At 39.4% G+C, this 139,851-nt stretch overlaps 14 protein-coding genes and 1 long non-coding RNA gene across 26 annotated transcripts; 8 read left to right on the forward strand and 7 right to left on the reverse strand.

The window, feature by feature from the left end:
- The first annotated feature begins 6,792 nt into the window (after positions 1-6,792).
- On the forward strand, positions 6,793-16,826 carry LOC108131935 (polyhomeotic-proximal chromatin protein-like). 2 transcript variants are annotated; one of them, XM_070277699.1, is made up of 5 exons: positions 6,793-7,851; positions 11,388-13,186; positions 13,248-13,683; positions 13,744-15,425; positions 15,496-16,826. In XM_070277699.1, the coding sequence occupies exons 1-5, from the start codon at positions 7,817-7,819 to the stop codon at positions 16,272-16,274; spliced, it is 4,731 nt and encodes a 1,576-aa protein (XP_070133800.1). In that variant the 5' UTR covers positions 6,793-7,816; the 3' UTR covers positions 16,275-16,826. The 2 variants fall into 2 exon arrangements, with proteins under 2 accessions (XP_070133800.1, XP_070133802.1); XM_070277701.1 differs by lacking the exon at positions 15,496-16,826 and having other exon boundaries at positions 13,250-13,683; positions 13,744-14,145.
- A 2,641-nt stretch (positions 16,827-19,467) lies between these two features.
- On the forward strand, positions 19,468-29,908 carry D2hgdh (D-2-hydroxyglutaric acid dehydrogenase). 2 transcript variants are annotated; one of them, XM_017251068.3, is made up of 5 exons: positions 19,468-19,623; positions 21,838-22,080; positions 22,181-22,322; positions 27,878-28,571; positions 29,231-29,908. In XM_017251068.3, exons 2-5 carry the CDS (start codon positions 21,898-21,900, stop codon positions 29,802-29,804), a joined length of 1,593 nt encoding a protein of 530 aa, XP_017106557.2. In that variant the 5' UTR covers positions 19,468-19,623; positions 21,838-21,897; the 3' UTR covers positions 29,805-29,908. The 2 variants fall into 2 exon arrangements, with proteins under 2 accessions (XP_017106557.2, XP_017106558.2); XM_017251069.3 differs by lacking the exon at positions 19,468-19,623 and adding an exon at positions 20,754-20,902.
- LOC138926135 (uncharacterized) lies at positions 23,590-24,390 on the reverse strand. Its single transcript, XR_011442495.1, has 2 exons — positions 23,896-24,390; positions 23,590-23,808 (listed from the first exon to the last, which is right to left on the reverse strand). It is a non-coding gene; the product is annotated as an uncharacterized lncRNA (long non-coding RNA).
- A 10-nt stretch (positions 29,909-29,918) lies between the features above and the next one.
- Pgd (phosphogluconate dehydrogenase) lies at positions 29,919-34,244 on the forward strand. 2 transcript variants are annotated; one of them, XM_070282400.1, is made up of 3 exons: positions 29,919-30,039; positions 31,269-31,492; positions 32,830-34,244. In XM_070282400.1, exons 1-3 carry the CDS (start codon positions 29,981-29,983, stop codon positions 34,041-34,043), a joined length of 1,497 nt encoding a protein of 498 aa, XP_070138501.1. In that variant the 5' UTR covers positions 29,919-29,980; the 3' UTR covers positions 34,044-34,244. The 2 variants fall into 2 exon arrangements, with proteins under 2 accessions (XP_070138501.1, XP_017106560.2); XM_017251071.3 differs by lacking the exon at positions 29,919-30,039 and adding an exon at positions 31,016-31,190.
- On the reverse strand, positions 34,174-35,540 carry bcn92 (LYR motif-containing protein bcn92). Its single transcript, XM_017251074.3, has 3 exons — positions 35,167-35,540; positions 34,985-35,105; positions 34,174-34,583 (listed from the first exon to the last, which is right to left on the reverse strand). Exons 1-3 carry the CDS (start codon positions 35,244-35,246, stop codon positions 34,506-34,508), a joined length of 279 nt encoding a protein of 92 aa, XP_017106563.1. The 5' UTR covers positions 35,247-35,540; the 3' UTR covers positions 34,174-34,505.
- Positions 35,541-35,642: 102 nt separating this feature from the next.
- On the forward strand, positions 35,643-40,689 carry MAPk-Ak2 (MAP kinase-activated protein kinase 2). The gene is made up of 4 exons (XM_017251072.3): positions 35,643-35,767; positions 38,525-39,109; positions 39,171-39,586; positions 39,654-40,689. The coding sequence occupies exons 2-4, from the start codon at positions 38,551-38,553 to the stop codon at positions 39,759-39,761; spliced, it is 1,083 nt and encodes a 360-aa protein (XP_017106561.1). The 5' UTR covers positions 35,643-35,767; positions 38,525-38,550; the 3' UTR covers positions 39,762-40,689.
- A 1,893-nt stretch (positions 40,690-42,582) lies between these two features.
- LOC108134306 (N-acylneuraminate-9-phosphatase) lies at positions 42,583-48,336 on the reverse strand. Its single transcript, XM_043209891.2, has 3 exons — positions 47,831-48,336; positions 45,451-45,936; positions 42,583-44,033 (listed from the first exon to the last, which is right to left on the reverse strand). The coding sequence occupies exons 1-3, from the start codon at positions 47,972-47,974 to the stop codon at positions 43,623-43,625; spliced, it is 1,041 nt and encodes a 346-aa protein (XP_043065826.1). The 5' UTR covers positions 47,975-48,336; the 3' UTR covers positions 42,583-43,622.
- Positions 48,337-48,964: 628 nt separating this feature from the next.
- Positions 48,965-50,176, forward strand: lin-52 (DREAM core complex component lin-52). Of its 2 annotated transcripts, none has more exons than XM_017254568.3 (4): positions 48,965-49,121; positions 49,188-49,370; positions 49,425-49,529; positions 49,595-50,176. In XM_017254568.3, the coding sequence occupies exons 1-4, from the start codon at positions 49,082-49,084 to the stop codon at positions 49,747-49,749; spliced, it is 483 nt and encodes a 160-aa protein (XP_017110057.2). In that variant the 5' UTR covers positions 48,965-49,081; the 3' UTR covers positions 49,750-50,176. The 2 variants fall into 2 exon arrangements, with proteins under 2 accessions (XP_017110057.2, XP_017110058.2); XM_017254569.3 differs by having other exon boundaries at positions 48,989-49,121; positions 49,191-49,370.
- LOC108134297 (uncharacterized) lies at positions 50,003-51,662 on the reverse strand. The gene has a single exon (XM_070282669.1). The coding sequence runs from the start codon at positions 51,313-51,315 to the stop codon at positions 50,359-50,361; it is 957 nt and encodes a 318-aa protein (XP_070138770.1). The 5' UTR covers positions 51,316-51,662; the 3' UTR covers positions 50,003-50,358.
- A 165-nt stretch (positions 51,663-51,827) lies between these two features.
- On the reverse strand, positions 51,828-55,389 carry Rtel1 (Regulator of telomere elongation helicase 1). Its single transcript, XM_017254570.3, has 7 exons — positions 54,253-55,389; positions 53,652-54,199; positions 52,929-53,592; positions 52,720-52,862; positions 52,534-52,666; positions 52,250-52,465; positions 51,828-52,184 (listed from the first exon to the last, which is right to left on the reverse strand). Exons 1-7 carry the CDS (start codon positions 55,300-55,302, stop codon positions 51,963-51,965), a joined length of 2,976 nt encoding a protein of 991 aa, XP_017110059.2. The 5' UTR covers positions 55,303-55,389; the 3' UTR covers positions 51,828-51,962.
- Positions 55,390-56,278: 889 nt separating this feature from the next.
- IntS6 (integrator complex subunit 6) lies at positions 56,279-65,649 on the forward strand. Of its 3 annotated transcripts, none has more exons than XM_070283142.1 (4): positions 56,279-56,435; positions 58,979-59,430; positions 60,307-62,038; positions 62,099-65,649. In XM_070283142.1, the coding sequence occupies exons 3-4, from the start codon at positions 60,345-60,347 to the stop codon at positions 64,338-64,340; spliced, it is 3,936 nt and encodes a 1,311-aa protein (XP_070139243.1). In that variant the 5' UTR covers positions 56,279-56,435; positions 58,979-59,430; positions 60,307-60,344; the 3' UTR covers positions 64,341-65,649. The 3 variants fall into 3 exon arrangements, with proteins under 3 accessions (XP_070139243.1, XP_017110046.2, XP_070139245.1); XM_017254557.3 differs by lacking the exon at positions 56,279-56,435 and adding an exon at positions 56,753-56,775 and having other exon boundaries at positions 58,983-59,430; XM_070283144.1 differs by lacking the exon at positions 56,279-56,435 and adding an exon at positions 58,759-58,774.
- Positions 65,650-69,623: 3,974 nt separating this feature from the next.
- Snx27 (sorting nexin 27) lies at positions 69,624-83,393 on the forward strand. 2 transcript variants are annotated; one of them, XM_017254563.3, is made up of 6 exons: positions 69,624-70,403; positions 80,600-80,702; positions 81,186-81,268; positions 81,337-82,172; positions 82,237-82,415; positions 83,182-83,393. In XM_017254563.3, the coding sequence occupies exons 1-6, from the start codon at positions 70,093-70,095 to the stop codon at positions 83,248-83,250; spliced, it is 1,581 nt and encodes a 526-aa protein (XP_017110052.1). In that variant the 5' UTR covers positions 69,624-70,092; the 3' UTR covers positions 83,251-83,393. The 2 variants fall into 2 exon arrangements, with proteins under 2 accessions (XP_017110052.1, XP_017110053.1); XM_017254564.3 differs by lacking the exon at positions 69,624-70,403 and adding an exon at positions 80,423-80,499.
- LOC108134305 (uncharacterized) lies at positions 72,197-74,761 on the reverse strand. The gene is made up of 2 exons (XM_017254565.3): positions 73,816-74,761; positions 72,197-72,898 (listed from the first exon to the last, which is right to left on the reverse strand). Exons 1-2 carry the CDS (start codon positions 74,759-74,761, stop codon positions 72,444-72,446), a joined length of 1,401 nt encoding a protein of 466 aa, XP_017110054.2. The 3' UTR covers positions 72,197-72,443.
- Positions 83,394-87,571: 4,178 nt separating the features above from the next.
- LOC108134303 (myogenesis-regulating glycosidase) lies at positions 87,572-98,274 on the forward strand. Of its 4 annotated transcripts, none has more exons than XM_017254561.3 (6): positions 87,572-88,071; positions 91,084-91,256; positions 94,845-95,013; positions 95,090-95,185; positions 95,818-97,663; positions 97,723-98,274. In XM_017254561.3, the coding sequence occupies exons 1-6, from the start codon at positions 87,658-87,660 to the stop codon at positions 97,857-97,859; spliced, it is 2,835 nt and encodes a 944-aa protein (XP_017110050.2). In that variant the 5' UTR covers positions 87,572-87,657; the 3' UTR covers positions 97,860-98,274. The 4 variants fall into 4 exon arrangements, with proteins under 4 accessions (XP_017110050.2, XP_043065946.1, XP_043065947.1 ...); XM_043210011.2 differs by lacking the exon at positions 87,572-88,071 and adding an exon at positions 90,181-90,345; XM_043210012.2 differs by lacking the exons at positions 87,572-88,071; positions 91,084-91,256 and adding an exon at positions 92,695-92,866.
- A 29-nt stretch (positions 98,275-98,303) lies between these two features.
- Positions 98,304-111,596, reverse strand: AdamTS-B (ADAM metallopeptidase with thrombospondin type 1 motif B). Of its 2 annotated transcripts, XM_017254558.3 has the most exons (12): positions 110,898-111,596; positions 104,627-105,080; positions 104,288-104,573; positions 103,661-104,223; positions 103,485-103,583; positions 103,302-103,415; positions 100,861-101,007; positions 100,230-100,795; positions 99,503-99,630; positions 99,029-99,427; positions 98,784-98,961; positions 98,304-98,722 (listed from the first exon to the last, which is right to left on the reverse strand). In XM_017254558.3, the coding sequence occupies exons 2-12, from the start codon at positions 104,974-104,976 to the stop codon at positions 98,430-98,432; spliced, it is 3,123 nt and encodes a 1,040-aa protein (XP_017110047.2). In that variant the 5' UTR covers positions 104,977-105,080; positions 110,898-111,596; the 3' UTR covers positions 98,304-98,429. The 2 variants fall into 2 exon arrangements, with proteins under 2 accessions (XP_017110047.2, XP_070133880.1); XM_070277779.1 differs by lacking the exons at positions 98,304-98,722; positions 98,784-98,961 and having other exon boundaries at positions 99,198-99,423.
- Between the last annotated feature and the right edge of the window lie 28,255 nt (positions 111,597-139,851).

Below are 139,851 nucleotides of genomic sequence, written 5' to 3' on the forward strand. Positions count from 1 at the left end.
GTCAAGGAGGGATCGCTATTGGGCGTAAACGAGGGATTGTCCTTCACTATCCTTGCCATCCGATTCTGATCAGATATGGTCCTATTCTTTTTATCCTCATTTATCTGAGGTTTCTATCAAAGCTGAGGTTTTAACAGGACTTTTTCGATAATTATCGATTTATAATCGATTTCGACGATAGTTGTTCCTCCTAAACGCAGTTTATGGCATTTTTTCGTATTTATTTTTTTTTACAGATTTCTCATTAACTTTTAGACATTTAAGAGATGACTTTTAAGATACCCCTGTGTTGCATTATTTTCATACGTGGATGAGATCCATGTCTATATTTCAGCCGATTTTACCTCGAATCTTAAGGAATACCCCAAATGGTTTGTAGACCGATTTCCTAATAATCTGAATCAAAATCCTGCCACAAAATATATTTTATAAAAATTTTTGACATTTTTTTGGCGAGACCCCTTTTGAAATCCCCTTGTGAAATTCCAAACTTTTCGATGTTTTCCAGATCTATGACTATATCTCAGTCGATTCCCATCCGATTTTTAATAAGAATAGCTTAGAATACTTGTGGATCGATTTTCTATCAATCTACACAAAAAAATAACGACAAAAAATATTTTTTCACACATTTTCATACTTTTTATACTCATACTAGACCCCATATGAATCGGAGTATTTTCATATATGGCCCAGATCAATGGCTATATCTCAGTTGATTCTTCCTCGATTCTTAGGCGAAATACCCCAAAAGGATTCATGATTATTTTTAAGACAATCTGCATAAAAATTCTCATACAAAATATTTTTTTAAAAATGTTGGATATTTTTTAGCACACCCCTTGTGAAACTAAAGGTTTCCATATATTTACCCCTGGGGCATATGTATATAGTTATATCTCACTTGATTATCAGCCGATTCTTAAGAGGAATACAAATAATCATCAAAATCCTGCCGCAAAATATTTTAACATAATTTTTCATATTTTTTTTAGTAGACCCCATGTAAAGATCAGGATTGTCTTATATGGCCCAAGATTCATGGCTATATCTCAGCCGATTGTTATCTGATTTCTGAGCGGAATACCTTAAAAGATTTGTGGTCCATTTTCCCAATAATCACAATCAAAATCCTGTTTTTTCAAAAAAATTTTTCATGTATTTTTTTTAAAGACCCCTTGTGAAACGCAAAGTTTCCATGTGTCCTAGATTTACGGGTATATCTCAGTCGATTCTTTTCCGAGGCATTAGCAGAATGCATTCAAATCCTTATGGATTCATTCTCAAGTAATCAGGATCAAAATCCTGCTACAAAATAATTTTTTAAAATTTGTTATATATTTTTTTTGGGGAGACCCCTTGTAAAATGCGGAATTTTCACATGTCGGCCAGTTTTATGGCTATATCTCAGAGGTTTCTAATCCAATTCTTAATTAGAATAGCTTAAAATATTTGTGGATCAATTTTCTAACAAAATCACAAAAATAATATTTTTTCAAAATTTTTTAAAAGACCCTTTGTGGAATGCGGTATTTTTATATATGGTCCAGATCAAAGGCTATATCTTAGTAGATTCTTCCTCGATTCTTAAGAGAAATACCCCAAAGGGTTTGTGGATCGATTTTAAAGTAATCTGCATCTAAATCTGGCAACAAAAAATTACATATTTCAAAATTTTTCATATTTTTTTAGTAGACCCCTTGTGAAGCTCAGGATTTTCATACATGGCCCAAGATTCATGGCTATATCTCAGCCGATTCTCATCCGATTCTTAAGCAGAATGCATACAAATTCTTATGGATTATTCTCAAGTAATAAGGATCCAAATCCTGCCACAAAATATTTTTTCAAAATTTTGTATATATTTTTGGGAAATCAACGATTTTTATATGAGGCCCAGATCTATGGCTATATCTCAGCCGATTATCATCCAAATCATAAAAAGAATGCCTTAAAAGTCTTGTGGATTGACCTCCAAGTAATCAAGATCAAAATCTTGAATCATAAATATTTTTTCAAAATTTCGCTTATATTTCTTTGCAGAATCCTTGTGAAAAGAGGTACTTCCATATGTGCCCGATATTCACGGCTATATCTCAGTCGATTCTTTTCCGATTCCTAAGCAAAATACATCAAAATTCTGGTTCCCAAGTAATCTGGATCCAAATCCTGCTACAAAATATTTTTGCAAAATTTTTGAAATTTTTTGGGGGAGATACCAGATTGGCGCCCAGATCTATGCTATATCTCGTCCTCTATATCTAGATTCTGATCCGATTACGAAGCGGAATACCTCAGAATATATGTAAATCTTTTCCAAATAAATCTGCACCATAAACCTAAAAAAAAGTATTATTTTTTTTATATTTTTCATATATTTTGGGAGAACCTTTGTAAAATGATATGATAGGATGATATGTAGTCCTGATCCATAACTATAATACAGAGGATTCAAAATACTCCGTGTCCAATACATACGAAAGTGTCTACATGTCAGGATATCTTAATTGTGGACTAAGACTAAGATACATTGTAAAAGATATAAAAGATAAGATACTCAAAATAAGATACTCAAAAAAAGATCAGATACTAAATATTCAAAATAGTTATAAGAAATATATTTTATAGATTAGTAAAATCTTTTATAGATCTCTTAAATTTAATTAGGAGAACTGTATATTCCCTTATTTTTATAAGAAAAATATGATAAAAGTAGCTAACCAAAAAATAAAGGTATAGAATAAATGTTACTAAAACAATATGGTAAAGTTCAAAATATTAAAAAAAATTATTTGACTTTTTAAGGTTACAATTATACTCCAATTTTATGTAATAAGTTATATTTTAATGTTACTTGATGAATTTATTAAAAAAATGTAAGCTTCTGGTACAGCAACAAGAACTGCAATATTTTCATTAAAAAAAAATTCAAAGCTAAAAAACAGTCTCCAAGGAAAGGCAACAAAATATCTCATAGGTGCTTTCCAGCCGGCCTCTAATTTGCGGGCAGCGGCTCGAATCGGCCCAATACAAAATGCCGACGGAAGGTGGTTACCCGAAAAATGGGCGCGCTCGACGTACCTTTCTTCTCTTTCTCTTTTCTTCTCTTCAGTGGAGGGTGGGCCCAAGTACCTGTGTGTGCAACAAAGAGAGCCGAACACAGCTGTCTTTGCTTCTCTTTCTTGCAGAACTATACAAGTGAGAGGCGTGGCTTACCACTGCATAGCGTGTGGTGAAATTTCTTGTATGGCTTGTATAACAGTTTGTTCAAATTTTGTTTAATTATTAAAGAAAATGGAAAATTGTTATTATTTTTAATGTTTTGGATACATTTAAAACTTTTAAAGATTTATTGATGGTTATAAAGAACAAATTCTATTATTTAATTGATTATTTGGAATATAAAAGTTAGAATACTTTTATGGAAATGGGAGAATGTTTGAAATGTATTTTTAAAGAAATTTTTGAGCGTTTTTAGGGTTTTTCTGAGTGTTTTTTATATTATAAAACCTAATTTTAAACCTAAATTAAACCTTAATTTTTAAATTAACATTTTGAAATTATAGAAATGTAACTTTTTATAGTAAGTTTCTTACTTTCTTAAGATTTCTTTTATTTTCTGATGAAAAATGTTAAAGAAGATTCATAATACAAGTTTTTAAAATATCTAGTCCTTTTTAAATTGAAAAATATTGTAACTTCTTAAAGGTATTTGATAATAAGATAAGAAAAGATAGTTTAAGTTTTTTATAATGATTTATTATACTATGAAAAATATTAAAAGTTAAAAGTTCCTTCTTCTAAACTATACAGATTTTTAAGACTAAGATTTATAAGAAGACTATTTTCGATATTTTAAGACTAAGATTTATAAGAAGACTACAGATTCGATTTTAAAAGAGTTATTTAGATCTTTAAAACTCAAAATTTTTTAAATATTAAAATTTTCAAAAATTTCTATTACAAAATTTTAAAAATATAAACATCTTAATTAAACTGGTGACTGGTGGTGACACTGAGGGATTACGAAACGAAATCGTAATACCAGCAGCATTAAGCTGGAACCCTGCCCTGGAACATATCGCAGTTCCCATTCACACCCCTAATGAGTTCGGGGGTTGCACTTCGTACCCACCATTCGGTATTCGGTCCGGTCCCAATTGTTTTCGCATTTTTGAGGGTAATTGTATCGTGTTTGTTTAGAAATTGGTTTCATCGAGTTGCCCCGAAAATGGAGGAAGGGGTGGGTTTTCGGGTGTCCGATTCGGTTTCGGTTTCGGTTTTGGAAGGGCAAGTGTCACGGGCGGCAAGTTCAACCCTTTTCCGGGCCAGCTCCTGATTTTTGCAAGGATCACTCGTTATCCTTTTTCCAAACAAAGTCTGGTCGATTTTGTGGTACAGTCGGTACCATTTGGCAAAGGGGGTTCCGATAAAAGAATTGGAAAGAGTATTGATAAGGGATTATTGGAAAATTTTGTAATAGATGGGATGGTTTCTGATGAAGGAGGGTTTTTGGATGATATGACAGTAATTAATGATCCTTAACACCGGGTTTTTATGTTACTATCGTCTCCCAACGATATCTTACAGATGATCCACCCAAGAAATCCATTTTTTATTGCGATCTTGACCACGCCTTGCGTCGCTGCCGACGTCGCCGTCGCTAGAAACAACAACATCGTCGATAGAAGTCAGCCCACTTTTGATTATCACACCACTACAGGGGCAGTACCGTAATGGGAGGGTATGCAGATGTTGATAATTCCAAGGCTGTGGGTTTTGGAAAATGGTGAAGGAAATCTTGGCAGAAGTCTCGGAAGAACAACAGGTACTGGAAAGAGGGTGAGAGTGAGACTCATTACAGCGATCCCAGGAGTGAGCGAGCGAGAGAGGGTGGCGCACGGGCACTTACAAGAGTGAGAGCGAGACAGAGCGTGTGGAAAAAGTGCAAAGCAATTTACGCTCATTAAACATTTGTCATTTCATTCCTCAAAATGCAAATAGCCCCCGCACGCACACCCTCACGGACGACAGAGCCCATTTGCTCGCCTGCTCGCACCTACTGCCCCCACAGAGTCACTCACACACGCTGCGACCCTCTCGCCCAACAACAAAGAAGCCCCAAGCTGGAGGCATTTGCAATTAATTGAATCGGCGGCAAGAGGAAGAGCGCATGCTCGACACATTGTACAGTTGAGTTGCCAGGGCGAAAGAAGAGGAGGAAAGAACGCGGCCGCAACTAATAAGAAAAAAGCTAAGCACAAAACCCCACAAAAATGCCAAAAAGAAAGAGCCAACCCCACACACACACCAGCGCACACAATCAGTGGCACTAAAAAAGGCAGAAACAAAAACAACGCTGGCAGAGGTGAAGAGAGGCGAGGAGAGCAGAGAAGAGAGCGCCAGCTAGAGCAAGAGAGCGGGCGGCAGGCAGAGCAGTCAGCGTACGTTAAAATAATATGGCGGCAGCGCGGCGAAAAAAGAAATGAGACGAAGCGAACCCCACGATTTCATCAGTCGAACCACAACAGCAACAACAACAACGGCGATTGAATGATGAAAGCCTGTGGGGCGCTGCAACGTGTTGGAGGGGGAGGGAGGCGGAAGAAGAAGACCGACAGAGCCCAAAAGCGGCGCAACCCATACAAATGCGTTCACACACACAGCCCCGAGCACTCGACAAAGCACAAAATGAAAAATGAAATGCCAGCGAAAGGCACAGTGGGACGAGGGTGGTCTGAAACCTGAGTTGCAAAATATATAAAAAATTGGATGAATAAAATAATACCGAATATAAATATGTAAGCTATTATTTATTATAATTTTTTTTTGTGTATAATATTTTATACATTTTTCAGTCTTAGTTGCAAAAGGAACTATCTGAAGAACCTACTCCACCCAGATTCGGCACTTCTCATAATACCATACACATTAGTTCGATCGAACTTTTTGTTGGAACCACTGTGCACTCTGTGTATAAGCCACTGCAGGGAGAAAAAAACGATGAAAAAATTAATGAAAATGCAATCCAATGATAATGGATCGCATGCCACTGTTCGAGCAAAACAACAGTTCGCCCTGGCTCTGCGCATACGCCACCCCACCCCCTGGCGTTTCCACGTCCCGTCTGTTTCCGACAAGCACAACTAATAATAACGTAAAGCCGATCCGATCCCTGGCTGCAGAGCACAAGGGAAGGCGATGGAAGCGGAGGAGGAGGAGGGGGAAGGTCGTCCAGGTAGGCCGGGTGGAGTGGCCGATGGTGGTGGTGGTGGAATGAAAAAAGAAGATGAAGTATAGCAACAATCGGGCGGCAGACATTCGAGTGTAGACACAGAAGGCAGAAAACTGGATTCGGTCGTGGAGGCTAGCGGGGTTGGAGGGGAGCACGCAGTCGGGGTGGTTGGAACCGCACACACACATGCCCGCCAGCTGTATCTCGATTTTTGTATCTTTTTTTGCTGCCTGCCACTGCCGCCGCTGCTGGCTGCTGCTGCTGCTGTTTCATTCCAACCCCAGCCGCGCAGAGGGCATCGCACTCATACACGTTGGCCGGGGTCGGCTGCCCCTAGTGCCGTCGCACTCGCTCCCGCGCATTTCGGTATAGAGAAAAGTTATCGGGTGCGAGAGAAACTGGTTTCCGCGGCCAGCTGCTAGAGCAGCACCAACACGAACACATGCGCGCTTCATTTTGTTTCGCCGCGACCGTGTGAGTTGTCCGGCAGAGTTGTCGCCCCGCCGACAGGCGAGTGCTCGACGGCGCTCTCCGAACCTCCTCAGTCTGCAACTCAACTCGACGGCGTGCGGTTCTCTCCGACGGCGACTGCGACAACTACAACGACAACAACAGCGTTAACGTCAGCGTCAGCGTTTCTGCCTATCCGCGCCGTGCCGTGCATGTGCTGTGAATGAAAAACTCTCGCGCCGACGCGACGCACCACACACCAGAAACCGACACCCGCGGCCAGTGTCCACTCGGATTCGGACTATTTATTTATTTATTTATGTTTTTTTAATCAAATGCCCAGATGTGCACTCGATTAGTGTAATGCAACTGCAATTCTTCGGTGAACATGAGAAGAAGTAGAAACGTCGGCGGCTTCGGCGCTTCGTGGCGCGACTGGAAAGTGTAGCGGCGGCGGCGTGGGTCGAGGGGAGGCCGAAGAAACGAAGCCGAAAAACAAGCATCTAGAGTTGTCGACGTGCGTTTTTTATGTAAGATCGCGTGCACAGGTGCTTCGGTGGCCCCGAGCATATTAATTACACTGAGAAAAAAAAAACTGCAAGCGGAGCCAGTGTGAGTTAATTACAGCGACGACCGCCCCCCCCCCAACCATCACATTACACACACACATATCTACACAATTACATAGAGAAGCCGCTGGGTCGGCGGGGAAGAGGAGAGGAGATACTGCACTTCGTCGGATATTATTCGTTTATTTTGTGTACATTTTTGTGTTGTCTTGCGTTTTGTGGCCTGTATATGTTATATGTTGTGTGTTGCCTGTATGTTTATACTATTTATTTATTGCCTGTATACGTACAATACATTCATGTGCCTGTGTTTGTGTTCGTTTTGTGTTCTAAAAAAAATAAACTAAAAAGAGAGTCTAAAAACTAAAAAAGAAAGCAATAATGCCAAAAAGAACAGCAACAACAACACCAGCACCACCACCACCACCATCACCAACAACAACAAAAACAACATTCTCGTCGAGTGTCGTCTTCGCAGCCGCCGCAAAAAACAGAAGAACAGTGAAGCCTGTGCCGCATGCATACCTTTAATTTATTACAAACATTGTTTTTATTTTAAATAATGGATCGTCGTGCATTGAAGTTTATGCAAAAAAGGTATTTTTTTTGTTATTTAATTTGTTTTTTATTTTGCTTTGCTTAGTTTTTAATTTATAAAAAAAATATATATTTTGTATTAATTAATTTATAAATAAAATTTGTTGTTTTTTTTAATGGCCTGGATCGTGGCATGTTAATCATCATTAAGCGGAGGGTTCCCAGCACTTTGCAAGAAATATGGTTCTGTCATAAAATACACTCCACTGGTGGTAGGCAGGCTCATAAAAAAAAAAAAGCCAAAAAAAAAAAAAAACTTCACAAGTCGCAAAACGAGTTTCCCCCCTCCCTTTCACCATGCTGCCCTTTTTTTTATCCCCCCACCCCCTTCCATCTGCATTGTTGACAACGAAATTTCGCAATGCATGCAGTGTGTACAGTGAGTGTGTGTGTGTTTGGTGGTTGTTTCACCTCCCCCCACCACCATCACCTAGCCCCTTGAGTGTTCCATGGTCTCCCGCCAACAATCCAGCATTGAAAAGCAAAAGTTCTAAGCCAAAAGGTAGCCAATTTTTTATTTTTGTTGTTGGGCCCGAATACCCAAAACTGCATGCGGCAACCCTGCTGCTGCTGCTCTCGCCCCAGCAGTGTGTGCTTTGCTCTCTGCATGTTGCTGCTGCTCTTTGCCTCGCACTCTCCGCCTCTCTCGCGTGCAGCCGAAGTAAACAAAAATGTAATTCCAGGCAGGGTTACCAAGTCATAGACTCTTATGTTACAGGATTGCAGCAAACTAGTCTTGAAATAAAAAAAAAAAAATAAAAAAAGCTTTTATTGAGCTCTCATTAGTTTTTTCTTAATTTTGGATACATTTCTTTAAAACTTTTTTAAATTTTAAATTTTTTTAATTATTCATAAAACTTGTTAATTTTGTATTTATTTTTTGTTTAAACCCTAAATATTTAAACCCATGTGCATATGTTTTTTTTTATCAGTAACTTTTTAGTTTGCCTGACAACCCTATGTATTAAACACCTACGCCACCACGGTTTGGGGATAAAAATGTGTATGAACTGCCCATCGTTTCATCTCGTTCACTCGAAATTTTGTTCTGTTCTTTCGTTTTCTTGTTGTTGTTCTGTGTTGTTTTTGGTTTTGTTGTTCGTTTATTGCAAAAACTCGTTTGTGTATCAATCAATATGCTGTCATGCTGTCACCCTCTCATTCTCACACTCGGTAGCACAGCTTTGATTTGAATTATCACTTTCCCTCCATCATTTATCCCCTCACCTCTCACCATCCTCACCCCCACCTCTATCTCCATCTCCATCTCCTCCTTACCTTGCCTTTTTTTGGCAGCGCATGCTCTCGCATGTTGTATCTTGTACTCCTCCGGATGATGCTGTGTTGCTTCAAGTGCAACTTACCGATGATTTTTGCTCTCCACAGTCTCCATAAATACACGCATACACACATGCACATTCATGCACATATCAGAAAACCAGTCTTCTTCTTTTGTTTTTTCTTTGGAGCTTCTTTGGAGTTTTCTCAAGAGGTCTCTCCAACAACAACATATCTTGTTACCCTGCGGGTGGCTCTGATCATGGGTTCTTGAAATAAATATATACATACATGTATATACATGTAAAAAAAAAAAAGCACCACCCTGAGCAAAAACCACCCTCTATATATAAGAGGTCTTTTACCGCCCATCACCCTATTACTAATTTGGTTTTACCCTTCTTTTGCCGGTTTATTCTTTTTTTTTTCTTTTATTTTATTTTTTTATTATTGTATTACAAGGATCCAGCATTTTATGGGTCTCGAGGGCATTTGGTTTGGGAATCTTTATTCTCACACAAGAAGTTGGAAATTGGAATTATACTATAGCGGCGTATAGCATTTCCAGTCCTTTACAACAAGGTCCTTGAACTTGGTTGGCTCCTTTATTGGCGGCATTATTTGAACGTAGCAGCTGCGTGGCTAAATTTTCTTTCACATGGAAATGGAAAAAATATATACACACACACACACACACACACACATACAAAGTACTATGGTGTGGAAATTCGAAAACCCATAGATTAAGATCGATGGATGGAAACGATGGCAACCCCTCTCTCTCTCTGTACTTATAGCCTATATACTCTATGGTTGGTACTCGCCCTCTTCCGTTATTTCCTTTTTGTCCTTTCTTCTTTCATACTCGCATTTGTTCTCGGCCGGATTGCCAATAAAGGACACCTTTTTGCATTTTTGGCAAAAACGAGAAGGGCAACGGGGAGTGGGGGGAAAGGGAAATGGAAAGGGAAGGGAAACGAAATAAAAGAGAAATATTTTCGGTTTCTACCTAAAAGCGTATATGTTTTTTGAGGTTCACAAAATTATTTGTTTCAATAAATCTTAGGATTCGACATTTTTGAGAGACAAAAAAAAAAAAGAGTGACTTAAGCCCTGATTTTGTCCTTTTTTTTTGTTCCATTTGGAGAGTTTTTATTATGTTTTATTGGATGTTTTTTCTTTATAAAGATTATTCGAATATATTTTAGGTTTTTGGCTTTTTTCAAAGATTATTTTTTTTTTTAATTTATTGGAAGGCTTTTAGTAATTATACTTTGTTTTATCTATAGAGTCTGTCCATAGGTTCTATCTATATCTATAGTTTTGATCTATAAGGAAAATATATTAAATATTCAAAAGCTTATTATTATTATAAAGTTAGTTTTTGATAATCTTAAAAAATTTAATATTAGTCTTGGGGTGAACCTTATTTTTAAAATAGAATTGATAATATAGTTTATATTTATTTAAAAATATTAAATACTTTGAAGCTTGTTCTTGAAACATTATTTTGCTTGAAAAATCATGCTTTTCTCTATGGGTTCTGTTGGGTTATATTATTTTTAGGATAATATTTAAAATAAAAAGCATGATTTTTTATATTATACGATTTTTTGGAATGGTTTAAAGTATCTTATGGTTATCTTCCACTCTTAAGGTTCTTATAGTCCAAAAATAAACGAAATCATAGGCTCTGTTTTTGAGATAATCTTGAATATATAAAACCTGGTTCTAATAGATGTATTCTTTGTCGGGTTCTGTATTGTGATATTATTTAGAAGGAACTATTTCATATATGGATATATGTTTATGTATAATTGAGGATATATTATGGATATATATCATGATATACTATATTATTCCATTTTTTATAATTTTCTTAACCATCTTATACCCATCCTTAATGCTTAATGATCTTATACTCATACTGCAAATAAATGAATTCATAGGCCCTGTTTTTAAGATAATCTTTAATTTGTAAAACCTGTTTATTATATTATTTTATTTTTAAAATCATGCTTTGTTTGGGTATTTTTTTGTTGTATTTTTGGGATTCTGTTTGCACTTGGCTTGTTAATATTTGTAGTCATGCTGGTGGAACAAGAGAAGACCATTAGGAACCCACATACCATACCATACCATAACCATCCTAACCATGTGTGCGGTCCACGATGATGGGCAAATATTTATTCTCAACTCTCCACTGACCCTTTCTCTTCTTCTTCTTTTTATTTTTATTTTGGAATCCAATCCCACAGAGCGGACACTGAAAGCGACAATCCAACAGCCCCGGGGAATCCGACTGGAAACTCAGGAAACACTCCAGTTGCCACTCAACCCCTTAAGGATAACTCCAATATCCGCGAGAAGCCGCTCCACAACAACAACAATAATAATAATAATAATAATAATAATAATAATAATAACAACAACAACAATAGTGGTAATCCTCACCAGCAACAACAACAAAGGCCACTCAAGTGCCTGGAAACTCTCGCCCAAAAGGCGGGCATCACCTTTGACGAAAAATACGATGTGGCCAGTCCCCCCCATCCCGGTATTGCCCAGGCACAGACACCAGGATCGGGAACCGGATCAGCACCAGCATCAGCACCAACAACACCAACAACAACACAATCAGCTACTGGAAAACTTACTCCAACCAATCATCGCCAGCGTCACAACCAAACGCCCAGCACCCCCAACACCAACTCCAACTCCAATTCCAACTCCCAACTGCCCACCCGTCACAGCCTCACGCTGGAGAAGTCCCAGAATCCGGGTCAGCAGGTGGCGACCACCGCCACGGTGCCACTTCAGATACTCCCAGAGCAACTGCAGCAGTTTTACGCCAGTAATCCCTATGCCATCCATGTGAAGCAGGAGTTTCCCAGCGCTGGCGGCGGAGGAGCCGGCACAGAACTGAAGCATGCCACGAATATCCTGGACGTGCAACAGCACATGCAACTGCAGCAGCAGCTCTCCGATGCGGCCAGCGGGGCGGCTGGAGGAGCAGGTGGCGCGACTGCGGGAGGCGGTGGAGCGGCCGGAGGAGCTCCTAGTCCGGCCAATGCCCAGAATGCCCAGCAGCAGCAGTCCACTGCCATCAGCACCATGTCGCCCATGCAGCTGACCGCCGGCGGAGTGGGCGGGGACTGGGCCCAGGGCCGGGCTGTCCAGTTGATGCAGCCCTCCACACAGTTCCTCTACCCGCAGATGTTCGTATCCGGGAACCTGCTTCATCCGGGCAGCCTCGGGCAGCAGCCCATCCAGGTGATAACGGCGGGGAAACCTTTTCAGGGCAATGCCCCCCAGATGATCGCCACCACCACCCAGAACGCCAAGCAGATGATCCAGGCGGCAGGCCAGGCGGGATTTGCGGGAGGGGCCTACGCCTCGTGCATCCCCTCGCTCCCGTCCCTCCACTCCACCTCCACCCACAACCAGTCGCCCCAGACGCTGCTCATCTCGCCCGTGAACGTCATCTCCCCCTCCCCCCAGCAGCAGCAGAACCTCCTCCAGTCGATGGCCGCCGCCCAGCAGCAGCTCTCGCAGCAGCAGCAGCAACAACAACAACAACAACAGCAGCAACTCACGCAGCAGCAGCAACAGCAGCAGCTGACGGCCGCCCTCGCCAAGGTGGGCGTGGACGCGCAGGGCAAGCTGGCCCAGAAGGTGGTCCAGAAGGTGACCACCACGAGTAGCACCGTGCAGGCCACAGCCGGCGGAGCAGGAGTGGGTGTGGGACAGGCTGGTGCCACCCAGGCCCAACAGGTGCAGCAGGTGCAGCAGCAGCAGCAGCAGACCACCCAGACCACGCAGCAGTGCGTCCAGGTCTCGCAGTCCACCCTCCCGGGGGTGGCCCAGTCGGTGCAGGCGGCCCAGCTCCTGAATCCCGGCCAGGCACAGCAGATGCAGATACCCTGGTTCTGGCAGAACGGCGCCGGACTCCAGCCCTTCGGAGCCAATCCCATCATCCTGAGGGGGCAGCCGGACGGCACGTCGGGGATGTTCATTCAGCAGCCGACGACGCAGACGCTCCAGACGCAGCAGAACCGTAAGATTGGCTTGTAATCCGAGGATTACTGAGTGGCTACTAACTACCCCTTCCCTTGCAGAGATCATCCAGTGCAATGTGACCCAGACTCCGACCAAGGCGCGCACCCAGCTGGACGCACTGGCTCCGAAGCAGCAGCAGGCGGGGAACAGCAACCAGGCGCAGCAGCAGCAGCTGGCGGTGGCCACTGCCCAGTTGCAGCAGCAGCAGCAGCAGCTGACGGCCCTCCGAGCAGGGGCTCCCGTGATGCCCCACAACGGCACCCAGGTGCGTCCGGCCAGCTCCGTCTCCACCCAGACGGCCCAGAACCAGAGCCTGCTGAAGGCCAAGATGCGGACCAAGCAGACGCCGGTGCGCCCGGCCCTGCCCACCCTGAAGACGGAGAACGGGCAGGTGGCGGGTCAGAACAAGGTGGTGGGTCACCTGGCCACAGTGCAGCAGCAGCAGGCGGTGGCGGCGGCCAATCTCCAGCAGGTGGTCAACTCCGCGGGCAACAAGTAAGTGGAAGCTCAATCCCAAACCTCATCCGCATCATCTAACCCTCTAATCTCTTCCAGAATGGTGGTCATGAGTACGACGGGCACTCCGATTACGCTCCAGAATGGCCAGACCCTGCATGCCGCCACTGCGGCCGGAGTGGAGAAGCAGCAGCAGCAGCTGCAGCTCATCCAGAAGCAGCAACTGTTGCAGCAGCAGATCTTCCAGCAGCAGATAGCCGCCCTCCAGAACCAGCAGCAGGCGGCGGCCCAGGCCCAGCAGCAGCAGCAACAGCAAGTCTCTCAGCAGCAGCAGGTGGCAGCTGCCCAGCAGCAGCAACAACAGCAGCAGCAGCAACAGATCCTTCAGGTGCCCACTAGCACCTTCATTACCTCGCAGCAGCAGCAACTGTTGCAGCAACAACTCCAGCAACAGCAGCAGCAACTGCAGCAGCAGGCGCAGCAGCAGAGGGAGCAGCAGCAGCAGCAGCAGCACAACCTAATCCAGCAGATTGTGATGCAGCAGGCGGCGGGAGCGGGTGGAGCCAACTCGCAGCAGCAGCAGGCCCAGGCGGGGCAGTTGCAGCTGAGCGGGGTGCCGTTCTCTGTCTCATCTCCGACGACTCCGGCCGGCATAGCCACCTCCAGTGCCCTGCAGGCGGCGCTCTCTGCATCTGGGACGCTCTTCCAGACCAGCAAGTTGGCCACAGCCAGCTCCTCGCTGCCCACCAGCAGCGTCGTGACCATTTCCAACCAGAGCACCACTCCCCTGGTCACCAGCAGCACGGTGACGACTCTTCAGCAGGCACAGGCCCAGGCCCAGGCGCAAGCTCAGGCCCAAGCACAGGCGCAGGCTCAGGCACAGCTCCAGCAGCAGCAACAGCAGCTCCTCTCCGCCAGCATTGCGGCAGCGACTCAGCAGCAGCAGCAACAACAACAACAACAACAGCAGCAGCAGCAGCAGTCGCAGGGAGCAGGAACGCTCACCCAGAACACCAATCCCATCCTGGCCATGACCTCCATGATGAATGCCACGGTGGGGCACCTTTCCACAGCTCCGCCAGTCACGGTTTCGGTCACGAGTACGGCGGTGACGCCCTCCACTGGCCAGCTGGTCGCCCTGAGTAGTGCCAGCAGCGGAGCGGGAGGAGTGGGGGGCAGTCACCCAGCCACGCCCACCAAGGACACCCCCTCGAAGACTCCCACAGCCACGCTGGTTCCCATTGACTCTCCGATGACGCCCATCGCTGGGCAGGACTCTAAATCCGGCACTCCTGCGAATGGAAGTGCCTCCGCGGAGGCGAGCAGTTCCACGGGAGAAGCTCTGCCGAACGGAGAAGCCCCCGAGGTCGGGTCCACGCCCTCCAAGTGCGCTACTCCCACCTCGAACCTCACACCCACCAGCAAGCAGAGGAGCAGCACTCCCGGCGGCAAGGAGGAGGTGAAGGTGTCCACTGCCACCAGTGGAACGACCACCACGTCCACCCCCACCACATCCACCGTCTCCAACGGCATTGGTCTGGCTCGGAGCACGGGCAGCAGCACTGTTACCACCACTAGCACCACTACCACCACCAGCTGCGCCATCACCACCACCACCACGACCAGCAGCCTCAATGGAGGCAAGGATCTGCCCAAGGCGTTGATCAAGCCGAACACACTGACCCACGTCATTGACGGGTTCATCATCCAGGAGGCCAACGAGCCCTTCCCAGTCACCCGGCAGCGCTACGCCGACAAGGACATCCAGGACGAGCCTCCCAGTGAGTATTCCTGCTACTTGTTTCCCCTAATCTTCCACTTACTTACCCACTCCTCCATCTATTCCCGCAGAGAAAAAGGCCGCCATGCAGGAGGACATCAAGCCGAGTGGAATTGCCAGCGCCACGCCCCCTCCGGCGGACATCGTGGCCTGCGAGCAGTGCGGCAAGCTGGAGCACAAGACCAAGCTGAAGAAGAAGCGCTTCTGCTCGCCGGCATGTGCCCGGCAGGCGAAGAACGGAGTCGTCAGCGCCATGGAGACCAATGGACTTGGCACCGGCGGCATAGTCGCCGTGGATGCCATGGCTCTGGTGGACAAACTGGACGAGGCCGTGGCCAAGGCAAAGATGCAGGCCGACGCCCTAAAGCCTTCGGTTCCGGCGGAGGTGCCGACGATCCTCCCGCCAGTGCTGGCTCCTGCCTCTCTTCCCCCGCCCCTTGGATCGCCCCTGCCAGTGGCCTTGCCAGCTCCCATACCACAACCTCCACCTCTACTGCCTCCAGCGCCCACTGGGGTGGTTACTCTGGCCAATACAGCCATATCCTCGTCCGTAGTTAATGGATCGGCGGCTCCAGATCGACCTCCGATTAGTAGCTGGACGGTGGATGAGGTGAGCAACTTCATCCGCGAGCTGACCGGCTGCCAGGACTACGTAGATGACTTCATCCAGCAGGAGATCGACGGGCAGGCGCTGCTGCTCCTCAAGGAGAAGCATCTGGTGAGCGCCATGGGCATGAAGCTCGGCCCCGCCCTCAAGATCGTGGCCAAGGTGGAGTCCATGAAGGAAGTGCCGCCTCCCCCAGCCGGAGAAGCCGGCGGCAAGGAAGACGCAGCCATATCAGCGGAATAAGGAAGTCCCGATCAAGAATATATATACTTTAGAATGTATCCTTTGGAAGGATATCCTGCTGCCGACTCCCGCCTCCCCCCAATCCCCGAAAGCCACATGTATGATAAGCCCACGTCTTGAAATTGTATATAATTGTTAGATTTATTGTGAAGTCTAGAGAGATAATGGATATATTTATTGGAAAAGTCAGGACCCCTACACTGGACAAAATGAAATACTTAAAATAAAATATTTTAAATTGTATTTTAACTTAATTAATTAACTATAATTAACTAATAACAGAGTGTACTGCTAAATGAAATTTAATACTATATTAGGATATAAATTGAACATTAAGTAGGTTTTTAACGAAAAACAACAACAACTCATCGTCTTAATGAGTTTTTACAAAATATTTAATACATGATTGTAATTTTAAAACAAAAATTATACATATATATTATAAATCATAGATTGTTCTTACAATTAAAACACATTTTCAGATTTTCGCGTTAGGAGAAGAGCCATCTCATTGTGACTTTGAATTTTTTTGCTAAACATTTTTTAAATGCCTATAGTTAAGGATTTTTTTTTTTATTTTTTTGCTATTGCTGAACAAATGAACATTTTAATAAATGTGGAATTATACAAAATTATAATGGTTTTCTTTTTGGAATGCTGGGGGGTTCTTTAAAGTTCTCAAAGTAAGTATTTTTGAGAACTATTCCTCGAAATCCTCAATTTTCAAGAAACCCCCTTTTTATAAAAAATATTTTTAAAACAATCTGTTTCGTAATCTATCCATAACTTGGCTTGTAGAGGTCTCATTGGCTCATATTATATCTTTCTGACCTTAGTAGCACTTCTTATACCATTATTCTCTTTGCAAAATAATCTATCCTAAATCCTACCCGACTTTTAAAAATTTTCTGAGTGGTTTTAGTAGGAGATTTGACATAAAAAAGGATTAACAGCTATAATTTAGCTACTTATAGCTATATATAAAGATATAACTTCATAACCAATATGTCTAAAGATATTTTAGAACCAATATGTCCATATTTGGAATATCTTCAAATATTCCACCAAATATTTCCATTCTACATATATTATTTAATATTTCCGGTATTCAAATCTTTAAAACATCAATATATAATATTTAATGCTCCTAATTTCAAGGTAAAGCATATCTTTGGCTAAAAGTAAGTATATTAGATACTTGGAATATTGAAAAACATATATATAATATTTCAAAATAAAATAATTTCGAAAATATAACTTTCTATTTAAAGAAAGAAACCCTAAAATTCTAAATAGAAACGATTTCCTTTAAAAATCTAGAAAGTTCTTAAAAAACTGGATTTTTAAATGAAAAATGAACTATTCTAGAAATCAAATCTCTTCCATTTTGAAGAAAGTTCTAGAATCTAAGCATTTTTAAATGTTTACGGTATATGTTTCAAAATAATTGTAGGAAAGGGAAATGTTTAATATAATATTTGAATAAATTGTTTTAAAAATGAATAATGCTAGGATTTAAAATAACCTTATATATTATATTGAATTACAATAAAAGAATTCTTATAATAAACTTTACTGTACAAAGAATTAGAATTCTTGGACTTTTAGATACCGCTATACTGTTTCTATTGAAAAACTCTACAAAGAGTGTCCTATGAAGACTTTCTCTGAAAATGTGACGCCATTTTGTTTTGCGAAGTTTGAAGTTTCTGGACAAGCGGGATTAAAAAAATATAAAGATTCTGAATAATGAAAAACCTTATATAACTTTTTTTCATTTGAAAATGTATATTAAAAATTGATATTCAATCTAAACATGTTTGATTTCTCAATAAAAAGAAACAAGAGTTTCAAATTAATAACAGGATTAGTTTAAATTATCGAGAGGTATTATTAAAAACTATATAAATCTTAAGTAAGTTCCTCAAATTAGTATATTTTTAAAAGTATTTAAAATTCTTCAAATCCTATGTATCTTAAAAAACTTACATGAAATTCTTCTTCATATTTCTTATTATTTTCAATCATATAGCAATATTTGAAACGTTTAACATTTACCGATTTTTAACCAAAGGATTACGTCATTATATTCTCCATTTTGATTTCTGGACAACAACAATAACGTCGTAAAATCTAAGAAGGCTAATTGGCAAAACAATACAATGCCGACGGAAAAACGAGGCGAATAAAAAATGGGTTCACCCGAAATTATTGTGTGGCGTGCGACTGAAATAGCATTATGCCATCTTGCAAAGGTGTGAAAGAGATAACGATAGGGACGATTTTTGAGGGTGAGTCAAAGTGGGCGTGGCCTGCTGGTGTGGTGAGTTCCAGTTGCATACAATACAGAATGGAGAGTATAACAGTTTTGGGTAAAAATTTTCGAAAATATCTTTGAAAATATAAAAAAATTAAGCTTACTCTAAAATAAAGAGGAATTAGCGATAAATAAACTTGGTTTTTTGTTTTATAATTATTTACAGATACTTTTTAATTTAATTGCTATTAAAAGATACATTTCAAAATGTCTAAAGTTCATAAAAAAACAATGGAATGGAAGCCATTCTTTCAAATTTTATAAAATTATTATAATAATTTTACAAACTTTTTTAGCAATATTAGCTTTATATAAAAAAATTTAAAACTTTCATGAATACCAATTATGATAAATGAATTTAGTGATTTGTTTTTAAATTATATTCAAATAATTAACAAATTTTAAGGTGGTTTTCTCCATATTTTTTAATAAATGTGTATAGATTTATAGTGAAATAACCATACTTTCCTAGATTTTAAAAGAAATCTTTTCATTTTCTTGCTTTATTTTTCAGATAAATCTTAAAAAAGGCTCTATAATAATAATTTTCACAAATTTTTATCTTAAATAACACATTTAATTAATGCTTTAGGTTTTATAACATTTATAACATATAGACAACTCCAAATAGATTTCATATCTAACTTAAAATGTTTGATTTAAAAAACTAGATTATAAAAAAAAAACTGTATAAAATTAATTTATACAGTTCAAAATTTAAAGCCCATCTTAAAATTATTCAAAAAACAATTCATGTTTCGTGGTGTTTTGCTTTCTCGCTCTGACAAAGCTCTGCCAGCTGATGGAAAGCTTTCGGCTGCCCCCATCATATGGTGGGGCTCAGCTTTTGTCGCACAACGCCCCCTTTTTTGTGCTCCCTTTTGCGTTTCGGCATTCAGTTGCCGTTTGTTGTGGTTCCCATTTGCACGCTCTTTCTCCCAATCCAACTCTCCTCAGGTGCGTAAAAGGAAAGCACTCATTCGAACACATTTATGGATAAGCTGGCTGAAAGCATCGAATAACTGCACAAAGGTGAGTGTGAATATGCAGCGAAAGCAACAACAAGTTGCTCTGAGTGAGTTTTTAGGTTAGATGGCGCGTGGGGCTCTCTGAAGCTTATGAGAGAATGAGAGGATAGTGGAGTCCAAATCATAAAAATATATCTATGGAAAGAGATGCTGCAATATAACTTGATTAAATTTCCGCTATAATATGCAGTTGCCCTTTCTTTTTATTGTCGCTTAATCAAGCAATAATAAAAATATTGTGTATCACTACTGATAACGCCTCTCGCTTATCAGCTACCTGTACATATGTATTATTATTTTGTTGTTTTTTTTTCGCCAAACACGCGTTTACCAACACACTTACAAAGAAAAAAAAAAACATCTTTCGACGTAAATCTTTGACCACACGCGTGTGTTAGAAAGAGATAAGAGGGCGTTTGGGGCAAAGAGGGAGAGTAGAAAAATAAACAACCAGGGCTGGACACTTTCAAAAAGCTGTTGAAAAGCTTAGGGTTTTGAAAAGTGTTATACAATGATTTTTCTGAAAATAATATATTTTCTAAACTATAAATATTTTTTATATATAAAGTTATTATTATTAAAATGTAGTTACATAATAGATGACTTGCTTCTTTTTCAAACTAATCATTCTGGTTAATTGTGAAAATTTCCCGTTGAAATCTCTTTTCCTTTAAATGCAACAGATTTTCCCATATAATCCCCCCATGGAACATTTTTGTATCTGTCAGATACACTACCTGACCTGACCCGGCTGAATTGTTGTATATCTTTTGTGTCGACCCTGGTGCAAATGGTTTTATGATGGTTTTCGGTTTCGGATCGGGATCTACCTGCCATCTAACCCAGATAAGCCTTGTGGCAACCTTGTGGTGGCCTCATAAAGATCTTGACTTTACGGATTGCACTTTTCCAGACCCCAGACCCAGACCAGACTATTGTGTTTTTATTTTTTTGTGGTTGTATGCGTGGCTTAAAACAAATATGCTAATTTTTTTATGCACGCGCAAAGCCGGTTCGACTGATAACACCCATCTATATAACAGAAAATATAATACATAGAGTTGAGAGTTCTAGTGGAAAAGTTTGGTTTTGGGGTTTCGGTTTCCTGGGGGCTCAACAATCAACGCTATCAGTGCGATACTGCCAGCGGGCTGGAGAAGATTGTCCTCCTCCATAAGTCACCTCGAGTGTATCGTTTTTTTTTTTCGTATTACTGGCTGATAAGCATCACTTTGGTTCGGGGAAGTCCAATACATTTCCGTCTGGCACTACGTCTAGTCCAAGTGAGTTTAAAAATTGATCTTATAAATAAAAGAAATTTAAATTTTAGTAGTTTTAGGGGGATTCGATCAAAACTTGTATCTTTAATTATGAAGTTGTACAAAATAATAATTTTATAAGACAGAAATTTAACTAAAAATAGGTAAAGACATAAATTGTTATACGGGTTGTTGTATATTTTGAGGTTATCACAAACATATAGTTGTAACCATATAGCCATTTAACAATATAGTTTTAATAGCAGTATATAAAACTAATTACACAATATCGTATCTAAATATCGTATATCGTATCGTATTCAAACCTGAATGAAAATTAAATTTTTAGATTTCAAAACTTTAACTTAAAACTCAACATTCCAACATTATGTCATATTTTTCTATGTTTTGATTTGGAAAATGATTTCTTTCTAAAATAAATTAAATAAAACTTTAGTTCAAAACTTAACGTTGTAGTTTATACATTGTTTTCCAAGAATATACAATATTATGTACGGTTTTTCTATGTTTTTGTTTGGAAAACTAATTTTTTATGTATTCTTTAGCTTAAATATTTTTTCTTGATAAGTTTGATAAGTTTAACTTTAGTAAACTTTAGTTTAAAACTTAAATTGGAAGTCTACAATCTCATTTTTGATACACATATACATGTTGTGTAACATTATCCATGTTTTTTTTTTTAATATTTGTTTTAAAATCATTTTTTAAAATTTTTTTCCTTTATTTTAAAGTTTTTTTTATAGGAAAACTCTCTTCTGCCCTGGTTTCTTCATTTTTTTCAAAAAAAAAGCAAAAAACCGACTTTAAAATGTTAATAGTTATTGAAAATATATATAATTAAATATTAAATAATTAAAATTAAAAAAATGTTATTAGATTTTTTTGTATTTTACTCTAAATATTTAAATTATTTTATATTTTTATTTTATTTTTTTTAGAACCTTTTCCATAACATCCAGGTCCAGCATCCTCTGCCCCCCACCCCCACACCATCCACAATGAGATTCCAGCAGTTGCTGCAAGTGCGCAGATTGGCCAGCGCCGGCGCCACCACTCTGATGCGGCCACGACCCACCACTAGCACCACCAGACCCACCACCGGCGCCACCACCAGCATGGGCATAACCACCACTGTGCGCACAATGGCGGGCAGCGGGGCACCGATTCCGGAACTCACCCAGGTAAGTGACTTACGTAACGACAGTGGGCGTGGCCAAGACACTCCCCGCCAAGGCGGAACCCTCCCCCCAACCATCTAATACCCCCTGGCCCATTTTCCAGATCACAGACAATGTGCAACGTGGTAACTATGCCACTCTAACCGACAAGGATGTGGCCTTCTTTGAGAATCTTCTGGGGAAGAACTTTGCTCTCACCGAGGACCTGGAGGGGTACAACATCTGCTTCCTAAAAAGGATTCGCGGTAAGTTGATGGCCGAATACTGCAAGTCATCTACCTCGTTAGGGTTATGACTCAGAAATGTCCTTTTTTCGATTCATCCATTAAGGTTTCTTGGGGTTATCTTGATTTTTGACAGACATCCTGATTATACTTCTAATGGGGTTTGTGGTTTAGGTCTTTTGGACCTTTTCTAATGGTATTTCTCTATCTGGTAGTTCTCTCTAAAGGGCAGCTGTTTTTTCTGGAATAATTCTAAAACTGATTGCTTCAAAAAATGGAAATATTCATTGACTTTAATCGAGGTTTTTGCATAAATCTCACCATATTAATATATATTTCTCTGACAAATCCATTCCGATCCTTGAGGGGAATACCTTAAATCTTTTTGTCAATCAATTACCCGACTTTTTAATTGAAAATCTCTAAAAAAAAAAATAGTTTTTAGATTTTGTTTAGCTTTTTGTGGGGAAACCCCTTGAAAAATACGTGCTTTTTATATGTATATTCCACCTTACGATGTCTATATTTTGCCCAATTCTGATCCGATCAATAAGAGGAATAATTAAATAAGAGGAATACCTTAATACCTTTCTTGACGAGTTCCCCGACAATCTGCATTAAAATCTAGACACGAAATATTTTTTTCATTTTTTTCCAATATTTCTAGTATAGTTCTATACCCCTTGCAAAATCCGGGATTTCTAGGCATGGCCCCTATCGAAGTCTATATCTTGGCCAGTTCTGATCCGATTCTCGAGATGAGTAAATCAAACTATTTGGGGACTGATTCCCAATGAATCTACATTAAAATTCTGTAACAGAATATTTTTTCAAAATTTTTCTCATTTTTTTGGGGAGACGCCTTGTGAAATGGAGGATCTTCGTCTATGGACCCTTATACCCTATATACCCTTCCGATGTCTTTATCTCTGCCAATTCTTATCCGATCCCTAAGCGGTGTACCTTAAACGATTTTTAGATCGATTTCCCACCAATCTGCATCAAAATATGAGTACAAAATATTTTTTAGATTTTTTTCCAAATTTTCCTAGGGGTACCCCTGCGAAATCCTGAGTTTCCGTATAAGATCCTTTCCGATGTCTATATCTCAGCCAATTCCAATTCTCTTCTCCCCTGCATATCTGATATATCTGTGTTCTGATGGTTAAAATTTGCCAATAATTTCCATATTTGGATATTTCCGATGTCTATATCTCTGCCAATTCCCATCTTATTCTCAAGAGGAATACCTTCGAAGATTTGTGGATAAATTCTTCAGTACAGTGACTCTGGGCCATAAAACATTTATTAAAATTCATAAAAAATTTAGACTTTTGACAAGAAATGTTCCAGAAATATAAATTTTAAAACACTTGGAATTTATTTTGTATAATATATATGTAGGTGCCATGGAGGACTTCGTCTATTTGTGGTACTTAATAGTATGGTGCCATCTCGTTGGGTGTAACACCAGCGTCTGGCCAGCAGCTCGATCCTCTGTACAATTCTAGAAGATAGAAAACATTATACAAGCTATAGATATATATGTATAGACATAGATCTATAGATATAGTTACATATCCCTCGAACTTACCGTTGGTGGCGCAGCCATTTTGCTGAAATTCACGTTCCTGGATTAACTTTAATTTCGCTTCACTTTTCCGGAAGATCTGAAGAAGTTCTTCCTTTTGTTGTTTCTTCAAGAATCTTTTAAATGGTATTGCCCATGGTTTCTGCAATACGTTACCACGACTCTTATAGGGATTGGATACTCTACGGTGCCTGTTCTTCCGCTTTTGGCGGATCTTGTTTATAACCGATTTGTCTCTCCCCATTACAAAAATTATAACTTAATTTTCAAAATATATCAGACTCTTAATTTTAAAATCGACCTCACAGTTCGGAGACGAAACGTTGAATGACGAAATGGGAAAGCAGTTTGGGGCTACAATTTGACATTTGAGTTTAAGGCCTACTTGGGAGTGAAATGTCTTTAAAAATTATAAAATTAAAAAATGTTTGCACAAATTATAAAATAAAATAGTTGAAAGAAAAATACTACCCAAATTTACTACCTAAAGTTAAAAGCAATTTGTCCATGTAGGATATTTTTCAAATGATGTAAATATGTGTCACTTAAGTTACCTACTTAATGGAATAAATTAATTAATTTAATTAATAACTAATGTGTAGAAAGATTAAAAGATGCTTGGTGAGTTGTATTGGCTTGGTAGTTGTTGTTTTAGTTATGAGATTCTAAATAAAAAAGCTTGAAAAGTTACATGGCAAACGTGTTTATTTTTATGAAAAAAAAAAAAAATAATAATTGAATTTAATAATTAAAAACAGTGCCCTCCTCCTCGATTCTCATAGGTGGCACCTAAGCAGGGCCAAAAACTTAATTTAAAAAAATGAAAAAAATATTTTTAATGAAAAATAATAAAAAAAATAATTGAAATTAATAAATAAAAACAGCGCCCTCCTCCTCGATTCTCATAGGTGGCACTTAAGCAGAGCCAAAAAATAAATATTAAAAAAATTAAATTTCATTTTTTTTATAAAAAATATTTTATAAATTAATGAATAAAAACAGCGCCCTCCTCCTCGATTCTCATAGGTATCACTTAAGCACCACCAAAAGAAAAAAAATCAAGAAAGACCTTTTTTCTAGGAAGACCCGTTTTCAAATGGGGGTGTTAATATAGCACCCTTAACAATGTCTAGAAAATGGGGGACTATCATAGAGTACCCCTTACGATGTCTATATCTTTGGCATTTTTTATCCGATTCAGGAATTGAATATCCTTAAGGATTTCTTTATCAATTCTGTGTTGATTTTCATCAAAATATGATTGCAACATATTCGATCCCTATTTTTCAAAATTTTCTGATGGATCCCCTTGCTAAATTGGGGATATTCACTTTTGATCCAGAAAAATGTCTATATCTTCCCCAATTCTCATCCGATTCTCAAGCGGAGTATCTTAATCGATTTCTGGATCGATTCTCCACCATTCTGCATCAAAATCCTGAGACAAAATATTTTTTTAATTTTTTGTCCATTTTTCGTGATGCGATCCCTTGAAAGTGGGGTTTTCCCCTATGGGGTCCACAGTGATGGCTATATCTTCCCCAATTCTCATCCGATTCTCAAGCGGAGTATCTTAAACGATTTCTGGTTGGATTCTCCACCATTCTGCATCAAAATCCAGTAACAAAATATTTTTTAGATTTTTTGTCCATTTTTCGTTATGCGATCCCTTGAAAGTGGGGTTTTCCCCTATGGGGTCCACAGTGATGGCTATATCTTCCCCAATTCTCATCCGATTCTCAAGCGGAGTATCTTAAACGATTTCTGGTTGGATTCTCCACCATTCTGCATCAAAATCCAGTAACAAAATATTTTTTAGATTTTTTGTCCATTTTTCGTGATGCGATCCCTTGAAAGTGGGGTTTTCCCCTATGGGGTCCACAGTGATGGCTATATCTTCCCCAATTCTCATCCGATTCTCAAGCGGAGTATCTTAAACGATTTCTGGTTGGATTCTCCACCATTCTGCATCAAAATCCAGTAACAAAATATTTTTTAGATTTTTTGTCCATTTTTCGTTATGCGATCCCTTGAAAGTGGGGTTTTCCCCTATGGGGTCCACAGTGATGGCTATATCTTCCCCAATTCTCATCCGATTCTCAAGCGGAGTATCTTAAACGATTTCTGGATCGATTTCCCACCATTCTGCATCAAAATCCTGAGACAAAATATTTTTTAGATTTTTTGTCCATTTTTCGTGATGCGATCCCTTGAAAGTGGGGTTTTCCCCTATGGGGTCCACAGTGATGGCTATATCTTCCCCAATTCTCATCCGATTTTCAAGCGGAGTATCTTAAACGATTTCTGGTTGGATTCTCCACCATTCTGCATCAAAAGCCTGAGACAAAATATTTTTTAGATTTTTTGTCCATTTTTCGTGATGCGATCCCTTGAAAATGGGGCTTTCCCCTGTGGGGTCCACAGTGATGGCTATATCTTCTCCAATTCTCATCCGATTCTCAAGCGGAGTATCTTAATCGATTTCTGGCTGAATTCTCCACCATTCTGCATCAAAATCCTGCGACAAAATATTTTTTAGATTTTTTGTCCATTTTTCGTGATGCGATCCCTTGAAAGTGGGGTTTTCCCCTATGGGGTCCACAGTGATGGCTATATCTTCCCCAATTCTCATCCGATTCTCAAGCGGAGTACCTTAAACGATTACTGAATCAATTTGCCACCATTCTGCATCAAAATCCTGAGACAAAATATTTTTTCGATTTTTTTTCCATTTTTCGTGATGCGATCCCTTGAAAGTGGGGCTTTCCCCTATGGGGTCCACAGTGATGGCTATATCTTCCCCAATTCTCATCCGATTCTCAAGCAGAGTATCTTAAACGATTTCTGGATCGATTTCCCACCATTCTGCATCAAAATCCAGTAACAAAATATTTTTTAGATTTTTTGTCCATTTTTCGTTATGCGATCCCTTGAAAGTGGGGTTTTCCCCTATGGGGTCCACAGTGATGGCTATATCTTCTCCAATTCTCATCCGATTCTCAAGCGGAGTATCTTAAACGATTTCTGGTTGGATTCTCCACCATTCTGCATCAAAATCCTGAGACAAAATATTTTTTAGATTTTTTGTCCATTTTTCGTGATGCGATCCCTTGAAAGTGGGGTTTTCCCCTATAGGGTCCACAGTGATGGCTATATCTTCCCCAATTCTCATCCGATTCTCAAGCGGAGTACCTTAAACGATTTCTGGATCGATATCCCACCATTCTGCATCAAAATCCTGAGACAAAATATTTTTTAGATTTTTTGTCCATTTTTCGTGATGCGATGCCTTGAAAATGGGGTTTTCCCCTATGGAGTCCACAGTGATGGCTATATCTTCCCCAATTCTCATCCGATTCTCAAGCGGAGTACCTTAAACGATTTCTGGATCGATATCCCACCATTCTGCATCAAAATCCTGAGACAAAATATTTTTTAGATTTTTTGTCCATTTTTCGTGATGCGATGCCTTGAAAATGGGGTTTTCCCCTATAGCGTCCACAGTGATGGCTATATCTTCCCCAATTCTCATCCGATTCTCAAGCGGAGTACCTTAAACGATTTCTGGATCGATTTCCCACCATTCTGCATCAAAATCCTGAGACAAAATATTTTTTAGATTTTTTGTCCATTTTTCGTGATGCGATCCCTTGAAAGTGGGGTTTTCCCCTATAGCGTCCACAACGATGGCTATATCTTCCCCAATTCTCATCCGATTCTCAAGCGGAGTATCTTAATCGATTTCTAGACCGATTCCCCACAGTTTTGGTTAAAAATCAAAAAATCCAAAGTATTTTTTACATAGTTTTTCCATTTTCATGGGAAATCCCCTCGAAAATAGGGGATTATCATAGAGGGCCTCTTACGATGTCTATATCCTGGCCAATTCTGATTCGATCTTTAAGAGAAATACCTTAAAAGCTTTGTATTTCAATTCCCCATCTATCTACCTTTGTTATAACCTATTATCCTTTTTTTTTTCTAGGAAACAGCAAACTGGTTCTGAAACCAGGAACCACCGCCGAGGTGTCCGCCATCCTGAAGTACTGCAACGAGAGGAAGCTGGCGGTGGTGCCGCAGGGTGGCAATACCGGATTGGTGGGAGGATCTGTGCCCATCTGTGACGAGATTGTCCTCTCCCTGGCCCGCTTGAACAAGGTGCTGTCCGTGGACGAGGTGACCGGCATTGCCGTGGTGGAGGCGGGCTGCATCCTGGAGAACTTCGACCAGAAGGCCCGGGATGTGGGCCTGACGGTGCCTTTGGACTTGGGTGCCAAGGCCAGTTGCCACATTGGCGGCAATGTTTCCACAAATGCCGGTGGCGTTCGTGTGGTGCGATATGGTAACCTGCATGGCTCCGTTTTGGGTGTGGAGGCGGTTCTGGCCAATGGACAGGTCCTGGATCTAATGTCCAACTTCAAGAAGGACAACACCGGCTATCACATGAAGCATCTGTTCATCGGCTCCGAGGGCACACTGGGCGTGGTCACCAAGCTATCGATGCTCTGTCCCCATTCCTCCAAGGCCGTCAATGTGGCCTTCATCGGCCTGAACTCCTTCGACGACGTCCTGAAGACCTTTGTCAGTGCCAAGAGGAATCTCGGAGAGATTCTCAGCTCCTGTGAACTGATCGACGAGAGGGCTCTCAACACAGCCCTGGAACAGTTCAAGTTTCTCAAGTAAGTAGTTTTTTTTTTATTAATTATTTATTATTTTAGGACTTGATTTAAAATTATAGGAGTATAAGAGATATAATGGTTGTTTGGGAAAACAAAAAATAGGTTTTAAAATTTGAGTTACAAAATTATTAAAGAAAATAAGAGTCTGCTTTTGTTTTTTTGGTTTTGAGTTAAAGTAAGTGACGAAATCCAGCAATTAAAACAAGACTTTAGAGTTTAATCACAAGTATTAATAGAAATAATGATGGTTTTGGAAAACAAAATATAGGTATTATATTTTTAGTTGAAAAACTTTTTAAGAAAATAAGTATTTGCTTTTGTTTTTAAGTTTTTAATTCAAGTAGGTGACGAAACCTATCCATAAAAACAATTTTTCACTGAAAAGCTTTTAGTCTTTTATAGTATAATTTCATATAATAATCGAAATCATTTCATTTTAATTTAATGAATTATAAATTATATATTTTACTAAAAATTTAAAACTATATCTAATACCCTTTTTTTAATATTAGTTTTCTTAAATTAAGATTAGTTGTTTTTTTGTTTCACATTCTTCTAAAATATAAAAATTCTCAATTATGAAAAACCCCTTGTTATATGCAAATTTTTCCACCCCTATTAATGGTATTACTATGTATTCCCACCCCCAAATTATACAGTTCCCCCATTTCGGGCTACCCCTTCTACATGCTGATCGAAACCTCCGGCAGCAATGGCGACCACGACGAGGACAAGATCAACCAGTTCATCGGCACCGGAATGGAACGTGGCGAGATCCAGGACGGCACTGTCACCGGGGATCCCGGCAAGGTGCAGGAGATCTGGAAGATCCGTGAAATGGTGCCCCTGGGCCTCATCGAGAAGAGTTTCTGCTTCAAGTACGACATCTCGTTGCCGCTGCGTGACTTCTACAATATCGTTGATGTGATGCGGGAGCGTTGCGGTAGCCTGGCTACAGTGGTCTGTGGATATGGTCACCTGGGTGACTCCAATCTGCATCTGAATGTGTCCTGTGACGAGTTCAACGATGCCATCTACAAGCGAGTGGAGCCCTTCGTCTACGAGTACACCTCCAAGCTGAAGGGAAGTATCAGTGCCGAGCACGGTATCGGTTTCCTTAAGAAGGACTATCTGCATTACTCCAAGGACCCAGTGGCCATTGGCTGGATGCGTGACATGAAAAAGCTTTTGGATCCCAACGGTATCCTTAACCCTTACAAGGTTCTCAACTAAAACGGCAGCCATAAATAGATAAGCTCAGTGTTTTTGTGAATATAAATATATAATCTTTTTTTTTTTAATAGTAAATAATAAAGTAATTGAAAAATTCAAAGAAAGTCCATAATTTTTGGTCAAGTAAGCTTTGAAAGAAGTGTTGTTATATATTAAACAGTCTTTTTTGTTGTCTAATGAAACCAAAATCAAAAGTTCATTTTATAATTAGGCTTCTCACATGTTTTCGAAAAATGTAAGTAAAGTTTAGCTTAAAAATACTTAAATAATTATTTTTAGATTATATATATAATAGTATTTATACTATTGCAGAGGGTATTCACAATTTTGATTGAAGTAGACATCTCTGACTCTATAAAATATATATATTTGTGATCGGAATCACCTTCTGAGTCGATATAGTCAATATATGTAGTCCATATGTCCTTCTGTATGTTTCTTTCCAAATTAGTATCTCAGTTTTAAAGATTTTCGAAAAAGATTGAGACTTTTTATGGAATTAGGCATAGGGATCTGCCGCCTATAATCCTATAGCTGCCTTATAACCTGAACGATTTGAAATGCTATACCTTTTATAATAACGCAGCTACAAGCTTTGGAATTTTAAAAACGATTTATATTATAAATTAATAACTATACCAATATTATAACTTAATTCTTTTAAAGTTTCTAAAGGAAAGAACATGTTTATTTATCGTTGCCTACTTTTAAGGGCGCCTAGAAGTACAATAGCAATTGAGACTCAAATTTTACCGTTATTTTGCGCATGTAACATTCCAAAAAAAGCTTTAATTTAGTAACTATTCCATAAAATATTTAAAAATAACTATCATGTTTTTGTTTTTTAATATTTCTAATATTAAAAACTTATAGATTAGTGTAAGTGTTAACCCTTATTGGGGTCTCACAAAACATGGCCATAGAAACTTGTAGAATAATCAAAGCTTCTTTTTTCAAGTGTCAAGGGTAAATTGTGCTCACTCTCCTTAACCTCTCCCCCACCTCCAACAACAACAACAACACGTACAGTGAACACACATCAGCTGTGCGTGATCGAGAGAACGAGACAAAAGCTAACGGCAACTGAAGACTAGAGGGCGGCTCAAGGTGGAGAGTGCTCACTGTGTTGACCCCCCTCCCGCCTCCCCCAAAAACCAAAAAGCTCTTCCGATCAGGCCGAAAAGCTCTCTATTTCGCTGGCACTTTTTTTTGGCATTTATCGTTTCGCGTTAGCCGGCGAGCGTCAGTTTCACTCACGCCACGGGCCAGAGCACTCGCTCGATTAACAAACAAAACGACAAATCAAATATTAAGCAGACTTTTTACATTTACAACAAAATTATTTTGTGAAATAAAAAAACAACAATTATACACAAAAATGAGCGGGTAAGTTAAAAATAATAAAAAACGCATGAAAAGATCATTAAACTTTGCATTTCCAAATTATTTTTATTGTCTTTGCAGAAAAGCTGATATTGCTCTTATTGGCCTGGCCGTAATGGGCCAGAATCTCATATTGAACATGGACGAGAAGGGTTTTGTGGTCTGCGCCTACAATCGCACCGTCTCCAAGGTCAAAGAGTTTCTCGAGAACGAGGCCAAAGGCACTAATGTGATTGGCGCCGAATCGTTGGAGGATATGGTTTCTAAGCTTCAAAGGCCACGCAAAGTCATGTTGCTGGTCAAGGGTGAGTTTTTGTTGTTGTTGTTGTTATGACTTTCCAAAAAAACCTGATGTTGTAAGCTCACCTGTGCAATAGAGTGCGTGTGTGTGTGTGTGTGAGTGTGCCTCGTGTGAGTGGAAGTCAAAGCAAAGTCATCAAATGATTTTTTGCTGTTTTTGCGATTTCATTTTTTTTTTGTATTAGCTTTTATTTTTTTGCTTTTGTATGACGTTTGAGTTCATTGCAATATGCAAAAGAAAGAAGAAGAGCATGAGAGGTGATATATTTATGAAAGTAGGTAAAAAGAGAGCGAGAGAGAGAGAGAGGAAGGTTGAGCGGAAACAGCATCTGCAATACTTTGCCTTGAACGCTATCAAAAGCTTAGTTTGTATTTTGTCGCGGCAAGCTTAGAAATGGTAGTTTGTCTAGAGATGGGAGCAGAGAGTGATACGATATATTGAAAAATATAACAATTATTTTGATTTAAAGATAAAGAAATTTAAAAAATATATTATATAAAATGGATTTCTATTAATAAAAATTAATAATTAAAATTGTTTATTTTAATAGCTACAATTTCCTCTTAAAAACTATTTATTTTTCAATTTAAACTAGGTTTTTTTTTAAACTAGTCTTTATTTTTTATAAAAAATCTATAAAAATGGTTGAGTTTACTTACTATAATTACTTAATAATTATTATTCACACACATCATAATCTTTTCTAAACACCCACCTCTAGCTCGTATGTTAATATAGGCATGCCGGCTTATCTCCACCTTCATTCCCTACCTAGATGTTTGTTTAAAAAAAAAAAACTAAAACGCCAGACAACGGCAGACTCTGACATTCATTATAGGTCATTCACAATAGATGACTGTTGCTAGAGGGGATTTCCTCGGGATTCAAAATAATCGAAAACCATTCTTTCAAAGATTTCGTTTGTCCCGAAAACGACCTTCCTAGTCGTTTTTTTTCGAAATCAATGATTCATAACGATCCCTTGTTCAGATACAGTGTAGGTCATACAGATAGAATCAGTTTAAGTTCTTAAAGTTTTTTATATTTCTAGAATATTACTAAAAAAAAAAAACTTGAACCTTTGCTATTAAATGAAATAAAAACGACCGCTAGATAGATAGATCAATGTTATCGCCAGTTGGCCTTATCTGGTTCCATAGAGCTGGTGGAGAAGTGCTCACCCGACAAGGGACGCCTCGGGGTGACCTCCAAAGCAGAACAGTGACTTTCCAAAATCAACCAATTGACCTTCTCCGATATGAATGAAGTTTAGTCATATTCTCTTGAAAATATATGAAAGTTTTTTTTTAAATTTTATATTTTATTTAAATTATTTTCCAGCTGGCAGTGCTGTGGATGACTTCATTAAGCAACTGGTGCCCCTGCTGACGCCCGGCGATGTGATCATTGATGGTGGCAACTCTGAATACCAGGACACTTCCAGGCGCTGCCTGGAACTGGAAAAACTGGGCCTGCTCTACGTCGGCTCCGGTGTAAGCGGTGGTGAGGAGGGTGCCCGTCATGGTCCCTCTCTTATGCCCGGTGGCCATGAGGCCGCCTGGCCCATTATCCAGCCCATCTTCCAGGCCATCTGCGCCAAGGCCGACGGTGAGCCCTGCTGCGAGTGGGTGGGCGATGGCGGTGCCGGACACTTTGTCAAGATGGTGCACAACGGCATCGAGTACGGTGACATGCAGTTGATCTGCGAGGCCTACCACATCATGACGGCTCTGGGTCTCTCGGCTGAACAGATGGCCGAGGAGTTTGGCAAATGGAATTCTGCTGAACTGGACTCCTTCCTCATTGAGATCACCAGGGACATTCTGAAGTACAAGGACAACAAGGGGTATCTGTTGGAGAGGATTCGCGACACCGCTGGACAGAAGGGAACTGGCAAGTGGACAGCTATTGCTGCCCTCCAGTACGGTGTTCCGGTGACGCTAATCGGCGAGGCGGTGTTCTCGCGCTGCCTGTCCGCCCTTAAGGATGAGCGTGTCCGTGCCAGCACCGTCCTGAAGGGACCCACCGTCAAGCCCAAGGTGGACAATGTACCCAAGTTCCTGAACGATATCAAGCATGCCCTGTACTGCGCCAAGATCGTGTCCTACGCCCAGGGATTCATGCTGATGCGCGAGGCGGCCAGCGAGAACAACTGGCGTCTGAACTACGGCGGCATTGCCCTGATGTGGCGCGGCGGTTGCATCATCCGCAGCGTCTTCCTGGGCAACATCAAGGATGCCTACACGTCGCAGCCCCAGCTGACCAACCTGCTGCTGGATGAGTTCTTCAAGAACGCCATCGCCCAGGGCCAGGACTCGTGGCGCGAGGTTGTGGCCAATGCCTTCCGTTGGGGCATTCCTGTGCCGGCTCTGTCCACCGCGTTGAGCTTCTACGATGGCTACCGTACCTCCAAGCTGCCCGCCAACCTGCTGCAAGCCCAGCGCGACTACTTTGGTGCCCACACCTACGAGCTGCTCGGCCAGGAGGGCAAATTCCATCACACCAACTGGACGGGAACCGGCGGCAATGTGTCTGCCAGCACCTATCAGGCATAGGGCACCTCTGCTCTCCCCGCCTGCTTTAGTAATTCCCTGCACTCACATTCCATGTCATAAGCTGGTGTCTGTTTTTTTTTTTTTCTGAGTACTTTAGTACTTATTTATACCATTAATAATATAGTATATATATATGTATGTACATATAATTTCATTTTGTTGTTAAACATAAAATTAAATTGGTGTTTTTTTGCTAGCAAATGATCTCTGGGTTCCTTGGTTTGATTCCTACATAGTTCTCCTCATCTCGATCTCGCTTATATAATTAGAATCAACAATGTGTGTGTGTGTGTGTGCAGTGTGTAGTGTAGTATGTTGTGGATAGAGTCTTTCGAGTTGTGTCTCCTGCTCCTGATTCATCCTGCCCTTGGCCATCGCCGCCGCCGCCGCCGCCACCTGTCCATTGGCCATTGTACTCTCATCAACTAACGCTTCTCCAGCTATTGGGATATCTCCAGCTTCTCAATCATCCGATGGCTTCAGGGTTTTCTTATTCTCGATGACCAGCTTGTCGGTAGTATACAAGTGCCCAATGATGACCTGTTTTTTTTTTTTAACGATTCAGAGGGGTTAATAAACTCAAAACCCAGTGATAAGCAGTGGCGGGAAAAAGTATACATATGCTCCCATTTGGGGGGGGACTACGAATAATTGTTTATTTAAAGAATATCATATGGAACGATGAAGTCTTCCTTGTGTTCATGGATTTGGTTCGAATCTGTTTACAAATTCTCAAGAAAGGGCTTTTAAGAAAACAAAAACCCAATGAGAAACCCTAGAAGCTCCATCAAAGGGAGAAGTTTCTTTAAAGATCCCTTTTATAAAATTTTTAATCATTTAATTAATTAAATTATTAAGTACTATGATGGTGAGGAGCAGAGGAGAAACTTTCCACATCACTGCTGACAGCTGATAAGCTCGGCCACATGCCACTCACTCACCTGGCGACGTATCAGCTCCAGATTCTGCTTTCCCGTGGCCATTTGCCGATCAATCTCCTCGAAATCCCGAATAGTCTTGTTGGCGCGAAACGTGTCCCGTATCTTCCTGGCGGCGTACATTCTAGAATATCATAGTTATAGGCTATTCAAATAAGACAATGGCTCTATTTCACCATAATTACCTAAAGTTATAGGAGGGCAGCTTCTCCGATTCGCGGAGCAGATTCCTATAGAGAGTGATTGCCTGGCGACGGGTGGACATCCTGGCGCGTTGTAAGGACTGTTTAATGGGTGGCAGGAATATCAACTACTGCCTTTAGAAAACTGTTTTTAATTGATAACACCGGTGTTTCTTTTATCACGGGGTTGGTTAGTTCCGCGCTTATTGGACTGGCCGCCTGATGACATAAAAAATTACATGCCGGAAAATACCCGCCACCTGGGGCACAAAAATACCATAAACAGCTGTTTCTTAAGTGCGGTATTTTTTTGCAAAGAGTAACAGGAGCTTGTCTTGAAGAGAGTTAAATATATGTTTGTGTGGCGCGCCTAAACTAATTAAAGTTAACAAAGTTTGCCAAGCTAACTAAATTTAGTTAGTAAACAAATTATTCGATAGTTCGATAAGTATCGAAATCTCAAGCCGCAACCCGGTATTCTTCAGATCGCCAGATACGGGCACACTGGCCGCACGGGCACCGATAGTTTTAACTATAAATTTCGGGTTGCGTTCTTTTTTTTCGTTCGTCACATCTAGCACGCTACCAAACAAATACCCAAAAGGTAAATAAAAGCAGCTGAATAGCAGGTGATAAGATGAAAAGTCAAGATCGGTGCAACGCGGCGCTGGAAAAGCCGCTGGGTTAAAAGTTGAGAAAAACTGGACCACGGCCAGGCGATAACAAGATAAAACCTTTTCACTCTGGCCTCACTCCCCCCTTCCGCCCATCCTCACCTCTCGTATTGTGATGGCCAAAAGACGGTGCACCTCAGCGATGAGAAAAAAATGAAAATAAAATAGGAAATACTAGTTACCAGTGAGAAAACATGACGCATTGTTTGCATTTGTATGGCCCGAGTATCGTCTCTGTGTGTGCGTGTGTGTGTGTGCCTGCAGGTGTATGAGTGTGTGTGTGTGTGTGTGTGGTGGTAAAATACGCGTTAATTAGTTAATTTTACAGGAGGCCCAAAAAACAAAAAAAAAAAAACGGAAAAGGTGATTGTGTTTTTTTTCGGTTCAGCCCAAGCTGTGCAATGCGTAATGTGCTTGAAATAAACAATAACAATCCAGGGCCATCAATTTCATCAGATCGCTCTCTCCCTCTCTCTCTCTCTCACCCTACCTCTCTCCATCCGCCTCGGTACAACCGACCTACCATCACCATTACCACCACCCACCCGCACCCGCACCTGCCCCACCATAGCTATCGATATTAGGCGATACCGATTGCCTAACGCCCCGATAGCGTTCGTTCAACATATGCAATTATCAGGGGCGTGGTAAAGGGATATTTTGGGGAAAAAGAAACCCTTTTTTAAAAATAAAAATATTTGTTATCAATTAGAGTATATTACTATTATACTACGATTATAGTACTATACTTTTTTTTTTTTTGAAAGATAAATATAAATTTATAATTAATCATTTAATCTTTAATAACAAGCTAGTAGGATTTTTGAAAAAAATTTCCATGTTTTGTGATTCAATTTTTAGTCATTATGATATCTTGTTTTTTCAATTATAACTTACAAAATTATTTAAAAAAAAACCCGATTAAAAATAACCACTTGTTGAATAATAATTAAATTTGCTATTAAATACCCCCCCTTTTTCCAATTTTGTTTATCATTGCCGCCCCTGGGCGAGCTCCAACCGTTTTTTTCCCCGTAAATTGTGTAATATTCCGTTGGACGATTTCCCCGGAAAATAGCGGAAAGTCGAGCTGTGAAAATATGCAGCGAGTGGGGATTAATTAGTTCCCCCTTCACTCCCATCCCCTCCCCTTGCATACAATTTGAATCGAATCGGAGATCGAAGACCCAGTCTTGGGGTTTTAAAATCTGCATAGGCTGTAGATTCGCAAATCGTTGGATCGGGTTTTTGTTGTTTTTTTTTTTTGTTTTCTTTCTGGAAGTACATTTCGTGCTTATTTTGCCCTTTTCTCGCCACGATTCTACGATTCCCCTGATGATATTATCGGTTGCTACGTTTTTGTTATCTGGGGGACCACTTTTCCCATTTATATTTCTTTTTTATTTTTATTTTTTTACTCCCCCCATGGGGGTATAATGATTTACAAACCCGCTATATAGTTTACGGCCAATTGGGTTACTCTACTGAGCGTGGGTCCAAGCTCAAACCTGCGACTTACGTCATGGGGGTTTTTTGTTTCAAACAGCTTTAAAAAAAAACGGAAATATCTTCATTAAATATTTATTGAATCTTTCCATTGTATATGCTTTTTTTCTAAACATATTTCAAAGAATTTTTTTATATAATATCGAATTTTCTTAGATTTCTTGTTAAACATTTATATTTAGAAACCCTGTCAGTCCTGGCGCTGTCGGCTGCACTTCCTGTCGGCCCCAAATAAAGAGTGTATTAAATGATAATTAATGAATGTTTGTTTAGGCCGTTCCAGCTAACTAGTTGAATAAGTAAATGCCCTCCCTGCCCTCCTGCCTTCAGCCACCAGCTGCTACTGCTGCTGTGTCACTTTTAACGCACAAGATAAAAAGCGTGATGTTTTTTTTAGTTAGCACACATTTATTAATCGATTCTCCTTCAACACAGGTCTCTTGTAAAGTATTATTTTGGTTCATAAATGGGCAACTATAGTAATTCATTTGGAATGAGTTCAATGTTTAATGAGACATTGTTTCGCAATTGACACATTTTTATAAATAAACCGTACAGGAAAAAGCTTTTCAAAATAAATACACAGTTCTTATGGGGTGTTTTTGTTTTGAAACAGAAACTATCGGGTATATTGATACATTTTTAAAAAAGATAAAGGAAACTATGGATGGAAAAACATTTTAAAATAAGAAGAGCTCAAATTCCAAAAAATTCTAGGAATATTTTTTGTTGAAAAACATTTCTTGGGAATTTTTTGAAACAAAATCTATCGATAAAGTATCGATAATTTATGGTTACTTTAATTTTTAAAAAAGTACACAACATATTAATATATCTAAGTAGAGTCCTTATCCCATAAACCATAAAATCTGAATAAAAATGTTATTATAAAGTTAAGCAATTTTTTTAAAGAAAAAAATATGGATAAGTTATCGGTCTTTTATTTGAATTTAAATCTTTAAAAAGTTTAAAAGAAGATATCATGAAAAGCTTTTTAAAAGAAGTGTATGGAGATATAATACCATAATCATAACTTCTTCTACTTTATAAATGCATTTTGATTGGATTCAAATTTCGATAATTTCGATTGGTTATCGATAAATTCAAATTCCTCCCGAAGAATAAGCTCTCTATGGTATATACAAACCCTTTATAATACGATGACCTTCTTCCACTTCCAGCTAGAGCCCCCGATCCATAAACCAAAATGCTATCGCTGCAGAACCAACGGCAACCGAAGACCAGTCCCCTGGTGGACGACTACGAGATCTCGGACACAGTGCTCGGCCTTGGAATCAACGGCAAGGTCGTCCAGTGCACCGATCGTCGCACCAAACAGAACTATGCCCTCAAGGTATTGCTGGACAACGAGAAGGCGCGCCGCGAAGTGGATCTCCATTGGCGGGTGAGCGGATGTCGGCACATTGTCAACATCATCGATGTCTACGAGAATACGTACAGCGGACGGAAGTGCCTGCTGGTGGTGATGGAGTGCATGGAGGGCGGTGAACTGTTCCAACGAATTCAGGACAAAGCCGATGGAGCGTTCACGGAACGTGAAGCGGCACAGATCATGCACGAAATCTGTGCGGCGGTCGACTATCTGCACAGTCGGGATATCGCGCACCGAGATCTGAAGCCGGAGAACTTGCTGTACACCACCTCCCAGCCGAATGCCATTCTCAAGCTGACGGATTTCGGTTTCGCCAAGGAGACCTTCTCCAACGACACCTTGCAGACGCCCTGCTATACGCCCTACTATGTTGGTTAGTACTCTAAACTTTTAAATATTTTATACATTTTTTAACAAAGTTTATTCTATTTTAGCTCCCGAAGTACTCGGCCCGGAGAAGTACGATAAGAGCTGTGACATCTGGTCGCTGGGAGTCGTCATGTACATTATCATGTGCGGTTTCCCGCCGTTCTACAGCAACCATGGCCTGGCCATATCGCCCGGCATGAAGAAACGCATCCGTACCGGCCAATACGATTTTCCCGATCCGGAATGGACGAACGTTAGCCAGGCGGCCAAGGATCTGATCAAGGGCATGCTGAATGTTGATCCCAGCAAGCGATTGCGCATCCAGGATGTTATCCGTAACAATTGGATTGCCCAGTTCAATGCTGTGCCCCAGACGCCGCTCTGCACCGGCCGGATGCTGAAGGAGACCGAGGAGGCCTGGCCGGAAGTACAGGAAGAGATGACACGCTCACTGGCCACCATGCGTGTGGACTACGATCAGGTATGTCATTGGATATCATTCTTACAACAGATTACTCTAATACGTACTTTATTTTAATCCCATTTAGATGCAAATTAAAGCTCTGGACAAGTCAAATAATCCTTTGCTAACGAAGCGTAGGAAAAAAATTGAGGAAATTGAGAAATTATATGCGGCCAATGCAACACGAAACTAAAAAACTAAATCAACAACAACAACAACAACCAGATAATAACAAAAGAAAAGAAAAAACAGCTAAAAAGTAATACCTATATGGCCAATCGGGAGATAAGGATAATGTCGGACGGGCCGTGTCTTAACACTTAAGAGGAAAACTACTACGACGACAGCAGAGAAATGCTGATACTACTACTATTATTACTATAACTATAACGACTATAACCTTTTGAAAGAAAAAAAACAGCTCCATGTTTTTTTTTATTTTAAATTTGTTACGTTACGTTTTCCACTTTTTTTTTTTTTGTATTGTCCATTATCTGTATGTATAATCCATTTCCAGTAAACGGTTCTTAGGGTATTTTGTAGTCTGAAAAGTGCTCTTTTTTTTAAAGGAAACTATTAAAAATATGAAAAAAATGTATAACAAATCGAGAAACATCGAGATAAAAAGCCAAGAGCAAAGCTAAGCTTAGCCACAAGAATTTTTTCAAATGTCTCGTTGTTCTGGTTTCAGAAATTTTGAAGAAAAAAAATCAAAAAAATGTAATCTGTAACTTTGTAATTCATTATTTTTTTTTTTTTAATATCCATTTATGTGAGTTTGATTATAATTATATATAATATATATATGTATATTCCGTGTGTGTATATGTATGTATGGTATATATATGAGAAGAGAAAACAACAATAATACTAAATATTAAAAAAAAAATCAATTATAAATACAACAACCAGTTGATGTTCTGTGTTGGTTGTAAAACTTTATTTGCTGACTCTGCAAGCGATATACCATTTTACCGTATAGCGTATTTGTAGTCTACTATAAACAATAAATAAATAAATAAATAATAATACAAGAAACAAACAAACCAACAAAGCCCCATACATATATAAATAAAAACAACAAATCATGCTTATTTTACTATGATTAAAATCGAAAACAAGTCTACTTATTATTTATTAATGGAAGTTGGGGGATATTTGATCTTGTTCATGATTTAGAAAGAGATGGCTGTTTTAGAAGAGTTCTCTTTTTGATGATATGGGGTTTGAAAATTAAGAGTCCTAGGTTGGGTTATGAAATATATAATATCTGGTTTCAGGATCTTTTCAGACTGATCTGGAACCTTGTTTGAAAATCTTTATATCTTAAAAGTGATTTTCCTATTCGGAAGGTAATTTAGTTAAAGATCATCTTCTAATCCTAACTGAATATAAATATTTTATAATAATTATACATAAATTTGGGTAATTTATACCGAGATCTATTGTATATCTTACAAGATCTTACAATTTAAACAAAATAGCTCAATATAATACAAACATAAAGCTATGGGTCAGTACTCGATACTCTATCTTTTATAAACAAGATGGTTGGAAGAAGTCTTTTTATACCCTTTTATTGGGTATTATAATTTTGGTGGTTAATGTAATGTAAATATATCCATATTTCCTTGCATTCCTTCCTTAAATTACCTTAATTTTGTAAAGGAAAACATGTTTGTTTATAAATTAAAAAATCTAAAAATGTAAACACTTCTAGTTATATTTCCTACTTTACAGGGCGCCTAGAAGTCCAAGAGCATTAAATAGTTAGGGTTTATCTCCTCTTTTGATATGTTAACCTTCCAAAAAATGCTTTAATTTAGTCACTATTTATTAAAATCTTAAAATATTATTAATGAAAAATAGCGCCCTCCTCCTCGATTCTCATAGGTGGCACCTAAGCAGGCCCGAAAATCGAGGAAATAATTGTTTATTTTATTTTTTTTTTTTTAATTAAAAATAATTTAATTGTAATTAATTAAATATAGCGCCCTCCTCCTCGATTCTCATAGGTGGCACTTAAGCAGACCCGAAAATTGAAAAAAAAATTATTTTTTTTTTGTGAAATTTTGTTTATTTTTCTTGTTTGTCTTTGGTGCTTTTGATTGTAATTGTGATTGTGATTGTGTTTATGGTGTTATATGTTTTGGTTCTTATTGTAATTTTTGTTGCTTTAATTTTTTGTTGTATTATCATGAAGTTATATCCGAAAGTTATAAGATAACTGCCCTATAACATAAGTAACTGATTAATCGTAAATGCCATGAACTAGGTGTTTTTGAAGATAGAAGCTATGGACTTTTTCCAAATTATAAGAGATTATTTAAAGGTTTAACTTCTGAGGCCAAGTATATCCAATATTTGCAATATATATCCCATCCTATATTATCTTATAACATAAACTGCCACCTAACTACAAGGGTATATAAACTTTGGCTATGCCCGAAGTAGTCTTTCTTGTTTATATAGCTAAAGTAGGAGTATAGCTGATATAGGAGTAGAAAGTATAGAGTTTTAGGTTTATATTGTGTTTAGGGTAAATAAATATATAGTGTATAGTTTCACGATAATCTTAGACTGATCTGAAACCTTTTGTAAAAAGGATTATATCTTTAAAGTGATTTTTTTTTTAATTGATGATTAATGATGTTGATCATTAGTAACATTTGCTTAAGATATCCCAAAGGTACTATATAGGTACTCAAGATCATATTTTAATCAACCAAAAAATATATAAAACAATAATAATAATAAATAAATATGGGTAATATATACCGTCATTTGTTTTAAGATCTTAAGAGACCTTAGAAATCTTAAAGAAAAGAGACTTAGATGAAAGAATAATAATACAAGAATAGAGATATAGAGAATAAATCTTTAAAAAAGCAAGAAAAACTTGTGGCAATTTTAAATCACTTTTTTATATCAAATATATAAAGATACCCCCTATAAAGTTAATTGTTTATATTTTTCCCCCCAAAACACCCCTCCATATTAAAAGTTTTGAATACTTTGTGGCTTTCAAGTGTCATTTTATTGCTCATATTCATATTCATGATCAACAGTGCTGCGAAATACATATTCATGTCCATACATCATTCATATACCATATCATATATCATTATTATACCATCTATATCATCTGTGTCATCAGTGTGGTTCGATCGAGTGAGTGGGTGTGCGGAATAACCAACAATATGTGAAGGGAATGGATATTGGAAGAGGTTCTCAAGGTACGGGGACTATATAGGGGATATTGGAAGAGGTTTTTTTGCAATTTTCTTTGCAAATAACAATTCATTAAGCTCAAATATCAAGATGAGATTCGAACCTGCAGCTAAACTAATGGTATCAGCTAAAATCTACGACTAAGACAATAGTTAACATTTTTTTAAATTTTTTTTCACATACATTTCCATATCATATCATTCTGAAAAAAAGGTTTTTTGTTGTTTTTTTTTTGTGTGGTGTGTGTGGCTTGATTTCTGGTTTTGATTTTGGTTTAGTTTACAATATCATTTCCATAATTCTTGATTTGTTTTTAGTTTTTTCAGTTGTTGCCTTAAGTGTCGTATTAATTTACAAAAAAAAAAGAATATGTGACAGAAAATTGGCTTAGAAAAATACATTTGGTTCGCTATTATCCTGTCTACATTTTCAATATTTATTCATTTTGTTTTTTTTTGTCCATTTTCTTGTTAGCTAATTTTAATTTTATTTTATTTTTGTTTCATATATATTTTCTGTTCTAGCCTTAATTTTAGTTTAATGGCAGATATCGAGATTCACCAGTAACTCCGGGCCTTTCCCGCTAATAGTTGAACTTTAAATTCCTGCATGCGTTTCCAATTCTTCCACCAGAGCTTAGACTTAATGTCCTTTCTTCCAACTCTCTTTCTCTTTTCCTCTGATCTCTTCGTGCATCCTCATCTCTAATTATATTCCATAGGTTGCTTTATTTTTTTGTTTGTTTGTAGTTTTGTAAACTGAAGGTACATTTTCCATTATGATTCCTGATCCTGGATCTTGCTTTTTTGCTTTTCGATTTAATTTACAGGAAGCTGTCGCAGCTGTTCTCCGCCTCGCTATTGGAGCAATCCATCGCCGGCAGGGATCCACCTCGCCGATATACCCACTGGTGGTGGTGCCGCTGCTGATGATGATGATGATGCGAGGTGCCGGCACAGGGTTCGCAGCTTCCGCTGGAGTTGGTATTGGAACTGCTGCTACTGCTACCGCTGCCGGTGACGCCGCCGCTCATCTGGCTGCCCCGCCGACGCAAGGATGTGGGCGTGTCCGGCGGTACAACGGCATTCAGGCGCGGGAAGTACTTGTAAATCTCCAGCAGACTGCCCAGCTTCACGTGCGGCCTGTACTCCACATCCTCCAGGGACTGGGCGGCCGAACTGCTGCTGCTCAGCGGCGTCCAGAAAGTAAGTCCCAACTGTGCCAAGTGTCCACCCTAAAAATTACCAAAAATATTTCTTTAATTATTATGTAATTTTCATTTTAAAAAGAAAACTTTTCACTTTTTCTGCCTGTCAATTGTTAAGAATTTTCGTTTGTTTTCCTTTTTTTTTATATTTTTAGCTTTAACGAATAATTTATTCTATTTTTAGAAACTTATTTCCTGCCCGATGACGTTTAAACCTTGCATCGTTATTTGCGTTTTACTTTCTAAAAGTTCATAAAATGTTTAAAAATAAACTCTTAAAGCTTTGCAAGCGATTATTTGTTTGTTTTATTTTGGAAGTTATTAACTGAAAATTGTTTAAAGTTTGCCAACTTAAAAGTGATTCATATTTTTTATCAGCTAATTGTTAAACTTTTTTAATGAGGGTGATTAACAGGGGAAAACTATAAAATTTGTATAGACTATATGATACCCAGTACACAATACTCTTCCTTAATTTCAAGGAAGTAATTCAATACTCTACGTGATACCCAATACTCTTCCTTAATTTTTCCAGAAACTTTGGCAAAATAATAGATCATACAAATTTTTAAAACTTAATATTTATACATGATATATTCATATAATTATAGTATTATTCAAATAATAATATTATGTCCTATAGACCTTTATTAGGTAAAAAAGCTTACTTTTTTATAGACTTTATGGTACCCTGTAGTCTTTCTGCCTTTTTTCCGGGTATTGAAGTTTTATAGGAGTCATTTCTAATACATACATTGTATATTATAATATACATTTACCTTACTAAAATAAGAATCTATAAAGTCTTGTTTATAAAAACTCAAAAACTATATGATACCCGGTACTTTTCCCGTCTTTCTTCCTTTCATTTTAAGATTATTGACAAAACATCTATTATACATCATAAAGTCGCCTATATCTTAAATAATCGTCGTAATCTTAATATAGTTTAATGAATCTATATAAATAATCTAAAAATAAGAATCTATACAGCCTCCCAATGAAAAAAATACTCATTATTTCCATACTATATGATACCTGGTACTTTGTGCGTTTCTTTCGAGATATTTAAAGCTAAAATATATCATATAATGGCTTGATATACAGAATACAAATCTTTCTACTAACAAACATAATAAATCTTTGAATAAAAATCTTCTAAAAAACTAAAAAATAAAGAAATAATAATAATACCATATATCAAAGTAAATAAAATCACATATCTATAAACTTAAATAATAAAAAATAATCAAGAATATCTTATCAAATCCCCCATATCAAAAAATTTCACTACCGAACCCCATATAATCTCAAGAGTCTAAAAGCCCCCTAAAAACCACCTGTCACGTAGCTTTCCTCAAAAGAGATATACCCTGGGAATCCCGAGTATATTTTCGCTGAAAACCCTTATTAAAGGCAATTTAGGTGGCGGGTGATTCATTACCTTGATGTCTGTTTCCAGCTTGTCGCCAATCATGGCGCACTCGTGCGGCTTGACATTGAGGAAATTGCAGGCCGCATAGAAGATCTCCGGATGCGGTTTCTCCCACGGCAGATCGGACGAGACGAGGACACAGTCAAAGTAGCCCCGGACATGCAGCTTGGCCACCTTCTCCCACTGGGCATTCGAGGGTCCGTTCGTGATCAGGGCGAGGGCATAGCCCGCTTGTCGCATACGGAGCAGTAACTGGACATAATCCGGTGGAACGGCCAGATAGCGATACCTCAGTCTCAGCCACTGGGGATAGATCTGTTCGGCGAGGTGTTTGTGGCGCGTGGGTAACGATTCCCGCCACAAGTGGGTGCGCCACGAATCCAGCGAGGTCTGCGAGTTGTCCGGGCAACGTCGGAAGGCCTTGAGAAAGTTTTGGGTGGCCTGGGCGGCGTCATCCTTATTGAATTGGTATTGCGACTCTAAAACATCTGCGAGCTAATAATGAATCACAACAAAAAAAGAATCATGTTATCAGCAATGGGTTTTGAAAAGGAAATATTACAATATAAGTAATAGATTCTAATGGAAATCATTTTTCAGTGTCTTTACCTAATCGAATGTTATGCCGCAATCAATCTCGTATCAGTGCATTGATCAAACTGCCATTGAAATATCATATAATACACAGAATACTTATAATACTTATTACAGCACACACTTTCCGCTTAAAAAAAATATAAGAATATTGCTAAAAGTTTAAAAAAAATTCCACAACTTAGACTACTATGTGCTCACTTGATAAACAAATAAATAATGATAATCATTGTTTATTTTTAAGATTTTAAGGTAAGATCATCATACCCCCTCCCATCGTGTGGAAGGAAATGCTACGCCCCATGAATTTCAATAATTGAAACGGGGTGTGGCTCGATTTTTTGGTGGAATGATAAAATCAACAATAAATTGTGAACAGGCTGGGTAAACTTTAGAGCTATGTGGGTCAAAAGGTCACTGGATATGGTAACCAAAATCAGACAAAGAGGTCTTATTATATATCTAGATAAAGGGCTCTTAATTAGGCATTTTAAGGTCTTTGCTTTTGTTTTTAAAAGATATTTAAGAACTTTCTTATAAGATGTAAGTTTAAAGAGATTTTAAAGGCCTTTTATATAAGATATATATTTTAAAGATTCAAGAACCTTTAAAAACCCTTTATTGAAAGATATATGGAAGATTTTAAGGATTTTAAAGACCTTTCCTATAAGATCTATGTTTTAAAATGCGTCAAAAACCTTTCTATAACTTGTAAGATATGATTTTAAAACCCTCTTTATAAAAGATATAGCTTCAAAAGATTTTAAAGACCTTTTATGAAAGATATATAAAAGTTTTAAAGATTTTAAAGACCTTTCCTATAAGATATATATTTTAAAAAGTTTTAAAACCTTTCTATAACTTATAAGATATGATTTTAAAAGCCTCTTTATATAAGATATATATTTTAAAGGTTTTAAAGACCTTTAATGAAAGATATACTATACAAGATCTTAAGGTTTAATAAACCTTTCCTATAAGATCTATATTTTAAAAAGTTGAATAACCTTTATATAAGATATAGAATATAATTTTAAAAACCTCTTTATATAAGATATATGTATATTAAAAAGATTTTAAACCCCTTTCATATAAGATATATCTCAAGTTCTTGCCAAAAATATTTCTATTGTAATTTTAAAATGGCACTTCCTAGTTCCTACAGAGACCATTATAAATATTTCAAGAGATATACACACTATATCTCTTTCTCTAGACATGGTCTATAAAAAGGCATTACAGATAAGATAGAAAGAAAGCTTGATTTTCAAGTTCTTAGTGATAGGATAGAATCGGTAGAAGTCCATAATGGAAAGCCCAGAATTTACCATTTTAGAGGTCATTTTGCAGACATGGTTGATAAAAAAAACTGCAAGACCAACAGAATGCGTTTCTTTTACTTTAAATATATGTACATATATTCTCTCTTTTATATACATACAGTTGCATTTACTATCGAATCTTTTTTTGGACATGACATTTTGGCCAAAGGCCTTCACGTGTTATTTACAAAAAAAAAAAAAAGATAAGAAGTCCATGGCCACAAAAGTAAACAAACCGAATTTCTTTTTATTTTTATTTTTATTATTTTGTATTTTTTTTTTGGAAGCATGGTGTGCTATCGCGGGATTTTTCGTATACGTAACCATTGCGGGCGGGCGAGTGGAAAATTTTCTATCGGAGCTGCGCACTTTCACCCCACCCCAATGGGGGGTGGAAGGGGAGGTGTTTGGGGGGTTAGCTTTCTGAAGGGGTAGTGGATAATAATGGAATTTCTTATTCAGAAATAACTCACCTTTCTGATGGCTTTTGAATCGCCGGCTCTTGTGGGTATTAATGTATTGTCCAGGTCAAAATAAAAGGCCGAGATCTTCGCACATGTCGCTTCGAAGTGAGTGGCGGCTGTTTTTGAACTGGAGGGGAATTTGCTTGCTGCCATCAGAGTCTCACGAGCACAAGGGGGTCGGTCGGTCGGTCGGTCGGGTTTCACCAGCGGAAGGGGTTAGCGGGTCAACGGATCACCGAAACGTTTTTTTTTTTATTTAATTCGTTTATTTTGGTTTTGGGTTTTTTTCGAAAGTTTTCATAGATTTGTTTTTTTTTTGTAGAGGATATCAACTCTATAGGCAGTTTTTGAAATTGGCGCCAATTGTATCAAGTCACAATAAAACAGCAACTAAAGCTAACCAAAATAAAAAACGGTCGTGAACGTAATTAAGTTGGAAAGAAGGGGAGCGGAACGGAACGGAACAGGTGAATGTGAATGTAGTCAGAGTGAGAGCGGGCCAGTGACTGAAAGTAGGGTTGTTGATAACATATCATATATAACACATTTATCGATATTCCTTCAATAAAATGATTCATTCACGATAATACGATATAATCGGTTAGTGAAAGCCCGAGAGCAGAGGGATGGAACAAAAGAAAGTGCCCCGCGCTCCACACTGACAATAGAAAGTCTTTGCACGCTGTCACTAGTGTTGTCATGTGTTTTCAAAAAAAATTAATTAGCTTTTTTTTTAGCAATTATCCAAAAAATTCCAAAAATTATGAAGCTTTAATAAATTTAAAGCCTTTGTTGATTAAACTGTTTTTTTTTAAGTATAATATTTAATTTATACAAAGCTTTAACGAGCTTAATTAGTTTTGGCGGGCACAAGGTATGACACTTTTCGATGGCACTGTTTCTATTTACCCGTGAGAGCAACAGAGACCGCGATGTCCATTGAGCTCCTTTCTAACTTAATACCACCAACCTGCACTCTTTAAAACAACTTAAATTTTACATTTGCAATGCATGCTAAATTTAATTTTCAAAACTAAAAAAAAATAAATGAGACTAATAATTTTTATTGTTTGCCAATAATAAAAAATGAATGGCAAGACGAACTTTTTTTTTGGCATACTGGAATCGATAGACGATTACGCGTGGCACTCTGGTAACGGGTGGGCAGCACTGCATTTACTTCAACCAGGTGGCAGCTTTGGCATTGCATCGCCTTTTTAATTATTTTATTTACCCAAACAAATAGCAAGTTTTTCAAAGATGCACAAGCTCACACCCAACATAGAGGTCTACTCGGCAGGTGAGTTGATAATTAAGGTACAAAAAAATAAAACTAACTTGCTTTTCTTCGTCGGCATACCCCCAGAAGCCCTTCTGAGAAAGGAACAAGATATCAAAATTAATGCGGAGATGTCAGCGATGAGAAAGGCACGATTGTCCGGCGTGGAGCCGCACCAGGACATCAAGGACCAGGAGGAGGACTCCCCGGAGGATGAGCTCATTTCCATGGAGACGCTGCGCGAATCTCCAGTCCAGTGGCCCGAACGATGTGAGTACCATAAAACGTGCCTCAGTTGGCGCCATTTTTAACGTATTTTTGCAGTTCCCGGCATGGATGAGTTCCTAACCATGAGCGATACGCCCATGTATACGCCCAGTGTGGATTTCGGCAACAATCTGACCCCCGAGGACATGGCCAAGATACACAGTAAGTACCAAAATAAACGGACAGACATTGCTTATTCCGCATCACGAATTCTTGATAACTTCTAGAGCTGAGCCAACTCACACCGGAACAGCTGGTGGAGAAGATTAAGTCAATGCACGATGAGATCTACCAGCTGGGCTTGCGCGAGGCCAAGGAGATGACCCGCGGCAAGCTGTTGGGCATCTTTGATCGCGAGCGTATGCACAAAAGGCAAACGTGATGCCCTGGTAACGTCCCTAAACTCTTAATTGTTAAAATTAATTCTAAATAGGTTAATATATACATCAAGTCGGTGTTAAAATAATGAAAACACGAGTCATTTTGCAACAATAACTAACGTTTATTTCCAATTAAAGCAGTTTTGGGTCCTACGTTAACACGATTACACGATATTGCCATGGATGTGGAACCAGAAGGGGGAAGATGGCTGGTGGCCAGGGTTGGGAGGTCAAGAAGGCACAGTATAGTTTGTAAAATTCCACTATGCATGCATTTTTTAACTTAACATTCAACACCTATAATGATTGTAAGGTGGGTCGCAAAAAGGGAAATAAGATTTAGTTTATATACCAAGATTAGATAGTTATTTTAAAGTATCTTGCTAACAAATGTCAAGTTTTTCTTTCACTTTTTCGTTGGCCAAAGAACATATTCTGTTTAAATTACAAAAAATAAACTTAAATTAAAGATATCCTTGAATTACCGACCTACCCTACAGTTCTGGGACGTGTGTGTGTTTTTTTGTGCTTAATACTTTTTGGTTGGCTCTGGGCCGTGCTCGAGTAACCTATAGTTGGTATCCTGTATCAATCCCATGGCTCAGTGACCCTCATTCCTGCCACTGCATTCCGAAACGCTGCTCGAACGTGATACGATTAAAGACCCCGGCATCGGCCAGCTGCAACGGATCGGTGTAGTAGGCGAACCGGCGGATGTCCAGCATGGCCAGGTCGAACATCTGCTTCCAGCTGGTCAGATCGGTGACGCTCATGTGGATCGGCAGCTGCGGATCGGGTATATCGATGGCGGCCTGCAGCCGATCAAATGCCTCGGCAATCGGTCCGACGGATAGATTCACCCAGTACTCGGCCGGGAAGCGCTTGTTCTCGCAAAACGGCGCCCCCTTCCGCATGATGAAGACCAGCATGAGGATCTCGTATCGCTCGGAGCTCTCGTAGAAGCGCTTGGTGCGAGTCTTCTCCACAAAATCGATCAACAGTATCAGGGGAGTGTAGTTCTGCAAGTGCATCAATAGCTCCCGATCGGTCCACAAGTAGCGACCCCCCTTCACGGTCAGCATGCTCATGTTGCTGGTGAGTTGTTGGTGTTGTTTCTGGTGATGTTGTTGTTGTTGCTGTTGATGATGGAGTTGCTGCTGCTGCTGCTGCTGGTGGAGATGTTGCTGCTGATGAGCCTGAAGTTGCTGATGTGGCTGCGATTGTTGTTGTGTGGCTTGATGTTGCTGTTGCAGGGCCTGATGTTGCTGTTGCTGCTGCTGTTGCTGCTTTTGTTGGAGAAGTTGCTGCTGTTGTTGCTTATGTTGTTGTGATTGCTGCTGTTGTTGTTGTTGTGGGTGGTGCTGCTGCTGTTGCGGCTGCTGTGCCTGCTGCTGCTGTGCCTGCTGCTGTTGCTGTTGCTGCTGCTGCTGTGGATGTTGCTGCTGTTGCTGTTGGTGTTGCTGTTGTTGCTGGAGCGGTGATACTGGATTTCCGGTGCTGGTTGCAACCTGGCTGGGCATGGCGACCACAATGCCCGTTTGTTTCAAACAACCAACCTCCTCGACCATGTGCTGACGGCAAATGCAATTAAGGTTGCAACTAGGCCAAGGTCACCTCGCTGGAAAGCACGTACCAGCCAGCCAGCCACCTTAACTTGTTGCAAGTACAAAATCAACTTACTGCGTGCCCCAGTGCGACAAACCAAATTAAATGGATGGCCTGCCTCCTCCTGACAGAGTCCTAGCTCCTGGCGCTCCTTTCGCTCCTCTTGCTCCTCACAACCTATACCTATTACCCTATTATACGATTATATCCTTCCCCTATATATAGAGATATGTTTATTATTTATATAGGATGTAGTAGTGCCGTTGCAGCCGCTGCGTGAGCTCCGAACTGGACGATTGTTGCCACGCGAGTGCGTCCCAATGGATGGACTTGCCATCAGTTGTCGTACCGTTCGGGTCTTTCGTGGGGGGGCTCGTATTCGGGCTCGTATTCCGATTTGGGACACGGATACGGCATGTGGCTGTGTGTGGGATGTGGCCGTTTGGCAATGAACTTATTGGATGCGGCGCCCTGGCTGCACTTTGCAGATGTATTTCACGATGCAGCCTGCCAACTTGCCATCTTTTAAATTTCATCCCTTATTTTTAAAGAATTATTTTTTATTTTGGAAACCCCAGGACTCCCGACCCACAAAAAAAAAAAAAAAAAACTAGATCTTCTCCAGCTTGGCTAATCTTAAATCGAATTCCGTCCTGTGTTCCGCCTTTAAATACTTTCGCATTCCCACCAGAAGGTAACGACATCGCGGACCAACCAACACCTCGAAGAGCACCTTCATCAGGGCCTCAAACTTGTCCTCACTGCCGTCTTTGTACTCCAGCAAGGCCCGGCCATAGGCACGGAACTGATCCTGACTAACCAGACTTCGCAACTGATGGGGGAGACAGGGATATATTATTATAGAATCAATATAATCTCTAGCATGTATATAGTCACCTCTCGCAGGAAATCAGACCGAGCTTCGGGCGCCACCTTTTCCACCTCCGGCGGCTCCACCTTGATGCTGCTTATGTTATCCACTAGCTTGTAACGCTTCTTGGCTGTCTGGCTGGAGGATTGGGATGAACTAGGAGGAGAGCTACGCTCACGTTTGTGAATCTTCACCAGACCGGAGGAGCTACTCCGGCTATCCATGCAATTAAAATCAATGCTCTGGAAGGGGATACAAAATCAAGGATTAGGAGAAGTGTATCCCATTTCTTTAGAAGACCTCCGCTTACAGAGACATTCGAGTCCAAGCGACTCATAAAATCCATGGCATTGGGCGCCGACGAGCCGCCAAGCGTTCGTCCAGCGGCGCAGGCATAGTCGGCCGGTGACCATGATTTTATGGAATTGGCCATCTCCACTTTGCTGGAAATGATTTATTGAAAAGTTTTCCACTTCAAGGACATGGCCAGACTTACATGGCTGTTTCATTGGCCGCCTTGAAGGTGGCATTGGAGCCTGGTTCCCTTTTTATCTGCGTGATGGGGGCCAGTGGCTCGTCCTCCTTTTTGATAACCGTCTCCAGAGGAGTCCCCGATTCTCTCTCATCCGGCTGCTTCATCTAAGGGAGATTACTTTTGTTAGAGACATCCATCCCCTAATCCTCTAAAGACATCTTCCAACTCACAGTGGTTTCGGCATTTTTGAAAAACTGACGCAGCTCCCGGACAATCGGGCCGAAGGGTGAGCACTGCGGCCTGTCGCCGAGGTGTCCGCGTATCCACTTGGACAACTGCTGCACCTGAGCGGCATCCTTGAACCTCGAATCGCACAGCAGAATGGCACCGTAATCGTTACGATGACGGATCACACGACCAATGGCCTGGTTAACGGCTCGGGTAGCCTCCAGGTTGTACCACTCGTTGCCGCTGAGGAGCTGATTCTCCCGGGTGCGATTCGACTCCAGATAGCGACGCTTCAGTATCACCTTGGGATCCTTGAGCGGCGGAAACGGTAGACCCGTGATGATCACCGCCCGACCGTTGCGATCGGCAAAGTCCAGACCTTCGGATACCTTGCCGCGACACACGGCCATGAAGCAGGCACCCTTGGAGTCGCGTATGGCCTGGTAGAACTCCTCCATGGTGCTGGTGAACTGATCCTTGCCACGCGGCTCCAAAAATATAGGCTTTTTGCTGGCTATGTCCGCCCAAAGGCCGCTGGCCTGCCAGGCATCCACGCACTTGTTCAGCATCGGATACGAGGGGAAGAAGACCAGCAGGCCATCGGGAACGAGGCGGGAGACGTTCAGAATGGTCTGTCCCAATGAGCTGATGTACTTAGGATTATCACTGAAAGAACAAGAGAGATTACTTCAAGATAGAGTCCAGGATAATGCCAGATAACCCACCGATTGGTGTAGTTGGATATCAGAGGCTGACGATCGGGTCCTGTGCCAATGATCTTCACATACACCTGCGACTGGTCCACAATGTGCGGGTTCTCCAGGTGCTGGGCCACCGGGATGGCCAGTTCAGCGATCAGAGGCTTCAACGGTGCCAGGGTACCGCTCGTGAGGATTACACTGCGCACCTGGGTGTTGAGCAACTGTTCCATGCCGAAACCCGGATTAAAACACCAGAAATTTATGATTTTGGCCACCTTGCCAGTGGAACCATTCGTTAAGGCTGCCTTGCTCAGCCAGCCGCCTTGCTGCTTGGCTGGGGCCTGCTTTCCCGGCGCCTGTTTGGACTCCTCCACCTGGACATGAACCTTGAAGCTAGCGTGCACCTTGCTCATAACACTCTCCTTGTTGGCAAAGACAATGGTGAGCAGATCGCTCAGTATAGTGAAGCTGCCGCCCTTGCGCAGGCTCATCTGCTGCTGGGAGGCCACCATTAGATACTGCACCAGCTTGTCCAGCAGGGACACTATAGTGGCAACGTTTCCATAAGTGAACTACAAAGGAAAACATTAAATATTTATCCAGAAAGTGGATTCCCCCATCTTACATTGGCTTTTCCCAAAAGATCGTAGATCATGGAGGCCGGATAGGTGGCGCCATCAATGGGATTGTCCACCACCACCGCATCAATGGCCTTCTCCAGCTCCAGAAGCATCTCCTTGAGCAGCATGAGATCATCCACGGTAAAGTCCTTTGGCTCATCGCCGGCCATGTCCTGCGGCGAGTCGCTGGCGAATGCCTTCATGATGTGCGTGACATCCTCAATGGCTATGGCTACGTCCGAGGATTTGATCTGCACCGAGGCAGACTCCTCGCAAATCTTCTCGATGTTGTGGGCCTCGTCGAGGATCACAATCGTGTTGCCCAGTTCGATCTTGTTGGCCTTGCGCGCCTTTGGATCCAGCAGATAATTGTACGGCATGAAGGTAATATCCGCCTGGGGCACCAGTTCCTTCGACGCATAGTACGGACACATCTTGAGCCGCTGGCCCACCTTAATCAGATCCTCGATGTCCATGATGCTGGGCCCCCGAAAGTCCGGATGATCCTTTTTCGACTCCACACGCAGCTGGAAGGAACAGGTCTTGGAGTGGACACGCAGCTTGCACATATTGACCTTGTTGGAGTTGCCCACTTCCCGGGAAACCTCCGGATGGATGCACAGCTGGTCCCTTGATCCGAGGACCACGGATCGCATGTTGGAGTAGGCAGTGCGCTTCAATTCCCGCATGGCCTGTGTTAGCTGCGAGTGCGTACGTGAAGCGTAGATCACCTTCGGCACTCCCCAATTGTTGGCCTTGCCCATGGTCTTGGCCAAATCCGAGAGTTCCGGGCCTCCTCCGCCACCTCCACCCATCAGATCGGCACCTTTGTCCAGCTTAATCATCTGCTGCTGGTGCTCCGATTGGCGAGTCCTGATCCAGGCCAGCGACGAGCACAGCAGACTCAGCGTTTTTCCCGTTCCAGTTGGAGATTCCAGCACTCCGTTTGTTCCATCCTTCAGGCACTGGATAACCTTCTCCATGTACGCCCGCTGCACCGGGTACGGTTCGAAGGGAAAGTGCACCGGTATACCGGCGATCAGACTTTCCGGCATCTTGTTGGCAAATAATAAATAATATTTATTATTTTTGGGCGCCAAAGCCGGCCGAACATGTGTTGCGGCAAAAGTCGATAACAGTTATCGGAAAGGTATTTAAAAGTCTTATTAAGGATTCAATAAAATATTTTATTTATTTAAATCAATAGAGATTCTTAATTTATATTTTTAAGACAACAATTTATTAAATTTAATTTTTCTTTGCTAATTTTACAATCAAATTTTGTAGAACAAACCTTTTGTACAATAATTTATCAATCGAATTTGTTATCGAAGTTTGAAATTCCCATTTGGCGCCATGAACAGCTGATTCTTAGCGGACTGCAAATTTTAATTTTTTTTGTATTAATGTTATATATTATTAAAAATTTGATTATTTCTAAGATGAAAAAGTTACCCTATATAGCTTAGCAATATTGGGATCAGATTTTAAAAAGTTTTTCTAAATTTATTTTTAAAAAAATATTTTTAATAATTTTTTTAATGAAATAAATTTTATTTCATTTTATTTTTTTATTTTTTAAATATTTTTAAAAAAATATTTTTAATAATTTTTTTAATGAAATAAAGTGGAAGCTGCATCCTTAATTATCATATTGATGCATAGATTTACCGATTCTTTACAACTCTACACTGAAACAAACTCTTTTTGGTTCAAACTCTACAGGGAATCCTTCAAATCCCCACTCTATGGAGCTGGGGAGTAAATCGGTAACTTCTGAAAAAGAAAACCATCAACCCTTAAACCCTTTTCTCGATTGAAAAAAATAAATTAGTGTGCATAAAATAATTGTAAAAAATATAAATTACAAAACTATGACTAAAATAGGACATTAAATTTAAAAAAATTATTAATACAAAATATTGCCACAAGGCTGTTCACCCTAGTTATCAGTGCTGTAAAGCGGATGATTTTCCGGCTAAACAACACTGATAACTACCCTGAACACAACACTGAAAATTCACACTGAAAACAACACTCCCCCGGTCCATTTTTGTCCGAAATTTTGAACCGAGAGGTTGGCTCGGGACCAACACACCGCGGAAAAGAACAAGAAGAAGCAGGCAGCGAACGGCGGACATCGGCCACGGCGACGACGCAACAACAGTGACGACGGCGACGACGACCTGTACGTGTGTGTGTGTGTGTGTATGTGAGTGTGAGTGCAATGCAGTGTGCGTGAGTGGAGCAAGCGGGAAGCAGTATACGAAGGCCGTGAGTGCGAGCGAGCGAGGTTGCTGTTCGTGCCAAGCCACATACACGTCCCCGCTCTCCCTCTCTGCCTGTGTCTCTCTCTAGTAGAGCGCCCCCCACCCTCCCCCTCCGCCTTTACCGCGCGAGTGCTGAGCTGCGTATGTGTGCCTGTGTGTGTGTGTTCGCGGTGGTGATAAATTTTTGTTGGCACAAAGTAAAAATATAACAGAATAAAAATCGTGGCGCGGGTTAGAAGATAATCGAAATTATTGCAAGTATTGGAGCTGGCAGTTTGCATTTTTTCAAAATTTTAATTTTATTTCAAAAAAATTTTTTTTTTTTTGTGATTTTAGCCGTACGTAGAGCGTTTGTTGTTTGGTTAATTGAGTGCTTTTTGAAACTCTCGCTCGAAGTACTTGTGCCAGTTCTGCTGCTGCTGCTGCTACTGCCGCTGCTGCTGCGGCTGGCGATGATGGTGATGCTGTGTGTGTGTGAGTGAGTGCGGCGACTGTTTTTGGTCGCGGTGGGAGCTTATCCTGGCGATAATCCTCAAAATTCCGACCGGAAATCCTTTGAGGTCAATCCGCATTGGTGTGGCGATCTCCGTGTCAGCCGGCCATCCGCACATTTCTGGCACGATTTCCATCGCACTTCGAAATTCAAATTCGGAAAAGTTTGGCGCCTACGCGAGCGGTGAATCGAAAGTGCGCTCCGATAACGATAACCGGATTATCACATGCAAATCACAAAATTCAATCTTAAAACAATAAAAATGTGTTGTCAGAATGTGTTTATCAATAAACCGACAATCCGATACCCTCCTTACTGCCCCACATTGAGTGCATTACCTTCCGAAGACGAGTGTTTATCGTCCAGTTTTTTTTTTTTTTTGCTGCTTTGGCAACTCTGCTGGTTCTGCTGCTGCTGCGGCTGCATAAGTGAATTCCGACGTATCATTATAGCCCAGCAATATAGCCCAACCACGACCCACCCCCTGCACTGACAAGATTAATTAGCCACAAAAACTCGATTACTTGAAGTGGTCTCCCCTACATTTCTTTTTTTTTTTCTGCTTTTTTTTTTTTTTTTGTTTTTACCGTGTGTGTGAGCTTTTAACACAATAGGCCAATCACCCTCCCCCTTGCATGCCCGCTTCGATGCCTCCCACTTTGGGGCCAGGGTTGCCAGACACTTTAACCTCGAGCCCCAATTTACAAGTGTTATTTCAAGAATTAAATTTTTTATTTAAAAAAAAAAAATATTTAATGTGTTACAATTTACACTTTGTAAGTGTTACCACCTGTTTATGGTATGGTGTATAACCATTAGATCCCTTGGCAACCCTACTATCGTACTCGTGTATGCGTGCATATCCATGTGTGCTGGTATGTGTGTGTGTGTGTGTGTCTGTTTGCGCTCTTATTCAAATAGAAATTGAATGTTTTGCACTCGAATTCAGAGTCAATTAGTCGTAGCAGTGATAACACGCTCTTACTGGAAATTTATACAACTCAGGGCCAGAGTCAACTGCAATAGGCCCGGCTCCAATCTAGCGAAGGGGGAGGGAGGTCGGAGGTGGGGTGATATCGTAAAGTAGGTTAGCCGTTGGCGATGATCGTTATCCCGGCATCGGTTTTTCTATCGCAAGCTATCGCATTCCTTTTTGGCATCCCCAAATCCCTCTTTCTCCGGCTCTCTAGGCGCTCTAGGCTCTCTTCTTCCTCGCCCACTTACCTGCCTCCTCTAGCTTCCTCTCGCTTTTGTTTTTTTTTTTGTCGTTTTTGGAGAGCAAACAGAGATGCGCACCTTTGATCGTGAGTGTGGAGAGAGGGGATATTGTGTAACAAGACACAACAAGACGTTATAGACATGTTAAAACACTATTTCCAAATAAAATTAAATATATATATATTTTTTTTTAAATTAAGAATTATAAATTTTGTAGAATTTTGTTCCACTCACGAGCCACGTGAACCCCACCTGGGTCACGGGATCATCTCTAGGCAACGCCAACGAAGCGTAGTGGGGCATCAAGCCGAGCAGACCAGGGGCGGGTGGAGTGGTAGGAGGTGGTGGAATAGATAAAGGAGGACGCCGAGGGCAGGAGGCAGCGACCGAATAGCAGCGACTGGTGGAGTCAAGAGAGTGGATTCAGATTTGTGTCAAAGCATTTTTCTCATAAATATGCACCAACAAACATCTTGAGGAGCGACCCCATGGGACTTAATGCCATAAGCCAGTTGATTCCATACCTAATTAGCACATATTTTATATGTATGTTATAGTGTGTGTGTGTGTGTGATGACAGTGATTACGCAGTTTCAGAAAAAAAAAATCGCAATCAGTAGTTGATATCTTTTATAAAAATCGATCTATATGATCGATTGCATACAGTGCGTATGCGCAACCTCAATATACAACCAGTTGCATATGCTTGTTGTTTCATTATCGTTCCGTTTCGTTTCCATTTCGTTGCAGTTAGTTGTTGTTGCTGCTGCTGCTACTGCTTATCCAGTCCAAATGTCAGCTGTTTCACGCAACAACAACATGTACCATAAAAGCGGCACAGCCACAGCCAAACGCAGAAAAAGAGCTTATCGATCAAGCCCCGCAGGACAAGAGAAAAGAGAGCAAGCGCCAGAGGCATCCGCAACCGAGCGCTGCTAACAACGTAAACAAATAACTAAAAAAAAAAAAAATACACACAAATCAACAAAAACAAAAACAAAAAAACAAATACAAAAAAGCAACAATAAACAACAAATAAAAACAAAAAGAAAAGCAAACAAAACGCAGCCTGAAAACACAAATTACAAAGAAAAAAAGATAGCAAGCATAGCTGCGAAAAGTAAAAGAGCGAGAAAGAGAAGGAGAAAGTGCAATTAAGTGCATAGAAAGAGAAAGAGAAGGCGACAAAGAGAAAGATAACGGTAAGCAAAGCTTAAGATCAGCTGGGAAATGGAAATAGTTGGGAGTTGGGAAATAGTTCGTTTTATTTCAAAATATAAGGAAATATTAGTTATTTCAAAATATTTTGAAAATAGAAAATGAATTTCATAATTTTAAATATTTTTGTTATACATTTATGGTTTATTTTCATTAAAATTTAATTGGTTTTAAAGTGTTTATTGTTTATATCTCGTAATTTGGGAATTTGAAAATTTGGAAATTTGGGAAGATTTCTAAGTTTTTATATTCTTTTCACTTTTAAAATATAAAAATATGATAGTTTGAATTGTGATTTTTTAGTTTCAAATATTTTTGAAGTACACTAATGTCTTATTTTATTTACAATATTTTTTTAAGATTCAAACTTTATTTTTATAAAGTTATATACTTTGTATTATACTTATACGTTATATACTTTGTATAAATAGTTTAATTATTTCAAAATTAACAATAGTAAATATTTGAAAAAATGAATTTTTAAAATCTTTTCTATATTTTTTCATACACTTATGCTTGATTTTCTTTAAAATAGACTTTTTTTAAGGTATTTTATAATTCATATTTAGTTTCCAAATTAATAATCTTTTTAATTCTTAAATTCTTAAATTCATTATTAAAAAAAAGCCTATACATTTTTTTTTTTAGAAACCCCCACACATTCCATTGTGTGGGATTGGGGGATCATTCATAATGATCTTCCTTATGAGTACGCTGACGTCATGGTTCCAATATTTGAATCATCGATGTTATCGAGAAACCATTACATAATATTTATTCCTAAACTTTAATGAAGTCATGTACATTTTTTTTAAATCTTAAAATTAAATAATTTAAATATATATTTTTTTTAATTTCAGAGATTTAAGAGAAGAAGAGTGGAGGTTCCATCACCGCCATGACAATCATACTCTTCCTGGTGGACACCTCGTCGTCCATGTGCCAGAAGGCGTATGTGAACGGGGTGCAGAAGACGTATCTGGACATTGCCAAGGGCGCCGTGGAGACCTTCCTCAAGTACCGACAACGCACCCAGGACTGCCTGGGCGATCGCTATATGCTGCTGACCTTCGAGGAGCCGCCGGCCAATGTGAAGGCCGGCTGGAAGGAGAACCATGCCACGTTCATGAACGAACTGAAGAACCTGCAGAGCCACGGCCTGACCTCCATGGGCGAGTCGCTTCGGAATGCCTTCGATCTGCTCAACCTCAACCGGATGCAGTCGGGCATCGATACTTACGGACAGGGACGGTGTCCCTTCTACCTCGAGCCCTCGGTCATTATTGTGATCACCGATGGCGGGCGGTATTCGTATCGGAATGGTGTCCACCAGGAGATCATACTGCCGCTGAGTAACCAAATACCCGGCACCAAGTTCACCAAGGAGCCCTTCCGCTGGGATCAGCGCCTGTTTTCATTAGTCCTCCGGATGCCGGGCAACAAGATCGACGAACGGGTGGAGGGCAAGGTGCCGCACGACGATTCACCCATCGAGAGGATGTGCGAGGTGACGGGTGGGCGGTCGTATCGCGTCCGGAGTCACTACGTCCTCAACCAGTGCATCGAGAGTCTCGTGCAGAAGGTGCAACCGGGTGTGGTGCTCCAATTCGAACCCCTGCTGCCGAAGGACTCCTCCAATCCCAGTTCCGTCAATTCGGGAGCGGGGTCCGGTTCGGGATCTGGCCCCGGCGGCGGCGGTGGCGGCGGTGACCCAGCACCGGACATTGTCTTTCAGCCGGTGAAGAAGATGATCTACGTACAGAAGCACATCACCCAGAAGACCTTCCCCATCGGCTACTGGCCGCTGCCGGAGCCCTACTGGCCCGACTCCAAGGCCATCACCCTGCCGCCCCGCGACGCCCATCCCAAGCTGAAGATCCTGACGCCCGCCGTCGATGAGCCGCAGCTGGTGCGCAGCTTTCCGGTGGACAAGTACGAGATCGAGGGCTGTCCCCTGACGCTGCAGATCCTCAACAAGCGCGAGATGAACAAGTGCTGGCAGGTGATCGTGACGAATGGGATGCACGGCTTCGAGCTGCCCTTCGGCTATCTGAAGGCGGCGCCGAACTTCAGCCAGGTGCACCTGTACGTGCTGGCCTACAACTATCCCGCCCTGCTGCCGCTCCTCCACGATCTGATCCACAAGTACAACATGAGTCCTCCCAACGATCTGATGTACAAGTTCAATGCCTACGTCCGCTCCATACCGCCGTACTACTGCCCCTTCCTGCGCAAGGCCCTGGTGAACATCAATGTGCCGTACCAGCTGCTGCAGTTCCTCCTGCCGGAGAACGTGGACAACTATCTGTCGCCGACGATCGCCAACCAGCTGAAGCACATCAAGAACACCGCCAAGCAGGATCAGGAGAATCTCTGCCTCAAGGTCTACAAGCAGCTGAAGCAGCCCAAGCCACCCTACCGTCAGGTGGAGACGGCCAAGCTGTGCACCGGTACGGCTCTGAGGAGGGATCTGGTGAGGCATCCCCTCCTCCGGGACACCTTCGCCAAGTTGCATGCAGAAATCGAGCCGGTGGAGAACTATACCATTGTGGTGCCTCAACTGACGCACCAAGCGTCGGCCAAGACGTACAGGTAAGGATTCATGGAGTCTCCATCGATGTCCTCCTACTAATCTCTCTCTTGGTCTTTTAGGAATCCCTTCGATATACCGCGACGGGATCTTGTTGAGGAAATCGCTAGGATGCGCGAGACCTTCCTGCGACCCGCCTCGCTGGTGGCCAAGGACTCGGGCCACTGCCTGCCCATCGCCGAGATGGGCAACTACCAGGAGTACCTCAAGAACAAGGACAATCCGCTGCGCGAGATTGAGCCGACCAACGTGCGCCAGCACATGTTCGGCAATCCCTACAAGAAGGACAAGCACATGGTGATGGTGGACGAGGCGGATCTCAGTGATGTGGCGCCGATGAAGTCACCCAATGGCAATGGCCCCGGCGGTGCTCCGCCCGGTTCGCCCTCTGGCTCTGGGTCGCCATCGGGACAGGGACCCTCGTCGTCGGGTCCACCGGGCTCGGGACCTGGACCGGGTCCTGGAATGCCCGGTGGCATGGTTGGCGGCGGTGGAGTTATGGGAGGCCTGATGATGGGCGGTGGGGGCGGCAATCCCAGCAAGAAACTGGACGGCACTGGCCGCGGACGGAAACGGAAAGCGGGACCACTGCCACGAGGATTCGAGTTCCGTCGCCTGTCGACGGACTCGCGAAGTTCCTGCTCCAGTTCCATATCGTCGGCGTCGAGCGGCGACCTGGGCACCTCGGGCGCCGGCCTGGGCAGCGACTCCTCGGGAGCCGGTCTGTCCGGCGACAGCTCCTCCAATTCCATGGCCTTTGACGAGGACAGCAACAGCAGCTTTGCCAGCTCCAGCTCGGAGGCCTCCACCGACTCTGGCATGTCGCTGGCCCACTCGGATCGCCTCGGCTTTGAGTTCAACGACGAGGAGACCAGCGACCAGGACACGCCCCTTAACGGCTACGTGCACAACTTCATCAACGGCATCAACGACGATCCGATGCTGGGATCGGCCGAAACGGAAGCCGGTCCGTCTGCGGGAGCAGCTGCTGGCCCGCCTGGTTCCGCCGGCTCGGGATCAGCTGCCGCCGCCTCCACATCCGAATCCTCGACGATAGCCACTGCCTCAGTTGCCTCTGCGCCCGCATCCACACCCGCCGCCATTCTGGTCAGCAGCACCAGCAGCAATGGCGGCGATTCGTGCACGCCAAGTGCCTCCGCGACCGCCACCGGCGCCCATCCCGGGCCCAGCTCCTCGGGCGTGCTGTATGTGCCGCAGAACGGCCTGACCGCGGCGTGCGTGGCAACCTACAGCAGCAACCTCAGCTCGCCGCTGGACAACCTGAGCTCCATGGGTGCGACGGGAGGTCCTGGCCTGGGACTGGCCACCTTGGCAGCCCTGAGTGGGAATACCAAGCCCGGAACCCTGTCGCTAGCCAACGGATTCGGGCATGGACACACGTCAGTGATATCGCCGCCTTCGCCTCTGGCCACTGTGCCCCCGAATCCCCTGGGATTGGGCAGCAGCAGCAGTAGCAGCGGGAACTCCATTTCTAGCTCTGGAGCGTCGAGCAGCAGCGCCACATCGTCCGCGACGGGATCGACGAGCTCCTCATCCGCCTACTTCAGTCACAACGACATCAACGACGCCTCGGAGATCTCGCGGATACTGCAGACCTGCCACAACGGCACCAGCGGCAGCAGCGGGAGCAGTTCCTCCAGCACCTCCGGCGGCAGTGGCAGCAGCAGTAGCCTGAACGGCAACGGAAACGGTGATTCCGGTAGTGGCGGTGCCGATAGCGACCATTTGGGATTCGGGGCAGCGAACAGTTTCGATGCCCTGAAACGGGCAGCGGGAACGGGGACAAGTGCGGGCAACCCGCACTACTACTGGGCCAGTGGACTGAATCATCACCAGAACCACACGACGAGCGCTGCAGGAGGAGGCACTGCATCGGCCGCTGGATCTGGAACAACGCCCGCCGCCAGCAACAATCACCGGAGTAGTCCCAGCAAAATAGCCGAGATCAAGGCCAGTTCCAGCTGCTCATCCTCGCCGACGCACAACAATAATGGCGACCTAAGTGCCCCACCAGTGACGAACCCGCTCATCCTGACCGACGAACAGCGCGAGGCTGCCCGGAAGCACAACATCGATTTGCGGCTACAGGTCTTCCGGGATATTCGACGGCCTGGCCGGGACTACAGCCAGCTGCTGGAGCATCTGAATCTGATCAAGGGGGATCATGAGATGCAGTCGGATTTCGTGGAGAAGTGCATTGTGGAGTCGTTGCGCTTCCGAAGGCATCAGATGGTGTCCAGCATACAGGATTGGTGGGATCGGAAGCAACAGCTGACGAGTTAGCGATGGCTACTCCTTGCCAAGCACCACTGAGTCCTGGCCAGGAGCGGTAGCCGGCTCATCCAACAATCCATCTGTCTGTGATGTCATCGAAAAAATCGAAAAAATCGAAAAAATGGAAAGGAGTTATGAAGGAGTTCTCGTCAATTTCCAAATTGTATATAAAATCGAGCATGGGTATGGAGAAAATGAACAGAAACAGGAACAGGATCATCAAGGATCATAAAGGATCATCAAGGATCCTAAAAAATCAAGATCTAAACACCAGAAAAATAATAATAAAAAAAGGGGGCAATTTCTTAGCAACTTTAGGTGATTAGAGAAAGATATATAGAAAGAGAGATAACCCGATAGGAAGGATGAGGAAAAGAGAATAGAAGGAATAAGCATGTGTAGGATGTGCAAGGACGAGGAATCCAATATCAGGATAGGTTCAACTCGCCAGCAAAACACAGATATATATATATGTAATTGTAATATCTATGATATATATTTTATATATAAGTATAAACTAATTTAGTTTACTAAAAAAAAAAAAACCGAAGGATAAAAAAAAAAAACCAACACACACCAACACAGATTTTTAAAGCCGCCGATTCAGTTTTTTTTTTTTTAAGATTATTCACCTTAATTATATTAAAAATAATGAATTTTTTTTTGCAATTCTTTTATATGAAAACATTTATTAAGACCATTTAATTATTGTAATTTAGAATTTAAAACAAAAAAAAAAAACAAAAAATATCAATTTAAGTGTATAGTGTATGTGCAAACAACAACAAAAACTTAAAAAAAAAAACAACTTTAGGAGAAAAGCTTGAGCTTCTTGAGCCACATTTTAGCCAATTTTTGTTGGACCTGTTTCAAAAAAAAAAGAAAAAAAAAATAATCTTCGCTTTGATTTTTTAACAAAACGGATATAAAAAAAAAAAACAACACAATTATACCTATATACATATACAGATATTTATTGCCTAAAAAAAAAAAACATAAGATCCGGTCAGCGTTTTAATTATCTAAGCCAGATGAAAGAAAATAAACAAAAAAATCAACAAAATAGTCGTATTATCCAGTACTTTCGGTTTCCAAATGCTTACACCAATTAATTTTTTTTTTATAATTAGCTATTATGTTATGTACTATATATTCTTTTTGATTAATTAATTTTACAAAAAAAAACCCAATTTTTAATGTGAGTAAAGCTAACACAATTAAGCAAAAAAAAAAAAAAATGAGAATGATAAGCGAAAAAAAAAACAAAACAAAAAAAATAGGACCGTTTGTTAAACAAAAAAAAAAAAATTCAAACTTTCGCACTATTTTTTTACGTGTATGTTTGTATGCATGAGACGAAGTAGTAGGAAGAGCTAGTTTATTATAGTAGGTAGGAGGAGGACTGCTTCAGGATCCATTCAACAAAAATATGTACAATTTTCAAAGGCGTATCCAACAAACTTCATAAGACATAACAAACATAACAAAAAAAAACAAAGTAAAAACCAACAAAACAGCAAACAAAAACAAAAAACAAACGGAAACAAAACAAAAAATCAAAGGAAAATAAAAAAAAAAGGAAGCATTGCATTAAAAATATCCATTTTCTGGTTTTGGGGATATATCCTAATCATGTTTCTTATCCATTTTTTTTAGGATCCACCCACCACGGCGTTGGCTACGCCCATGTATGAATGATCTATGCCCCTGCCTCCGCCCCATAATTAATGTCGCATTCATTCAATATTCTTATCATTGGGGTTTTTGTTTTAGAAATGTGGAGAATATCGAAATACAAGACTTTAAGGGGACTCCGATCAAGAATTGGATGAGGATTACCAAAGATATACCACAAAAATGGGGTTCTGAATTAAGAATAAGAATTAAGAATAATATGAAGGAGTTTAAACAGGAAATTTAAAAAAAAATATGGTTCGTAAATTTTATAGTCAAATTTTCAAACAGATCGATGCAGAATCGATATAGAAATCCGTTAAGGTATTCCGATCCAGAATCGGATGAGAATTGGCAAAGATATAGACATCTTACTGGGTCAAAAGTGAATATCCCAATTTTGTAAGGGGGTCCATCAGAAAATTTTGAAAAATTGGGATCGAAAATTTCAGCGTAATATTTTGATGCAGATCGATGCAGAATCGATATAGAAATCCGTTAAGGTATTCCGATCTTGAATCGGATGAGAATTGGCAAAGATATAGACATCTTACTGGGTCAAAAGTGAATATCCCAATTTTGTAAGGGGGTCCATCAGAAAATTTTGAAAAATTGGGATCGAAAATTTCTGTATGATGTTTTGATGCAGATCGACGCTGAATCGATATAGAAATCCTTTAAGCTATTCCGATCCAGAATCGGAGGAGAATTGGCAAAGATATAGACAACTTAATGGGTCAAAAGTGAATATCCCCAATTTCGTAAGGGGGTCCATCAGAAAATTTTGAAAAATAGGGATCGAAAATTTCTGTATGATGTTTTGATGCAGATCGACGCAGAATCGATATAGAAATCCGTTAAGGTATTCCGATCCAGAATCGGAGAAGAATTGGCAAAGATATAGACAACTTAATGGGTCAAAATTGAATATCCCCAATTTCGTAAGGGGGTCCATCAGAAAATTTTGAAAAATAGGGATCGAAAATTTCTGTATGATGTTTTGATGCAGATCGACGCAGAATCGATATAGAAATCCGTTAAGGTATTCCGATCCAGAATCGGAGGAGAATTGGCAAAGATATAGACAACTTAATGGGTCAAAAGTGAATATCCCCAATTTCGTAAGGGGGTCCATCAGAAAATTTTGAAAAATAGGGATCGAAAATTTCTGTATGATGTTTTGATGCAGATCGACGCTGAATCGATATAGAAATCCTTTAAGCTATTCCGATCCAGAATCGGAGGAGAATTGGCAAAGATATAGACAACTTAATGGGTCAAAAGTGAATATCCCCAATTTCGTAAGGGGGTCCATCAGAAAATTTTGAAAAATAGGGATCGAAAATTTCTGTATGATGTTTTGATGCAGATCGACGCAGAATCGATATAGAAATCCGTTAAGGTATTCCGATCCAGAATCGAATGAGAATAGGCAAATATATAGACATCCTACTGGGTCAAAAGTGAATATCCCAATTTCGTAAGGGGGTCCATCAGAAAATTTTGAAAAATAGGGATCGAAAATTTCGTTACGATGTTTTGATGAAGATCGACGCAGAATCGATATAGAAATCTTTTAAGGTATTCCGATCCAGAATCGAATGAGAATAGGCAAATATATAGACATCCTACTGGGTCAAAAGTGAATATCCCAATTTCGTAAGGGGGTCCATCAGAAAATTTTGAAAAATAGGGATCGAAAATTTCGTTGTTATATTTTGATGCAGATCGGTGCAGAATCGATATAGAAATCCGTTAAGGTATTCCGATCCAGAATCGGATGAGAATTGGCAAAGATATAGACATCTTACTGGGTCAAAAGTGAATATCCCAATTTTGTAAGGGGGTCCATCAGAAAATTTTGAAAAATAGGGATCGAAAATTTCTGTATGATGTTTTGATGCAGATCGACGCAGAATCGATACAGAAATCCGTTAAGGTACTCCGATCCAAAATCGGATGAGAATTGGCAAAGATATAGACATCTTACTGGGTCAAACGTGAATATCCCAATTTTGTAAGGGGGTCCAACAGAAAATTTTGAAAAATAGGGATCGAAAATTTCGTTATGATGTTTTAATGCAGATCGATGCAGAATCGATATAGAAATCGTTCAAGGTATTCCGATCCAGAATCGGAGGGGAATTAGCAAAGATATAGACATCTTACTGGGTCAAAAGTGAATATCCCCAATTTTGTAAGGGGGTCCATCAGAAAATTTTGAAAAATAGGGATCGAAAATTTCTGTATGATGTTTTGATGCAGATCGACGCAGAATCGATACAGAAATCCGTTAAGGTACTCCGATCCAAAATCGGATGAGAATTGGCAAAGATATAGACATCTTACTGGGTCAAACGTGAATATCCCAATTTTGTAAGGGGGTCCAACAGAAAATTTTGAAAAATAGGGATCAAAAATTTCGTTATGATGTTTTAATGCAGATCGATGCAGAATCGATATAGAAATCGTTCAAGGTATTCCGATCCAGAATCGGAGGGGAATTAGCAAAGATATAGACATCTTACTGGGTCAAAAGTGAATATCCCCAATTTTGTAAGGGGGTCCATCAGAAAATTTTGAAAAATTAGGATCGAAAATTTCGATCCTAATTATATTTGTGTACAGGTCGACGCAGTTATCCGTAGAGACATTGTTGAGGAAACCTGCACCGTTCTACCATTGCCGACCACTTTTATTTAAGGGGAGGGTAAGGTCAAATCATGCGAAAAAAGCCATGTTTTTGTGATTTTTTTCCTGACGACACAGTTAAAATTTATTTATTCAACCAACGGTATATTAAAGTATGACATTAGAAGAATGTTTAATAAAATTTTTACAAAAAAATATTTAAAAATATGGCAATGGTAGCAGTTTTCCAGACGTGTCGCCAAAAAAAGTTGAACTGCGGTGCCCCTCATAACTCGGTGCTGGATCCTTTGTAATCAAAAAATGAAAATTCATTCGTTAGATAATAGTTCGCCCCAGGTAACGCTGTAAAGGTTTTTTGAAAATTGCAATTTTTTAATTTTTTCGAAGACTTTGAAGTGAAAAACTCAATTTTTTGGGAAAAAATCGGTTAATTTGTCATTGCAAAATCAAAACTATGAAAAAAAAAAAAAAAAAAACTCGACAGCGTTACCTCGTAAAATATGTACAGAAATAGTGTTTAAAATTTCAAAAGGATCGGTGCAGTAGTTTTGAAGTTATGAGGGGCACCGACTTTGAAAACGTGAGTTTGGGGATTAACGCTTTAAAGTTTTAAACAAAACAAAATCCAGTGTAAAACGTTTGCAAGCAACTTCGTTAATAACTAATAACTTCGTCAATTTTGCTTTAATTGACTTGAAATTTTGACACAATATTCTTCAGATATTATGCATTCAATTTAAAAAATAAAAAAAAAATGGAAAAAAAAAAAATTTAATACCTTACCCTCCCCTTAAAATGTTCAAAACATATCCTATATTTTTTTTCAAAATTCCCGCAATGTTATTGTTATCGTTTTGATTTTGAATTTTTGTTTTGGCCTTGCCACACTTTCTTCCGATTCTTTTCGCAGCTATCGATTTTTATAGCTTATCGACAGTGCCGATATAAAAAACATCGGGGCTGGTGGCGATGTTTTGAAAACCCTACCACCTCTACGGTCCGGTCCCTGCTGCAGCAATATGCGAAAATTAAATTCTGTCGTCTAGATGCCAACTCTAAAATGCGCTAGGCAGCTGGCAAGAACCCCAAACGTCCAGGCGGTGTGATTAATTTTTTTTTCGGCCCGTGGTGGAGTTGCGAAAGAGCTGGAGCTGCGGAGAGTGGAGTAGTTGGCCGTGTGGAGTGGAAAGTAAAAGTGGCGGTGCCTCTGTCTCTATACGTGTGTCCGTGTGTGTTTCCGTGTTTCCCTCAGTGTGTGTGTGTGTGTGCGGTGGGTGTGTGTGTGTGTGCGCGCGAAAAGAAGTTGCAGTTTCTGTAACAGAGTTACGCAAAAAAAAAAAAAATCAAAAAAAAAAAAAACAACTGCAACGAGAGCGGTAGCGGGGCAAGTGGGCCTGCAACAAAAGATATTATTTAAGTGTTTATTACAAAAGCAATGAGCAGCATCGTTGGCGAAAATCTACCCGCCCCACCGCCGCCTGCCGCCACAGCCGCTAGCATGGGATCAGTGGGCAGTGGTGGTGGCGGTGGTACAACAACTACCGCCGCCAATGGACCCCGTGTCGTTACCATCTCCAAAACGGAAACGGGCTTCGGCTTCAATGTTCGCGGTCAGGTGTCCGAGGGCGGCCAGTTGCGGTCCATCAATGGCGAGCTATACGCACCGCTGCAGCACGTGAGCGCCGTGCTGGAGAACGGGGCGGCGGAGAAGGCCGGCATCAAGAAGGGTGATCGTATCCTGGAAGTGTAAGTATTCAAAAATGATTCATTATTCAGTATTACTCATCATTATTGCTTGTTCGGATATATATTCCTGAGATAGTTTACAGAAACCCGATATGTAGTTAAGAAAACACCTGCTAGGGGTGGGGGTAACCCCATTCATAAACACTAATTGAAGATAAAACCTAAAATTCTGTATACAACAGACCCTCTCCCCCAACTTCTGTTCGAAATCCCACAATTTTTGCAATTTAATTATTTTCCAAGGTTCCTTCTGGATGTGGTTTTTGGGGGTTTCCCCACTTTTCCATAAGAGTTCTGAAATTTATAAGCTGGTTTAAGCTTTAAGGAATTACACATTCTAGTTTTTTGGCCTGAAACTGGGGGGCGGGGTTAAGTATAAAAATTAACCCCATTGAGAGGGTATTGCATGACCAACCTATGACCCCGCCCCGTCGGTTTTGGGGGGAATTACAAATTTGGAGTTTCTGGAGAGTGGGTCAGAAAATAGGGCTGCCTGGAAATAACCAATAAGTGTTGTAGTATTTGTGGGGTGTTTTTTTTCATAAGGGGGTAGGTATATTAAAAAAAAGCTAGAAAAATAAGAAATATTTGAAAATAGACAATAGATTTTCCATAGCTTTTCTTTTTATTTATTTTTTGGTTTATTATGCACACACACACACACACACATGCTTAGTTGCCACCTACTCTCACATACCACCCTCTCTCACACAGGCTAATTAAAATGCTCTTTCTCCTCTGGCTTTGTTTTCCCACCCATATCCCATACATATCCCCTTTTACCGTTTCTCCTTTACTCTTTCGCTTGAGATGGCAAAACTTTTGTTTAGCATCTTTGACATTTCGGTTTCGATAGTCGTTATCAGTGAGCATCCTCCTACCATCCTCAATACTACCATCCCCCCCTTAGCCACCTCTTTCTCTCCTGGGCCAACATGTCTCTGCCTGCCCCTTTTTCGAGCGGCGTGTCCATCAATCATTCGCTTTTATGGTGTCACTCTTGTAGTGTTTACTTTAGTGTGGGTGCGGCTTTGCTCTCCCACTCTCCCTTTCCCCCTTACACACTCCCACTGAATTCCGCAGTCTCCGCTGTTGGTCTCTCGCTTGCACACGGTTTGGGGCTACCCGCGACCAAATTCAATTAATAAATTTGCTAAAGTTTCGTTACGCGTTGCTCTCGCAACCAACCCAACTTAATTATCATCCTCCCGGTGCGATCTACCCTCCCACCCATGCCGCCCTGGCCACCTGTCCGAAAACGCGCAAATTTTCCACATTTTTCACACATATTTTCATTGCAAACAGAGAATGTATGACAGCAGTGGCAGTAGTGTCAGTGGCGTGGCCAGGATTTTCTCACGGGGGGCGGGGGGCTTGACAGACCGACCACAAAGAGAAAGAGGAGAGGAGGATAAAAAAATATCAAAGGGCTAGGTGTTTGAACCCCCAAAGTAATCCTACCACCACCCCCCTGCCAGGCACAACGCCACTGGGTGGAGCAAGAGCAGGAGAGGAGGCGTGCTCTCGTCTATTATGCGGCTTGTTGTTGCTATTTGCAGTGGCCCATCATTTCATTATCAGCAACAAAGCCAACAACAAGGAGAGCCGTTATAATTCGGCTGCGCGTGAGCTAACAAAGCCAGACGCCAAAACTGCAGAGGGCGAAAGTAAAGAAAACAAAAACAATAACAATAACAAAACTAAAGGCAATACCAAAAAGCAAAAGCAAAAGCAAACAAATTTGCATTTGATTTCCGTCTTTTTTTTTGTTTATTTCTTTTTTTTTTTTGGGGAACCAGTTGGAAACTGGAACTAAGCGGTAAACGACTTGTGGCTTTAAACTTGATATTTTCTAGTGACGGGAATTAATATCTAAAAAAAAAATTATTAATCATAAAAAATAAAGAAATTAGTCTTTAGTCTTCAACTAAAAAAAACCTAGGATTTTTGGAAAAAAATTTAAAAATAAAAAACCCATTTTTTGTTTAATCTTTTGGGGCGTTTTTTTTCTCTGAATCATTTAATTAAATACTAAAACTTCTATCTGATCCATCGAAGTTTCCTGGACCACCAGTATTCCAACAGTGACCACCAGTTATCCGGAATTTGTGGCTGCTCCGACATCTGCAGCTGGCTCTTCCGCCACAACGTGGCTGCCACATTGCACAGACTTCCGTTGCAACGGACACAGTACGGATCGTTCAGCGAACATTCCGGCACCTCGCCGGCACATCCCCGAACCGTATAAATGCCATCCAGTCGACTGACCACCGTGCTGACGCACAACTCCGTCGAACTGGAGCAGTTGCTGGTGGTCATGGCACTGGGCAGGTCCATGGCCGCACAGTCGGTGTCCTCGTCCTGTCCATTGCACCGATAGCAGCTGCGTACGGAGTAGCGATTGCAGGTGTCGCTGCTGCGGCAGAGCTGGCAGGACTCGCCCAGAGCCGAGGGCGTGAAGTTGGCATCCGCACAGCCACGTCGCAAGAAGGTATCTGTCAGAGAGAGGGAGAGAGAGAGAAAGGTTTATTTATTGGGGTTTTTTTTGGAGAAGTACTTATATAGGAAGGATATAGTGTCCTTAGTTTAGAAGGATATAAGATATATATTTAAAAGAAAACTTAAATTTGCATTTAAAACCGATATATAGGATGATAACACGATATTTAAAATAATGATGTGTCATATACGGTTATAATGCGATATACACAATAATAATGGGCTTTATACGATAATAATTCAATATATATGATAAAAGTAAGATAGATACAAACAAAATACTATATATATTTCATGATAATACAATAAATACTGATATATACGATAACAAAACGATAACAAACATGGTAATACTATTAAAAGAAGATAAAAACGATATATTCGATAACAATACGATATATATGATAATAATACAATTTTTAACAATAACAATACGATATTTGGGTTAATAATACCGATAAATAGATCATCGCATTAATCGTATGGACTAACTAACTAACTATGGAAACTATTTTTAATTAAAAACTTGTGAGAAAACAGGCATTTGAAGTTTTTAAAAAGATTTTTAAGATTTATTTGCAGATATCCTTTTCTAGATTTAGTTTTTAAAAATAGCTATAAAACATTTTCCAATAATTATAATAAAAAAAAAACCAAAAATAGCTTAATTTTTTTTATATTTTTTAAAGAATTTATTTAAATACTTCATAGTTTTCAAAAAAATAAATATTACAAGCAGAAAGTAAGATTTAAGGACAGACGGACAAGGAATTCTAAGGCTTTTAAATGAAATACCCTTTCCAAAAATACCAAAAAATACCAAAAAAATAGATCCTTTATTCCTTTCCTTATGAAGATCTTTATTATTGAAACCCTACTTTAGGCCCCTAAAAACCCTTAAACTCACCCTAACCTTGCTCGCAGGAATAGCAGGCGGTGGTGCCTTCGGCGCACTTCTCGGTGACCAGACTCCTGCCCGCCCGACAGCCCGGATCGGCGGTGGAGTTGCAGACGGCGCAGGCAATGTCCTGGCACTGGGAATTACACATCTCACCGAAGCACTCGCTCAGCTCGCCGGTGGGAAAGAAGCCCATGGTGGTGGAGCAGCCGCGCTGCAGTACCTCCGTCTGGGTGTTGCGATGCGTATAGCAGTTCTCCCGGTGTCCGTACATCACCTTGTTGACGCACTGGGTGACGGTCACGTTGCTGAGGGAGCACTGTGTGGACTCATCCTCCTCGGGCTGCTGATTCCGCAGGCAGTCGGGATTGGGGGAGAGCCGCTGGTGGGTGCACTGGAGGCAGCGGGACTCGGTGACGGTCTTCTCGTTGTTGCAGCCGTTGTAGTTGCACTTGAGGCAGACGTGCGGGCAGGTGGTTGGCAGGTTGGTGTACTCGCAGCCCCGCTGGGTGTTGGACAAGTGCATGACATTGGTGTAGCAGCGATCCTCCTCCCGGTAGACGGGGCAGGGCAGCAGGAGATGCAGCTTGGTGGTCACATCGATGCAATCGGAGCCGCTGCACTGATAGCAGCGCAACCGATCCACCGGATAGACATGCCGGTTGCACAGACTCGTGTTGCACTGGTCACAGGGTGCGGCACAGTACCCATTCGGATAGAGCCGGGCCAGGCACCCTCTGCGGGTCACGCCCGCCGATATGGAGGTCACGCACATATCGTTCCCCTGCTGGCACTCCTCCACCTCCAGCTGCTGGCCCGGTCGGGTGGCGCACTCGCTATCCTCCGCCGAGTCGCAATTGTAGCACTCCAGAGCCCGGCTTGTGGTCACCCCAAGGAGGAGCAGAGTTCCAACGGCCAGCAGGACCAACTGTTGATATTTTTTCAAGAATTCCGTGGCCATTATGTGATCGATTTCGAGCTTCTTACCAAACTGAGGGACAAAGAAAGGTATTGTTGGTCTGCCGAAGAAACTGCAAGTCCGATTAGATTAGCCTTCTGCGGGGCCTGGTCGCCAATCTCGAGAGGTTTCTACTTCAGGCAGGCGCACTGATTGGTCCCCGGATAAGGTGGGTATATAGGGGAGCTCTCTCAAGCATTTCTAGATGGCTCTAATCAAGTGGTTGAGGTGAAGAAAGGGTTGCAGAAAGCAAAAAAGAAAGTGAAAGTGCTGGAAAAGAGGGTTACAGTTGGGAGCTGGAACTGGAAGCTTTTAAAATAATAGAGATGACAGAAAAATCGATATTTTTAATAAAATCGGAAATATTTTCATTATTTTAATATTGATAGTTTGATTTTTAAATAATTATTGAGCTTAGTTGGGTTTGAAAAGTTTTTATAAGTCATAACTCTTTATTTAATGAAATTAAGTACAAATAAACATCGATAAAAATCGATTATTTTCGATAATAACATTACATTTCAATAATTACTTTGTTTATACTACTTTGTACTTAAATTCTATTCTAAATTCTAATTATTCCTATAACTACTTCTATAAACTAATATATCTTCTATAGAACTACCTTCTATAAATACTTTAAAATAATTTTCATAATAGATATAATTCGTTTTGATAAAAATACGATAATAACGATAACCATTCTACAAAATGAGCTCCATTTTAGGGATAAAAATTTTAATTTTTGTGATAAACTTCTCAAAAAACTCCACAATTTTAAGCAAATAAGGTTTTAAAATTTTTAATGGATATTATCGATAATAAGAATGACAATTTTTTCGACAATAGTAAGAATATATCTCGATAATAACCGATAATTTTCATAACTCTAACTAATGATAACTAATTAAATATCTTCTATCTTCTATTATTGAGTCTATTATCTTATATCCTCAAAATTGCATTTAAAAACTCAGAACCCTTCTAGTCTGACTCGATAGGTCTCGATAACAATCGATAATTTAGATAAAAAGCTTCGATAATAAATCAGTTACTGGAATCTCTTTCAAAGACAACACACTCTTCCCCTCGGGAGGGGGTAACTCTATTTAAAAAGTTAAACGCCCAACTTAAGCCCATCAACCATCAACTTGTTCTATAAGTATCTTCAAATGGAATAATTGTATCTCAACTTTTATGAAAAGCCGCACTTGAGAACTTTGAAACACGTGTGTGTATGAGTGTGTGTGTGTGTGTGTTAGTTCTTTGGCTGCTGGAATGTCAATCCCAAGTCTAAGGACAAGTAATGTTTTCAATCGAGAACATTAGTTAATTAAAAATAATAAAGTTTTCCGGTAAAGTGCCTGGCATTGGCATCGCTTCTCTGACCTTTTTTTCTGATGAAAGTTTTCCCTTTTTCCACATTTTCCGTTTAACATTTTCAATTAGGGAAAGTTGGATGTGTTTCTGGCTCTTCTCGTAAAGGAAATTAAAATTAAAATTAAAATTAAATTATTTGAGTTTTTTAAGCTCTACTTTTAAACCTCAAGGAATATCTATGTACTTCTGGATATATGACTTAATTGAGTACCTTGTCTTTACCTCTTGGAATCCTCTTTGGGATGTCCTTTATCGGCAGTTTCGTCTTCAGTCGTTTCGGCCTCTAGGTGGCACTTAACATTGCACTTGGGTTGGGTTTGGGCTTTAAGGTTGTGGGTTCCAATCGATGGGGATTATATGAGACTATTTTCAGTCTTTGTTTTGTTTCGATTTTCTCGTTTAAAAGAACAATGCCATAAATGTGCACTAAAGAAAATTAATAAAAATTTGTTAATTAAATAAAATAATATAATTTCTCTCAGTGTAAGGACTTAAAGATACAGGAACTCAAAGATACATTCACTTCAGGAACATTGAGAGCAGCTTTGTTGGTATTACCTTGGAATTGCAATGCATCTTCAGCCGGAAATTTATTTTTCTTTCTGGCTTTGACGTTTATACTTCTTTATTTTCTCTTTTCTTCTTTTCTTCTTCCTTCTTTATCCTATTACTTTCTAGGAGTATTTTCCAGGTATTTCCAGCAGGGAACTCCAATTTAAAGTTGAACTTCTTGGGCGGAAATCAAATTGAGTGTTAAAAAGCCTTTAAATATGCATAGTAGTTTCTCTAGCCAGAACTGCCACCACATCCCACCCCCCGCATGGTGGGGCTTCCAGGGGTCATTGGGCGTTTCTATGGGGCGCATATGGCCCAAGTTATTGAAGGGTCATTAGCTGAATTGGAACTGAACGTCTCTATCCCACTCATACGAGTACATGGAAAATTAAAAACTACACGAAGCTTGAGTTTATAAATAAACACACTATGGACTTGTTGAATACTCTGTGTTTTTTCTTAAATATTTATTTTTTTTGGTATAATATTCTTGTTTAATATTTTTTATAATTTCTTTAAAAAAATCGATATTTATGAATCAAAATTCATAGCTTGAACAATTTTTTTAAGATTATGCCAAGTTTATGGACAATTTTTAGAATACTTTTAAACAAATTTTGTACTTTTTTAGAACAAATTTAGTAGTAGTTTTGAAATTCAGAAGTAGTTTTGAATTTTTCAAAAACTATTTTCAATATATTGCTGAGTATTCCTTACAAACTGTACAAAAAAGAACCAAACTCCCGTTAAAGCTTAAAATAAAATAACCTAATGGGTAAAATAACGTCTAAATATTTTTAGAAAAAAAAAACAAGAAGGAAAAACCCTCTTCGATTTGGTTTTTTATGTTGCCACGAATTTGTGTTTGCGGTTTGGTTCGATGTGTCGATGTGGCAGTATCAGTGTTGCTGGCTTGTGTGGCATATGCCCCAACAATAATCAATAGATTTACGTCACTGAATGGCAGTCGGGGCTTTTGCCTTTGGTTACTTTGGGTTTTAGTTGCTTTTGGCCGACATTTCCTAGAGGAGAGGAGAGGAGAGGGAGAGGAAGGCCTCTGTTTGGTGTCGGTTGTTACAGGTTTTCAGGTTTCACTTTTTGCTCTCGAACTAAGCCAGAAATAAACATGGCCAAGAGTCGAGAGTCGTTGGTATATATACATATATATGGGTATATATGGTATATATGGGTATGGACAGTAAAGGAGAAGGAATTGTAGCAATTGAAGGACACTTGTTAAATACTCATGTCAAGTCCTCTGGTGCTTAATTAATTTTCGATTTCGATTTCCATTCCTGTTAATGGAATTACAATTCAGTTGCAGTTTCAGTTCTCATTCCTTGCTTTTTCAAGGTAAAAATTATTTAATTCAATTGGAATCCATAGGGATTTTCATTTCATACAACATATATAAATCTATCTATCTATATATACATACAATTATTGTTTTTTAATTCCCCTCCCCTAGCTATCTGTAAACATTTTCTCTGATTTTGTTATTTTTGTTCCTCGAGGTTTGCAAAACAATTGCCATTCTGGATAGAATATTCTCTCTGGTTTTGCGGTGATTTCGCCAATAATAATCATTTGCCAAAAATGTATATAGATATTCCATTAGTATTTCGCTCAGAGCCATCATTAAATACTATATATATATAGTAGTATAGTATAGTATAGTTGTATGGAAATTTTGGGCTGCATTCTGGTAGCAGGTTTGTGATTTTTAATGAGATAACTTTTAATTGCGGATTTTTGCTCATTTTGGATATTAAATTTTAATAGTTTTTTGTTTAAAAGTTAGATGTTGCTTGGGCTATAATCATTTTTGGCATTTATTGCATACTTTTGAGCGCTTTTAAGGGGTATCTCTTGAGTTTAGTTATGGAATTTTATTCGATTTAAGATTTAAGGTGAAGATATAGATAGGGGAATATATCTATCGTCCAAATTTTATTTTAGTAGTTTCTTAAGACCCTAATTTTATTGAATTTTATTCGATTTTAGCGTAAAAGTATTTATATAGATATTTATATTGGTGAGAAATAATACAACTGACATCAGAATTTATTAAAAAATATACCAAAAATAAGTTGCTGCATACTTCTAGGCGCTTTTAGGAGTTCTATTATTATATTTATTAAATATTATGGTATTTTAGCTTTAAAATTAGTTATTTCTTATGACTTACAAGTATAATAACCTTTCTGGCATTAAAATATATTTAAAAGAAGATACAAACATTTATAAAAATTGTCCAAATAAGCTGATTTTTAGTCTTTCAAACAGTTAAGCCTAAAAAAAGACATAAATACCAATAGTACCTTATAAACCCCCCTCATATAGTACTCATTTATAGTACCTCAAAGCCATTTGATTTTAAAAATTTCCCAAAATTCCCCTTAAAATTCTAAACAATTTCCGAAGCTTTTCAATTAAAAGTGTTGGCCCCAAAAATCTAATTTTCTGGCCTGTCTATTAAAACATATAATCGATATGAGCCGTGACCTGAATTAATGCCACCTCCCCTACCCCCCTGGGGAAGTGGCAACCAGATGGTAGCTTCGCATGTCACCAATTTCTGGCGCCCCCTAGGCCCACTGTGCAACTGGTTTTTTGGGGGGGCCCACTGTAGGTAATTTGCACGCTTCTGGTGTGGAAATAGTTGGCATTTATTTAGCTTTGTCTGCCCACACTGAGTACACTGTAAGAATTAATTAATAAAATTAAAAATAATTAAGATTTCTATAAAACTGGTTTAAAGAGTAGCTGGTCTACTGCCGATTTCTCGCAAGTCTGGAGTCTCAATTTCCAGCCCTGTCCACTGCACTTTTTTTTTTCTTTCTCTCGTTTATCGTACATTATGCTGGCATGTCGTATATATATATATATATATATATATATATATTTGATTTCTACCATGTTGCTATGTGAGTCATGCTGAGCTGCCATCGAGGCTCCTTGGTGTGTTTCCAGTACCAGTTTCCAGTACCACAATCCATCCACACAACCCGGTGCGTCACACATTTCAAGATTGTATCTGCTGCGATTTATTTTTATTTTTATTTCTTTTATTTTGTTTTTTATTTTATTTATTTATTTGTACACCATGAATGGCAAATTGGAAACCGGAAAGACGCCGCAAAAACTCCACGGGAATTGGAATTGTTGAGGAAACTATCAAGAAAATTGTGGGTGGCATGGTGGGTGGCAGGGTGGGTGGCATGGTGGGTGGTGGTATATAGTCTCTCTTCTTATCAAAAGCCATTCATTCATTCGTTCGTTTCCTTTAGAAGCTATCAACTTGATTTAATTTAAGAAAGGTTTTGGTTTTCTTATTCGATTTCGTTTTTTTTTTTCGCTCCTCAACTTGTATTTCAGCTTTAAGAGTCTTCTGTTTTAAACTTTTTATAGCCGATATTCTATTTTTAAATCATCTCTAATATATTATAAGGGGGCTTCCCACACTTGATGATTACTTGGCTCTGTTTGTTTATAAAACTTTTGTTTATCTGAGAACCTTCTGTTATTTTTTATAAGAACCTCTCCATCATAGAGAGTACTTTGAGTACCAAACTTGACCCGAATCGACTTGTTATCAGCAGTACTCCTGCGATGTCAATGCATCCATTATCGGGTACTACATATATATATATATATGGCACTCGTTACTTGGGTCTTATTTTCGCTTAAATTGATCTGCGCCCGCCCAGATCGTGTTCAGAACAATTTCTATATTGATTCCAAATGCTGCCTTTCCATCACGTTCACTTTGCCCAGTTGACTGCTTTGGAAAAGCGATGTCGTCGGTAAATCAATTCAATTATATACTAAATAGATTTTATTGTTAGGAAATATATTTAAAATAAGACATTTTTTATTAATATATATCTTTTTTGAATTTTTTAGGAACGGCGTTAGCGTGGAGGGAGCTACACACAAACAGGTCGTGGATCTAATCAAATCTGGAGGAGATTGCCTTACCCTGACGGTGATATCGGTGACACAACAGGTGGGTTTTTGCCAAGATATTTAAACCTTGTAGAGGGTGTTATTATTTTAGGCTTATATTTTGACACTTTTTGAAAAATATGTCTTGAAATATATATTGTTTTTATCACTAATTATGATCATATTCCTGATCCTAGTCCTTATAGACTTGTCCGTCTGTCCTTTTTGGTTGTCCTTTTGTTTCTAAACCAACTAGCTCTTCATTTTTCATGTTTTTTTTTTAGTAAAAGTTTTATTTTTTATTAACTATAATTGCTTTGAATATATACAGTATTGAAAAATATAATTTAAATATAACAGTATACACACCTTGTCCGTGTGTCCGTTTAGCTGTCCGCATAGTCTTTTTCTCTCCAAAAAAAACTATCTCCCTAATTTTCAGGCTTTCTTTTAAAGCCTTAGAGCTTATCTTTATTAAAATATAAACACCTTTATTAACTAATAACTTAGCAACATTAACTAAAACCCCTATTTCTACCCTCAGGAGGCTGATCGACTGGAACCACAAGAGGATCAGAGTGGTTACTCCTACATAGACTACTCCGACAAGCGATCCCTGCCGATTAGGTAAGTCCCTCCAAAGAACACTCTCCCATCGATATACCCTAACTCTAAAATCGTTCTTCTCTTTAAAGTATACCAGACTATGGTATTGTGAATCGGAATGGAGAACGCTACATTGTCTTCAACATCCATATGGCCGGTAGGCAGCTGTGCTCGCGTCGCTATCGGGAGTTCGCCAACCTGCACTCACTGCTCCGCAAGGAATTCTCCGGCTTTAGCTTCCCCAAGCTGCCCGGCAAGTGGCCATTTCAGCTTAGTGAACAGCAGCTGGACACTCGGCGTCGCGGTCTGGAACAGTATCTGGAGAAGGTGTGCGCCGTTCGGGTGATTGCCGAGAGCGATGCTGTACAGGATTTTCTAACCGATACCGAGGACGATATATCGGCATCGCCGGTGGATATTAAGGTTATGCTGCCGGACCATGAGGTGAGCACCGTTTCGGTGAAGAAATCCTCCAACGCCCAGGTGGTGTGGGAGATTCTGGTGCAGCGCGCCAATCTCACCGCCTATACGCAGCAATACTTCTACCTGTTCGAGATCGTTGAATATAATTTCGAGCGGAAATTGCAACCGCACGAGATACCCCATCAACTGTATGTACAGAACTACAGTACCGCCTCCTCCACCTGCCTATGCGTCCGACGATGGCTCTTCTCCGTTTCCAAGGAGCTAACGCTGCCGGAGGGCGAACAAGCCGGTCGCTTTATATTCTATCAGGCTGTCGATGAAGTGAATCGTGGAAATATCCGTGCCGACGGCCGTCTCTACGAGCTGAAGGCACTCCAGGACGCCAAAAAGGCCGCCGATTATTTGGCATTGGCCCGCACACTGCCCGGCTATGGGGACGTTGTCTTTCCCCACTGTTCCTGTGATAGCCGCAAAGAGGGACATGTTGTGCCAGCTGTGGGTGAGTTTCAACCATACAATATAGTATTCGATCCTATATTTAACTATTTGATTTGGTTTTGCAGGCATGAAGAGCTTTCGGCTGCACGCCTGCCGCGAGGATGGCTCGCTGGAGGCGCAAATGGTCGAGCTGACCTGGGATAGCATCACACGCTTCGAGAGCGACGAGGAGTCCATGTCCTTTTGCTTTCAGTACAATCGTCCAGATAAGCCAGCACGTTGGGTTAAGGTCTACACGCCATATGTAGGTTTATAATGGAGTTATTTTTTCTTTTTGTCTTTTTTTTGGCTTGAAAGCAGGAGTTAGTAGAGTTTTTAAATATAGATATTTATTAGATGATTTTTTTTTATATGGTTCTTATTAATCTTAAATTGTAGGCTATTTAGTTACATTTTTTTCATGAATATATGTCGTTTTAATTTCAATTATACCAGTTTTTTTACTGGCTTCTAAATTAAATACAACTTTAAAGACTTAGCCTTGAAATTAAACCCTTATTCAGCTAAATTTAGTCTTTTTACAAGAGTTATTTACTAAAAAACTAACTCTCCACGATTTTTTAAACGATTTAAGGTTATGTTGCAAATAAAATGACATATGCCGACCACAAATAAACATGTTTTGACATGTCTTCAAGGATAAATATGTCATTTTGAAACATGTAGTCGCGAATTATGTCATTTTCTTTAAACGATGCCCTCTTATACCAGACCCTTGTTAATAGATAACTATTATTATTTAATTAGTCTTTTAAAAATTATTTAAATTATAAAACTAAACTAACTCCTGCTTTTGCTGCTCCTACAAGCTTCATTTATTCAAGCTTCAACTTAATTGGCCAAAGTGCAATTATAAAGTGCAAACATAATACCAAAATAATTGCTGCCCAGCTTAGGGGCCAAAAGAGTTGGTTGCCAAAAAAAAAAAAAAGGGCAAAGCCCATAAAAGCAACTATTTCTGAGGAATATAATTTAATCCGTATATTTTCCATGGTTTCCACCTCCAACAGCATGCATTCCTTGCGGACTGCTTTGATCGCATCGGGGAGGAGCGCAAGTGGGACGATAGCGGTGACTAGGACAGGCCATTTGCCAAGGACAGGCCAGGACGAGAGCTGGAGCAGATTAAAAAGCAACCACCCACAACCACCACCACAACCACTACAATCCCGAACATCACCAGAAGAGCTGAGGCATTGCACATTGTTCGTTAGCCTTCACATCCTCCTACTGGAAACTCTGGACACTCCACAGGCACATCAGCATCCACGCCTCGCTCCAGACCAAGCTTTCGGCTCCAAGCTTTCTACAGAGATAACTCTTGCAGTTTGGGCTAACCAGGTCCTGCTAGTATCCATAATTTTTTTGTTTTTTTTTTTCTTGTGTGTATTTTTGTCAAAAATTATCCATAAAATAGCATATATTATATATATATATATTGTAAAGTATAATTAGCCTTGATATATATACATTTTCATATATATATATATATTTATAATTTGTACAATGGACTTACTTGAAGCAATTGCAATCGCCTCGAAGCAAATAGTTGATGGAAAATGTTAACAAGCAGCAACAAAAAAGAAAATGTTTCAAATGTTTTTCGGCACCTTTAGCACATAGAACATAAAAAAAACAAAAAATAAAAAATAAAAAAAAAACAGGCACCAATTTAGATCAAGATCAAGCAGAACCGACGATTCTCATATGAAATATATATACATATATATATATATATTATATACAAAAATACATAATATAAACAAAACGAAACAAAATATATAGCAAAGTATATTTAAGCCTCAACCTCAGCGTACTATATATACATATATATTTAATTCATACATTTTTCATATGATTTTTGTTTAATTTTCCACCTTGTTTACACTTGCTGCTAAAAAAAAAAGAACAAAACAAAACATAAACGTAAAGAAAATTGTAAAAAGTCAATTTTAATTATACACAGAAAATAAAATCCATCTTATATACAAGAGAAGAAACAAAAAAAAAACGTAAATATTTAGAAAGAAATCACCAAGCATTGCTAATTTAATTATTTGTATGCAGAAATCAAATAGTAATCATAAATAGGCAACAAAACGGATTAGAAACCAAACGAATTAAAAATTAAAAAATGAATTAAAAAACACAAAATAAAATGTTGAAATTATTGTACTCATTCGAAACAAAACTAAAAAAAACAAGAAACTTTCTATAGAAATTGTTAGTTAACTTTAAGGTAACGTTAATAGTTATTGATCAAAACGAAACTCAAACTCAAAACTCAAACTAAAAAATAAAAAAAAACAAAAAAATAATAATAAAAAAATACAAGCAAAATCGAACTCAAACCAAGTTAGAAAGAGACGGCAGACGGGCGGTAGGAAAGTGAAGGCATATGAATAGCCGAAAGAGATGGAAACAGAAACACAATGACACTTCAAAACACGATTTAGAAGCAGAACATAAACACCATATTACATAAACACTTATATATAACATATATACATATATATATATACAACAAAACAAACATTTATCAACGATGCAAGTGACGTCTGCTTGTGATATTTACAATTTACACAATGATTATAATTAATTTTACGTTACACACTACATTATTAAATCGATTCCATGCATTATTGTTTCGCATCTGTATCTATATATATATATATATATATGTATTGGATTCGTTAATATCTCAATGTGCAGTCCACCACGTAATTTTTTTTCGTAATTTGTACAATGTATTTATTATGCTTATGCTTAGTTTTAGTCCTAAAAAAAAAACAAGTAATAATGTGAATTTAAAATTATCATTACTCTTACTCTATTACGATTATAATTATGATTATTCTCAATTTTTTGTCGTCGTTTTTTGGCCATTTATTGTAGATTTTTTTATGTGTATTCCATATAATTATGAATTATGAATAATACTATACAACTAATAGCACTCAGTCCTTGTTTCCGTTTTTCTTTTTTATTTTTTTAATGTTTATTTGTTTATTACATTGTCATCGTTAAAAAAAAGAAATAGAAAGTGTTTGGGGGTGTCTCGTAAACAACATATATCTCGAACAGCAAAATATATAAATAACATTCCTTAAAATAAAAATATACAAATAATTATCAATGTTTTCTTACACATTTAATACAAAAGAAATCAACAAACAAATTACAAAATAAAAACGATTAAGAACTGGGAAAAATTCTCATAACTCAACTAGACGAACAACAACAAAATCACTTAACAAATTTATTGAAAAAAAAAACAAAAACAAAAAAGCAAAAAAATAAAAAACAAATTGCATTTTTTCCCTTTTCAAAATTATATTTGATTCGTTTTTATTAGGAATTCTTTTTTATAAAATATTCGGAAAAAGGTTTGTATATATTTAAGATGAAGTACCAGGTATCATATAGTCTTCAAATAAACCACTTCTGTTGTAACAACTGCCAATAATAGTAAATGACACAAAAGCCAATATGAGAGTTGGCCAACTTTGGATCGATCCGAGATCTGAATATCAATTAATTCTGAACTATAAAAACTTTTAATTAATTCACAAACGCTATTGTTTTCACAATTTTGTTTCGCATTGATATTCCCATGTAGTAACCAAAGTACAGGACACAACCATTAAAGGTAATAAGACAACAGCATTTAGTTTCACTGTAGTTTATCACTAAGTGTAATAAATTGTGAATGGTTATGAGGGGTTTTTTGTTTTTGTTTGTATCATTAAATCGGTTTATTACCGCGTCGAATATTGTGATTCAGTCTGATTGCAGTTATACGCTTTGGATTAGATACGGTACTTACTGGCTATAAAGGATATAGAAGGAGGTGATATAGGATTTATAAGAAAATAAATAAAGGGACTTAAAATAAATATTTATGATAATATAATCATACATCTCTCATATATTATTCCATTTTTTAGGTAACAGGAAGTAATACCTATTTATCTTCAACACCTGTATTACCCATATATTTCCCCTTCTTGGTCCTCATATAGCTCTCCTCATAAATACAGACCAATCATCAAATATTTGCCCACTTGTCGAGAATTTATGAGTGCAATTTGTTAAACAATATTGTGAATTAGTTTTATTATTCCGTCCCGGTATCTCAAATGGATCGAATCGTTCAGGTAGTATACGTATCAATATATATATGTGTATATATATGGTGGGTATGTCTATTTATATAGCTTATCAGGTAACACATGTAATTATTAAAAACCGTTGGATTGTCTGATTTTTCTGACCGATTTTTTTTTGATCGGATTGGCTCTTGACTTTTTTTTGTTCCACTTGATTAATTTTTTTTATAAATAATATTTTTTTTGTCCTACTGCAACAAGGTCGTTAATTCTGGCCCACAGAGAGAGAGAGATAGAGTGAGATCGAGTGAGATTATAGCCTAATTAGTCAAGCAAACAAATGCGATCAACGAATTTGTTTATGACTTAAAAAAACCGAATTTAATTAACAAAGTCAATACGAGAGAGTTCAAACAGCAGCCGCTGGAAGAGGGAAACGGATTACCGACCATGATGGGCGTAATCAGTACACTGAAATAAAAAATGTGTAAAAAGGACACGTGACTGGGGAATATATATACATATATATATAAAGATTGGTTGCCATTTTCAAATAGTTTTTTGAATTTTTTTGTAGTTATTTTATAAAGTTAATTATACACTTTAATTGTTTGTTTTTCAGATCTTTAAAATATACATAGTTGAGCAATAAAACATGAATTTCTTAATATTTTCTTTACAAAAATGTGAAAACTTTTTATTTTAAAATCTTAAAAATGAAAAAAATAGGTCAATAAGGGAATTCTTAATTAGTTCCAAAACATAAATATTATACCTATGCTTTTGGAATTATGTTTACATGGCATAATATTTTTAAAATATATTTAAAAGATTTAAAAATCCTAATTCCTTAATTTCAAACCTTAAAACCCATACCAATAGCTGCTATTATTAATAATTTTTGGCGGCAAATACTTAGCCATATTACAATTAAGAGAAAGTGCCTTGTTTTTGTATTTTATTTTAGCATTTCTATTTTTGGAATTACTTATCATGGATTTCAAATGCTATATACACGTGATGTACCAAATATGTGAATGTTTAAACTATTTCTGTCAGTGTGCGATTATGGCCAGGTCGATGATAAGCGCTGATTAAAAGCAAACACCGATGATGGCAATCGAAGCTCCAGCCGCCCAGTCCTCCCCCTCCTTTCGCGCGCCAATCTCTCGCCGCTCGAGAGCTCTTCTGCTCCTCGGCCACTCTCCTGCCGGTTGGCTCGCTCTCGCTTTGTTTCCGTTCTCGCTCTGTTGGCGGTTTCTGGCCCGGCTCTCAGCCCTTTCCCACATCATTCGCCAGTGGAACGCGATCGCGTCAAGTTCGCGTCATTTTCGCACAAAAAAAAAATAAAACGATTCACGCATTTTTGGTTGGAAAATGTCCCAATCCGGGAATTGGAATTCCCCATCCGGGGGTGGCGCCGCGCAGGCGCTGAATGGCCAACATCCGGAACTAACCTATGCAGATGCCGACACCGATGAGGAGGAACTGGAACTGGACTCCGAGCAGGAGCAGGAGCAGCGGGAGAAGCGTCAGCTCCTCGATAGATCTATGAGCCGGAAGCAGTCGCTCAGCGAGCGCAGAAATGTGGAGCTGCCGCTGCTGAAGGTTGTGGACGAAAAGGATACACCATCGAAGGCATCTCCTGCAGAGCCCCCCTCCCCGGAAAAGTTTGCTCCCGGACTTCGGCGCAACTCCATATCCCTGCCGTCGGGAATTAATGCCCTGGATCTGGAGGCACTGCGTCTGCGACATCAAATGCAGCCACAGGATGCTCTGGATGAGGAAACGGTGAGTTTTATGGTATTTTTTTTTTAATTTAAAAAAAATATACTAAATAATTTAAGAAAAAAATACCAAGTAATGGGTAGAAGAGGTTTCTTATTTTTGAGGTTTTTTGTAAAAGAATCTTGAATCTTTTCTTGTTTTTATGGTTTTTAAATAGTTTCCTAAAATGTAAAATATAGTATTTTATAATTATTATGACTTTCTACAATTCTGAAACACTTTTTCATCTTAAATTTGAACTCAAACTGTCTTGTTTTATTTATTTCGCTTTTTTTAAAACAAAAACTTTTGGTTTGAAACCTTTTAACCAATTAATATTGTGAAAAATTAAGAAAGTCAGTTTTTTAATGAATTCGTATAAATAAATTAGGGTTACAGAAAAAAAATTCCCCAAAAAAAAAATAATATCCAGCCGTTAATTGAGATTTAATTATAGTAAGTCGGTAAACAAGCCGCATGTGACACAAAACCCGAAAACCAGTTAATAATCACATGATTCTCTGATACCCAAAAGGAATATAAACATATATATCTTTAACTGTTTTTTTAAATAAAATTATAATACGTATTAGAGTAAATTATGGCTTCAAAACCGAAGTAAAAAAAAGCCCTAGATTTTAAAAGGTGGCTCTTAAAAATTATCATAACGATTTAATGCCGACAGGCTTTTAACTTTGGTAACAAATTTATTTGATGGGAAATCGAAATGCAAACCAGTTTATTGGGCTTGACTCGTCAAATTGAGCGTTCGATTGATTTTCGAAGCCACCCACAAATATTTGCATTAAAATCAACATTTTTCATTTCCCCCCACAATGCCGTGGGAGACTTTGTCAATTAATTTTTTTTATTTACCTTTTTGCTTGATTTTTTTTTTATCCCAGAACTCATTATTAATGTCAAGCCAGAGAGCAGGTATGACTTGCGCTAATTATAGAGCTGCAAATGAGAAGCCGGGCGGGGGAGTGTCGGTGGCCGTGTATCGTGGTGATGCGACCACCACTGCGTATGTGTAATTTTCTGCCGCAACCAGGCAGCACACATACGCACTGTTGGCTTTGTCATTTTCTCGTTTGTTTGCCTGCCAGCCCGAAAGTATGCTTCATTTTTTGTGCAAGCACAGGGATTGTTGATTGAAAAAGCCAGAAGAAGATAAACATGGTTTTTATTTAAATTATATTGAGTGGGATATTAATAAAAAATAAGTATTAAATAATAAACAGTTTTTATGAAATATACTTACGTTATATGTATGTATTTTTGGGGCTTTTTTAAATGAGTTTTACTTGTTTTTTTTGGACATTTTGTATTGAACTTCTTTAAAGTTGCAACTGTTTCTTTAGTTAATGTTTTTATTTAAAAAGAAATATTTTGTGTTTTTTTTTAAGGTTTTTTTCAAATCTTTATCTTAACTGCAAACTTTTAGAGTTGTTCTAATTTTTTGTATGTTAATATAAGGAAAACATCATATTATTTTTTTTAAATAGTTAAACAAATAATTGTTTAATTTAAATTTTAAAATCACCAAAAATTTTAATTAAACTAAAATTAACCAAACCCGGTAACAACTAAACCGAAACGGGTACAAACTAGAACAAAAACCCGCCTATTCCATTGACTTCCCACTAACCGGTTATAAAATGTGAAATTGAGAAATTTCTACACCGCAAGACAGTTATTTATGGCCAGAAGTCACGATTTAAGGCTATATCTGATTCTGAATCAGAATCGGGCTGGCTGCCGGCTTGGTAATGAATTTACGACTCTCGGGTAATTTTTATGAAATCAAAAAGCCCATTTCCAAGGCATGGGTTTTCAAAGGTATAGATATAGTGTGTTTTTTTGCCAAGTGTGGGTGTGAATATTCGCACTCGGCACTGTTTACCGTCAACGTTGACGTCGACTGAAGCAGCAGCGGAGGCAGAGGCAGCGACTGAAGCAGCGACAGCGAGTCTAGCGATTAAAACGCATAAATGGCAGCGAAATCGACGCTTCGGAAACAATAGCAATACGACCATTATCAGTGCGGTTAACAGTTCGGATCAGATCGTCTCTCTATATAATAATATACAATATATATAATTTGTATTTTGTTCGTTTGTTGGTGAAAAGTTTGAAAAAAAAAAACAAATTCGAGTTTCAAAAATGAGTTCTCCCAATAGTCGGTTTATTCTTTCGAGTGTGGCCAGCGAGGATCAGCCTCCGGATAGGTTGCTGGATATGGAAAAGGATCAAGACAAGAGTACCATTATTATAGAGGATTTGGTTAAGGAGAAGGCAGGTACTAAGTGTGAAATGGATATTTTTAATATGGAATATAATCTCAGGCAAACAAAACATAAAAGAAGAGCAGTTTTAAATATAAAAGTTGACAGAAACATAATTGTTTAAAGAATAATAGATAAATATGTACATACCATAAATTTATACAAAAAGTAGAAAATTATGTGAAAAATTCCTAGCATTATAGTGGGTTTTAAGAGATAAAGTTTGTTAAATAAATTACTTTACAAATTCATATTTAAAAAAAGTGGTTCTAAAGAATGTCGAGAATTTAAAGAATTCTCTACAAAATGTAATAGACCTGTAAAAAAAATCCAAAAATAAATATAATTTACTGATTTGTTTTATCATAAGCAAGTTTCTTTTTTATTAAATCCTATTTTCTTATTACTAAAAATAATTTAAATATCAAACCAGAAGTCTAGAACCTTAGCTTCGGTTTGCGGTTTAAAATATCGCATCTCGCCTTGATATTCCGGGACCTTGTTGGGTTTTTTGTTTGAGACTTTTGTGCTAATTGCACTCACCTTCCCAAGTTCAGGCAGGTGCCAAAAGAGACCCCCCACCCACTCCCCGGCCATCCAGCCCCCTTCCTAGGGCTACTTCAATTGTGAGAGTACTTGGTTACAATTGTTTAGGGTTTGCTTTATCAATTGTTAAGAGTTTGAATATTATAGAGTGTTTTTTGGTAAATAGTACTAAATATGTGTAATTCGTGGTAACGATTTTCAGATAAACGATGATGGAGCCTCCAGCCTGGGCAGTCCGGCGCCCACAACATCCGCCACCACGCCGGATAAGGGCGTCAGCACGACGACCATCAATTTCGCGAATAATACCAGTGCCAGTGCCAACGATGACAGCGATGGAGATGATGAGTTTGGCACCCGGAGACCCGTTCACCGGTGAGTAGTATTGACGGCATATATCCTATTATGAAGAGTGTTCTATCAATTAACCAGATGATTCAGATTTTATTTCACGCACTCACTCACACATAACCCCATTCATTTCGTTAATCGAGTAATTAGATTAATCAATTGAAAGTCGGTGCCTTTCTGTCGCCGAGCGACAGTAATTCAATTGTGGCGGCATTACAAATTTATGGAACGTGCCATTTCTAGTTGTTTTTATTAATAAATAAATTAAACAAAAAGGCGAAAAAAGTCTCATTTCAACCGCCCACCAAGTGTCAGTTACAGTTACGGGCAAATGGGATGCCAATTTAATTGCGATTTTTATTCGATTTTCATTTCCCGCCCCGAGCGACGAATTCCAATCATGTTTTACACTTGAAGAATTATTGGAATTTTATTAAATGAAATATATAATTAGAATTTATCCATTGGAGTATAATAATTGCCTTTACTTTCTCTCCATTCAGCTTTTAAATCTTAACCAGGTTTAGTTGAAACAACTATCTCTCAAAGTAATGCCCTATTTTAACCAAAAACTTGTACTTTTCATTAATTTCATAAAATCGCTATTTATCATAGGTATATTTTTAATATATATATACTTATACATATATTCTTTATATTATAAATCCCGCAACACACTTTCCAGACCGACTATTATTTTACATTCTCTATTATTCAAATATTTGTAGTTTACAAGTTCAAGAAAGAATTTATTACCCAAGCTTTAAATTACCTTTTTTCTTTATAATTAAAATTATTTCACGCTTTCGTAGGCAGTTGAAAGCAGTTACAAACATGTGATTAAAAGTTATAATAAACAATTATTGCCAAGGGTTTGGTTATCAGTTCGCTGGCATTGTAAATTCTAAATTGCATGACAACTGCATGTTTTTGTAATACATAGAGGTTTTTATTTTAAAATATATTAAAGGTAATTGAGTTTTTGGAAATCTATAGGTTTTTTTTTGTAATTTTTACTTTAATAAATCTTTACGAACTAATTAACTATTTAATTATAATACAAAATTAACAAAAATACTTCTTGACTTTGTTATTCCTTTTAAAGTCTTATGGAGTCGTTCTATTACAACTCGTATATTCTTGTAACTCTATATCTTAATGTCTAATTTTCTCCAAGTACAGTGCCACACTGCTATAGTCGACATATACACGCGATCTGAACAATTTAACTGCTTAAGCAAATTACGCGAGTCTCCAATCTGGGGAATGATAAGTTAATTCAGAGGAAGCCTCAGAGACTCTACAGATCTTGGAGGTTTACACAGATACTGTAGCTGTATCTCGAACTGTAGCTGTATCTTGAACTGTACCTGTATCTGTATCTGTAATTGAGCGAGTGTTATGATTTCTATACAGTAAACCCAACGACATAAACGAACCTCAACTCAGTTGATGGTTGTGATTAGGCGTGATAACATCCAGTGGGCGGGCGTGTTCCCCCAAAAAATAATCTTAATTCGATTTCCCACTATTTCGCTGAAATATAAAACTGAAATTTTTATTATTTGCCGTGTGTATGTTTACGATTTTTGAGAGCTACAACAAGCTTATCATCGCCCGTCGTCTTCTGATCTGTAAATATATGTACTTATATATAGAATTCGCTTTATAATTATGTTTATCAGCTGGCTAGACCGATTTTTTGCGTGAAATTCGTACATACACCTATACGATGTGTTTCGAAAAGTGTTTTTCATGAATTTCTTTAGTGGTAACCCAGTTTAAAATATTCGTCAGACAAATATTTTCGTCTCAATGTGTTCTAGATATTTATTTTCTGCGGTTCGTGTTCTTTTGAACTTGGGCCGACTGGGAGAGAATTATATATGACAGGCCTTACTTATCAGGCCCGTAAATGATTATGGGCTCTATCTGTTTTCCGCTAAAGAAAGACAAACGCCTTTCAACATCTTGACATTACTTAAGCACTGTTAAAAATTAAAAAAGAACACATTTTGACTAATTATAATTTTATTCAAAGTATAAGTTTATTAATTAAACTTTATGAGAAGCGCTGAGAAGAGCTGTGTTATTTTAATATCCTTGCAGGAAAGAAAATTTCTAAAATTATATCATGCTAGAAAAACTCTAGAAAAATAAAGCTAACTTAAAATTCAAGCTAAAATGTACAAAGGTTGGCAACCCTACCTTAAATAGTATGCTTTTCTTAAAGGAATGCCGAAATCCTAAAGTCAAGTAGGCTTGGCCCTTTTTTAAAAACTATCCTTGGCAGAAAAATCATCAGATTTTAGTCATTCGTCGTTCGGCATTCGACCTGGCCGGTTTTTTCTTTTCGAATTTTATTATATTTTTTTCCTTTTTAATATTTAATTTTCTTCTACAATATATTAATGTGTGTTAATTTTTTAATTTTCAAAACAAATATATGGGTTTTGATGTACTCGCTTTCTATTTGTCGTTTTTTCTCATTTTCTTATTTTTTTTATGGAAATTATTAATTATTTGTTCTCAACTTTTTACCTTTTTCCCATGGAAGAATGATATAAAGTTAGGCTGTAGAGAGGTTCCATTGATGTCAGGATAGTCTTCTTATTTTTTTTCGTTTTTTTATTTTTTTATGGAAATTATTAATTATTTGTTCACCACTTTTTATCGTTTTCCCATGGAAGAATTAAATAAAGTTAGGCTGTAAAGAGGTTCCATTGATGTCAGGATAGTCTTGTCTTATTTTTTTTCGTTTGTTTATTTTTTTATGGAAATTATTAATTATTTGTTCTCCACTTTTTATCGTTTTCCCATGGAAGAATTAAATAAAGTTAGGCTGTAAAGAGGTTCCATTGATGTCAGGATAGTCTTGTCTTATTTTTTTTCGTTTGTTTATTTTTTTATGGAAATTATTAATTATTTGTTCTCAACTTTTTATCGTTTTCCCATGGCAGAATAATATAAAGTTAGGCTGTAAAGAGGTTCCATTGATGTCAGGATAGTCTTGTCTTATTTTTTTTTTCGTTTTTTTATTTTTTTATGGAAATTATTAATTATTTGTTCTCAACTTTTTACCTTTTTCCCATGGAAGAATAATATAAAGTTAGGCTGTAAAGAGGTTCCATTGATGTCAGGATAGTCTTGTCTTATTTTTTTTTTCGTTTTTTTATTTTTTTATGGAAATTATTAATTATTTGTTCTCAACTTTTTACCTTTTTCCCATGGAAGAATAATATAAAGTTAGGCTGTAAAGAGGTTCCATTGATGTCAGGATAGTCTTGTCTTATTTTTTTTCGTTTTTTTATTTTTTTATGGAAATTATTAATTATTTGTTCTCAACTTTTTACCTTGTTCCCATGGAAGAATTATATAAAGGTCGGCTGTAAAGAGGTTCCATTGATGTCAGGATAGTCTTGTCTTACTTTTTTTTCGTTTTTTTTTTGTTTTTTTATTTATCATTTCCTTATTTTTTATAAAAATATTTTTTGAATAAAAAGGGAGTTAATTTTTTGCATTAAAACATTAAATTCAAAATCAGAAATTCAGGTAATAAGCTTTAAAAAAATTTAAAATGGAAATTAATTTTTAAAATTTCTTTTTTTTTAGTGATCGTTTCCGGAGCAGAAGGCGTGCCTCTATCGCCCCCCTCCCCGCCCTCCGGCTGAACAGCAAGGAAATGCTCGCCAGCGACTTTGATAGCCACAGTGTGGCCTCCAACCAGGCCTCCATTACCAGTGTCAACTCCCTGGCCAGTTTGCTCCGTGAGAAGATGCAGGTGAGTCTTAATTAATCCTTTCAAGGCTTATTTCCTATCTTATGTATATATCCTAATATAATATCCTCCCTTCCAGGCCTTTCCGCAGTTGATTCGCAAAAAGAAACGAGAAACCAAGGACTACAAAATTAAAATATTTGTGATCATCATGTTCTTCATTATCATTTTTCTGGTAAGCTATGACTTTTATTCAAGACTTGAAAATATTTTAAGATAAAAATAGAACAGATTTAAGTTTGTCAAACTAAATGACAGAATTTTTAAGGCATTGATAAAGGTCTTAATTTTTTTAGGCAGAGATTAAGGGCTATGGTTGAGAATTAAATTTATTATTGGTAAAGATTCTAAGAGATTGGAGAGATCAAAAGGGCAAGGTATTATAAAGGCTTTTTTTAAAGATAATACCTCTATAGAAAGAATAGCGAATAGTTATTGATAGAATTATTATAAGATACATTTTAAGAGAATTTGTCACAAAACCTTAACGTTTCAATAATAGTTGTTATAGAAACCAGTCACGAAACTTTTCGATTTCCGTATATATTATATCTAGTTTTAAATTTTTAGAAAAGTTAAATCTTTTATTTATTAAAATATATAGGTGTTTTTTAAACCTTTAAAGACGTACGCCTTTTTTAGTTTCAGTTATTTTCCAGAAAGGCTTAAAAGATTTTATTTGAAAAAGATTCTTACAAGTTTTCTCAAGAACTCGATATTTTTTCTTTTTATTTTGATGTTTTTTTTTAAGATACAATACTATTTATTAAATAAAATTTATAATAATTTTGTTTATAATTTAAATAGATCGGTTACGCCTATGTGGCCTACCATCAGCAGCTCCTGACGAAGAGCTACTTCCAGAAGATCAAATTCAACTCGAAGGACCGCATCCTGCGTATCCTGAGCCACGAGGACAAGGAGGTGATCTCCGGGCAGCTGGGCGTGACCCTGGGCTACGACACGGCGCCATTCCACTGCCTGGAGGAGCAGCGGCGGAGCGACGGCAGCGTCTGCATCGAGTGGAACGGCATCGCCCGGCTGCACATGAACTTCGAGGACAAGGGCGTCTTCCGGTGCTATACCCTGCAGTGGCAGGCACTCACGCCGGGCCTTCTGCCCACCGACTGCTACGAGCTGAAGCGGGACAATGGCCTGTGGTTCGGCGGCGGGGTCACCAAGGGCCAGGAGTGGTCACTGAGCTATGCCAACTTTGATTTTGCGCCGTACGCCTCCGGAGACTCGCAGGTGCATCAGTTCGGCAACGGGGTGAAGAGGTACTTCATCAACTCGATCGGGGTGGCGATGCAGGTGAGCGAGAAGACGCCCCTCCAGTTGGGAGTCAACCGAACGGAGAACCGCTTCTGCCTGCGGGCGGCCAACGATGAGTTCACCTTCGTGAACCGACTGACTCCGCTGCCCCAGTTGGATTACCGGATCTGCACCACGGAGGACATGCGTAGTCTGCACATGCTGATGACCCAGCAGAGTCTCTGGGATGGCCTGGGGGAGCCCGACATGATGGTGTTAAAGTCCCTGCTGAACGAGCCCGTTTGGAGGATACCCCACGACTCGTCGCCGGACTCCCTGAACGAGACGGCGATTTGTGATTACTCGGAGAGCGCCATTGCCATGGGTCTGGGCCACATCGTGATCAACGAGTTCTGGCAGGAGAATATCGGAGACTTTACGGTGGACAAGTCGCGGTTTCCCACGCTCAAGGATACCATTGCCGTCCTGCACAGGCGCGGCTTCAAGGTGGTCCTCACCATTCAGCCGTTCATCAGCACCGACAGCGCCAACTTCAAGGACGCCGTGCGTCGCAAGCTCCTCATCTACGAACGCCACTCGGAGCGCAGTATTCCGGCCCTCACCCGGTACAAGAGCAGCTCCAGTGCCGGTGTCCTGGACATCACCAACAATGACTCGGTGCCGTGGTTGCTGGAGAAGCTGCAAGCCCTCCGCGCCGAGTACGGAGTGGAGCGATTCTACCTGGATCTGGGAACGGGCTATAATCTACCCCACTACTACCAGTGCCGGGAGACTCTGGACAATCCGGACACCTACGCCCGACTCTTCACCGCCAGCCTGGAGGGCGCCGGGCTGATAGCTGTGTCCACGGCCAGTGTGGTGCCCAAGCCACCCACTTTCCTCAGTACTCCGCCCGTGAACGCCACCTGGGAGGGCTTGAAGGAGACATTAGCCGCCGTTTTGAACTACGGTGTCATTGGGTATCCCTTCGTCCTGCCGGGAGTGATAGGTGGCGACTATTTGCTGCAGCGACCCATCTCCAAAATGGTGTCCTTCTACTCCCTGGGCCAGCCGCCATTGCCCGACCAGGAGCTCTTCATCCGCTGGCTCCAGCTGGCCACCTTCCTACCCGCCATGCAGTTTGGCCACCTGCCCTCCGAGTACCGCAGCGATCTGGTCACCCGGGTGGCCCAGGAACTGAAGGAGACCCGGGAGACCGTGGTGATTGATTTGCTGATGAAGTACCTCCATCCTTCGATGAACGAGGGTCTGCCGCTGGTGCGTCCCCTCTGGATGATGGATCCCCACGATCCCGCCTGTCTCATAGTCAGTGATGAGTTTTCCGTTGGCGAGGAGCTAATAGTGGCTCCCATCTTGGAACCAGGCCGAGAGACGAGAGAGGGTAAGTTGGCATTTCTTAGCTAGAAAGAGTGTTAAGCTAATAGACCCTGTTGATTTTAGTGTACTTGCCCCAAGGGGTGTGGAAGGATGGTATTGACAATTCCCTGCGGAAGGGAAGTCGCTGGATGCACGGCTATCGAGTGCCCAAGGATAAGGTGGCCTTCTTCCGCAAAATGCCGGACAATACGAGGTTCTAGACCAACCAAAAATAGAACTAGCGCACATATATCATTCCTAGGCCAAGCCATGTGATCTAATCCAGCTCGAAGGACCAATAGCCGGCTCGAAGGACCAATCAACTTCAATGAAATAATTTTATTGGAAGTCTGGCTCGAAGGAGCAAAAGTCATTAAAGAAATACTTTACTTAAAAGCCGACTCGAAGGACCATTAGTCCTCTAAAAAATACTTGATTTGGATCCTGACTCCTCGACACAATTCATTCCAAAACATATATCCAAAGAACACATCGTGTTGTATCTGTAACTTGTATTGAGTAAATCCTAAAAACTAAACATAAAAATCTATAAATATATATATCTATATAAATATCGTTAAGCCCGCAATCGTAATACATAGTTCTACAAATCTAGATTAATTAATTAACCTTATCTTCTATGTAATTTCTTTTTCGTTTTTTTTTTGCTTTTTTTTTTTTAATATTTTTAAGTACATCTGGGATGATCGACATTCGAAATTCTTAAAAGCTGAATAAATATGCTCCATTAAATGAAATAAATATATGGATATATGTGGGGTAGTTCTATGCTAGTCCTTAGTTCGGCACTCCGGTAATGTCGCTTCGCAGGGTTCCATTTCCGGTGGTTTGGTCAGAAGATTACATTCCGTGTCCGCCACCACCACGTCGTGCTGATCCAGACACACCACGGATCGACGGCGTTGGGGCAGGGCGCCGGCGCTTGGACGGCAGGTGACGGGACAGAATTGCCAGGGTCCTGGCCACCAGTGAGCCGGACAGGGCTGATCCGAGCAGCTCCTGGTCTGACGGAGAGGTCTCTTGTTCTTGGCGTGCGTCCAACACGGCAGGGTATCACCCAGAACTGAAAAATATACATAATCAAGGTTAGAATTCTTAAGAATGTGAGGGGATGAAGTCCTCACCTTTGCCATTCTCCTGGCAGACTGGCTCCCGGTGCTGGACTCCGCCTCCGCAGGTGGAGGAGCAGGCAGTCCAGTTGCTGAGGCGCCACACGAACTGCCTGCCGGCGGAGACATTGAGGGCGGGCAGGGTGAACTCGTAAAAGATGCCGGAGTTGCTCTCATTGCCACGTACAATGGCCTGCAGGATAAACAAGGACTATAAGATACCCCATACTTTGGAAGAATATTGCCAGATAGGATCTTACATATAACGTTATGGAATGCTGGATGGGCTGAGGTATCGTGATGGTCTCCTTCTCATCGACCCGGTCGTACAGGCTCTCCGCTCCGGCGATCTCAAACTCCCCGGGCATCGATATAAGACTATCCCCATTGAGATAGAATCGATCTGAGTCCTGACCATTCTGGCCCACCCGACCCACGGCCAGGAAGTGCGGCGAGTTGGCCTCCTCCCGGATGAGAATGTGCCGGGCCCTGGGCGGTATCGTGACTATCTCGACGTAGGCACCGTCCCGGACGGCGAAGGCCGGAAAGGGCTCCGTGTAGACATCCCTCACCGGCTGGCACTGATCGCCAGAACCGCCACAGACACCGCAACGATCGTCCTGCATCTCCGAGTCGACGATCCAATCGCAACCAACTTTCTGAACAAAAGGCAGATCGGTTTAGGATCAGGAACATGACAATATGGATCCAGGATCCAGCACCCAGGACCTTACCTTGCAGATGCCGTCGATGCACATGTTGTTGGTGCCCAAAGTGCAGGGAGTTCCATCCAGTACTGTGGCGCCCCAGTTGGCGATGATGGTGTCGTCCACGTCAGTGCAAAACAGGCGACACGGATTATCTGGTATGGTAAAAATATATATGTATATAAGGGTCACTTATTGGAAAATATATCAAAGGCTTATAGCTATTTTCTAAGCAGTTCTTGGTTAGATCCCAGAGCGATATCTATATCTGATCCAATTATAATCCCATTCTTAATCGGAATATCTTAAAAGATTTGTGTATCGATTCTGCGTCGATCTGCATTCAAATCTGTCTATAAATTCCCCGTTTTATATTTTTCTAAATTTTATAAAGGAACCCATTACAAATTTCAGCATATTTACTTATGACTCTAAGCGATGTCTATATCTTTTCCATTTCTTATCCGATTCTTGCTCGTAATACCTTAAAAGATTGTTATTTCAATTCTCCAACAATCTGCATTAAATAACTCTCTTAAAATTTTTATTTCCTATTTTTAAAAATTTTTATACTGAAACCCTCTTTAAAATCCAGTATATTAACTTCTCCCTCTAAGCCCCACCAATATCGTTTAAAATAAACATCCCATTCCATCAAGCAATACCCTTCAATATCAATTCCCCACCAATCACAGAACCCGGATAAGAACCGGATATCATAAAATAAAAAAAAAGGTCCAAGATGTTTACTTACTTTTATCGAAGAAGGGCAACCACTTATAGGTGGCACCCTGGTAGCTAACATTATCGAATTTGGCGCACTGCTGAGCCCGGAAACTGGGCTCGTACTCCGGACACGGACGCTTCCGGCACACCTTGTACCGTTTCCGTTCGCCGATGCAGAAGACACCACCGTTGGCAGGTACCGGGGAGTCGCACTCCCGCTGCTGGGTGGAGACGCCGCCGCCACAGCTTCGAGAGCAGTCGCTCCACTCACTCCAATTGCCCCAGCCCCCGTTGACGGCGGCCAGCTCCTCCCGGCGGACGCACTTGCCGTTCTGACACCACTTGTTCCGGCCGCAGGCGGTGCCCGGGGCGGTGGGTCGCATGTGGGTGACGCACTCCCCGTTGACGCGACACCACAGCGTCGAGCAGAACTCGTGGGGGGCGGAGCAGGAGCCCACCTCGCTGTCGTTCGTCAGATTGAACTGGAGCCGGCACTGGCCCCGGGCATTGTACCTGGCTCCGGGCAGCTCGTCCGGATAGTTGTACTCATCCAGCGGCGTGGGCGGATCATCCAGGCACTCGCCCAGTCCCTGGCTGGAAATGTAATCACAGGATGGAAAGGTTTTCTTTAGAGGTCTAGTGTTACAATAGTTACTGACTCCAGGAAGTGGGTGATGTACTTCCGGCTGCAGTTCGACCAGCAAACCTGCAGGGTGTCCGCTCCGAAGGTGGGGGTCATGATGTGGACAATGGGACCCACCCGGGGATGGCAGCCAATCTTGGCAGTGTCGTGGAACATGCCGAAGCTAAAAATAAATTGGAAGAAAAATATTTCAAAATTAGATTAAAATTATGAATATTTATTAAATATATCTATCATTTATTGAAGAGTTTTGAAAAATCTATACCTAGTTTTTAAAAACAAAACATTTCTTAGAAAGATGTTTTTGAAAAATCTGTAGTTTAACCTATTTTATAATAGAATCTTATATACATATATCTTATATAAAAATTCGTATGAAAACCATATGATATGAGGTTCGAAACCGACACTACAAAGTTGCATTTTTCTGTCAAGAAAAAGCTAAGAAATTAAAAACCTGATTATTATAATAGTAATTCGTAAAATAATAACCAATGCAGAGCAAATGGCTTCTGGCCTAAACAAGCGTGTTTATATCCGATTAAAAAGACATTAACTCGTACAAAAAAAAAACAAAGAAAAATTAAAAAATTAAAAATCAAATCGTGACACTGTCCGGACCACCTGTTGCTCCCGCCCAGGGTGAGATGGCTGGAGATTCCGGCCGGTCGACTTACACAATTAATACAAGTACCCACCGGAGTCGAAAGGGGGCGGACCAGGACACAGAAAGAAAATTATAATACGCTATTTTTTAAAAACAGATTTTCTTAAAAAAAAAATTCTTCAAAAATTAGCCTTTTATATATACGTTTTAGTATATGTATATTTATTTGGTTTTCTTACAAAATTTCTCTCAGTGCATCACTGACTGACTGAGCCAATTTCGTAGCGATCACGCTAGACTAGCTGACGGCCACTTGGCTGAGTTTGCAAAAAAAAAAATAATAAAAAATTTAAAAAAAAACACTTAAAAAGTGAGAAAAAAATAAACAACGACCCACAGTCAGTCAATTGGAAACTTGGTTCCGATCTGAACCAATCCCCAGCCACTGGACCCCCCCGGATTCCCCGGACCCGAGGCGATAAGCCAGCCAAACCGGACCCGGACAACATCGACTACGTTGGCTATACATGGGTGTAAGCTTTCATTCAATTTCAATTTAATTCAATTCAATTTCAATATGATTCCACTTGACGGAAGTCACTATGAATCACTAAGTACTTTTCAGAAGTACCTGAGAGGTTTTCGGATCATTTTTTAAGGGGTATTTTTTATAAATATATTTTTTATACTTCAATTTCTAACTAAAAGGTTAATTCTTTACAGAAATGTTAGAAAATTTCAATATAAATAGTGACTTGTTCAGTTATTTTTCTTAAAATTTCAAATATTTTTATAAAATTATTTAAAAAAACAAGTTTTTAAACAATATTTTGATAGAGAATCTTAAATTATAAGATCATAATGCTACAAAATATCTAAGTATCTTTAAATAATACCTCTATAAAATTTATTAAAATATTTTTATTTGAAAATAAAGTGACTTTGTCACTTGGTCATCTCTAATGGAGCTCGACTAATTGAGTTTGAATCGTAGCAGGAAGCCGGGGCATCAAGAGGTGACACCGGAGGCGGGTTTGGACTCAGTCTGAGTCCGAATCGGAGTCTGATTTTGTGACTGAAACGGGGTGCCAGTGGGCGTGCAACGCAGGCGATCATTGTCACAACAAAAAGGCAGCATTCAAGAAATAAAAAAAAAGGCAGACACAACACGCAGGTGTCGTAGCATCCGTCGCGTCGCGTCCACTTAGGTGTTTGAATAAAAAATTATACAACAAATTGTATAGCTTATATAGTATTAGTAGTAGCTATTGATTCATTCATTAAACTGAATTGGGCCGGTCATAAATCTTGACAGGTTTCGGTTATCAGGCAGGCAGGCAGGGGGCTGCTGGGTATGGGGATGCAGCATGTGTAGTGGCAAGTGGCATGTGGCATGCGTTGGCCGCTGACTGTTGGCCAATGTCTGGCGCCGCAGGTGGTAATGCAAATTGTTGCCGGCTACCTGTCTGCCACCGCCACCGCTTAACTGGACACCCATGCTTGCCCCAAACACTGACACTTAAATGTGGAAAATAATTTCCTTAAAATTTGACAGAAAAAATATAGTTTTTGTTTTATAAATTAAATGAATCGAAAGGGAAATTAAAACATTCATTAATGTTTAAGTTAATTAATTTGTATTCAGAATATTCAGGCTTGGTAAAGTTTAAGGTTAAAATGGTTCAAAAACGTTTAATATTCGAGGATAACAGAACTGTTTGAAAGCTTTATTTATAAGAAATATTTAAGACTAAAACTATACTTATTTATGGAGTGAAAAATAAATTTTAAAAATCTTTTAAATCTTAAAATTTAACTTTAATCTTCAAAAAACCTAATAAAAGACTTACTTATGACCCAGCTCGTGAGTGATCGTGTGGGAAAGCATTATGCCATTATCCTCATTAACGCTGCAGGATTGCTTGGGCTTGCACATCCCACCCACATTGGCCAAGCCCAGGGTCCTGGAAAAAATCACCAAAATATATATCTAGATTCCAGATAAAACCATATATAATATTATTAAAACTCACATGCAGTTGTTGGCACAAATATTTTTACGTGTAATTAGAATGGCCACATCGTGATGATGGGGATCCTTTTCACTGATTTTGTTTAATTTGTGCTGCCAGCTAGAGTTTAAAACAAAATAAAATAATTAATATATATTTTAAAATACAAAATATTAAAAAAATTTTAAGTAAAGAACCTGCAGAATCGATCCAGATTCTTCTGAGCATTCTGACTGAGATTTAGCTGCTGCTGGGACTCGTCTTCGTCCAGCTGGATGATTCGGACCACCACGATCTCAATGGAGTTGCCGATGCTGGGGTCCTTGTAGAGGGCCGACACCATGTTCATGATGGTGAGCAGATAGCCGTTGAGGTCCTTGTGGAAGGCCGACATTGTGGCATCAGCCACGATCAGGGTCTCTACGTGCCGGGGACTGCTGATGGAGCGCCGTCGTCGGGGCGTCTGCTCCGCCGGTGGCGTCTCCTGGAATTGCGTCTCGTACTTGAATTTGGTGTGCGGCGGCCGGTGGTGACGCTGCCGGCGAGGATGCTGGCGAGGATGCGGCCGATGGTGGTGGTGATGATTCCTACGTATCTGCCGTCCGCCCTGGATCTTCACCTTGCCCCGGGCCTGCCATTCCAGGCGGGTCTCCATCCGTCGGCGGGGCTCCCTCGTCCCGCAGTTACTGATCCCCGATGGGGAGGAAGATGAGCCTCCTCCGGCCGCTCCTCCTCTCTTCCGATTGTGCCGCTTTCTGGACTAGAATGTTAAATTATAATCCTTAGTTTCAAAAGTCATAGAAGGTGTATATATTTTGAGTTACCTTTGGCCTCACGGAGGCCCTCTGGAAGACCACATGTGGATGACCATTTTCGGCATCCGGTTCGTGGTGCTTGGACGGTTCTATGAAGTACTCGTTGCTGGCCGTCCGTATGTGACCCACCAGTCCGGAGCACGTGGAGATGGCCACGTTGGTGTTGGCCTCCTGACCTCTGACCTTGCCCTGGAAGTGGCAGTTCAGATGACGGGCCGTCAGGGGCGATCTGGTGCGAAGATCCCGCCGGTGTCGCTCCACAACTAGATGCGGTGCCAGGAAGTAGTTATGCGGTCTACGAGGAGAAAGATCTTGAGATGAATCCTTAGGGCTTCAGGTCTTACTTACACCAGCTCCAGGTGCAACGTTTCATTGGCCAGCGGCAGTTGCAAGTGCAGTTCTGCCGGCTCCAGATCCTGATTCGAGAGACTACGTCGCTGGCGATGACGACGATGATCCCGCTCATGGGTGTAGACCAGGTCGTGGGTCATGAAGAGGCCATTGGAGTGTACGCGTCGCGGCACCACCAGCTGCCCCTCGCCAGGCATCAGTTCTCCGGAATGAAGTCCGTGTAGAGGGCCCGGACTCGGACCCGTTGCCCCCGATCCCGGGGCCAGCCACAGGAGTAGGAGCAGGGGTAGGAGGAGGACCTGTCGGACGGGGCAGTGATCCTGTGACATCCTGTTGCTCAAATCCATGTCTCCTGATCCGCAGCCCTAGCCGTTGTCCAGCCGAGTTCTCAGCAGCATGGCAGCGATTGCATTCTACGCCGCGAGGATCGTGAAGGACTCAAAGGATTTAACTGAAAAGATGCAATAAATTAGTATTAATTTTTATCCAAAACTATTAGATATCCATCTTGTAATCATATTTGATTAGAAATCAATCAAAAGGGCCTGAATACTTTTGCGGTTTGGCTATTTTTATTGATTTTAGACTCGAGACCCTCTATGCGGTTTCTGTCTGGCGCCAGATCTTAGCCAGGTTAGGAAAACCTACCCACCAGAGGAGGAGGGGCGGCTAGGCTTAACCCATAACCAGCCAGACTATGCTAAGTATATGCCATCAACAGAAATGGATATCTTTGCCGGATAATAAATAAAAGGTGATTTGCTTTTGGCCAACACTTTCGAGTTGTGGGGGCACTAGAGTAGCCAAAAATGGCTAAAAACAAGAAAGGAAAGCTAACTTCGGGCGGAGCCGAAGTTTATATACCCTTGCAGTTAAAACCGGATATATATCGCAAACATCGGATATAGTTGGCCGATCCTTATGGGAATAGGAATATATAATCCAATTTATTACAATACAAAATCTAAAAAAAGTCCCAAACTTCTATCTTCAAAAATACGAAAGTTGATATTTCTACCAAATACCATTTCCGATCGTTCAGTTATATGGCAGCTATGGGATATAGTCGGCCGATCCTAATGAAATTTGGTAGGTTGGATCAACTGACCAAGAATTAAATCTGTACTAAGTTCCAGCTTTCTATCTTCAAAAACACGAAAGTTGGGTCATTTCCGATCGTTCAGTTATATGGCAGCTATAGGATATAGTCGGCCGATCCTTATGAAATTTGGCATGACGTAATGTTTTGCCAAAAATACAAAAATAAAAAAAAAATGTTTTGCTCACATGTCAAATTTGAACTCTCTAACTCTAAAAACACCAAAGTTATACCATTTCCGATCAATCAGTTATATGGCAGCTATAGGATATAGTCGGCCGATCCGGGCCGTTCCGACTTATATACTGCGTGCAAAGGAAAGAAGGGTGTGTGCAAAGTTTCAAGACGATAGCTTTAAAACTGAGAGACTAGTTCGCGTAGAAACAGACAGACGGACAGACAGACGGACAGACGGACAGACGGACAGACGGACATGCTCATATCAACTCAGGAGGTGATCCTGATCAAGAATATATATACTTTATAGGGTCGGAGATGTCTCCTTCACTGCGTTGCACACTTTTGACCAAAATTATAATACCCTCTGCAAGGGTATAAAAATCGAATCGAAAATCTTTAGACAAGACACGGGCCATAAAATTAAACAAATTTTATTTGCCTTTAGTTTTTAGTTGTTAGTGTTTAGTGTTTAGTTGTTTTTTTTTTTTTAAGCGGCGCTTCAAAGCAACAAGAACAACATCTCAGTCTGAGCCAAGTTCGAGCCAAGTCCGAGTCATTATCAAAGCAACACGACAACTTAATTATTCAATAGATTGACGCAGTCAACGGGGCTCTTATCACGATCACGATTTGTAATTTATGATAAATGTTGGCAATTCCATTAATAAAATTAAACAAAAGCTCATTAGCTTCAGAGCCGATTTGCAATCGAAACAAAAGCAAGAAACTAAATCAAAATTATCAGAATTTAAACTAGACTTCCCCCAAAAAAAATACGATCTGTAGAGTCGTATACTCTTAGTTTTGGAAAGATTTTATTAATTTATATTGAGTTCTATCTTTTAAGATTTTTTAAATAATTTTGTAAAGCTTTTTGATGCACTTTTTTTTTGGGAAAGACCTACTCAAAAGTTTGACGTCATTTTGTATAAAAAATTAACACTTTTTTTGAGACTGCGTCAGTAAAAAATACATCAAATCAATAAGAAAGTAATAACAAATATATAAATAAGGTATTAAATCTAGGAGAAATTTGTTGGATTCATTTAAGTATTTTTATTGACTTGATAATGTTTTAAATAAATATTTTAAATAGTCTTTGGAGAGGGATGTCTTTGGAGAGAGAATGAACATTAATTATTTTCATTCTTATAACTTTGTGTTAAAAAAATATTTGAATTAATGATTCAAGATTTTTTAATAAACACCTTTACAAGTACTCCTCTTAAGTCAATATAAAATATATTTAAATATATTAAAACATAATAAAGACCCTGTTTAATAACATTTATATTCGAATGTCATGGAAGATCTCTTTTCCTTAAAACAATAGTATAATACAAAAATTATTTAAATTACTTTTATACATATATTTATGAAACTTATGGAATATATTAAAATCCTGCTCTCCTAGTCCTCCTCCTATTAAAGTAACAACTCCTTTTATATAAAAGATCTTTAAAGAACAATCTAGTTTCTTACAATATTCAAATATTCCCAAAATATACAATTAATAAAATATTCCCTAGGGTATATAAAAGTCAAATGTACCCCTTTTAAACGGGCAGAGCATCTGCCTGGCGCCAATGACCTTGATGTGGAGATGTGGCGCCTGCGGCACAGGTGCCGTTCTTAATTCCGAATTCAATGCGAACTCATCATGGCCATATAATGATGGCCATAAAATATGCGCTTAAATATTGGATATACCCCGAAAATTCCCACTCGCCGGCAATTCCTGTTTGTCTCTCTTTTTATTCTTTCTTCTAAAGATATATTATATTTAGACTTATTCTGTGAATCTAAAGTCGGCGAAACTTGAAAGAGTTCCCATCTAAATTAGCAAGCGCCACATGATTGTATATTAAAATGTATGTGCCATTGTCCGTCTGTCCGTCTGTCCGCCTGTCCGTTTTGTATTTTTTTTTCCTTCATTATGCTGCTGAAATGACAGAGAATGGCGACCGGCAGTAGGCGCCACTTTTAATTATCAATCAATCAATCACTGCCGCCCGACGGCTCCCTCCATTAAATGTCAGCCAATTGATTGCAAAGCCCCGAAGACTGGGACGCCAGTCGAGGCGTCCTCTCCGCTGTCCACCCATGGCTGGGCCCCCCTCCCCCCTTATTGCCTCCCTCTTTGGTGAATGATCAATGATCGTTGGGGTATTGTGGGCTCGGCTGGCTTGGAGCTCCAGGACTAGCAAGAGCTCTGCCATGAGGATGTCATCAATCAACGAAACCTTGGCATTGCCATTCAAGACTAATTTTAAGTTTTAATTTTAAGAATAAAAAACCTCTTAGAATAATAACAAGGCCCTTATAGTATAATTTGATATTCCAAGAACTGAAATGATCTCATTCATGTATTCCATTCAGAAATTTCACTTGAATTGAATTTCAATTTCCTTCGATTGGGGAAGTACCTCAATCAAAAAAAGTAAACCTACGTCATACGTTGGCGTTTGATTTTTTTTTTGTTTATTAATTTTTTATGAAGCTTTTTTAGGCAATTTTCAGACATTTATCAGAAGATTTGTCACCTCTGATTTTGGTCAAGCGATCCATCGATCATCGCCTTTCGGCCAAGTGACGCATATTTATGTTAATGAAAGGCCATATCAAGATCGGATATATACACCTCCACCTCCTTAGCCGTCTCTCCTTATAGCTATAGCTATGGTCACATCCATACATACATCTAAAATCCAAAGACCCTCTGGCTCTGGCTCTGGCGAATTTCCGATTTCACTTTGTGCCTCCAGCTAGTACTCCGAAAAGGCGAAGCAATTTGTACGCCCACCGATTTGCCAGACCCCAAGACTTTTCAGACCAGACTGGGCCAAAGACCGGACCAAAATGGATCTCCGAGCTGGAGAATCGAGGCGTTGGGGATCTGGACGGGGGCTCTTCGGTATCCACATCCACATAGGCATTGGCGGAGCCGGTGGAGCTGGAGCTGGAAGCTTGGAGCTGGATTCTCCATTCATGTGTTTCTGCCATTCATGCGTCGTTGTGGATTCATTGAGAAACGCACAGGCCCACTCCATACACACATTTCGTTTTTCTATACACTTTCTTGGGAGGGGTATAACATTTTTATAGCAGAACTTATATAAGATTTTATTTTTTGTACAAAATTAGTGTTGTTCATAGTTTTTCAAGAGGGATTCTATATTTTCTATATTTTGGTATTATAATTAATAATACAATACTATAATTAAAAAATGTATTTCAGATTTGAAACATTCAAAATGTGCTTTATATTGAAAATATTAAAGTTTCAGTTAAATATGAATATAAATCCCTCTATAGAGATCTATTTTGGAGATGAAGATCTATTAAGGTATAGGCTTTTTAAGGAATTAGGTTTTTCATAAACCTAAAAACTGTTTTTATGATTAGGATGTAAAATTGGAAGTAGGAGGAAGTAGTACTTTTCAGAATAGTTCGAAACTTTTTGAAAATTCTTATAAAATACCTAAAAAAGGGTATTTCAAAACTCCTCTTGCTTTTTTCAGCCTTTTTCGTTTATGAGGTTTTTTTTATGAATGAAATGAAACTTTTCACGTAAAACGACGATTCCATATTGCTCGCTTCGGCTACGGTTGGGTTGGGTTTGCCCCCCCAAAGACCCCCTAATGCCCCTTGGGCCCCCAGACCCCTTCCATTTCCCATAGGCAGTGTGTGCTTGTGTTTTTTTTTTTTCTCCCATCTCGGGGCATACTATTTGAATCTCAAGTCTCGGATCTCGGATCTTTGGGCTTCGCTGGCGCGTTCGTTGGCATGTGGGCCGAAAATGTATTTTTATGGCAACGTCGTTCGATTTATTATTTAATTTTTTTGTTGTTTTGTCTTTTTGTTTGTGTTATTATTACCAAGTAGTAATGCTTGTGTGCTTTGTATTTTTTTTTTATATTTTGCACAGCATTTCTTGGGGATGATGTGCTGGTGCAGTTTTATGGACCGTCAATGGATCGAATTGGCCAACTGGTTCGGGCCAAAAAAAAAACAACTAAAAACTTGAAAAAAAAAAATTGTTTAATTTTTAGTTTATTTGTCACCAGAAAACACGATTACATTGTTGCTATTTATTTTTTTTTTTTGGGGTGACCATACATGACTTGCTGTTTTTTGTTTTTTACCGTTTTTGGGAGTAATTTTTTGTATATTTTTGGCCAGACAGTGAGATAAATTTTTTATTTATTTTTGTTTTTTTTGCCATGCTGAGATCACACAGGAAATTAGCTGGAAGTGTGTGTGCAAAGAAACAGCAGAGGAAGTGGGAATAGCGAAACCCGAAAAGTCATAGATCGCTGGCCCGTGATAAGATACAGATAGAAGATACCAGATACAAAATATCAGATACTATTAAGATACTAGATACCAGATACAAATGGATCTGGTCGAGTTCGACCTTGTTGTTTCCGATTTTTATTAATTTTCTCTTTCTATTTGTTAGGATTTGTCATTAGTTGTTTCCTAGATATGATTGTGGTATTTACTTAATTAGCTAAAATAATGAAAATACAATAAAAATTGATTTAAAATTTAGTAGATTTTGGGAAGCTTTTTTAAGAAGATTGTAGCTAGTGTAGGTACATACATATGCATGCATATTTTCTTATAGGATTCAGTCTTCTAAGCCCTAGTCCCTCAAAATCTTTACTTTTTGTGTGTTTTTTGTGTATATTCTTAAATAAATTTTCTTATTAAATAACCTATATTTCTGAACTAGATGTACTATATTTTTAGATATTTCTATAATTTAAAAAAAAAGCAAAGAAACCTATTGAAATCCAAGCTAATAAGCTTCAATAGGATGTTAATAGGTCTCTTTGGTTTATCTTTTGAAACCCTTGAGAAGTTTCAGAAAAATGTTGCCATATTTCTAATTTTTTTTACATTCTAATAGAAAGTTTTGGTTTTACAAAAGTTTAGGATAAACTGCCAAACCAAAAATCTTATCAAAAATAGCCATAAGCATACCGAGTTCGATTCCGATTCTGATTCCGTTTAGTTTCCGAATAAGATGCCAAAATCGAGTTCGAATCCAATTTCGAAAAACTGATCGTCGGATGAAGCCCGCAAATATTTTAAAACCGCAAACAAAAGCCGACGGTGGCAGCAAAAAAAAATAAATAAAAATAAAAACAAAGAAAGAGATGGCGTCAAGCCGGCGATGGTGTGTTTTTCGTTGTTTTTGATTGTGGGTTTTTTTTGTTGCTTATTTTTTATTTTATTTGTGTGTGCGTTTTTTTTTTTAATTTAGCTTGGCTTTAGGGGCGGTGATTATAACGCCAGGTAGGAGAACACCGGCGGCTTTCGGTTTCCGCTGCCAGAAGATTTCACAAGACGCGCGAATACATAAAGTACGAAACCAACAAAAAAAATAAAAATACATAAAAAACAATCAAATAAAAAATGATTTGTCCCGGGCACTGGCACTCGCAAAAAAAAACCAAATACGAGACACGAGATTACGATTTTTCGATTCAACTCCGATCTTCCATTTAATCACACACTCACAGCTATACACATTGTATTTATTTTGTTATTCAATTATTTAACATTAACAAAATAAGTTTGTTTTTTAAGCGAAGACACCGCACGGTCTATTTTGTTCGAAAAAACGCGATATCTTCGACTTTTCATCCGATTCGGTGGCATGCGTTGTGCGCGCTGCGAGTTTGCTTTTCAAATTGAAAGTTCGGTTGAACGCGACAGCGTTTTCAACATGTTGCAGCTCTTGGTTTGACGAGCGCCAGTGTTGAGCAACTTCGAACAGAAATTCCATTTTTTTAAGTTTTCCAACAAAAAGCTGCAGAAAGTCGCGCGTTTATTTAGTTATATTAATTAAATGAATAACTAAATATAATAACTTCATATTAAACTATAATAACTTCATTTAAATAATATAAATAATTTGAATAAAAAAAAAAAAAACAACAAAATTAATTAAATTCTTCCTCTGAATATATTGGGGATGGGTGATGGAGGTGGGGAAGGAAGGAGGAGGATTTCTGGTGACCTGCCACCACATCCACAATTCCTTCATGGTGGAGCCCGGGACATATTTTTTACTAACCACATCCATACACTTTTTAAATTTTAGGTGCGTTTTAGCATTAGCAGTGATCTTCAAATCAAAACTCACTGTTTATTTGGCCAAAACATTGTAAGCTTGTGTGGGCCAGGTTCGTTATCGAACCTTTAAGATTAGAGCCTTGAAGACGCTGATTTTTACCCAATAAGAGGCTTAGAGATGTACTGAAGAAGACTTTCTAAAGTACTATTTACTGAAAAATAAAAAACCAAAAAATTGTAGCAGTATTGTAGTAGCCTGTCTGTCGATTTTTTTTTTTGTTGCCATGCGTGTTTGCTGTATAATTATAATCGTATCATGCACATCTTCTTTATGGCGACGATCAGCAGAAATTGCTGCCTTATCTCTCGGCTCTTCCAGAAACGGCTCAAAAAAAAAGAGGAAATATTGGGTGGAGGAGGGGCTATAAGGCCGGCGTATCCCGCCAAGGACACTCCGTTAAATGCGGCCCTGCAGCTAAAAAAAAAAAATAATAAGAAACTAAAAATAAAAACAAAAGGGGAGTAAATTGTTTAAAATTATCACATACTAAAGCTGCCGGAGGAACAGGAGTGGTCTGCTGCTCTTCTTTCTCCACAGTTCTTCATCCTCTTTGGTTTTTTTCTGATGTTCTTCTACACCGAAAAACATTATTTGGCTAAACAGCATCTGTAAAATATATATTCTTTCTCTCTCTCTCTCTCTCTCTAAAAGAGATTGTATCTTTTTATCTCTAAGATGTATCTGTTTTTTTTAAGTGCATCCTCTTTGTCGATCCTCCACCGAAGCAAATCACATTATTAGCCGCCGTCGCTGTCCGCCGAGTGTCCGTCTGTCCGGCGTAGTTGCACGTTATTTTTAAAATTTTGTTCGTTCGGCCCCCGTTTGATTTTAGGCGCCAAGCGATGTCGCCGGCGTTTGGCTGCAAATTGTGGCGACACGTCTGGAGCGTGGCAGCAGCAACAGCAACAACAGCAATAGCAGCACAGATACAGATACAACTTCTTACAATTCAGATACAAGATACAAGCAAGCAGATAAGGCGCCAAAAGAGCGCTAGTGTCAGAGGGAGATGGAGCTAATGATCTGTGAGAGGGAGCTGTTGTGTCGGAAGATACAAGATAAGGGAGACGGGCCAACAGACGCCACCAACGCCAGACTGCCGGCTAGAAAACAAAAAAAAAATACAAAAAAAACCGGGCAGCATCGGCTCTGCCGGCGCTTCAGTCGCTGCGATGCCGGCAGATATCAAGCACGTCTCAATCTCAATCATTCAGGGTCTGGTCTCGGGGTCTGGAAAGCCACTGCCGCTCAATTAACAATGAAAAGTCGGTCTGGTACGTCATAATATATTTTTATCTGATTACCTGGCTGCGGTGAGCGCTAGAGATGGACTTGGCGGCGTGTCACGCCAGCATCACTTGGGAATTAAGATAAATTATAAAATAATTTTTAAACAATAGGATGTATAAACTTTCTCCTTGAAATTTTGTAGATTTATATTTCAAGTTTTTTAAAAACAATAATCTAATAATAAATTCTTATTGATTTATTTTCAACTCCCTTTTTTTAGACACAACTTTTTTACTGTGTACCTCGTGACACGAGGCCACCTTCAGGCATTTACAAGGCAAGCAGTGGCGCCGATCGTCAGGGACGCCAAATGGATGGCCCGGTCGGGTCCCACAGCACCGCAGAATCGTGCCTTAGCTCCGTCCCGACTCACAAACACAACTGCCCGCTCAGCTCCAGATACACAGATACAGATACAGATGCAGATGCAGATTGTATGTCGGCTTTGGCGCTGACTCTGGGACTGGAATAACATCATTGCCGGTCCGTCTGTCATCCGTGTTGTTTGCATTGTTTTTTGTTTGTTGCTTCCTCCGGCCCGCCACTAGTGCTCAGATTCTGTGGCGTATGTAATTTTTCGCGTGACTCCCATGTCAAGATTTGATCTTCAGCAGATCTCACTCGTGGCGTCTACGTCTGCGCCTGCGTCTGCGCCGACGTCAACGTGGCGCGGGGCGGCGCAACGCTGGCGTCAGTCGCCAGTCTCATCAATCGCGGACCCGGGATCGCGGAAAAAGGTCAAAATTGTGAAATGTTGGCACAACAACAACCATATTTGCATAAATATTAAGTGGAGGAATATTTCATGAACATGAATACCCCACAATTTCGTGGGGTACCCTTTATAAAAACCTAAAAAAATTTTTAAAATCCTATTTAAGGAACGGTTTTTAAACTTTTCGAATTTTTCCCAAGGGACTTACCCCAACAATATTGTGGGTTTTCCCTATTTCCGATCAGGAATAAAGTACCATTTAGTAATCAGGGAACCCAAAAGCGACTTTCCTTATTCAAAACATTGCTTAAATATCGTTTTTAAATTTTTCGAATTTTTTGCAAGGGGTTCCCCTACAATATTGTGGGTTTTCCCAATTTCCACACTTTTGCTCCTTCCGATGGCCATAGCTCTGGCAATTTGTATCCGATCAGGAAATAAAGTACCATTTAGTAATCAGGGAACCCAAAAGCGACTTTCCTCATTCAAAACATTGCTTAAATATCGTTTTTAAATTTTATGAATTTTTTGCAAGGGGTTCCCCTACAATATTGTGGGTTTTCCCAATTTCCACACTTTTGGTCCTTCCGACGGTCATTTCTCTGGCAATTTGTATCCGATCAGGAAATAAAGTACCATTTAGTAATCAGGGAACCCAAAAGCGACTTTCCTCATTCAAAACATTGCTTAAATATCGTTTTTAAATTTTCCGAATTTTTTGCAAGGGGTTCCCCTACAATATTGTGGGTTTTCCCAATTTCCACACTTTTGCTCCTTCCGATGGCCATAGCTCTGGCAATTTGTATCCGATCAGGAAATAAAGTACCATTTAGTAATCAGGGAACCCAAAAGCGAATTTCCTCATTCAAAACATTGCTTAAATATCGTTTTTGAATTTTCCGAATTTTTTGCAAGGGGTTCCCCTTCAATATTGTGGGTTTTCCCAATTTCCACACTTTTGGTCCTTCCGATGGCCATAGCTCTGGCAATTTGTATCCGATCAGGAAATAAAGTACCATTTAGTGATCAGGGAACCCAAAAGCGACTTTCCTCATTCAAAACATTGCTTAAATATCGTTTTTAAATTTTACGAATTTTTGGCAAGGGGTTCCCCTACAATATTGTGGGTTTTCCCAATTTCCACACTTTTGCTCCTTCCGATGACCATAGCTCTGGCAATTTGTATCCGATCAGGAAATAAAGTACCATTTAGTAATCAGGGAACCCAAAAGCGACTTTCCTCATTCAAAACATTGCTTAAATATCGTTTTTACATTTTATGAATTTTTGGCAAGGGGTTCCCCTACAATATTGTGGGTTTTCCCAATTTCCACACTTTTGCTCCTTCCGATGGCCATAGCTCTGGCAATTTGTATCCGATCAGGAAATAAAGTACCATTTAGTAATCAGGGAACCCAAAAGCGAATTTCCTCATTCAAAACATTGCTTAAATATCGTTTTTGAATTTTCCGAATTTTTTGCAAGGGGTTCCCTACAATATTGTGGGTTTTCCCAATTTCCACACTTTTGGTCCTTCCGATGGCCATAGCTCTGGCAATTTGTATCCGATCAGGAAATAAAGTACCATTTAGTAATCAGGGAACCCAAAAGCGACTTTCCTCATTCAAAACATTGCTTAAATATCGTTTTTAAATTTTCCGAATTTTTTGCAAGGGGTTCCCCTACAATATTGTGGGTTTTCCCAATTTCCACACTTTTGCTCCTTCCGATGGCCATAGCTCTGGCAATTTGTATCCGATCAGGAAATAAAGTACCATTTAGTAATCAGGAAACCCAAAAGCGACTTTCCTCATTCAAAACATTGCTTAAATATCGTTTTTACATTTTATGAATTTTTTGCAAGGGGTTCCCCTACAATATTGTGGGTTTTCCCAATTTCCACACTTTTGCTCCTTCCGATGACCATAGCTCTGGCAATTTGTATTCGATCAGGAAATAAAGTACCATTTAGTAATCAGGGAACCCAAAAGCGACTTTCCTCATTCAAAACATTGCTTAAATATCGTTTTTAAATTTTCCGAATTTTTTGCAAGGGGTTCCCCTACAATATTGTGGGTTTTCCCAATTTCCACACTTTTGGTCCTTCCGATGGCCATAGCTCTGGCAATTTGTATCCGATCAGGAAATAAAGTACCATTTAGTAATCAGGGAACCCAAAAGCGAATTTCCTCATTCAAAACATTGCTTAAATATCGTTTTTGAATTTTCCGAATTTTTTGCAAGGGGTTCCCCTACAATATTGTGGGTTTTCCCAATTTCCACACTTTTGGTCCTTCCGATGGCCATAGCTCTGGCAATTTGTATCCGATCAGGAAATAAAGTACCATTTAGTAATCAGGGAACCCAAAAGCGACTTTCCTCATTCAAAACATTGCTTAAATATCGTTTTTAAATTTTCCGAATTTTTTGCAAGGGGTTCCCCTTCAATATTGTGGGTTTTCCCAATTTCCACACTTTTGGTCCTTCCGATGGCCATAGCTCTGGCAATTTGTATCCGATCAGGAAATAAAGTACCATTTAGTGATCAGGGAACCCAAAAGCGACTTTCCTCATTCAAAACATTGCTTAAATATCGTTTTTAAATTTTACGAATTTTTGGCAAGGGGTTCCCCTACAATATTGTGGGTTTTCCCAATTTCCACACTTTTGCTCCTTCCGATGGCCATAGCTCTGGCAATTTGTATCCGATCAGGAAATAAAGTACCATTTAGTAATCAGGGAACCCAAAAGCGAATTTCCTCATTCAAAACATTGCTTAAATATCGTTTTTGAATTTTCCGAATTTTTTGCAAGGGGTTCCCCTACAATATTGTGGGTTTTCCCAATTTCCACACTTTTGGTCCTTCCGATGGCCATAGCTCTGGCAATTTGTATCCGATCAGGAAATAAAGTACCATTTAGTAATCAGGGAACCCAAAAGCGACTTTCCTCATTCAAAACATTGCTTAAATATCGTTTTTAAATTTTCCGAATTTTTTGCAAGGGGTTCCCCTACAATATTGTGGGTTTTCCCAATTTCCACACTTTTGCTCCTTCCGATGGCCATAGCTCTGGCAATTTGTATCCGATCAGGAAATAAAGTACCATTTAGTAATCAGGGAACCCAAAAGCGAATTTCCTCATTCAAAACATTGCTTAAATATCGTTTTTGAATTTTCCGAATTTTTTGCAAGGGGTTCCCCTACAATATTGTGGGTTTTCCCAATTTCCACACTTTTGGTCCTTCCGATGGCCATAGCTCTGGCAATTTGTATCCGATCAGGAAATAAAGTACCATTTAGTAATCAGGGAACCCAAAAGCGACTTTCCTCATTCAAAACATTGCTTAAATATCGTTTTTAAATTTTCCGAATTTTTTGCAAGGGGTTCCCCTACAATATTGTGGGTTTTCCCAATTTCCACACTTTTGGTCCTTCCGATGGCCATAGCTCTGGCAATTTGTATCCGATCAGGAAATAAAGTACCATTTAGTAATCAGGGAACCCAAAATCGACTTTCCTGATTCAAAACATTGCTTAAATATCGTTTTTGAATTTTCCGAATTTTTTGCAAGGGGTTCCCCTTCAATATTGTGGGTTTTCCCAATTTCCACACTTTTGGTCCTTCCGATGGCCATAGCTCTGGCAATTTGTATCCGATCAGGAAATAAAGTACCATTTAGTAATCAGGGAACCCAAAAGCGACTTTCCTCATTCAAAACATTGCTTAAATATCGTTTTTAAATTTTCCGAATTTTTTGCAAGGGGTTCCCCTACAATATTGTGGGTTTTCCCAATTTCCACACTTTTGCTCCTTCCGATGGCCATAGCTCTGGCAATTTGTATCCGATCAGGAAATAAAGTACCATTTAGTAATCAGGAAACCCAAAAGCGACTTTCCTCATTCAAAACATTGCTTAAATATCGTTTTTACATTTTATGAATTTTTTGCAAGGGGTTCCCCTACAATATTGTGGGTTTTCCCAATTTCCACACTTTTGCTCCTTCCGATGACCATAGCTCTGGCAATTTGTATCCGATCAGGAAATAAAGTACCATTTAGTAATCAGGGAACCCAAAAGCGAATTTCCTCATTCAAAACATTGCTTAAATATCGTTTTTGAATTTTCCGAATTTTTTGCAAGGGGTTCCCCTACAATATTGTGGGTTTTCCCAATTTCCACACTTTTGGTCCTTCCGATGGCCATAGCTCTGGCAATTTGTATCCGATCAGGAAATAAAGTACCATTTAGTAATCAGGGAACCCAAAAGCGACTTTCCTCATTCAAAACATTGCTTAAATATCGTTTTTAAATTTTCCGAATTTTTTGCAAGGGGTTCCCCTACAATATTGTGGGTTTTCCCAATTTCCACACTTTTGCTCCTTCCGATGGCCATAGCTCTGGCAATTTGTATCCGATCAGGAAATAAAGTACCATTTAGTAATCAGGAAACCCAAAAGCGACTTTCCTCATTCAAAACATTGCTTAAATATCGTTTTTACATTTTATGAATTTTTTGCAAGGGGTTCCCCTACAATATTGTGGGTTTTCCCAATTTCCACACTTTTGCTCCTTCCGATGACCATAGCTCTGGCAATTTGTATTCGATCAGGAAATAAAGTACCATTTAGTAATCAGGGAACCCAAAAGCGACTTTCCTCATTCAAAACATTGCTTAAATATCGTTTTTAAATTTTCCGAATTTTTTGCAAGGGGTTCCCCTACAATATTGTGGGTTTTCCCAATTTCCACACTTTTGGTCCTTCCGATGGCCATAGCTCTGGCAATTTGTATCCGATCAGGAAATAAAGTACCATTTAGTAATCAGGGAACCCAAAAGCGAATTTCCTCATTCAAAACATTGCTTAAATATCGTTTTTGAATTTTCCGAATTTTTTGCAAGGGGTTCCCCTACAATATTGTGGGTTTTCCCAATTTCCACACTTTTGGTCCTTCCGATGGCCATAGCTCTGGCAATTTGTATCCGATCATGAAATAAAGTACCATTTAGTAATCAGGGAACCCAAAAGCGACTTTCCTCATTCAAAACATTGCTTAAATATCGTTTTTAAATTTTCCGAATTTTTTGCAAGGGGTTCCCCTACAATATTGTGGGTTTTCCCAATTTCCACACTTTTGCTCCTTCCGATGGCCATAGCTCTGGCAATTTGTATCCGATCAGGAAATAAAGTACCATTTAGTAATCAGGAAACCCAAAAGCGACTTTCCTCATTCAAAACATTGCTTAAATATCGTTTTTACATTTTATGAATTTTTTGCAAGGGGTTCCCCTACAATATTGTGGGTTTTCCCAATTTCCACACTTTTGCTCCTTCCGATGACCATAGCTCTGGCAATTTGTATTCGATCAGGAAATAAAGTACCATTTAGTAATCAGGGAACCCAAAAGCGACTTTCCTCATTCAAAACATTGCTTAAATATCGTTTTTAAATTTTCCGAATTTTTTGCAAGGGGTTCCCCTACAATATTGTGGGTTTTCCCAATTTCCACACTTTTGGTCCTTCCGATGGCCATAGCTCTGGCAATTTGTATCCGATCAGGAAATAAAGTACCATTTAGTAATCAGGGAACCCAAAAGCGAATTTCCTCATTCAAAACATTGCTTAAATATCGTTTTTGAATTTTCCGAATTTTTTGCAAGGGGTTCCCCTACAATATTGTGGGTTTTCCCAATTTCCACACTTTTGGTCCTTCCGATGGCCATAGCTCTGGCAATTTGTATCCGATCAGGAAATAAAGTACCATTTAGTAATCAGGGAACCCAAAAGCGACTTTCCTCATTCAAAACATTGCTTAAATATCGTTTTTAAATTTTCCGAATTTTTTGCAAGGGGTTCCCCTTCAATATTGTGGGTTTTCCCAATTTCCACACTTTTGGTCCTTCCGATGGCCATAGCTCTGGCAATTTGTATCCGATCAGGAAATAAAGTACCATTTAGTGATCAGGGAACCCAAAAGCGACTTTCCTCATTCAAAACATTGCTTAAATATCGTTTTTACATTTTATGAATTTTTGGCAAGGGGTTCCCCTACAATATTGTGGGTTTTCCCAATTTCCACACTTTTGCTCCTTCCGATGGCCATAGCTCTGGCAATTTGTATCCGATCAGGAAATAAAGTACCATTTAGTAATCAGGGAACCCAAAAGCGACTTTCCTCATTCAAAACATTGCTTAAATATCGTTTTTAAATTTTCCGAATTTTTTGCAAGGGGTTCCCCTACAATATTGTGGGTTTTCCCAATTTCCACACTTTTGCTCCTTCCGATGGCCATAGCTCTGGCAATTTGTATCCGATCAGGAAATAAAGTACCATTTAGTAATCAGGGAACCCAAAAGCGAATTTCCTCATTCAAAACATTGCTTAAATATCGTTTTTGAATTTTCCGAATTTTTTGCAAGGGGTTCCCCTACAATATTGTGGGTTTTCCCAATTTCCACACTTTTGGTCCTTCCGATGGCCATAGCTCTGGCAATTTGTATCCGATCAGGAAATAAAGTACCATTTAGTAATCAGGGAACCCAAAAGCGACTTTCCTCATTCAAAACATTGCTTAAATATCGTTTTTAAATTTTCCGAATTTTTTGCAAGGGGTTCCCCTACAATATTGTGGGTTTTCCCAATTTCCACACTTTTGCTCCTTCCGATGGCCATAGCTCTGGCAATTTGTATCCGATCAGGAAATAAAGTACCATTTAGTAATCAGGGAACCCAAAAGCGAATTTCCTCATTCAAAACATTGCTTAAATATCGTTTTTGAATTTTCCGAATTTTTTGCAAGGGGTTCCCCTACAATATTGTGGGTTTTCCCAATTTCCACACTTTTGGTCCTTCCGATGGCCATAGCTCTGGCAATTTGTATCCGATCAGGAAATAAAGTACCATTTAGTAATCAGGGAACCCAAAAGCGACTTTCCTCATTCAAAACATTGCTTAAATATCGTTTTTAAATTTTCCGAATTTTTTGCAAGGGGTTCCCCTACAATATTGTGGGTTTTCCCAATTTCCACACTTTTGGTCCTTCCGATGGCCATAGCTCTGGCAATTTGTATCCGATCAGGAAATAAAGTACCATTTAGTAATCAGGGAACCCAAAAGCGACTTTCCTGATTCAAAACATTGCTTAAATATCGTTTTTGAATTTTCCGAATTTTTTGCAAGGGGTTCCCCTTCAATATTGTGGGTTTTCCCAATTTCCACACTTTTGGTCCTTCCGATGGCCATAGCTCTGGCAATTTGTATCCGATCAGGAAATAAAGTACCATTTAGTAATCAGGGAACCCAAAAGCGACTTTCCTCATTCAAAACATTGCTTAAATATCGTTTTTAAATTTTCCGAATTTTTTGCAAGGGGTTCCCCTACAATATTGTGGGTTTTCCCAATTTCCACACTTTTGCTCCTTCCGATGGCCATAGCTCTGGCAATTTGTATCCGATCAGGAAATAAAGTACCATTTAGTAATCAGGAAACCCAAAAGCGACTTTCCTCATTCAAAACATTGCTTAAATATCGTTTTTACATTTTATGAATTTTTTGCAAGGGGTTCCCCTACAATATTGTGGGTTTTCCCAATTTCCACACTTTTGCTCCTTCCGATGACCATAGCTCTGGCAATTTGTATTCGATCAGGAAATAAAGTACCATTTAGTAATCAGGGAACCCAAAAGCGACTTTCCTCATTCAAAACATTGCTTAAATATCGTTTTTAAATTTTCCGAATTTTTTGCAAGGGGTTCCCCTACAATATTGTGGGTTTTCCCAATTTCCACACTTTTGGTCCTTCCGATGGCCATAGCTCTGGCAATTTGTATCCGATCAGGAAATAAAGTACCATTTAGTAATCAGGGAACCCAAAAGCGAATTTCCTCATTCAAAACATTGCTTAAATATCGTTTTTGAATTTTCCGAATTTTTTGCAAGGGGTTCCCCTACAATATTGTGGGTTTTCCCAATTTCCACACTTTTGGTCCTTCCGATGGCCATAGCTCTGGCAATTTGTATCCGATCAGGAAATAAAGTACCATTTAGTAATCAGGGAACCCAAAAGCGACTTTCCTCATTCAAAACATTGCTTAAATATCGTTTTTAAATTTTCCGAATTTTTTGCAAGGGGTTCCCCTACAATATTGTGGGTTTTCCCAATTTCCACACTTTTGGTCCTTCCGATGGCCATAGCTCTGGCAATTTGTATCCGATCAGGAAATAAAGTACCATTTAGTAATCAGGGAACCCAAAAGCGACTTTCCTGATTCAAAACATTGCTTAAATATCGTTTTTAAATTTTCCGAATTTTTTGCAAGGGGTTCCCCTACAATATTGTGGGTTTTCCCAATTTCCACACTTTTGCTCCTTCCGATGGCCATAGCTCTGGCAATTTGTATCCGATCAGGAAATAAAGTACCATTTAGTAATCAGGGAACCCAAAAGCGACTTTCCTCATTCAAAACATTGCTTAAATATCGTTTTTAAATTTTATGAATTCTTTGCAAGGGGTTCCCCTACAATATTGTGGGTTTTCCCAATTTCCACACTTTTGGTCCTTCCGACGGTCATATCTCTGGCAATTTGTATCCGATCAGGAAATAAAGTACCATTTAGTAATCAGGGAACCCAAAAGCGACTTTCCTCATTCAAAACATTGCTTAAATATCGTTTTTGAATTTTCCGAATTTTTTGCAAGGGGTTTCCCTACAATATTGTGGGTTTTCCCAATTTCCACACTTTTGGTCCTTCCGATGGCCATAGCTCTGGCAATTTGTATCCGATCAGGAAATAAAGTACCATTTAGTAATCAGGGAACCCAAAATCGAATTTCCTCATTCAAAACATTGCTTAAATATCGTTTTTGAATTTTCCGCATTTTTTGCAAGGGGTTCCCCTTCAATATTGTGGGTTTTCCCAATTTCCACACTTTTGGTCCTTCCGATGGCCATAGCTCTGGCAATTTGTATCCGATCAGGAAATAAAGTACCATTTAGTAATCAGGGAACCCAAAAGCGACTTTCCTCATTCAAAACATTGCTTAAATATCGTTTTTACATTTTATGAATTTTTTGCAAGGGGTTCCCCTACAATATTGTGGGTTTTCCCAATTTCCACACTTTTGCTCCTTCCGATGGCCATAGCTCTGGCAATTTTTATCCGATCAGGAAATAAAGTACCATTTAGTAATCAGGGAACCCAAAAGCGACTTTCCTCATTCAAAACATTGCTTAAATATCGTTTTTAAATTTTCCGAATTTTTTGCAAGGGGTTCCCCTACAATATTGTGAGTTTTCCCAATTTCCACACTTTTGGTCCTTCCGATGGCCATAGCTCTGGCAATTTGTATCCGATTAGGAAATAAAGTACCATTTAGTAATCAGGGAACCCAAAAGCGAATTTCCTCATTCAAAACATTGCTTAAATATCGTTTTTGAATTTTCCGAATTTTTTGCAAGGGGTTCCCCTACAATATTGTGGGTTTTCCCAATTTCCACACTTTTGGTCCTTCCGATGGCCATATGTAGCTCTGGCAATTTGTATCCGATCAGGAAATAAAGTACCATTTAGTAATCAGGGAACCCAAAAGCGACTTTCCTCATTCAAAACATTGCTTAAATATCGTTTTTAAATTTTCCGAATTTTTTGCAAGGGGTTCCCCTACAATATTGTGGGTTTTCCCAATTTCCACACTTTTGCTCCTTCCGATGGCCATAGCTCTGGCAATTTGTATCCGATCAGGAAATAAAGTACCATTTAGTACTCAGGGAACCCAAAAGCGACTTTCCTCATTCAAAATATTGCTTAAATATCGTTTTTAAATTTTATGAATTCTTTGCAAGGGGTTCCCCTACAATATTGTGGGTTTTCCCAATTTCCACACTTTTGGTCCTTCCGACGGTCATATCTCTGGCAATTTGTATCCGATCAGGAAATAAAGTACCATTTAGTAATCAGGGAACCCAAAAGCGAATTTCCTCATTCAAAACATTGCTTAAATATCGTTTTTGAATTTTCCGAATTTTTTGCAAGGGGTTCCCCTTCAATATTGTGGGTTTTCCCAATTTCCACACTTTTGCTCCTTCCGATGGCCATAGCTCTGGCAATTTGTATCCGATCAGGAAATAAAGTACCATTTAGTAATCAGGGAACCCAAAAGCGAATTTCCTCATTCAAAACATTGCTTAAATATCGTTTTTACATTTTATGAATTTTTTGCAAGGGGTTCCCCTACAATATTGTGGGTTTTCCCAATTTCCACACTTTTGGTCCTTCCGATGGCCATAGCTCTGGCAATTTGTATCCGATCAGGAAATAAAGTACCATTTAGTAATCAGGGAACCCAAAAGCGACTTTCCTCATTCAAAACATTGCTTAAATATCGTTTTTAAATTTTCCGAATTTTTTGCAAGGGGTTCCCCTACAATATTGTGAGTTTTCCCAATTTCCACACTTTTGGTCCTTCCGATGGCCATAGCTCTGGCAATTTGTATCCGATTAGGAAATAAAGTACCATTTAGTAATCAGGGAACCCAAAAGCGAATTTCCTCATTCAAAACATTGCTTAAATATCGTTTTTGAATTTTCCGAATTTTTTGCAAGGGGTTCCCCTTCAATATTGTGGGTTTTCCCAATTTCCACACTTTTGCTCCTTCCGATGGCCATAGCTCTGGCAATTTGTATCCGATCAGGAAATAAAGTACCATTTAGTAATCAGGGAACCCAAAAGCGACTTTCCTCATTCAAAACATTGCTTAAATATCGTTTTTAAATTTTCCGAATTTTTTGCAAGGGGTTCCCTACAATATTGTGGGTTTTCCCAATTTCCACACTTTTGGTCCTTCCGATGACCATAGCTCTGGCAATTTGTATTCGATCAGGAAATAAAGTACCATTTAGTAATCAGGGAACACAAAAGCGACTTTCCTCATTCAAAACATTGCTTAAATATCGTTTTTAAATTTTCCGAATTTTTTGCAAGGGGTTCCCCTACAATATTGTGGGTTTTCCCAATTTCCACACTTTTGCTCCTTCCGATGGCCATAGCTCTGGCAATTTGTATCCGATCAGGAAATAAAGTACCATTTAGTAATCAGGGAACCCAAAAGCGAATTTCCTCATTCAAAACATTGCTTAAATATCGTTTTTGAATTTTCCGAATTTTTTGCAAGGGGTTCCCCTACAATATTGTGGGTTTTCCCAATTTCCACACTTTTGGTCCTTCCGATGGCCATAGCTCTGGCAATTTGTATCCGATCAGGAAATAAAGTACCATTTAGTAATCAGGGAACCCAAAAGCGACTTTCCTCATTCAAAACATTGCTTAAATATCGTTTTTAAATTTTATGAATTCTTTGCAAGGGGTTCCCCTACAATATTGTGGGTTTTCCCAATTTCCACACTTTTGGTCCTTCCGATGGCCATAGCTCTGGCAATTTGTATCCGATCAGGAAATAAAGTACCATTTAGTAATCAGGGAACCCAAAAGCGACTTTCCTGATTCAAAACATTGCTTAAATATCGTTTTTAAATTTTCCGAATTTTTTGCAAGGGGCTCCCCTACAATATTGTGGGTTTTCCCAATTTCCACACTTTTGCTCCTTCCGATGGCCATAGCTCTGGCAATTTGTATCCGATCAGGAAATAAAGTACCATTTAGTAATCAGGGAACCCAAAAGCGACTTTCCTCATTCAAAACATTGCTTAAATATCGTTTTTAAATTTTATGAATTCTTTGCAAGGGGTTCCCCTACAATATTGTGGGTTTTCCCAATTTCCACACTTTTGGTCCTTCCGACGGTCATATCTCTGGCAATTTGTATCCGATCAGGAAATAAAGTACCATTTAGTAATCAGGGAACCCAAAAGCGACTTTCCTCATTCAAAACATTGCTTAAATATCGTTTTTAAATTTTCCGAATTTTTTGCAAGGGGTTCCCCTACAATATTGTGGGTTTTCCCAATTTCCACACTTTTGCTCCTTCCGATGGCCATAGCTCTGGCAATTTGTATCCGATCAGGAAATAAAGTACCATTTAGTAATCAGGGAACCCAAAAGCGACTTTCCTCATTCAAAACATTGCTTAAATATCGTTTTTGAATTTTCCGAATTTTTTGCAAGGGGTTCCCCTACAATATTGTGGGTTTTCCCAGTTTCCACACTTTTGGTCCTTCCGATGGCCATAGCTCTGGCAATTTGTATCCGATCAGGAAATAAAGTACCATTTAGTAATCAGGGAACCCAAAAGCGAATTTCCTCATTCAAAACATTGCTTAAATATCGTTTTTGAATTTTCCGAATTTTTTGCAAGGGGTTCCCCTTCAATATTGTGGGTTTTCCCAATTTCCACACTTTTGGTCCTTCCGATGGCCATAGCTCTGGCAATTTGTATCCGATCAGGAAATAAAGTACCATTTAGTAATCAGGGAACCCAAAAGCGACTTTCCTCATTCAAAACATTGCTTAAATATCGTTTTTAAATTTTCCGAATTTTTTGCAAGGGGTTCCCCTACAATATTGTGGGTTTTCCCAATTTCCACACTTTTGCTCCTTCCGATGGCCATAGCTCTGGCAATTTGTATCCGATCAGGAAATAAAGTACCATTTAGTAATCAGGGAACCCAAAAGCGACTTTCCTCATTCAAAACATTGCTTAAATATCGTTTTTAAATTTTCCGAATTTTTTGCAAGGGGTTCCCCTACAATATTGTGGGTTTTCCCAATTTCCACACTTTTGCTCCTTCCGATGGCCATAGCTCTGGCAATTTGTATCCGATCAGGAAATAAAGTACCATTTAGTAATCAGGGAACCCAAAAGCGAATTTCCTCATTCAAAACATTGCTTAAATATCGTTTTTGAATTTTCCGCATTTTTTTCAAGGGGTTTCCCTACAATATTGTGGGTTTTCCCAATTTCCACACTTTTGGTCCTTCCGATGGCCATAGCTCTGGCAATTTGTATCCGATCAAGAAATAAAGTACCATTTAGTAATCAGGGAACCCAAAAGAGAATTTCCTCATTCAAAACATTGCTTAAATATCGTTTTTGAATTTTCCGAATTTTTTGCAAGGGGTTCCCCTACAATATTGTGGGTTTTCCCAATTTCCACACTTTTGGTCCTTCCGATGGCCATAGCTCTGGCAATTTGTATACGATCAGGAAATAAAGTACCATTTAGTAATCAGGGAACCCAAAAGCGACTTTCCTGATTCAAAACATTGCTTAAATATCGTTTTTAAATTTTCCGAATTTTTTGCAAGGGGTTCCCCTACAATATTGTGGGTTTTCCCAATTTCCACACTTTTGCTCCTTCCGATGGCCATAGCTCTGGCAATTTGTATCCGATCAGGAAATAAAGTACCATTTAGTAATCAGGGAACCCAAAAGCGACTTTCCTCATTCAAAACATTGCTTAAATATCGTTTTTAAATTTTCCGAATTTTTTGCAAGGGGTTCCCCTACAATATTGTGGGTTTTCCCAATTTCCACACTTTTGGTCCTTCCGATGGCCATAGCTCTGGCAATTTGTATCCGATCAGGAAATAAAGTACCATTTAGTAATCAGGGAACCCAAAAGCGAATTTCCTCATTCAAAACATTGCTTAAATATCGTTTTTGAATTTTCCGAATTTTTTGCAAGGGGTTCCCCTTCAATATTGTGGGTTTTCCCATTTTCCACACTTTTGCTCCTTCCGATGGCCATAGCTCTGGCAATTTGTATCCGATTAGGAAATAAAGTACCATTTAGTAATCAGGGAACCCAAAAGCGACTTTCCTCATTCAAAACATTGCTTAAATATCGTTTTTAAATTTTCCGAATTTTTTGCAAGGGGTTCCCCTACAATATTGTGGGTTTTCCCAATTTCCACACTTTTGCTCCTTCCGATGGCCATAGCTCTGGCAATTTGTATCCGATCAGGAAATAAAGTACCATTTAGTAATCAGGGAACCCAAAAGCGACTTTCCTCATTCAAAACATTGCTTAAATATCGTTTTTAAATTTTATGAATTCTTTGCAAGGGGTTCCCCTACAATATTGTGGGTTTTCCCAATTTCCACACTTTTGGTCCTTCCGACGGTCATATCTCTGGCAATTTGTATCCGATCAGGAAATAAAGTACCATTTAGTAATCAGGGAACCCAAAAGCGACTTTCCTCATTCAAAACATTGCTTAAATATCGTTTTTAAATTTTCCGAATTTTTTGCAAGGGGTTCCCCTACAATATTGTGGGTTTTCCCAATTTCCACACTTTTGCTCCTTCCGATGGCCATAGCTCTGGCAATTTGTATCCGATCAGGAAATAAAGTACCATTTAGTAATCAGGGAACCCAAAAGCGAATTTCCTCATTCAAAACATTGCTTAAATATCGTTTTTGAATTTTCCGCATTTTTTTCAAGGGGTTCCCCTACAATATTGTGGGTTTTCCCAATTTCCACACTTTTGGTCCTTCCGATGGCCATAGCTCTGGCAATTTGTATCCGATCAGGAAATAAAGTACCATTTAGTAATCAGGGAACCCAAAAGCGAATTTCCTCATTCAAAACATTGCTTAAATATCGTTTTTGAATTTTCCGAATTTTTTGCAAGGGGTTCCCCTACAATATTGTGGGTTTTCCCAATTTCCACACTTTTGCTCCTTCCGATGGCCATAGCTCTGGCAATTTGTATCCGATCAGGAAATAAAGTACCATTTAGTAATCAGGGAACCCAAAAGCGAATTTCCTCATTCAAAACATTGCTTAAATATCGTTTTTGAATTTTCCGAATTTTTTGCAAGGGGTTCCCCTACAATATTGTGGGTTTTCCCAATTTCCACACTTTTGGTCCTTCCGATGGCCATAGCTCTGGCAATTTGTATCCGATCAGGAAATAAAGTACCATTTAGTAATCAGGGAACCCAAAAGCGACTTTCCTCATTCAAAACATTGCTTAAATATCGTTTTTAAATTTTCCGAATTTTTTGCAAGGGGTTCCCCTACAATATTGTGGGTTTTCCCAATTTCCACACTTTTGCTCCTTCCGATGGCCATAGCTCTGGCAATTTGTATCCGATCAGGAAATAAAGTACCATTTAGTAATCAGGGAACCCAAAAGCGAATTTCCTCATTCAAAACATTGCTTAAATATCGTTTTTGAATTTTCCGAATTTTTTGCAAGGGGTTCCCCTACAATGTTGTGGGTTTTCCCAATTTCCACACTTTTGCTCCTTCCGATGGCCATAGCTCTGGCAATTTGTATCCGATCAGGAAATAAAGTACCATTTAGTAATCAGGGAACCCAAAAGCGACTTTCCTCATTCAAAACATTGCTTAAATATCGTTTTTAAATTTTCCGAATTTTTTGCAAGGGGTTCCCCTACAATGTTGTGGGTTTTCCCAATTTCCACACTTTTGCTCCTTCCGATGGCCATAGCTCTGGCAATTTGTATCCGATCAGGAAATAAAGTACCATTTAGTAATCAGGGAACCCAAAAGCGAATTTCCTCATTCAAAACATTGCTTAAATATCGTTTTTGAATTTTCCGAATTTTTTGCAAGGGGTTTCCCTACAATATTGTGGGTTTTCCCAATTTCCACACTTTTGGTCCTTCCGATGGCCATAGCTCTGGCAATTTGTATCCGATCAGGAAATAAAGTACCATTTAGTAATCAGGGAACCCAAAAGCGACTTTCCTCATTCAAAACATTGCTTAAATATCGTTTTTAAATTTTCCGAATTTTTTGCAAGGGGTTCCCCTACAATATTGTGGGTTTTCCCAATTTCCACACTTTTGGTCCTTCCGTTGGCCATAGCTCTGGCAATTTGTATCCGATCAGGAAATAAAGTACCATTTAGTAATCAGGGAACCCAAAAGCGAATTTCCTCATTCAAAACATTGCTTAAATATCGTTTTTGAATTTTCCGAATTTTTTGCAAGGGGTTCCCCTACAATATTGTGGGTTTTCCCAATTTCCACACTTTTGGTCCTTCCGATGGCCATAGCTCTGGCAATTTGTATCCGATCAGGAAATAAAGTACCATTTAGTAATCAGGGAACCAAAAAAGCGACTTTCCTCATTCAAAACATTGCTTAAATATCGTTTTTAAATTTTCCGAATTTTTTGCAAGGGGTTCCCCTACAATATTGTGGGTTTTCCCAATTTCCACACTTTTGCTCCTTCCGATGGCCATAGCTCTGGCAATTTGTATCCGATCAGGAAATAAAGTACCATTTAGTAATCAGGGAACCCAAAAGCGAATTTCCTCATTCAAAACATTGCTTAAATATCGTTTTTGAATTTTCCGAATTTTTTGCAAGGGGTTCCCCTACAATATTGTGGGTTTTCCCAATTTCCACACTTTTGGTCCTTCCGATGGCCATAGCTCTGGCAATTTGTATCCGATCAGGAAATAAAGTACCATTTAGTAATCAGGGAACCCAAAAGCGACTTTCCTCATTCAAAACATTGCTTAAATATCGTTTTTAAATTTTCCGAATTTTTTGCAAGGGGTTCCCCTACAATATTGTGGGTTTTCCCAATTTCCACACTTTTGCTCCTTCCGATGGCCATAGCTCTGGCAATTTGTATCCGATCAGGAAATAAAGTACCATTTAGTAATCAGGGAACCCAAAAGCGACTTTCCTCATTCAAAACATTGCTTAAATATCGTTTTTAAATTTTATGAATTTTTTGCAAGGGGTTCCCCTACAATATTGTGGGTTTTCCCAATTTCCACACTTTTGGTCCTTCCGACGGTCATATCTCTGGCAATTTGTATCCGATCAGGAAATAAAGTACCATTTAGTAATCAGGGAACCCAAAAGCGACTTTCCTCATTCAAAACATTGCTTAAATATCGTTTTTAAATTTTCCGAATTTTTTGCAAGGGGTTCCCCTACAATATTGTGGGTTTTCCCAATTTCCACACTTTTGGTCCTTCCGATGGCCATAGCTCTGGCAATTTGTATCCGATCAGGAAATAAAGTACCATTTAGTAATCAGGGAACCCAAAAGCGAATTTCCTCATTCAAAACACTGCTTAAATATCGTTTTTGAATTTTACGAATTTTTTGCAAGGGGTTCCCCTACAATATTGTGGGTTTTCCCAATTTCCACACTTTTGGTCCTTCCGATGGCCATAGCTCTGGCAATTTGTATCCGATCAGGAAATAAAGTACCATTTAGTAATCAGGGAACCCAAAAGCGAATTTCCCCATTCAAAACATTGCTTAAATATCGTTTTTAAATTTTCCGAATTTTTTGCAAGGGGTTCCCCTACAATATTGTGGGTTTTCCCAATTTCCACACTTTTGGTCCTTCCGATGGCCATAGCTCTGGCAATTTGTATCCGATCAGGAAATAAAGTACCATTTAGTAATCAGGGAACCCAAAAGCGACTTTCCTCATTCAAAACATTGCTTAAATATCGTTTTTAAATTTTATGAATTTTTTGCAAGGGGTTCCCCTACAATATTGTGGGTTTTCCCAATTTCCACACTTTTGGTCCTTCCGACGGTCATATCTCTGGCAATTTGTATCCGATCAGGAAATAAAGTACCATTTAGTAATCAGGGAACCCAAAAGCGAATTTCCTCATTCAAAACATTGCTTAAATATCGTTTTTAAATTTTCCGAATTTTTTGCAAGGGGTTCCCCTACAATATTGTGGGTTTTCCCAATTTCCACACTTTTGGTCCTTCCGACGGTCATATCTCTGGCAATTTGTATCCGATCAGGAAATAAAGTACCATTTTGTAATCAGGGAATCCAAAAGCGAATTTCCTCATTCGAAACATTGCTTAAATATCGTTTTTGAATTTTCCGAATTTTTTGCAAGGGGTTCCCCTACAATATTGTGGGTTTTCCCAATTTCCACACTTTTGGTCCTTCCGATGGCCATAGCTCTGGCAATTTGTATCCGATCAGGAAATAAAGTACCATTTAGTAATCAGGGAACCCAAAAGCGACTTTCCTCATTCAAAACATTGCTTAAATATCGTTTTTAAATTTTACGAATTTTTTGCAAGGGGTTCCCCTACAATATTGTGGGTTTTCCCAATTTCCACACTTTTGGTCCTTCCGATGACTGGCAATTTGTTATCGATCAGGAAATAAAGTACCATTTAGTAATCAGGGAACACAAAAGCGACTTTCCTCATTCAAAACATTGCTTAAATATCGTTTTTAAATTTTCCGAATTTTTTGCAAGGGGTTCCCCTACAATATTGTGGGTTTTCCCAATTTCCACACTTTTGCTCCTTCCGATGGCCATAGCTCTGGCAATTTGTATCCGATCAGGAAATAAAGTACCATTTAGTAATCAGGGAACCCAAAAGCGACTTTCCTCATTCAAAACATTGCTTAAATATCGTTTTTAAATTTTATGAATTTTTTGCAAGGGGTTCCCCTACAATATTGTGGGTTTCCCAATTTCCACACTTTTGGTCCTTCCGACGGTCATATCTCTGGCAATTTGTATCCGATCAGGAAATAAAGTACCATTTAGTAATCAGGGAACCCAAAAGCGAATTTCCTCATTCAAAACATTGCTTAAATATCGTTTTTGAATTTTCCGAATTTTTTGCAAGGGGTTCCCCTACAATATTGTGGGTTTTCCCAATTTCCACACTTTTGCTCCTTCCGATGACCATAGCTCTGGCAATTTGTTTTCGATCAGGAAATAAAGTACCATTTAGTAATCAGGGAACACAAAAGCGACTTTCCTCATTCAAAACATTGCTTAAATATCGTTTTTAAATTTTCCGAATTTTTTGCAAGGGGTTCCCCTACAATATTGTGGGTTTTCCCAATTTCCACACTTTTGGTCCTTCCGACGGTCATATCTCTGGCAATTTGTATCCGATCAGGAAATAAAGTACCATTTAGTAATCAGGGAACCCAAAAGCGACTTTCCTTATTCAAAACATTGCTTAAATATCGTTTTTAAATTTTCCGAATTTTTTGCAAGGGGTTCCCCTACAATATTGTGGGTTTTCCCAATTTCCACACTTTTGCTCCTTCCGATGGCCATAGCTCTGGCAATTTGCATCCGATCAGGAAATAAAGTACCATTTAGTAATCAGGGAACCCAAAAGCGACTTTCCTCATTCAAAACATTGCTTAAATATCGTTTATAAATTTGTCGAATTTTTTGCAAGGGGTTTCCCTACAATATTGTGGGTTTTCCCAATTTCCACACTTTTGCTCCTTCCGATGGCCATAGCTCTGGCAATTTGTATCCGATCAGGAAATAAAGTACCATTTAGTAATCAGGGAACCCAAAAGCGACTTTCCTCATTCAAAATATTGCTTAAATATCGTTTTTAAATTTTCCGAATTTTTTGCAAGGGGTTCCCCTACAATATTGTGGGTTTTCCCAATTTCCACACTTTTGCTCCTTCCGATGGCCATAGCTCTGGCAATTTGTATCCGATCAGGAAATAAAGTACCATTTAGTAATCAGGGAACCCAAAAGCAACTTTCCTCATTCAAAACATTGCTTAAATATCGTTTTTAAATTTTATGAATTTTTTGCAAGGGGTTCCCCTACAATATTGTGGGTTTTCCCAATTTCCACACTTTTGGTCCTTCCGACGGTCATATCTCTGGCAATTTGTATCCGATCAGGAAATAAAGTACCATTTAGTAATCAGGGAACCCAAAAGCGACTTTCCTCATTCAAAACATTGCTTAAATATCGTTTTTAAATTTTACGAATTTTTTGCAAGGGGTTCCCCTACAATATTGTGGGTTTTCCCAATTTCCACTCTTTTGGTCCTTCCGATGGCCATAGCTCTGGCAATTTGTATCCGATCAGGAAATAAAGTACCATTTAGTAATCAGGGAACCCAAAAGCGAATTTCCTCATTCAAACCATTGCTTAAATATCGTTTTTGAATTTTACGAATTTTTTGCAAGGGGTTCCCCTACAATATTGTGGGTTTTCCCAATTTCCACACTTTTGGTCCTTCCGATGGCCATAGCTCTGGCAATTTGTATCCGATCAGGAAATAAAGTACCATTTAGTAATCAGGGAACCCAAAAGCGAATTTCCCCATTCAAAACATTGCTTAAATATCGTTTTTAAATTTTCCGAATTTTTTGCAAGGGGTTCCCCTACAATATTGTGGGTTTTCCCAATTTCCACACTTTTGCTCCTTCCGATGGCCATAGCTCTGGCAATTTGTATCCGATCAGGAAATAAAGTACCATTTAGTAATCAGGGAACCCAAAAGCGACTTTCCTCATTCAAAACATTGCTTAAATATCGTTTTTAAATTTTATGAATTTTTTGCAAGGGGTTCCCCTACAATATTGTGGGTTTTCCCAATTTCCACACTTTTGGTCCATCCGACGGTCATATCTCTGGCAATTTGTATCCGATCAGGAAATAAAGTACCATTTAGTAATCAGGGAACCCAAAAGCGAATTTCCTCATTCAAAACATTGCTTAAATATCGTTTTTAAATTTTCCGAATTTTTTGCAAGGGGTTCCCCTACAATATTGTGGGTTTTCCCAATTTCCACACTTTTGGTCCTTCCGACGGTCATATCTCTGGCAATTTGTATCCGATCAGGAAATAAAGTACCATTTTGTAATCAGGGAATCCAAAAGCGAATTTCCTCATTCGAAACATTGCTTAAATATCGTTTTTGAATTTTCCGAATTTTTTGCAAGGGGTTCCCCTACAATATTGTGGGTTTTCCCAATTTCCACACTTTTGGTCCTTCCGATGGCCATAGCTCTGGCAATTTGTATCCGATCAGGAAATAAAGTACCATTTAGTAATCAGGGAACCCAAAAGCGAATTTCCTCATTCGAAACATTGCTTAAATATCGTTTTTGAATTTTCCGAATTTTTTGCAAGGGGTTCCCCTACAATATTGTGGGTTTTCCCAATTTCCACACTTTTGGTCCTTCCGACGGTCATATCTCTGGCAATTTGTATCCGATCAGGAAATAAAGTACCATTTTGTAATCAGGGAATCCAAAAGCGAATTTCCTCATTCGAAACATTGCTTAAATATCGTTTTTGAATTTTCCGAATTTTTTGCAAGGGGTTCCCCTACAATATTGTGGGTTTTCCCAATTTCCACACTTTTGGTCCTTCCGACGGTCATATCTCTGGCAATTTGTATCCGATCAGGAAATAAAGTACCATTTTGTAATCAGGGAATCCAAAAGCGAATTTCCTCATTCGAAACATTGCTTAAATATCGTTTTTGAATTTTCCGAATTTTTTGCAAGGGGTTCCCCTACAATATTGTGGGTTTTCCCAATTTCCACACTTTTGGTCCTTCCGATGGCCATAGCTCTGGCAATTTGTATCCGATCAGGAAATAAAGTACCATTTAGTAATCAGGGAACCCAAAGCGACTTTCCTCATTCAAAACATTGCTTAAATATCGTTTTTAAATTTTACGAATTTTTTGCAAGGGGTTCCCCTACAATATTGTGGGTTTTCCCAATTTCCACACTTTTGGTCCTTCCGATGACTGGCAATTTGTTATCGATCAGGAAATAAAGTACCATTTAGTAATCAGGGAACACAAAAGCGACTTTCCTCATTCAAAACATTGCTTAAATATCGTTTTTAAATTTTCCGAATTTTTTGCAAGGGGTTCCCCTACAATATTGTGGGTTTTCCCAATTTCCACACTTTTGCTCCTTCCGATGGCCATAGCTCTGGCAATTTGTATCCGATCAGGAAATAAAGTACCATTTAGTAATCAAGGAACCCAAAAGCGACTTTCCTCATTCAAAACATTGCTTAAATATCGTTTTTAAATTTTATGAATTTTTTGCAAGGGGTTCCCCTACAATATTGTGGGTTTTCCCAATTTCCACACTTTTGGTCCTTCCGACGGTCATATCTCTGGCAATTTGTATCCGATCAGGAAATAAAGTACCATTTAGTAATCAGGGAACCCAAAAGCGAATTTCCTCATTCAAAACATTGCTTAAATATCGTTTTTGAATTTTCCGAATTTTTTGCAAGGGGTTCCCCTACAATATTGTGGGTTTTCCCAATTTCCACACTTTTGCTCCTTCCGATGACCATAGCTCTGGCAATTTGTATTCGATCAGGAAATAAAGTACCATTTAGTAATCAGGGAACACAAAAGCGACTTTCCTCATTCAAAACATTGCTTAAATATCGTTTTTAAATTTTCCGAATTTTTTGCAAGGGGTTCCCCTACAATATTGTGGGTTTTCCCAATTTCCACACTTTTGGTCCTTCCGACGGTCATATCTCTGGCAATTTGTATCCGATCAGGAAATAAAGTACCATTTAGTAATCAGGGAACCCAAAAGCGATTTTCCTCATTCAAAACATTGCTTAAATATCGTTTTTAAATTTTCCGAATTTTTTTCAAGGGGTTCCCCTACAATATTGTGGGTTTTCCCAATATCCACACTTTTGGTCCTTCCGATGGCCATAGCTCTGGCAATTTGTATCCGATCAGGAAATAAAGTACCATTTAGTAATCAGGGAACCCAAAAGCGAATTTCCTCATTCAAAACATTGCTTAAATATCGTTTTTGAATTTTCCGAATTTTTTGCAAGGGGTTCCCCTACAATATTGTGGGTTTTCCCAATTTCCACACTTTTGGTCCTTCCGATGGCCATAGCTCTGGCAATTTGTATCCGATCAGGAAATAAAGTACCATTTAGTAATCAAGGAACCCAAAAGCGAATTTCCTCAAAACATTGCTTAAATATCGTTTTTAAATTTTCCGAATTTTTTGCAAGGGGTTCCCCTACAATATTGTGGGTTTTCCCAATTTCCACACTTTTGCTCCTTCCGATGGCCATAGCTCTGGCAATTTGTATCCGATCAGGAAATAAAGTACCATTTAGTAATCAGGGAACCCAAAAGCGAATTTCCTCATTCAAAACATTGCTTAAATATCGTTTTTGAATTTTCCGAATTTTTTGCAAGGGGTTCCCCTACAATATTGTGGGTTTTCCCAATTTCCACACTTTTGGTCCTTCCGATGGCCATAGCTCTGGCAATTTGTATCCGATCAGGAAATAAAGTACCATTTAGTAATCAGGGAACCCAAAAGCGACTTTCCTCATTCAAAACATTGCTTAAATATCGTTTTTAAATTTTACGAATTTTTTGCAAGGGGTTCCCTACAATATTGTGGGTTTTCCCAATTTCCACACTTTTGGTCCTTCCGATGACCATAGCTCTGGCAATTTGTATTCGATCAGGAAATAAAGTACCATTTAGTAATCAGGGAACACAAAAGCGACTTTCCTCATTCAAAACATTGCTTAAATATCGTTTTTAAATTTTCCGAATTTTTTGCAAGGAGTTCCCCTACAATATTGTGGGTTTTCCCAATTTCCACACTTTTGCTCCTTCCGATGGCCATAGCTCTGGCAATTTGTATCCGATCAGGAAATAAAGTACCATTTAGTAATCAGGGAACCCAAAAGCGAATTTCCTCATTCAAAACATTGCTTAAATATCGTTTTTGAATTTTCCGAATTTTTTGCAAGGGGTTCCCCTACAATATTGTGGGTTTTCCCAATTTCCACACTTTTGGTCCTTCCGATGGCCATAGCTCTGGCAATTTGTATCCGATCAGGAAATAAAGTACCATTTAGTAATCAGGGAACCCAAAAGCGAATTTCCTCATTCAAAACATTGCTTAAATATCGTTTTTAAATTTTCCGAATTTTTTGCAAGGGGTTCCCCTACAATATTGTGGGTTTTCCCAATTTCCACACTTTTGCTCCTTCCGATGGCCATAGCTCTGGCAATTTGTATCCGATCAGGAAATAAAGTACCATTTAGTAATCAGGGAACCCAAAAGCGACTTTCCTCATTCAAAACATTGCTTAAATATCGTTTTTAAATTTTATGAATTTTTTGCAAGGGGTTCCCCTACAATATTGTGGGTTTTCCCAATTTCCACACTTTTGGTCCTTCCGACGGTCATATCTCTGGCAATTTGTATCCGATCAGGAAATAAAGTACCATTTAGTAATCAGGGAACACAAAAGCGACTTTCCTCATTCAAAACATTGCTTAAATATCGTTTTTAAATTTTACGAATTTTTTGCAAGGGGTTCCCTACAATATTGTGGGTTTTCCCAATTTCCACACTTTTGGTCCTTCCGATGACCATAGCTCTGGCAATTTGTATTCGATCAGGAAATAAAGTACCATTTAGTAATCAGGGAACACAAAAGCGACTTTCCTCATTCAAAACATTGCTTAAATATCGTTTTTAAATTTTCCGAATTTTTTGCAAGGGGTTCCCCTACAATATTGTGGGTTTTCCCAATTGCCACACTTTTGCTCCTTCCGATGGCCATAGCTCTGGCAATTTGTATCCGATCAGGAAATAAAGTACCATTTAGTAATCAGGGAAGCCAAAAGCGAATTTCCTCATTCAAAACATTGCTTAAATATCGTTTTTGAATTTTCCGAATTTTTTGCAAGGGGTTCCCCTACAATATTGTGGGTTTTCCCAATTTCCACACTTTTGGTCCTTCCGATGGCCATAGCTCTGGCAATTTGTATCCGATCAGGAAATAAAGTACCATTTAGTAATCAGGGAACCCAAAAGCGAATTTCCTCATTCAAAACATTGCTTAAATATCGTTTTTAAATTTTCCGAATTTTTTGCAAGGGGTTCCCCTACAATATTGTGGGTTTTCCCAATTTCCACACTTTTGCTCCTTCCGATGGCCATAGCTCTGGCAATTTGTATCCGATCAGGAAATAAAGTACCATTTAGTAATCAGGGAACCCAAAAGCGACTTTCCTCATTCAAAACATTGCTTAAATATCGTTTTTAAATTTTATGAATTTTTTGCAAGGGGTTCCCCTACAATATTGTGGGTTTTCCCAATTTCCACACTTTTGGTCCTTCCGACGGTCATATCTCTGGCAATTTGTATCCGATCAGGAAATAAAGTACCATTTAGTAATCAGGGAACCCAAAAGCGACTTTCCTCATTCAAAACATTGCTTAAATATCGTTTTTAAATTTTCCGAATTTTTTGCAAGGGGTTCCCCTACAATATTGTGGGTTTTCCCAATTTCCACACTTTTGGTCCTTCCGATGGCCATAGCTCTGGCAATTTGTATCCGATCAGGAAATAAAGTACCATTTAGTAATCAGGGAACCCAAAAGCGACTTTCCTCATTCAAAACATTGCTTAAATATCGTTTTTAAATTTTCCGAATTTTTTGCAAGGGGTTCCCCTACAATATTGTGGGTTTTCCCAATTTCCACACTTTTGGTCCTTCCGATGACCATAGCTCTGGCAATTTGTATTCGATCAGGAAATAAAGTACCATTTAGTAATCAGGGAACACAAAAGCGACTTTCCTCATTCAAAACATTGCTTAAATATCGTTTTTAAATTTCCGCAACTTCTTGCAAGGAGTTGCCCTACAATATTGTGGGTTTTCCCAATTTCCACACTTTTGGTCCTTCCGATGGCCATAGCTCTGGCAATTTGTATCCGATCAGGAAATAAAGTACCATTTAGTAATCAGGGAACCCAAAAGCGACTTTCCTCATTCAAAACATTGCTTAAATATCGTTTTTAAATTTTATGAATTTTTTGCAAGGGGTTCCCCTACAATATTGTGGGTTTTCCCAATTTCCACACTTTTGGTCCTTCCGACGGTCATATCTCTGGCAATTTGTATCCGATCAGGAAATAAAGTACCATTTAGTAATCAGGGAACCCAAAAGCGACTTTCCTCATTCAAAACATTGCTTAAATATCGTTTTTAAATTTTCCGAATTTTTTGCAAGGGGTTC

This window comes from Drosophila bipectinata, chromosome XL, assembly GCF_030179905.1.
Source record: "Drosophila bipectinata strain 14024-0381.07 chromosome XL, DbipHiC1v2, whole genome shotgun sequence".
NCBI lineage: Eukaryota > Metazoa > Arthropoda > Insecta > Diptera > Drosophilidae > Drosophila > Drosophila bipectinata.

Coding starts and splice junctions, on each gene's coding strand:
- LOC108134297 (XM_070282669.1), bottom strand. CDS start 51,315: ATGGTCGAGGAGGTTGGTTGTTTGAAACAAACGGGCATTGTGGTCGCC.
- lin-52 (XM_017254568.3), top strand. CDS start 49,082: ATGCACAAGCTCACACCCAACATAGAGGTCTACTCGGCAG. Junction 49,122..49,187: donor CATAGAGGTCTACTCGGCAG/GTGAGTTGATAA, acceptor GCATACCCCCAG/AAGCCCTTCTGAGAAAGGAA. Junction 49,530..49,594: donor GGACATGGCCAAGATACACA/GTAAGTACCAAA, acceptor GATAACTTCTAG/AGCTGAGCCAACTCACACCG.
- bcn92 (XM_017251074.3), bottom strand. CDS start 35,246: ATGTCCACCCGTCGCCAGGCAATCACTCTCTATAGGAATCTGCTCCGC. Junction 35,106..35,166: donor CTGCCCTCCTATAACTTTAG/GTAATTATGGTG, acceptor ATGATATTCTAG/AATGTACGCCGCCAGGAAGA. Junction 34,584..34,984: donor TGGAGCTGATACGTCGCCAG/GTGAGTGAGTGG, acceptor AAAAAAAAACAG/GTCATCATTGGGCACTTGTA.
- LOC108134306 (XM_043209891.2), bottom strand. CDS start 47,974: ATGGCAGCAAGCAAATTCCCCTCCAGTTCAAAAACAGCCGCCACTCAC. Junction 45,937..47,830: donor ATTCAAAAGCCATCAGAAAG/GTGAGTTATTTC, acceptor ATTCATTATTAG/CTCGCAGATGTTTTAGAGTC. Junction 44,034..45,450: donor AGCTGGAAACAGACATCAAG/GTAATGAATCAC, acceptor GGTAATTTTTAG/GGTGGACACTTGGCACAGTT.
- Snx27 (XM_017254563.3), top strand. CDS start 70,093: ATGAGCAGCATCGTTGGCGAAAATCTACCCGCCCCACCGCCGCCTGCC. Junction 70,404..80,599: donor GGTGATCGTATCCTGGAAGT/GTAAGTATTCAA, acceptor TGAATTTTTTAG/GAACGGCGTTAGCGTGGAGG. Junction 82,173..82,236: donor ACATGTTGTGCCAGCTGTGG/GTGAGTTTCAAC, acceptor TTGGTTTTGCAG/GCATGAAGAGCTTTCGGCTG.
- D2hgdh (XM_017251068.3), top strand. CDS start 21,898: ATGAGATTCCAGCAGTTGCTGCAAGTGCGCAGATTGGCCAGCGCCGGC. Junction 22,081..22,180: donor CGATTCCGGAACTCACCCAG/GTAAGTGACTTA, acceptor CCCATTTTCCAG/ATCACAGACAATGTGCAACG. Junction 28,572..29,230: donor GAACAGTTCAAGTTTCTCAA/GTAAGTAGTTTT, acceptor CAAATTATACAG/TTCCCCCATTTCGGGCTACC.
- Pgd (XM_070282400.1), top strand. CDS start 29,981: ATGAAACCAAAATCAAAAGTTCATTTTATAATTAGGCTTCTCACATGT. Junction 30,040..31,268: donor CTCACATGTTTTCGAAAAAT/GTAAGTAAAGTT, acceptor TTGTCTTTGCAG/AAAAGCTGATATTGCTCTTA. Junction 31,493..32,829: donor AGTCATGTTGCTGGTCAAGG/GTGAGTTTTTGT, acceptor ATTATTTTCCAG/CTGGCAGTGCTGTGGATGAC.
- AdamTS-B (XM_017254558.3), bottom strand. CDS start 104,976: ATGGATTTGAGCAACAGGATGTCACAGGATCACTGCCCCGTCCGACAG. Junction 104,574..104,626: donor ACGTTGCACCTGGAGCTGGT/GTAAGTAAGACC, acceptor TTCTCCTCGTAG/ACCGCATAACTACTTCCTGG. Junction 98,723..98,783: donor CTGCCAGGAGAATGGCAAAG/GTGAGGACTTCA, acceptor TATATTTTTCAG/TTCTGGGTGATACCCTGCCG.
- LOC108134303 (XM_017254561.3), top strand. CDS start 87,658: ATGTCCCAATCCGGGAATTGGAATTCCCCATCCGGGGGTGGCGCCGCG. Junction 91,257..94,844: donor ACCCGGAGACCCGTTCACCG/GTGAGTAGTATT, acceptor CTTTTTTTTTAG/TGATCGTTTCCGGAGCAGAA. Junction 95,014..95,089: donor TGCTCCGTGAGAAGATGCAG/GTGAGTCTTAAT, acceptor CCTCCCTTCCAG/GCCTTTCCGCAGTTGATTCG.
- Rtel1 (XM_017254570.3), bottom strand. CDS start 55,302: ATGCCGGAAAGTCTGATCGCCGGTATACCGGTGCACTTTCCCTTCGAA. Junction 52,863..52,928: donor TCAAAAATGCCGAAACCACT/GTGAGTTGGAAG, acceptor AATCTCCCTTAG/ATGAAGCAGCCGGATGAGAG. Junction 52,185..52,249: donor GGTCTGATTTCCTGCGAGAG/GTGACTATATAC, acceptor CTCCCCCATCAG/TTGCGAAGTCTGGTTAGTCA.
- LOC108131935 (XM_070277699.1), top strand. CDS start 7,817: ATGGATCGTCGTGCATTGAAGTTTATGCAAAAAAG. Junction 13,187..13,247: donor GCTCCAGACGCAGCAGAACC/GTAAGATTGGCT, acceptor CTTCCCTTGCAG/AGATCATCCAGTGCAATGTG. Junction 15,426..15,495: donor CATCCAGGACGAGCCTCCCA/GTGAGTATTCCT, acceptor CTATTCCCGCAG/AGAAAAAGGCCGCCATGCAG.
- LOC108134305 (XM_017254565.3), bottom strand. CDS start 74,761: ATGGCCACGGAATTCTTGAAAAAATATCAACAGTTGGTCCTGCTGGCC. Junction 72,899..73,815: donor CTGCTATTCCTGCGAGCAAG/GTTAGGGTGAGT, acceptor TCTCTCTGACAG/ATACCTTCTTGCGACGTGGC.
- IntS6 (XM_070283142.1), top strand. CDS start 60,345: ATGACAATCATACTCTTCCTGGTGGACACCTCGTCGTCCATGTGCCAG. Junction 62,039..62,098: donor GCGTCGGCCAAGACGTACAG/GTAAGGATTCAT, acceptor TTGGTCTTTTAG/GAATCCCTTCGATATACCGC.
- MAPk-Ak2 (XM_017251072.3), top strand. CDS start 38,551: ATGCTATCGCTGCAGAACCAACGGCAACCGAAGACCAGTCCCCTGGTG. Junction 39,110..39,170: donor CTATACGCCCTACTATGTTG/GTTAGTACTCTA, acceptor ATTCTATTTTAG/CTCCCGAAGTACTCGGCCCG. Junction 39,587..39,653: donor TGCGTGTGGACTACGATCAG/GTATGTCATTGG, acceptor AATCCCATTTAG/ATGCAAATTAAAGCTCTGGA.